This window comes from Paroedura picta, chromosome 8 (assembly GCF_049243985.1).
Source record: "Paroedura picta isolate Pp20150507F chromosome 8, Ppicta_v3.0, whole genome shotgun sequence".
NCBI classification, from domain to species: domain Eukaryota; kingdom Metazoa; phylum Chordata; class Lepidosauria; order Squamata; family Gekkonidae; genus Paroedura; species Paroedura picta.
In genome coordinates, this window is record NC_135376.1 from 93,896,038 (window position 1) to 94,037,712 (window position 141,675).

General features: G+C 47.8%; 5 protein-coding genes across 19 annotated transcripts; 2 read left to right on the forward strand and 3 right to left on the reverse strand.

Annotated features, from left to right (window-relative positions):
- Positions 1-16,104: 16,104 nt before the first annotated feature.
- PRXL2A (peroxiredoxin like 2A) lies at positions 16,105-48,746 on the reverse strand. 2 transcript variants are annotated; one of them, XM_077350825.1, is made up of 6 exons: positions 48,582-48,746; positions 26,165-26,344; positions 24,163-24,254; positions 20,935-21,075; positions 17,881-18,045; positions 16,105-16,496 (listed from the first exon to the last, which is right to left on the reverse strand). In XM_077350825.1, exons 2-6 carry the CDS (start codon positions 26,340-26,342, stop codon positions 16,392-16,394), a joined length of 681 nt encoding a protein of 226 aa, XP_077206940.1. In that variant the 5' UTR covers positions 26,343-26,344; positions 48,582-48,746; the 3' UTR covers positions 16,105-16,391. The 2 variants fall into 2 exon arrangements, with proteins under 2 accessions (XP_077206940.1, XP_077206941.1); XM_077350826.1 differs by lacking the exon at positions 48,582-48,746 and adding an exon at positions 32,097-32,270.
- A 5,112-nt stretch (positions 48,747-53,858) lies between these two features.
- EXOSC3 (exosome component 3) lies at positions 53,859-64,251 on the reverse strand. Its single transcript, XM_077350829.1, has 4 exons — positions 63,934-64,251; positions 57,781-57,930; positions 55,255-55,406; positions 53,859-54,171 (listed from the first exon to the last, which is right to left on the reverse strand). Exons 1-4 carry the CDS (start codon positions 64,210-64,212, stop codon positions 53,970-53,972), a joined length of 783 nt encoding a protein of 260 aa, XP_077206944.1. The 5' UTR covers positions 64,213-64,251; the 3' UTR covers positions 53,859-53,969.
- Positions 64,252-66,121: 1,870 nt separating this feature from the next.
- On the reverse strand, positions 66,122-74,141 carry LOC143843961 (uncharacterized). Of its 12 annotated transcripts, XM_077350833.1 has the most exons (8): positions 73,888-74,000; positions 73,437-73,509; positions 72,756-72,903; positions 72,231-72,395; positions 71,990-72,112; positions 70,489-70,599; positions 69,836-69,896; positions 68,044-68,180 (listed from the first exon to the last, which is right to left on the reverse strand). In XM_077350833.1, exons 1-7 carry the CDS (start codon positions 73,997-73,999, stop codon positions 69,879-69,881), a joined length of 750 nt encoding a protein of 249 aa, XP_077206948.1. In that variant the 5' UTR covers position 74,000; the 3' UTR covers positions 68,044-68,180; positions 69,836-69,878. The 12 variants fall into 12 exon arrangements, with proteins under 12 accessions (XP_077206952.1, XP_077206951.1, XP_077206949.1 ...); XM_077350837.1 differs by lacking the exons at positions 69,836-69,896; positions 73,888-74,000 and adding an exon at positions 74,012-74,141 and having other exon boundaries at positions 66,122-68,180; positions 72,231-72,408; XM_077350836.1 differs by lacking the exons at positions 69,836-69,896; positions 73,888-74,000 and adding an exon at positions 74,012-74,141 and having other exon boundaries at positions 66,122-68,180; positions 72,231-72,408; positions 72,756-72,998.
- A 157-nt stretch (positions 74,142-74,298) lies between these two features.
- DYDC1 (DPY30 domain containing 1) lies at positions 74,299-89,911 on the forward strand. Of its 3 annotated transcripts, none has more exons than XM_077350843.1 (8): positions 74,300-74,445; positions 77,144-77,254; positions 77,627-77,884; positions 78,606-78,788; positions 80,826-80,948; positions 84,065-84,160; positions 87,273-87,389; positions 89,649-89,911. In XM_077350843.1, exons 4-8 carry the CDS (start codon positions 78,642-78,644, stop codon positions 89,700-89,702), a joined length of 537 nt encoding a protein of 178 aa, XP_077206958.1. In that variant the 5' UTR covers positions 74,300-74,445; positions 77,144-77,254; positions 77,627-77,884; positions 78,606-78,641; the 3' UTR covers positions 89,703-89,911. The 3 variants fall into 3 exon arrangements, with proteins under 3 accessions (XP_077206960.1, XP_077206958.1, XP_077206959.1); XM_077350844.1 differs by having other exon boundaries at positions 74,309-74,445; positions 77,118-77,254; XM_077350845.1 differs by lacking the exon at positions 77,627-77,884 and having other exon boundaries at positions 74,299-74,445.
- Positions 89,912-101,260: 11,349 nt separating this feature from the next.
- MAT1A (methionine adenosyltransferase 1A) lies at positions 101,261-137,015 on the forward strand. The gene is made up of 9 exons (XM_077350846.1): positions 101,261-101,678; positions 117,258-117,335; positions 121,398-121,520; positions 124,872-124,984; positions 125,733-125,876; positions 129,310-129,528; positions 131,002-131,184; positions 132,296-132,429; positions 133,572-137,015. The coding sequence occupies exons 1-9, from the start codon at positions 101,585-101,587 to the stop codon at positions 133,672-133,674; spliced, it is 1,191 nt and encodes a 396-aa protein (XP_077206961.1). The 5' UTR covers positions 101,261-101,584; the 3' UTR covers positions 133,675-137,015.
- Positions 137,016-141,675: the final 4,660 nt, after the last annotated feature.

Sequence of the window (141,675 nt, forward strand, 5' to 3'; positions counted from 1 at the left end):
CCAACTCTATTATTCTATTATTCTAAAAGGCATTCTGTCTAGGCGGTTTCATCCTGGCTCCTTCTCCTTGACTCTTCCTAATCCCCAACTAAGATTGTAAAACTCACTGTGGTTATCGTCTGGGGATGCCAGCCTCCAGGGGAGACCTGGGGTGGAATGACAATTCTCTTTGAAAGTCTAGGCATCAGTTTCCTTAAGAATGGGCTGGTTTGGAGGGTGAACTCTGGCACTGAACCCCACAGAGGTCCCAGTCCTCCCCAGGCTCCATCCCCAAATCTCCAGGAGTTCTCCAGACTGGATCTGGCAACCCTGCCATTCCATTCTGTGCTATTTTCCTTGAGCAACTGTATATGCAGTGAAGAAAAAGAGCCAACTAATACATGCTATGGAAGACAACTGTTTGCAGGCTCAGCTTTTGGGTTCCGAAATACGAGAGCAGGAGCAGCCGTTAGGGAAGGCTTGGCCCATACCCCACTTGCGGAAGTTTTGCAACTCACTTTTGAATACTGACCCCTAGGTTGGGCAACAGTGCATGGTACAAGATGGGGTGAGAGGTGAATGACCCAGGGGAGTTAACGTTCTTGGCTGTGGGCTGGAAGGGAAATGCGGCAGAAGTGAAACTGCTTGTTCTCAGGTTTCCCAGAAGTCCCAGAAGCAGGGAATGGCAGGCCTGCAACTGCTAGAAGAGATTTTTTTAAAGGCATTTGTGGTTCAGATTCAGAGTACCTTTCTTGGCATAAAATTGCAAAGCATAAAACGAAAATATCAAACAGTTTTAATACCCTGCTTTTCACTACAAAGGAGTCCCAAAATGTCTGGCAAACACCTTTCCTTAGACGTAGGAAACAGAAGAGCAATGAAAAGAAATTTCCTTGCTGGGTCTATTTGTTTTTCTTTCTTTAATTACTTCATTTACCTCGCCCCACCCCCACCTTCCACTCCAACAGGGGACCCCCAAGCAGCTCTTCTCCATTTTCTTCTCACAACAACCCTGTGAGTTAGGCTGAGAGGGTGTTGCGGGCCCAAGGACACAAGCTCTTTGCTCAGTGGGTTTAAAGAAACCGATGAGGCTACACGCATGTTGCCTTTTCAGTCCTGGCCCCTACTTGGTGGAATGATCTCCCAGAAGAGCTGAGGGCCCTGATGGAACTGTCACAGTTCCTCAGGCCCTGCAAGATGGAGCTCTTCCACCAGGTGTTTGGTTGGGGTTGGGACTGGAAGATCTTGGGTTTCTCCCTCCCCCTCCCCTCGCTCAAGATTTGACACCCTATACCAGGGGTGGGCAAACTGTGGCCCTCTAGATGTCCATGGACTACAATTCCCATGAGCCCCCACCAGCATTTGCTGGCGGGGGCTCATGAGAATTGTAGTCCATGGACATCTGGAGGGCCACAGTTTGCCCACCCCTGCCGTATACCATCAACTTCCTTACCGAAGCATGGGGTCTGCTACCGGGAAGATTAGAGGGAACTGTGGTTTATCTTTGCTGCCACCTTGCTGGGTAGTGGTTAACCTGGGGTTTTAGGATTTTATCAATGTAAATTTTGACTGCATTTTTTCCTGACAAACCCACCATGAGCCAGCTTGCCTGGGAGCGGTGGATAATAAATCCAAATAATAAATTAAATAAAGTGGGAATTCAAACCTGGGTCTCCCCAAAGTCTAGTCTGAGAAGCTAACCACTATCCCACATTGGCTTTATATTCAGATTTCACACTGCATCAGATTTCTATTTCGAGAAGCAGATAATTAGATATTTCTAGGGATCCATACAGACAAAACTAGGGGCAAAGGCCATTGTATCCAAGAATATAACAGGCGCTAGAGCTTGGCAGTGGGAAGAGGAAGTGGAGGAATTGTCCGGTCTGTAAGGGCATGGGGTTGAATGTGTGTGTTGTGTGGGAGGTTGTGGTGGCATGGTGACAAATGAGGGCATGGGTGTGGAGATATGGGTGTCAAGAACCTGTGGTTTGGAATGTTCGTTGAGTGTGGGAGAGGACTGACCTTTGGGAATTTTGGCATAGTGGTTACAGATGAGCTTTCCAGAGCCATGTCCTCAGATATGTGAAGGGAAAATCAGACAGGAGACTCTTCTTAGAGGAAGATTACATGGCAACCAATTCCTCCCAATTCTGTGTCATTTCCCTTCTTGTGTGAATTAGGCCACAGACACCAAAATGCCCCTCTGCCCTAATACACATGGGGTAGTCACAGTACACAGGTGTACACCTTGTTCCTTCTTCTCCATTTTTTCACTGTTGATAAAATGTTATGTGCCCACATGCTTCTTTCATGGTTGCTCCTTAGAAGAAGAATGGATTTTTGTACCCTGTTGTTTATTACCCAAAGGAGTGTCAAAGCGGTTTACAAACACCTTTCCGTTAGTCTCCCCACGTCAACCTGTAAGTTATGTGGGGCTGTGAGAGGTCTGAGAGAACTGGGAATGGGCCGCAGTGACCCAGCAGACCTCAGGTGTCCCAAAGCATTTTCCAATCGTCTTCCCTTCCTATCCCCATAGCAGACTCCCGATGAGGGCGGTAGGGTAGAGAGCCTCACAGGGAAGCTGGCAACCCTAAGAGGAAAACTCTCTGTGCACAGCAGTCTTGACCTTAGTAAGGTTTTTTTATACTGTTTTTTTATTTGCCAGGCCAAGGTTTAAAAAGTCATTACAGTTCCCATGTGTCTCGAGCCATTTACTTGTTTACTATTTACAGTTTCAGGCTGTAAATATTTATTTAGATCTTCCTGTAATTTCCAGACTCACAGGACTGATGCTGGTCTGCCTGTCTGCGCCCCAGAATACAAACAGTTGCTGGTAAGGGCTAGCCATAGCCCAAGAGGGGCACAACTGCACCACTCCTGACCAACTGCAGGCAAAAATGGCTCCTTTGAAGGCTGGACTCAGAGGCATTGTACGATTTTGAAATCCTACCTCCAAACCTCCAGGAATATTTCCAACCCAGGTGTAGCCAACCTCCAGGTGGGGCCTGGAGAGCTCCTGGAATTACAGCTCAGTTCCCCAGGCAGAAAGGGCTACTTTGGACAGGGTTGTGGTAGAGAAGAAACATTTAAGGCCTCCCACACATGTTGTTGCTTAATTGAAAGACTTGAGACCTACTGCACAGGGTTGTTGTGCAGATGAACCAGGAGACAAAAGAACCAGTTTCGTCTGCAGAATAACACTGTGCAGTGGCCGCAAATCAGCATAGAGTTGCAAGAAGAAAGACATATGGCTTGGCTGTGTCTAACCCCCGGGCAGAGCAGTATTTTAAGTTAAAAGGGGCTTTTCTGTGGCCTCCCTGTCTGGCAACTGTTTGGCAGAAGGGGTAAGCCCCCCCCCTCAAAAGGAAGGCCCTCAGGCTCCCCTGCGTTGCTCTAGGAAAGCCCTCCCTCCCCTCAGTCAGGGCCTGTCAGAGGCTCCTTCCCAGCAGGCCTGAAGGGAAGGTTTGGGAAATTCTTGAAGATTTGGGGACAGATGGGCTTTTGGTAAAGGAGAGAGCTCGTTGGAGACCTGATGCCAGAACACCCTCCAAAGCAGCCTTTTCCTCCAGGGTTCAGCCTGGGGGGACTGTTGCAATTCCAGAACTTCAGGCCCCACCCTGAGATTGTTAACTCTTATCAGCTAACTCACCTCTTACCATTCTGCCACAATTTGTTTTTGCCTGATATCTCCACATTTCTGATGGTGGTTTATTTAGTCTGAGGAAGAGTGCTTGCACTCAAAAGCTCACCCTTTGAATAAATCTTTGTTGGTCTTAAAGGTGCTATTGGACTCTATTTTTGTTGTGCTACTCCAGACGAACATGGCTACCCACTGGAATCTCACCTCGTTGTGGCCTCCATGGAGAGTCTCCATGGCACGTTAACCAGATTTTATTCAGCATAAATGAGAGCCAGTGTGGAAATTGGTTAAAAGTAGCAAACTGTAAACTGGAGATCTGGGTTTGATTCCCCTACTCTTCCACATGCAGCCAGCTGGGTGACCTTTGTCGAGTCCGTTTTCTTAGAGCTGCTCTCACAGAGCAGTTCTCACAGAGCTCTCTCAGCCCCACCTCCCTTACTGGGTGCCTGTTGTGAGGAGAGTAAAGGGAAGGTGAATGTAAGTCGCTTTAAGACTCCTTCGGGGAGAGAAAAGTGGCATATAAAAAACCAACTCTTCTTCATCTTCAGTAATATCAGGGCTCTCTCAGCCTCACCTCCCTCACAGGGTGTCTGTTGTGGGGAGAGGAAAGGGAAGGCAACTAAGCCACTTTGAGACGCCTTCAGGGAGAGAAAAGCAGCATATAAGGACCAACTCTTCTCTCTCAACCTCACTTACTTCACAGGCTGTCTGTTGTGGGGAAAGGGAAGGGAAGGCAACTGTAAGCCACTTTGAGACACCTTCGGGGAGAGAAAAGCAGCATATAAGGACCAACTCTTCTTCTCTCTCAACCTCACTTCACAGGGTGTCTGTTGTGGGGAGAGGAAAGGGAAGGTGAATGTAAGCCGCTTTGAGACTCCTTTGAGGAGGCAAAAGCGGCATATAAGAACCAACTTTTCTCTCTCAGCCCCACCTCTTTCACAGGGTGCCTGTTGTGAGGAGAGGAAGGGAAGGCAATGATCAACTGCTTTGAGACTCCTTTGGATAGTAAAAAGCGGGATACAAATAAGCAGCTCTTCTTCTCAAACATTGTTCAGTGATCCACAAAACTTTATACTGGAATAAAATCTGATTAGTCTTTACTGAGACACAGGTTTTCTGCTTCTTTGGCCTTCAGTAGACTCACATGGCCATCCTTCTGGAACGTCTGAAATTTGTCTTTCTGTTTTTCTAAAGCTACTAGCCCATCCTAAGAAATCTTGTAAACTAGCTGTGCTGGATAGAATTTTAGCAAAGCCCAGGCAAGAGGAAGAGCTGTCAACAGACCAGGGGAGAGGGGGAACCCCTGTCCCTTTAAGAAATGCTCAGTACTTGGAAACAGAGAATGGAAGCAAAATGTAACATCACCTGGAAGTAAAATAACGGCTCATGACACCTCTATTAAAGACAAATTGCTTTTTCTCCCTCTGGCAGACCTGGGTCTGGCCAGTGTGTGACTCAGACTGTTGGACTGGATGGGTCATTGGCCTGATCCAACAGGGCTTCTCTTATGCCTGGGGCAGGGCTGCTCTGTATTCTTGGTGCTTGGGGGGGGGGGGGGGACAGTGGGAGGGCTTCTGGAGTTCTGGCCCTGCTGGTGGACCTCCTGATGGCCCCTGGGTTTTGGCCACTCTCTGACTGAGTTGGCACTTTCATACGCACCCTAAATAATGCACTTTCAATCCACTTTCTGTGTGCTTGACAAGTGGGTTTTCCTGTGTGGAATGGCAAAATCCACTTGCAAACAATTGCTGGGGTGGATTGAAACAGCAAAGCGCCCAGAGCATTGGACTACATGAGCCATTGGCCTGATCCAACATGCAACTTACATACATACATAGAGCATTTGTGGTACCCAAATGTGCTGACTGCAGTGGGGCAGGCGTTGCCTGGGATCAAGCTGGCACTTGTGCCACTGCTGGAACACATGAGTCACGGCGACTCAAGGGCCATTGTTTGCGACGATTCACTCCAACTTGGCCAGAGTCCTTGTTTCCATTGAGAGCTGATGACTCACCCTAGCCTAATGCCTAGTCTACAGCAGGCTGATCCATTCATAAGATGACAGCAGTTGGCTTCTCCCAGTGATCCCCCTTGAGGTAGCTATGGGCACCACGGGGGCGGCCAGTCTGGTTCCTGGCAACAACGTGCTTCTCCCCCAAAGCAAATAGAAGAAGAGTTGGTTTCTATGCCTGGCTTTTCACTGCCCAAAAGAGTCTCAAAGCAGCTTTCCTTTCTTACCCTGCAACAGACCCCCTGTGTTGGTAGGGGGAGCTGAGAGAGCTCTCCCCAGGCTGCTCTGTGAGAACAGCACTATCACGGCTGTGACAGGGCCAAGGCTCCCAGCTGGCTGCATGTGGAGAAGCAGGGAATCAAACCTGGCTTGCCAGATTAGAAGCTGCCACTCTTAACCATGACACCACGCCAGCTTTCTGGCATTCCTTCAACGTCTTTGGCACAGGAAGCTCTTCAAAAGACTCGTAAAGACTTCATCTTGGCCTCCACTGGCAAAGCCCGCGGAGAAATGGCCTTGGTGTGCAGCCCCAGATCTTCCTTCTAGCCTTGACCAAATACCCAGCAGAACAGCTCCATCTTGCAGGCCATGTGGAACTGTGAAAGCTCCGGCAGGGCCCGTAGCTCTCCCGGGAGCTCATTCCACCAGGTCCTGGTGGAAGGCCCTGGCCCTGGTTGAGGACAGCCAAGCCTCCCAGGCCAGGGACCACCAACAGATTCATACCTGCAGAACGCAAGGCCCTGCAGGGGTCATAAGGAGATAGGTAGTCCTGCAGGTATGTGGGGCCCAGACCGCCAAAGCCTTGAACTTGATCTGGACCGCAACTGGCAACCAATGCAGCTGCCTCAGCACCAGCTGGATGTGGGCCCTCCAAGATGTACCAGTGAGGACCCTAGCAGTCGCATTTTGCACCAGCTACAATTTCTACATAAAGGACAAGGGTAGGCTTGCATAGAGTAAGTTACAAAACTAATCTGGAGATGACCATTGTATGGATAACTGTGGCCAAGCAGTCTGAGGACAGGGAGGGCGCTAGTAGCTTCGCCTGGCGTAGATGGAAAAATGCTGTGCGTGCTACTCCTGTGACCTGGGCCTCCATAGCTGAAGCTTTCCAAACTTAAAGCTTCAGGCGCCAGCTGACTGCCTTCAAAAGTAATTCAGTCTTGTTTAAAGCACAGGTTCAGTCAAAGAATGACCACTTGTAAACTAAGATGAGAAGATTAGAAAGAGAGACTGCTGAATTGCAAAACAGATAATGAAGCTCAAGACAATGCATTTTCCTGGACCGAATCAAGACCTTGGTTTCCTGTCTCATGATCAATGCTGATTTGTTCACGCTTACTACCCCTTTAAATATCAACGAAATCCAATCAGGCCTGCTATTGTTGTTCACCTGCTATTGTGATTTAAGGCTGCTAGGTCCCTTGTAACTGCAAGTGAGCGAAAGGGGAGTGTGCTCTTAGGGAACAGGAAGGAGCACCGAAAATTAACGTGACGTGCCAACGTCACCCAGAATTGCTGTTGGTGACATCACGGGCGATGCTTTGGCTTTTGAGCAACAACTATCTGGAAGGATACGTTTCTTACTGCAGAATTTTGTTCAATACACAGAGCACCCCCCCACATCACCAACCTGCCTGCATCACTTTCAGGTGACAACAGCATGTCATATTTAATTCCTGATTCTTCCCACCCCAGTCCTGGTAAGTTCTCCCAGTTTCTGAGAGCCTCAAAATGGGGGAAGAGGCTTCAATCCAGGGAGCCTGACACCCCAAGTAGGGACTAGCAACCCGATTGTCATTTGGCTGCTAATGTCATTCAGTAGCTGAAATCACTGCACTTCCCAATGTGTAGGGTAGATGGGCTCACATTCTATCTATGCCAGCCTTTCTCAACTTTTTTACCATTGAGAAACCCCCGAAACATTCTTCAGGCTTCAAGAAACCCCAGAAGTGGCACAACCGTGCTGAATATGGTTGGGAAGTGTGGTTGTGTACATGCCCACCCCAGACCCATCCCCTTACCATGAACATATATCGTCATATCACCTGATGAAAACAAATTTTAAAAATATATACATTAAAAAATTAACCCCCCCCCCCCCAATTCGGCAAACCCTTCCAGGATCCTCCAGAAACCTCAGGGCTTCAGCCTGGCCTGTGCAGGCCTGTGACCCACAAATGTTGTGTAGGGTTGTGCATGGCAGCATCCGAATCGACCGTTCCAGGCCGACTCAGATGCTGCCGCGCACAAGCCTAGTTGTCAGTCTTTCAAGTGCTCCTGGATTCTGACTTTTTTCTACTGTTTTTACATTAAACCCCTCCTGGCAGGCCTGTGCAGCTTCCCTAGTTTGTGAGGTAAAATGTTTAGGTCAGGAATTTACCAGATTCCAAGTGGCTAGACCTCAGCATGGGGATCTCTTCTTCGCCTGACTTCTGTTTCTTCTGCCAACCAAAGGAAACCTTTTTTCCTCTTGCCTTCCCCAAGGCCCCACTAGAGGTCAGCAGAGAGCTGCTGACTACACTTTGTAGACTTGAGCGCTTTTTCCCAGAAATGAATTTTTAGATTTCTTCCCCTATTAGCATGGCCTTTTATTTGAAGTCCAAATAGTTCATAGATTTCACAGAATCCCAGGCAATGTAAACGGGGAAGTTTTCATTTAGAGGCAATGTCACTGCATCGGCTAAAATCAGCCAGTTTTAAATTTAGGCAGTTAGTCTTTCCTTAAAATAAGCATTGGGGCTACTTGGAATAACTAGTTTAAAAGTTTACTATTGTTAATATTTTATGTGTTATTTGGCATTTATATGTTCAAAAGAAAAGCAAGCTTAGGTGAATGAAATTTGATGCAGAGCAAAAATACTGAAAATTACATTTACATGAGGATTTAATTAGCAGTCAAATATTTCTTATTTCAGTATATGATGAAAGGTAAAAAATATCCTAAATCAAGTTTATATGAGAATTTTAAAATCTGTCAATTTTCCCCCACTTGACCCAACTTACTTTTTTACTTTTTTCTTTTTGCAAAATAATATATTAGATAATAGAAGGGAATGGGAATGTTTTGAAATTTTAGATTATATAAACTAATTTGGGGGATTGCGTGATAAGAAGAATGGATGTAGAGGGGAAATGTAACATTTACTTCTACTGTGCGAATCTCATTTCTCATTTTGTGCTTTAGTTTCAAAAATAATTTAAAAACCAAGTTTACTTACTTAGATTCATAGAGCTGGCATTAACTCTGTCTCAGGCATGCAGGCACAGAGCAGAAGAGACGCTCACGGAATGATGGAGAGATCCAGCTAACTGACAAAACGGACAGAGAACAGAGAGAATCATCACAATGAGAGATTCTCCCATCATCACAATGAGAGGTTCTCCCATCATGCACTGCTCCTCCCTCCAATAATGCTCATGTACAAGGATGGGAAACCCAACCATTTTAGGCTGACTCCTGATCACAAAGAGAGCACAAAATCACAACATTTCCCTCACAAATTCTCTCCGCCTCAGTTTCTCCATCCAACCGAAGAAAAACCTTGCCCAGCTGTGGGCATCTGTGGTGTGATTTCTTTCCAGTTGTCCAAGGCAGATTGAGGGGGGTGGTCGTGTTGGTTTGAAGCAGCAGAACAAAGTTTGCATCCAGTGCAGCCTTTAAAACCAACACAATTTTATTCTGAATATATATCTGCTTATGTGCACATCTACCCTTCTTCAGATTCGCTGAACTTTAAGTCACTGACTGTTACCCATAGGTCTTAGCTACATCTAAGGTTCCGTTACTTCTGCATCTTGTGGGACCACAGAAAGAGATTTAGTAAAATTGTTTCATTCACTTAAGTAGAAGCCTGAGAAGATGTCACAGTGGCCTGAATTCTGCCTGTGTGATAGTGAACAAAGGAAACCTCTTGCAAATGGAGGTTTGGGGGGCAGGGCTAGAGCCTTTAAGTAGAGACCATGTAGGTTAGGAATGTCCTCGTGTGTGGAGGAGTCCTTTGTGAAGGCTCAAGGGGTGACAGTGGATGAGCGATAGCGTTGAGTGTCTGCTTAGTGCAGGGGGTTGGACTAGATGACCCATGAGGTCCCTTCCAACTCTTATCATTCTATGAGAAGAGGCTGTTCCCAGGAGAGTGTTCAGACAGTAAACTTGACAACAATATGGCCAGGCCTCAAATCTTGATGCACAGTTTCTTCATGCCACCAGAAAAACCAAAATAACAAACATTCCGATCATCCAGAATAAGTCAGGTGAGAAAACTGCTGGATGAAGCAAAGAGAAAAGATGATTTTGCACGAAACGGGGAGATCAAAACAGCACCAGAAAGATGGCTAAAACAGTGATCTCTGCCCTCTTGGGGCTGGAGAAGAAGTTTCACAATCCCATACTTTTACAGTATCCATCACTGATGGGTACATGCACAGATGCTAAATATTTAGGATGGTATTGGGTTGGTCAGGTACTAGATCCAAGGTTTAGGTTCTATTCTGATAGGTCGATAGAATTCTCACTCTGGTGACAGGGGGGGGGCATCAGAACATCACTTCCAAAATCATTCACATGGGAATTGCCCTTGGAAGGGCAGATCTTTTACCTTCAGTTGGTAACAGTGACAATATGAAAGGAACAGCCATCACTCTCCCTGGAAACCAATTTGTGCTACTGGATCCCATGAGGCAGGCAGTGTCCGCACTCTCTCCACTTGCCCACAACGGCACCTCCTGACCTTCTGGGTGAACTTTGGTAACTTTGGTCAGCCTGGGCCACTGAACGGCTGAGCCATCTGCTTATGTACGCTGCAGTGTGCAGGCACATGAACGCATGTACCCCGAAAGAAACATTTTTGGTCTTTGAGGTGCCAGACTCAAAGTTTGTTCTTCAGTCATCAAGGCAGTTTGGAGAGATGCTGTACCGCTGGGAACATTGTATTTATTTTCAAGGACCAATGTTCCCCTTTTCCCTCCAGACGAATGAGCTCAGAGTGGATGGCACAGGACACGAACCTTCAATGGGAATAGCACGACAATCAGTTAAAACAGATGAAGCAGTACTACAGTTTATGCGCCAAACCTGCTGCCTTCTCTATGCAAGGCCCCCTTCTTCTTCCCTGAGGTTATTTATGTGGGTGCCACCACCAAGAAGTACCCTAATCAGACCCAGCTCAGTTTAATCATATTGCGTGGGCTCAGAGAGATTGCTGGGCAAAGAATTCCATGCTCCTGTCTGCGGCCTGGGTCTTGTTGTATTTTGGAATTGAGATGTGCCCTTTGAGAGTCTTGTACTGTTGAGGGACTGCCCCATAATTATGAGACCTGGTGCTTTAAAACAGTGGTCCCCAACCTTTTATCACCGGGGACCACTCAACACTTGACAATTTTACTGTGGCCTGGTGTGGGGGGTAGTTTACTCCTCTACTCTCAACCACTGCCCTAACGCTCTCTGATCGCTATGGTAATGTTTAAACATCCATTCAAAATAAGATACAGACACGCCACAACAATGAACATAAGGAACATTTTATTTTCATGGAAATTTTAACTCATGACAATGACAAATCAATGGGAACCCTGAGGTTGTTTCTCTGCAACAAGATAGTTCCATCTGGGAGTGATGGGAGATAATGACACCCGAAGTATGTTGTAAGGGGCCAGGGGGGATGAAGTAAAGGGCTGGGAGGGGGGGGGAAAGAAGGCACCCTTCGCAGCCTACCTCCAATTAGCCAACGGACCACATGTGGTCTGCGGCGGCCCACAGGTTGGGGATCGTTACTTTAAAAGACTAAAATGCCACTTCATCCATTACAGGTGCCAAACGTGCTTCTAAAGCAATCTGTGCACCGCTGTGCATATCACATCCCAATGGGCCCCACTGCATTTTGCACATTTATTTATTAAACATTTATCTCTTTCTTTTCCTTGTGGTTCAAAGCGGCTTACAAGAGCTAAAACACTGCCAACAAATGAATTTTCAAAGGCTTTGATGGCCCAAGTCAACTGGCTGTTGCTGGTTTTCAGGGCTGTATGGCTGTGGTCTGACAATTTGCCAGTAACTATGATTGGTATCTTCAGGGGTAGGGCGCAACAACGATGGAAATCTCTCCATGCCAAAATCTGAAGTGCGTGTACAGTTACCGGGCATTCTCTCTCTCTCTCTCTCTCTCTCTCTCTCTCTCTCTCTCTCTCTCTCTCTCTCTCTCTCTCGGTGTGTGTGTGTAACAAATCACATTCCTTTCTCATCTTGGAGTCTCCCAGGGGGTTGAACTGGAACTAGAAAGTTCCTTTCCTGTGTTTGGTTGGAGTTCATAGCAGGCCAATTAGGAAGTGTGTTTCTGTGTCTGGGTGGAGTTCATTAGCAAGTCCATTAGAATCAGAACCAGTAAACCTTTATTGGCATAAAAGAAATGCCTTAATCAAGGTTTTGTCTGTCTTAATGCTGGCAGGGGCTCATGGCAATTGTAGTCCATGGACATCTGGCATGCCACAGTTTGGCCACCACAGTTTTATGCGCTCTACTCCCAAATCTCCAGGAACTCCGTGGCCTCACTCCAGAAAAGGCAGCTGGAAAATGGCCAGGCTGTAGAAGAAGAGTTCTTTTTTGTAGTCGTGTATAGGGTAAATATGTTTGAGACCACAAGGCAGGGCAAGGATTAAGTATCCAATTTCCCCCCTAGCTTCATGGTTGAAATGTGCAGACTTGTGCTGACACACTACGTAAAACATTTGAATGTGGCCAGTAGAGGGTGCTGTTGTCACACATTGCATTTCAGTCTATTGCATTTCAATCCAAGCCCGGGAATCCTGATGAACCTTTTGCCACCGTGAGTCCCAATTTCAGTTCTTCTGTCAAATTCTCCACTTAAGATTCCATATGCCACCGCCCCCATCTCTGCTTACATTTAAAGGCCTATGTCGGTTAACAATCTGCCACCCAGACAAGTAGGGAAAACCTTCATGGGGATATGCATTGTCTCAAGCAGATTTTATTTCCATGGAGGACCTCCTTGCAGGCCACAAAATCAGCTCCCGTGGGATCTGGAGATCTCCCAGCATTACAGCGGATCTCCAGACCACAAAGATCAGCTCCCCTGGAGAAAACGGCAGCTCTGGAACAGGTACTCCGTCATCACAGTCCCGTCCAGCTCCCTCAACGCCCCCAATTCAAACTTCTCAAGGCGCCACCCACCCCCCAGCCTGCAGTTTCCCAAGCCAGGATTGGCAGCACCCACACACTGCGGGGAGGGGGGGGGAAGGACTTTGCTAATTAATCCCAGGAAAGATGTACACAGAACTGATGAGGCCTCAACATTCTCCAGAAGGGATGGAATGTTGAGGGAGCGAAGCATCAAGTCAGGGGGGAAAGAACAGGGAGGGAGGAGGAAAAGAAAAGCCTGAGAGGTTAAAAAATCCCAGGGAAGAAGATGGAGGGAGGCAGTTCTCAAAACACCTTCCCCTCCCGTAGTGGTTCTTTGCAGGACCCTTGTTTAGAATTCCTGTGTCATTTAAACCAGCCCATGCAGAACTGGTTATTCTTGACGGAGCTGATTTTTAAGGAGGGTTTAGACAAGAATCCAGGCTTTTAAAGACAGTTGATACTCTCTGACATGTTGGTTGTGTGTGTGGTGTTAACGTGTCTCCTAATGAGCAGGTTCCCTATGGAAGTTACCGCCATCCAAGTCCCGGGGCCATGAGAGGATGTTACCCTGCCTCCGGATACTCCCCATCTCTCCCTCTCCCTTTAAGGCCGTTTCAGTGAGACCTGCAGCCCCCTGTGGCTGAAATCACAATCCTCCTCAAGGGGCTCCTGCCAACCAAGAGGAGACCTCCGCCTCATAATGGGAAGCTGTGACATCATCACCTTGAAGCAGGAGGTGGACACCGGGGCCTTACCCATAAAGGAGCAAAGTGAGGAGGAGAAATAAGGGGGTATACCTGCTGGATCTTCAATGGAGGATGTTTGGGAAGGACTGCATTAAGGAATGTTTCACGAGTTGCCAGGACAGGAGGTGCTGACCGTATGGGTGGAGGAGCACACAGTGGCTGTCTACGGGAGTTGGGACACAGCAGGAATAACAGGAGCGGTTCGCTATACAAAGAATCACAGTTAGCAAACCTTCCAGCATGTCGGTAGGTAGGCCAGCACATCTAGGCTTTTCATAAGGTTCCACAAGATATTCTTGTTCACAAGTTGGTAAAATGCGGTATGGATCCTAATTCTGTCAGGTGGATGGTTGACAAATCGTACCCAGAGGGTACTTGTTAATGGTTCAGCATCTTCTTGGAAAAGAGTGACAAGTGGAGTACCCCAAGGATCTGTCCTGGGGCCTGCAACATATTTATAAATGATTGGGATGAGGGATTAGAGGGGATACTTATTAAATTTGCAGATGATACTAAACTGGGAGGGGTAGCAAACACAACAGAAGACAGAATCAGAATACAGGATGATCTTGATAGGCTCGAGAAGTGGGCTAAACTGAATAAAATGAAGTTCACTAGGGACAAATGTAAAGTTCTGTGTTTAGGTAGAAAAACCAAATACACCAATATAAGATGGGGGAGACTTGTCTTGGCAGTAGCATGTGCAAAAAGGATCTAGGAGTCTTAGTAGACCATATATTGAACATGAGTCAGCAGTGGGACTCAGAGGCTAAAAAGGCAAATGGGATTTTGGGCTGTATCAAATGGAGTATCATGTCCAGATCACGGGAGGTGATAGTATCGCTTTACTCTGCTCTAGTTCGGCCTCACTTAGAGTCCTGTGTTCAGTTTTGGGCATCCCAATTGAAGAGGGATGTTGACAAACTGGAACGTGTCCAGAGGAGGGCAACAAAGATGGTGAGGGGCTTGGAGACCAAGACGTATGAAGAAAGGTTGGGGGAGCTTGGTCTGTTTAGCCTAGAGAGGAGATGACTGAGAGGGGATCTGATAACCATCTTCAAGTATTTAAAAGGGTGCCATATGGAGGATGGAGCAGAATTGTTCTCTCTTGCCCCAGAGGGACAGACCAGAATGAATGGGATGAAATTAATTCAAAAGAAATTCCATCTAAACATCCAGAAGAATAAAGGTAAAGGTAAAGGTATCCCCTGTGCAAGCACTGAGTCATGCCTGACCCTTGGGGTGACGCCCTCCAGCGTTTTCATGGCAGACTCAATACGGGGTGGTTTGCCAGTGCCTTCCCCAGTCATTACCGTTTACCCCCCAGCAGCAAGCTGGGTACTCATTTTACCGACCTCAGAAGGATGGAAGGCTGAGTCAACCTTGAGCCGGCTGCTGGGATTGAACTCCCAGCCTCATGGGCAAAGCTTTCAGACGGTTGCCTTACCACTCTGTGCCACAAGAGGCTCTTCCAGAAGAATATCCCCATGATATTCTGATGCAGGGGGTTGGACTAGATGACCCATGAGGTCCCTTCCAACTCTATTATTCTATGATTCTAGGTCATTATCGCATGGAGGGGTAAAACACAAGTGGCTTCCTGCAGGCAAACCTCACATTTGCAGCCCTCCTCACAAGGAGACCCCTCCCACGTTTTCTCTCTGCCCTGTCAAGGCTTTTTGCCTCATGACGAGGCTGCAAGGGAAAACAAGCTCAGCTTCTCTCTCAGCTCTTTGGCCTGTAAATCACAGGAAGCCACCAATCACAGCACAGCAGTTCTCTCCTGGAATGAAACTCCTCCCCCCCCCCACCCAGCCTTGAATTTTTTTTATTTTATTTTTTTACAAAAAGGCCCTTCCACATTGCTATATGCCATAACAGACGCATCTTTAATAAAATCAACACTGCTCCATTGCTATGAAGAAACGCTAGAATGATGCAGCATTCCCCCTTCCCCATTTCTGGAATTCTAGTGTTTTTTGCAGTTTATTTCTGTCTAGGTGGATTTCTGAGATGCTGAACATGGTCCCTGGAGCCCAAAAATGCCTTTTGTGCTAATGGATTTAAATCAAGTTGCTCAGACCCCTGTAGGATTGGGAGGAGGCATCCAGATCTCACTCTCTCTCTCACACACACACACACACACACACACCCTTTCCCAGCTCATTTCCCACCACCAGAAAATGCAAACGTGTCTGGTTTTGCCTCCCTGAGTTCTTAGACAGCTGGACAGGTAACTGAAGCCCAAAAATATGCTTTGTGCTAATGGTTGGCTTTAAACCAAGCCGCTCAGACCCCTGTATGATCAGGAGGAGGCTGCCAGATCTCTCCCCCCCCCCCCCCCCGCTTTCCTAGCTCATTTCCCAGAAAACGGAAACAGGGCTGTGTTTTGCCTGCCTGGTCCCAAGAAGACCATGGACGCTTTAATGATTTCATTTCACCTTGGATAATGTACATTTGCGTTCGTGTTGCAACACAGACCACGCCATTTTAAATCTGAGTAAAAATGCTTTATAATGGGAAGGGGGAGATCAGAGTGGGAGCAGGGAGGGGAAATATGCTAGCAAGAAGGAAAACAATCCACTGAGCCTTTAATGATCATTTCGGTTTTTATTAGTTCACCACCAGCCGTTTATTCTTACAGATATCAAGACATTCCCCAACAGTTTTGCTCCACCTGGAAGCCATCTAGACTGGATCGGAAGCTTTTCGATCCAGCCTTTCATTAATCCAGTAAAAGCAAAACCAGTAAGGATCCCTGGGTATCTAGAGCCAACGAGTACAAAAGCCATCCTTGGGGGGGACTTCAGCTGCTGGTGGCTGGGAGGGGATTCCAGCCTGGGAGATTATGCAGTTAGAGGAGCAGCATATATACAATTAACGATCAGAAGGCTGCGGCTTTATCTTGTTAACGGCATCGAGGACAGCGGCAAGGCTTACTTTGTCTCCAAACTCCTTCTCACGATGCTCCAAAAGAACACCCTAAAACAGAAAAGGGAGACTCTGGGTCAGGAAAGTGGTTGCTGCCAAGGGAGTTGTTTCTGCCGCTTCACCAGGCAGGTGTGTGTTAAGAAACTGATGCCAAAGGGGCAGAGTCTCAAGCCTCCTTTCAGGTTTCTTATCCTCGTTGTTCCAAGAGATCTGAAGAGATTCATCAGGCCAAGCTAATGCTAATGTTACAGGGACGTGGCCGGCTCAGGGATGTGGTATCATCTAGCTTGGCCCTTAGACATCAGGTTGTGTCTGCGGTGAGGTAGGGGACTCCAGAGCCCTGACAAGCCCTGTCCTGTCAGATTACAGAAGCTATGGGGGGCTGAACCAGGCCTCGAGGAGAGCCAGCTTGGTGTAGTGGTTCGGAGTGTGGACTTCTAATCTGGCGAGCCGGGTTTGATTCCCCGCTCCCCTGCATGCAGCCACCTGGGTGACCTTGGGCTCACCCACAGCACTGATCAAGCTGTTCTGACCGAGCAGTGATATCAGGGCTCTCTCAGCCCCCGCTCCCTTTGAGGGTGTCTGTTGTGGGGAGAGGAAAGGGAAGGCGACTGTAAGCCGCTTTGAGACTCCTTCGGGTAAAGAAAAGCGGCATATAAGAAGCAATTCTTCTTCTTCTCCTACACCCCTCTCTGGGGTCCCTCCCCTACTCCCTCCATTGGCCATTTATGGTCATATCACCTGAGAAATATTTTGAAATATAAAAAATTAATTAACTCCCACCCATACTCAGGCCGAGTCTAAGCTGGTCCACTAATATAAAAGACTGGGGATGGTGCTGGTGCAGAAGTATCCCATTCAGTTGCCTCGCTTTTCCAACCAACCTGCCAGAATGAGTCTTTCATTTCTGCTCCTGACCAAGCGCCAACCATTTTGAATCTTGAGGCATTCTTATGAGTGATCCCAACTCTCAGCCTTTTGGCGACGGCCACGTAAGAAACATCAAGGAAGACAAAACTGGGCTGGCGACCAAAGCGGGACACACATTTTCACCGTTCCCAGATTGTGTCTTCAAGTTGGGGCAACCCTGCTCTGTCCAGCACGCAACCAAAAAGCTTGGAGTGGTTAATGTACCAAACTGGGTTCTGGGAAACCCAGATCTGAATTTCTATGGAAGCTCGCTGGGTGAATTTGGACCAGGCACAGACTAATCTACCTTGCAAGGCTGTTGTGGGGATAAAATAGAGGAGAGGAGAACAATGTTAAGTCACCCTGGGCTCCCATTGTGGGGGGGGGGGGGACAAGAAATAAAGTAAATAAATAAATCCAGTTGACCGGGGAAGCCTTGCTAACAATGCAGACTCAGGGCAGGGAGTCTGCATGCAGGTGGCAAAAGGTCGGGGACCCCGGGGGCAAGAACTAGTTTCTCTAATACCTGCTTCCCAGGACCGATCACGAAAACACCACCCAGGATGATTCCTTCTCCTTCAATGTTGCCGCTGAAGCCGCTGCACCAAGCCCGGAAGAAGTTCCTCCAGACGCTCCATCGGATGATGCTCAGGAACAGCATCTTCCTTTTCCGAGGCCCGTAGAAGCGTTTCTGGAGAAAGGAATCAGAAACAATTAGTGGGTGGGATGGACAAGGATCTGGCACTGTGGGAATGTGATCTTCTCTTCCCCTGGGTGTCCTGTTGATTTAGTGCTGCCAGAGCCTTTGATAGGAGGGATTGGTAGTCCTCCAAGTTTAAAAAAAAAAGTATCAGACTGACTTTTCAGGGACCTCAATATTTTCCTTTTTCTCGTCATCTGTTTTACTCTCTGAACAGTGGTTTGCCTCCCATGGTGTGCTGCCTCTACCCCTTTTTCTGTTAACAGGCTCTTTTTGTGCTACTTTAGTTTGCCTCTATGGGCCAATGGGTCTTCCCCAAAACCTTCATGCCTCGAAAGGGAGGAAGGAGGACAACTAGTTAGGGATCTGCCACTTCTACGGCTTTTTTGGTAACGGTATGGTCAATCTCTTCCCTCACGGTTTGTCTAATGAAGAAGAAAACTCCCTGGGGGAGATTAAATGGCTCAGAGTCAGGTCCGTTATTCCTCCATTGGCCCAGGTGTCCTCCTGACCAGCTGCTGGTTCAACATGCTCTTCCACTGGCATCTGCCTTTCACTCCCATCCATTCCTGTATTGACAAGAAAGCTCACAGAGGCAGATAACTCTGCTTTGCAGTTGGCGTTTGAGCACACAAAATGGCCACCACACACAGTTGGGAGGCTTGAGCAGGCCACTGACTCTGTAGCCGCCACCTGTACACGGTGTTATTTTCTATGCGCTTTTGTGGTTTTCGGCAGGGCGACTATGCTGACTGGATAAGGCCAAGCTTGCTAGGGTTCTTGCCCACCCAAATGGCAGGTTTGCTTGCTTGGGTATTGAAGGAAGTCTCCAGTTCCCCTTCTGAGTGGAGGCCATCGCTGCCCTCTCTCTGTTCTATGGCTTGAGCTGCCAAAATTGACACATTATGCAAGCCTATTAGCAGGGAATGGCTGCAGAGGCTGTTCTTAACCTGCTGGCTTTCTCTCAGTTCTTTCCTCAGCCAAACAGAGAAGGAGGGAGTTAAATGACATTTTAGATGTAAAATCAGTAAGCAGAAACTGAAACGGAGAAACAAAGGAAGGAAATAAGAATGAGAAGAAATATTAGAGGAAAATACCAGAGTGGATATACTACAGCCTCCTCTCAAACTGCTCTTCCTGGTGAGGCAGGAACAGAACTGAAGGACAGGTGGCTCCCACAACAGAGAGGAAGGAGAAAAAATAGTTCCTGTATCCCTGAGTGGATAATGGGAATCACCCATCTAGATGTCCTCCTGCTCAGAGGGAGAATTTGTTAATTTTTAACGAGCTCCTGGACTGGAATCTAGGTCTTTGACCCCCAACCAGCTCTACATTTGCATTTAGTTACTGCCATGAATTTTCTTGACTGCCATGACCAGATAGGGGGAGCAGAGTAGAGGGTTTTGGGAGGAGCAGAATGAAGCTCAGCCATGTGTGGAGAAGAGCCGTCTTGGGCGTTATGTCTTCCAGCAGAATGCCGGGACAAGGTAGGAGGAATAGAGTGAAATTGCCACCCAAAAATTGATCGATTGCCTGTCCGCCCAGACTTGCAGTCTGTAAATAACCAGACTGTTTCTTTCCTCTTCCAGACATGCTTAGAGTCGTCGTCAACAGGCACACCAAAGTTTAGTAAACACAGCAGTGCATCCCTGAGTTACCTCCCATCTCTTATCCCTTCGGGGGACAAGCTGTCAGCTTGATTGCTACGGCTCTTCCTTTTTTCTTATTTTTAGTGTCTGCTTTTTGAAGGCGGGATGCTTAAAACAGGCCAGGCAACCTTCTCTCATTCACAATTGGATGAAGTGAAGAAACGGCTGCCCTAATCTTTCTGTTGATCTGTGCACGTCCGTGGGGAAGCCCTGGCAAGGACGCGCTGAGACGTGAAAGAGAAAAACCGTCTCCTGCGCACGTTTATTAACGGTGTATAAATAGAAAAGCCATCAAAGCCGATTAGCCTAATAACCAGCAGGGCTCTTAACTAATCCACATGCCACGGACCTCCCTACAACATTCCTGTTATCCCTTAACCAACATGGAGAGGTTGGTGAGGGGCTGACAACTAACTGCACAACTGTGTCAGGCAAACAGGCACAGGCAAACGGCAGTGCTGGGGCTCAGTGGCAGAGCCTCTGCTTGGCATGCAGAAGGTCCCTAGTTCAATCCCCGGCACCTCCAGTTAAAAGGACCAGGCAGCAGGATATGTGGAAGACGTCTCCGCCTGAGTCCCGGGCGAGCTGCTGTCAGCCTGAGTAGACAATATTGACTTCGATGGCCTGATTCACTATCAGGCAGCTTCATGTGCTGGAATAGGAGCTGAGAGATCTGGGTTCAAATTCCTCACTCTCCTATGGAACATGCTGACATTCTTCTCAGCCTAACGCACCTCACGGGGGGTGGGGGAGCCCAGGATAAAATAAGGGAAGGCAGAGCCATGTAAGTCACTCTGAACTCCTTTCATGAAAGTTGAGGATAAAAATGTGCCGGATACATAGGTGTTTGGTTCAAACACACAGGCATCCCAGTTTGGAAGTCTCTCACACTTGCCTTCCACCCAAGCCTCATGCTGGCTCAACTCGGAAGAAAGAAGAACAACATTTCTGGAATATTTTTCTCCCCTAAATCACTCCCAAAGTAAACGTTGGTCAGAACGCCCAATTTGCCCTCCCAAGATCCAGAAAAGCAGCCTCCAAGGGTTGTGACGGAGCTTGGACAAGGGAGGTCTGTTCTCCTCACTGCACTTGCCAAGGAATACACAGATTTAAGCCCGCTTGTACCAAGACGCTTCTGTGGAGACGGAAAGTGACTCTTTTGACCGAGGGGCTCGGAACCTCTGAGGTGAATTGGGGCGGGGATCCTTCTCTCTTGTCAGTCGTGCCTTACCTTTTCATCCAGGAAGATTTCTCCCTTGAAATATGGCTGAAAGTCCGCCACTTCAGTGCCGATATTCTCTTTCACAACAGCGTAAAGTGGGACCCCCAGCTGGTCCAGCTGAGGTTTCAGAGAGGACAGCTCAGCAGCCTCCTAAAAACGAGACAGACGCCATGATATTGGGTGACAGACTCAGGAAGCAAGGCCATATCGGATTATGAGTCACAAGGAGATGCAAGAGATAAGGTAAAGGTAAAGGTACCCCCTGTGCAAGCACAGAGTCATGTCTGACCCTTGGGGTGACGCCCTCTAGCGTTTTCATGGCAGACTCAATACGGGGTAGTTTGCCAGTGCCTTCCCCAGTCATGACCGTTTACCCCCCAGCAAGCTGGGTACTCATTTTACCGACCTCGGAAGGATGGAAGGCTGAGTCAACCTTGAGCCGGCTGCTGGGATCGAACTCCCAGCCTCATGGGCAGAGCTTCAGACTGCATGTCTGCTGCCTTACCACTTTGCGCCACAAGAGGCTCATTGATGCAAGAGATACTGAACATTAAATCTGTGTTGGATTCAAAATGGATGTTATTAAAGATGATACCAAACGATATCAAAATGTATAGTGAGCTTGTTAAATAAATGGCAGTAACTGCTAGGACCCTTATGCACCAAGATGGAAAATAAAGGTTATATAATCTGATGGAAGAGGGGACAATGGCAAAGCTTGTGTATATGATGCCCGATATATTAACAGTGGAATTCAGAAGAAAACAGAGTTCAATATTAGATTAGATTGAACAGTAACAAATTGAGATGAAAAGAAATAATGGATTTTTAGACTGTCGATGCCAACTCTGGGGAAAATGCAAATCTGGGAAAATGCAGTATGTGGTGCGTGATATTAAGAAGACTTGGTACTTATATGCCGCTTTTCTCAACCCGAAGGAGTCTCAAAGCGGCTTCCAATCACCTTCCCTTCCCTCTTTCCACAACAGACACCCTGTGAGGGAAGTGAGGCTGAGAGAGCCTGAGATTACTGCTTGGTCAGAACAATTTTATCAGGGCTGTGGTGAGTCCAAGGTCACCCTGCTGGCTGCATGTGGGGGAGTGCAGAATCGAACCCGGCTCGCCAGATTAGAAGTCCACACTCTTAACCACTACACCAAACTGGTGTAGGGAATGCAAAAGAACAAGGTATGTATTGTCAAATGCCAACTTAAGGCTTATCTGTTTTAAAACAGTAGTTCCGTATGATGTAATATTTCTCTTTTTTCTTTAAATAAAATCTCTTTTAAAAAGTGAGCAAGCAAGCACGGTCTTAAGAGTCACAATGCCTGACCAGTCTCGGGAAGATCTGGGTTCGAGTCCCAACTCAACGGAGGAATTCAAGGCCCTTCCCTCTCTCTTAGCTTCGCCTACTTCATAGTGGTGGGGTAAGGAAAGCATCTGAGACATCTACAGTTTTTTGGAGGGAAAGGTGGGATAAAAATATACCAGATAAATAACTGGCAGTTATTCCTATCTGGCCAAGACTTAATAACATTGAGGGGACATGGTATTGCCAGATGTTGTCAGATCTCAGAAGCTGTGCTACACAAAGAAAGGGGGGGTTACCAAATGTCAGTTGCAACTTGACATACAAGGCAGTATTAAAGTCACAGCTACAAACTGCTAAGATGGCATCCAAGGCACATATATCAACAGAGGTTTTTAGGATTGCGGTACATGTCTGTTAAGAACAAAAATGGTGCATCAGGAGTTTGGTGGCAAAGCTGGCCTTGCTTGCGGAGGTTGGCAGCCACCAATGTGTGAACACAAAGGCCATTTTCGATCCAGCCCTGACTAAAAGCTGTCCTTCCCCACAACTTGGAAATCCACATGAGTGTCTTCGTGGATGTTGGACCTGGCGTCTTGTCCCTCCAACCTGCATCAGGTTTTGGAGCAGAGCTGTCCTTCATCCCATTCTCACCTATTTGGCCTGCATATAGAGGAACTGCCTTTTCCACAACATCCCCCCAAAGTCAGTAAGATCATCTGACCAAGCTCAGGATCCGCCCAAGGGAGGGGAGACTGGCCTCGACCAGGACCAGGGACTTTTCGAGCTTGGCCCGTCTGGTGGAATGCTCTGCTGAGAGAGATTCGGGCCCTGTGGGACCTTAACCAGTTCCTGCAGGACAAAGCTCTTCCACCAGGCCTACGTTGGGGCCCTGATGGACCTCCTTGTCAGATCCCTGCCAGCTGTAACCTCATCAGATGCTGAGGAAGAAGCAGAGCGTAGAGTTCTGCCAGGATCAGCCTCAGAACCACAGGAGCCACCAGCAGACTCAGGACTGGCCAAGGAGCCCAGCTTGGAACCTGGACCAGGCACAAGCACTCAGCCCCTGGGCATCCAGCTGGTGGCAGAAGCACCAGCTGATTCTTCACCCTTATCTCCTGAGCCCAGAGAACAATGGCATGGCAAGCAACGCCTCATGTTACTTGAGAGGCGCTGTTCAGCGAGGTTAGAAGCTCCATGCAGGCCTGGCTTTGGTGAATGCTTGCAGAGTTTGGACTCTGACTAATCAGATGTGTCTGTGATTACCAAGCTTAGAATGAGAGTGGAGACAAGGGCTGACTGAGCCTGCACTCCCTGTTTCTACTTCCTTTGCTTCGATTGGATTCCTTGTGCTACTGATCTTTGGCTGGTGACCTGGACAACAGACCCTCTCCTGCCCTTGACTGTTTCGGCTGCTGGTGTGAGCTCTGACTTTCGGCTTGTGCGCCTTCTTCTCCCTTGAGACTATCTGCCTGGTAGCCCACTGCTGGAAACCGGACACGTCAAAAACGGCTGGCCTCCCCGCCACAGACTGAAGGAAGAGCTGCCCTCAAAAGATTTGACCTCACCCCCAGCCTAAACTAGTCGGGAGCTACTGAAGCAGAATGCTTTATGGAATGTAGATATGATTTTGCATTTTTACTGACTGTTAACACATACTGTTGCCCATCCTGAGTGTTTAGGAAGGGCGGGTTATATCAACAAGGATTTATTGATTTAACGTGACAGAATATCCTTCCAGAAGAATATTCCCCACCCGCAGAAAATCAGCATCTCAGGGACAAAGAGTGCAGCCTAGCCTTCTCGGCTCTCGGTAGGGTCTCTTGGTGTTGATCATTGCATCCAATCGAAACGTTTCTGGACACCGCAGCTGGGGCAACTCAGTTGGTCATGATTCGGAAGACACCCCCGCCAAACACCCAGCCTACCTCTCTGCACAGAAATCATCCGGGCCTCCGTACCGCCATGATCACGGCCCCGTCTTTCCTCCACAGCTCCCCAGCTTTGAACGTTCTTTGCTCTGCTTGTGAACAAAAGGTGGCACAGGTCAGAGAACTGATGACTCCTGGTTCTCCTGAATAAAGACACTGGTGGGGGGAAAGGCCACCAAGTAACAGCTGACTTGTGACGACTCCATGAGGTTTTCATGGCAAGAGATGTTCAGGGGGTGATTTGTCATTGTCCGCGTACCAACCCTGGACTTCCTTGGTGGTCTCCCATCCAAACTAACTAACTAACTAACTAACTAACTAACTAACTAACTAACTAACTAACTAACTAACTAACTAACTAACTAACTAACTAACTAAAAACAAACAAACAAACAAACAAACACTAGCCAGGGTCCACCCTGTTTACCTTCCAAACTCTGATGTGATTGGGCTAGCCTGGGCCACACAGGTCAAAGTGAATAACACAGCAATAAAATAAAAATTAAAGTTAGTAATGCAAAGTTCCATGACCTGGCTACTTGGGAGCCTTGCTTCTGTTGGTTGGATGGCCAAGTGGGCGCATCTTAACACCCTCCGTCTCTCAAGGTCAATGAAAGACCCGGATAAGAGCCAGCATGGCGTAGCGGTTAAGAGGGGTGGGCCTCTGATCTAGAGAGCCCCACTCCACCTTCGCATGCAGCCAACTGGGTGACCTTGGGCCAGTTACAGTTCTCTTAAAGCTGTTCTTGCAGAACAGTTCTATCTGAGCTCTCTCAGCCTCACCTACCTCACAGGGTGTCTATTGTGGGGAGAGGAAGGAAAGTAATTGTAAGCTACTTGAGACTTCTTCCTATAGTAAGAAACAGGGAACCTTCCCAAAAAAACTCAGAATAAACTAGACTGCTCCATCTAGGTCAGTGGGCCACAACAAACAAACTACACTCCTCAGTTTATGCACTTGTTTGGAAATCCTCAATTGTTCCAGGACAAAAACCCTAGCTGAAGAAAGCACAGGGGGATTACAATGGTAAAGCTGTGCTTGAGTTCTCAGGGGATTAGGAGTTACGACTGGTGAGCCATCATGTGTTATACTGAAGGTCAATTGACGGGTTCAGTATTGTGATTATTTGCTGGCACTGAGACAAGGACACTGAGACAAGGCTTATTTGTAAGGGTTAGCATTAGTGATTTGTTTGCAATTTGCATTTTCTAAGATTAACCCCTCTCCCCCAACACACACACCCACCCAGTTTCCCCCGTACAACCACATACTGGGTCAGATTGCGTAATCGTGACTGGATATTTACAGAACAGATCTCTTCCCAAGGCCACTGAAGATTCTGGCCAAGGGACAACAGATCTTTGGGAACTTAAGTACGATTGGTGTGTGTGTGCTACAGCAATAAGGAGCAAAAGGGTAAGAAGGATCTGTCGTCCACCTTGCACATGCAAGGGTCTCATTCAAGGAATGCCCGGCTTATAAGTTTAGCTAACTCCCCTCCCCACCCAAGACATCCCACATAGTTCCCAAGGGTTTCCTAACTCTCAGAAACAGCTGAGGAAGTTATAAAGTTGGAGGCCTGGACCTGTGCAGCCCATGCGTGTCATCGGTTGGAAGCTAAGCAAGGTCAGACCCGGTTAATACTTCGGTGGGAGACCAGCAAAGAAACTGAAAATCCCCATGTGGAGGCAAGCAGTCGCAAAATGCCTCTGAATATCTCTTGACTTGAAAAATATACATTTGGCTGTAGGGCTGCCAGGTCCCATCTGGCCAATGGAGGGGATGGGGGGGGGGGGCGTACGGGTTGCCAGATCCAGGTTGGGAAACTCCTGGAAATTTGGGGATGGAGCCTGGGGAGGACAGGGACCTCAGTGGGGTACAGTGCCATAGAATCCACCCTCCAAAACACCATCTTCTCCACTGATGGCCAGAACTGCAAAAAGGGGTCAAATTACTTTGCCAGACCGGGCCCACCGCTCCAAGCAAGCCTGACCATACCTTCTCCTATCGTCTGCAGATCGATGTCCTCCAGAAACTCCAGTGATGCCTTCTCCGCTTTGGACAGGAACAAGTCTGTATTGGCCAAGATGACCCCCGTCACAGCGGCCCCGATGGCCCCCAGGCCGATGGACCACATCGCCACGGTGAAGCACCCCAGGTCGAACTGTGAAGACATATCTGGAAAGGAAAGCATCAGCCAGCTTTGCTGGGGTTCAAAAGAAAAGGATCATGGGGAAACGCCAGTGTCCTGAGCGCAGCTGCCATGTGAGGACCATGAGGAGGGTGGAAAACACAGATTGCCTCATTCTGGATTATTGCAGACCTGTCTACCAACTGGGATAGATTCAAATGAATAGCCGTGTTGGTCTGGAGTAGCTTAATAAAAGTAGTCCAATAGCACCTTAAAACCAACAAAGATTTATTCAAGGCGGGAGCTTTCGAGTGCATGCACTCTGTGCATGCACTCGGAAGCTCCCACCTTGAATAAATCTTTGTTGGTCGTAAAGGTGCTATTGGACTCTGTTTTTGTCTATCAACTGTGACTGAGCCTCTATTTGGCCATGTGGCTCCAAAGGCTCTTGGAAGGGTGGGGATCCTGTTAGGTGATGCCGCCCGCCCACATAAACAAGCACAGACTGGTGTTTGTGGCAGGCTCTTGTTATTGCTCTGAAGGATAAATTGGCCTTTCAGTATTTAAACAGTGGGAAGTTTCCAGCCCTTTATGGATGCAGAGATACGCTGGAACGTGTGGGGTCTTGGAGACCAGAGAGGGGAAAGAGGGAGAAGGTTTCTAAGGGGCGGGGGAACTCCACACAATTCTTATCCTCCCTTGGTGAGAAGCTGGATTCTGTTTCAGAGGGCAGCATGTGCCGTCAAACTGGTAGGCTGCAGAAACTGTAGAAACAAAATTTTCAAAAGAAAAACTTCTGGGAGTCAAAGTTTCCGTTGTCGATTCATAGGGCAGAAGTTTCTGACAAAGGGAGCTTTGATTTTCTAAAGATGACCCTGTCTTTTTGTACCCTACTTTTTACCATTCAAAGGCATCTCAAAGTGGCGTACAAACATCTTTCCCTTCCTTTCCCCACAGCAAACCCCCTGTGAGGGAGGTGAGGTTGAGAGAGCTCTAAGAGAACTGTGACTGGACCGAAGTCAGCCAGCTGGCTGCATGGGAAGCAGGAGTGGGGAATCAAACCCAGTTCTCCAAATTAGAGGTCACAGCTCTGAACCACGACTCCAAAAATATTGGTGGTCTCTAAAGTACTCCTGGACTCAAATAAAGTTAGTTTCAGTTATTCTTAATGTGGAATTTAGATTACCCGGCTTTAAGGCTTACATCGCACAGAGATTTTTATTGGCTGGGTTCTTGCAATTTTTAAACAATATTCGTTGAACACCCTTGAGCACTGGAGCTGTTTCTTTTAGTAAGTGCAGGATTTTCCAAACAGGCTGACCCAGGAACAGCACAAAAACATGGGGACTAAGGGAAGGAAAATGCAACATCGTTTTCAACATCGTTGAAGCACAGGGTGTCTGTTGTGGGGGGAGGAATGGGAAGGCGACTGTAAGCCGCTTTGAGCCTCCTTCGGGTAGGGAAAAGCGGCATATAAGAACCAACTCTTCTTCTTCTTCTTCTTCTTTTGGCCGCCCCATCAAAGCCAACCGGCCAGCTTTTTGGCAAAACAGGCACCGTTTCTGCTTGTGGGGTGTGGGGGATCCAGTTCGGACATCGATGGCTATTGCTGGGTAACGCCAGCGGTAGAATCAATCCAAGCACGTTTAGCTGCCGGCTCGCTGCACAACGGAAACTCAGCAATGCCCGTACAGCCGTGACTCGCTCCCAGGGGCACCGTTATCAGTTGTGCTAGCTTCAGGGAAGACATGTGCCACCGGTGACTCAAAAGGGGTAGGCTGGTTCGTTTTCACCAAACAAGGACTCCACAGAACCCAAAAGCCCTCTAACCTGGAGTCCAGTGGCACAGATTCAGAGCTGAGTCAGAAGTCTGACCTTGGGAGCGTGCCAAGAGCTTGTCTGCGCAATGCTCCGGGAAGCACACCAACGCACCCTGTGGCAAGCGGGCAAGCTGCGCAACACACATCCTCGGGCTTGGCCACTGTGAATCCCACATTTTTTTTAAAATTAAAAACATCAGAGAAACTTAATCTGAATAGTTTTATTTTAATTGCTCCACAATTAAGACAATTAAGTACCCTGTTTTTCACTGCCAGAAGGGATAAAAGAGAGGCTTACAATTTCCTTCCCTTTCTTCCCCTCTCCATGACAGACACCCTGTGAGGTAGGGGGAGGTGAGAGATCCCTGATAGATCTGCGCCATCAGAACAGCATGAGCCAAAGGTCACCCAGCTGGTTGCATGTGGAGGAGGAGCGGGGAATCAGACCCGGCTCGCCAGATTATAAGCCGCCACTCTTAACCACTACACCAACAGCATGTGCTCAAAACAGGGGAGAACAACGCTGTCCTCACCTATTTATTAATTCATTTATGCCCCCTCCCTCGCCAATAATGGCTCGTGTCATTTTCCTCCCCTCCACATTATCCTCACAACAACCCAGGGAGGTAGGCTAGGCGGAGAGAGTGCTACTGGCCCAAGGTCCCCCAAGCTAGCTTCTATTACGCAAGCAGGGATTCGAACTTCGGTCTCCCAGATCCTAGCCCAATAGCCTCACCCATGACGCCACACTAGTATGGAGGACTGCAGGTTTAAGCTGGGAAACTCTTGGCGATTTGGGGGTGGGGCCCTGGAAGAACAGTGAGGTCACAAAGCCATACAGTCCCTGTCCCCAAGCAGCCCTTTTCTCCAAGGAAACAGAGGTCTTCAGCCAGGAGATGAGCTGTTATTCCAGCGGGATCCCCAGGTCCCACCGAGAGGCTCACGTCCTTTATTTATCGCATTTGTAGATCGCCACTCCAGCCATCTTGCGGAGGTTAACAACATGAGTTCATTAAAAATACAAGCGTCTAAAATCAACCAAAAAAACATCCTCCCCCCCCTTCAAAATTTCCCCACTGCAGCCATGTATCTCAGGGCTGGTGCTTAAAGGAGGGGCTCAAGAGCTTCTCTGGCCTCAACCAAACGCCTGGCGAAAGAGCTCCGTCTTGCAATCCCTGCAGAACTGTGTGAGTTCCATCAGGGCCCTTCGTTCTTTGTGGACGATTCCCTATAAGCGACTGAGAGGAGAACAGAATGCCTCTAAACATTAAGCATCTCGCCTCACTGGCTTTCCATGCTGTCTCAGTACAGGACCTGAGACACTCCCGGACAGTGAACAAATGAATATACCGTATTTGCCGGCGTATAAGACGACTGGGCATATAAGACGACCCCCAACATTTCCACTCAAATTATAGTTTGTTACATTACATTACAGTATGGCCACTATGGGCAGCTCTGTCTATCCCAACTGAAGTGCACCCGGCATATAGGACGACCCCCCCACTTGGAGGCATGTTTTTCAGGGGGGGGAAAGTAGTCTTATACGCCCCGGGACATGCAAACTCCTTTCCTAGCAGGGGCTGCCAAACCCCCATAAAAGAAACAAACTAAAAAACTCACGGTTTGTTCACAAATCACAGGCACGGCCAGAACAGCTTTTGCCAAGCCCCAGAGTTGATGTATATTGTTTGCCTTCCTTACGGTCTTTTTATAGTTTGAAGAGCTGTCACTCCACAATTAAACTATGAAGAAACTCATTAGGCTGTGAATTTTATCTAGAGGCCTCTAGGCACTTGGACAGTAAAATTGTTGACGGGGTCCACTGAGGACGCATTCACGACCAAAACGCAGGATTGACCGGTTCCTTGTTTGGATTTCGGGATTTCCAGTGGCATTCTACAGCTTCTGAATATCTCTGCAGTATGACTATGTATTGTTTGTGCTTTCAAAGCATTTGGACAAAGCTTTTCTTCATAGCCTCCGGGTGGGGTGTGGGGATCCCCCGGAATTCTAGCTCATCCCCAGATGACAGAGATCAGTTCCACTGGAGGAAATTGGTGCTTTATTGGGGCACGGAGTATTCCAAAGCATTAACCTCCTGGGGTCCTGTCCTTCTAAATATCCAAGAGTTCCCCAGTTTGGAACTGACAACCCTGCCCCTCCCACCCCCTGCCCACAGCCGGGAAAGGGGGGGGAGCTTTGCAACCCTAAGTACGTGTGGATTCGAACCTGGGTCTCCGAAACCTTAGTCTGACACTAACTGCTATATCATGCTGGCTCTAGTGCCTATGAATCAGACCCAAGTAACCTGAATAAGACCACTTATATTTTTAGGGCTGAAGAAGCTTCCCCCCTCCCATTAAAAATTAACACTTTTTCTCTTTTCATGCACACGGTCTTTCTCCCACTAACAGATGCAGAAGAGAGATTCCCCCACTGTGCATGAGTGGGGGGACTAGGAGAGAGATTGGAACACTATTGATTGCCAGATGGGGAAGGGAGACCAGAAGCCACCTCCCACCCCCCCAAACCCCTGAAGTTTCTGCATTCTCAAAAGAAACACTCATTCTCTGCCCTGGATATGCCATGTTGCGCTATTCTGGTAATGAAGTCACAGGTATCTGATGTGCTCTTAAAAAAAGAAAATCATACCAAACATATGACAGTACGATTTAATACGGAGATACGAAATCATATTCAATTGTTGTCAAGCACTACAATTACACAGGGGTGGCGCCTGTGGTAATAGAACTACCCTGTTGTTAATTACGAAACGTTTTACGGGCCTTACGCCACGGTCATGCCCTTTCTCCTTCTACTCCCAAAGTCCTGAGGGTTGGGATCAAAAGAAACCTCCCTGCTGTAATTGCTACCTTAAAATTAAAAACCTATGGCATTGAAAAACAAGCGTTCACTGCCCCTGGACTAACTCCAAGTGCAAACCTGAGCTAAGGGATTCACATTTTAATGTCCTCAGAGTAGCTCTGCACTGGATTGCATCTTTACAGCCTAAATCCTCTATGTGTGGGATGTTTCCTTCCCCTCGTCCATGCACCGTGGCAAAGTCCTGCTGAACAAAGGCAATCAAAAATAAGCCGGCAGGTCTGAGGCCCCAAGGAACTATCTACCCCTTTGTTTTAGAATCCCTGGCATTTTGCCACCGCAAAATGAGACTGGTGCAGAATGCGGCTGCCAGGGTTCTTGCAGGAACATCTTGGAGGGCCCACACTCCCACAGCTGCACTGACTACCAGGTGACTGCCGAATCAAGCTTAAGGTTCTGGTAATCACCTTCAAGGCCATATATGGCCTGGGCCCTGAGTATCTGAGAAACTGCCTCTCTACCTATGTTTCCCAAAGAGCACTGCACTCCACCAACACCAACAAACTGGTGATTCCTGGCTCCTGGGAAGCTCCTCTCTCATCAACCGGAGCAGGGCTTTCTCGGTGTTGGCCCCACCTGGTGGAATGAGCTCCCAGATGACATGAGGGCCCTACTGGAGCCAAAACAATTCCACAGGGCCTGCAAGAAGGAGCTCTTCCACCAGGCTTTTGGTCAGGACAAGTGACCAAGCCACCACCTGTCAACCAAAGCCCAGAGTGTCCCCTCCCACCATCCACTACACTAACAAAAGAAAAAAAAAACAGAATCACAGTGCAGAAAGAGGCGAGTTGCTGATTGCTGAATGTTAAATTATAAACTGCATTGACTGATAACAAGTTCCTATTGTTAACGACATTATTATATACTTAAGTAAAGATATTTTATTGTACTGCATTGTATTATGAAAGCTTCTAAGGGAAACCGCCCCAAGACAAAAAGGAGGGCAGTATATAAAAATAATAAAATACAAAGATAAAACTGCTATACATGCTTAGTAACTCTCTGGGCCCCAGTGAGCTAGTATGAGAGGGTGGTATATAAATTAAATAAATAATAAATAAAATGCACAGAAGGTTCAAGAGGACACACTTACCAGCCCCTCCCTCGTCAAAAACTGCTTTAACGAGCAAACTTCATCAGGACCTGGAGGAGACAGGAGGCGTCTGGGCTGGCCGGCTGGCCGGCAGATGGTCAATGCTCACGAGAGGAGCCTGGTTTTGACTCACCCTTCTCCAAGATAACAGCGTAGGGGCTGGGCTGGGCACCTCACCAGGGTGGAAAAGCCTTGGTGTGAGTCCCAGTGCACCACGCCAAGTATCATTCTGCAACACACGTGTGGAAATACGGGTGGCTTGGGACGGGGCAGTAATTGAGAGGGAAGTCCTTTCTGCAAAATGATGAGGCTGGGCTTGTGCCATTCACACGGGGCTGCCATTGTGATGCCTGCAGACACCATGCTTGCAAAACAAGCCCTCCCCAAGGAAAGTGATGTCACCCTGACTGTCTATGCATCCTTACCAGTTTTACTGATTTGTGGCCTGAAAGGCTGGGGGGGGGGGATCTGAACCAGGTTTTGAGAAGCTTCCCAGATGGATCTCTTCGAAGCCGTTCCTACTTATGAGAAATGGCAAGTTATAAGCCTGCCTTACTTGTACACTTTGGGGAAAGCGGGTTCAGTGAGATGAAGATAATTCCATCTGACGCCCAGTTTTAAAAGCACAAAATGTTAAAGAAACCTAATAGCCCTGTTTATAAAACCAAGGGGCCAGATGATCTAACAGGCTGCTACAATATTCACCGCACCACGACTGCAGGCAGAAGAAGAGTTGGTTTTCATACCCCGCTTTTTACTGCCCGAAGGTGCCTCAAAGCAGCTGACAAACACTTTCCCCTTCATCTCCCCATAACAGACACCCTGTGAGGTAGGTGAGGCTGAGGGAGCTCTGACAAAAACTGCTGTGTGAGAACAGCTCTAACAGGACTGTGACTAGCCCAAGGTCCCCCAGCTGGCTGCATGTGAAGGGGGAGGGGGGAATCAAACCCTGTCCCGCAGATCAGAGGCCGCTGTTCTTAACCACGACACCAAGCTAGCAGCTAAAGACTTCTTTAAAAATTTAGGATGGCATTTGAGACACCCTAAGTCAGCAGTAGTTTGATGGCCAATCTTCCCTTTCCTCTCCTCACCACAGACACTCTATGAGGGGGGTGAGGCTGAGAGAGTCCTGATATTACTGAAGAAGAAGAGTTGGTTTTTATATGCCGCATTTCTCTACCTGAAGAAGTCTCAAAGGGGCTTACAATTGCCTTCCCTTTTTTTCTCCCCACAACAGACACCCTGTGAGGGAGGTGAGGCTGAGAGAGCCCTGATATTACTGCTTGGTCAGAACAGCTTTATCAGGGCTATGGCAAACCCAAGGTTACCTAGCTGGCTGCATGTGGAGGAGGAGTGGGGAATCAAACCCATCTGGCCAGATTAGAAGTCCCCACTCCTAACCACTGCACCAAGGGCCACTTAACTCCCCCTCCCCAAAACAAACAAACCTCATTATGGTGTATATAAAGTAAGGTAAAGGTATCCCCTGTGCAAGCACCGAGTCATGTCTGACCCTTGGGGTGACGCCCTCTAGCGTTTTCATGGCAGACTCAATACTGGGTGGTTTGCCAGTGCCTTCCCCAGTCATTACCGTTTACCTCCCAGCAAGCTGGGTACTCATTTTACCGACCTTGGAAGGATGGAAGGCTGAGTCAACCTTGAGCCGGCTGCTGGGATTGAACTCCCAGCCTTATGGGCAAAGCTTTCAGACGGCTGCCTTACCACTCTGCGCCACAAGAGGCTCTTGTATATAAAGTATGACTGCATTTATTTGGCATAGGTGTTCTACGTCTAGAGAGCCTCTTGTGGTGCAGAATGGTGAACGGCTGAAAGGCTGTCTGAAAGCTCTGCCCATGAGGCTGGGAGTTCGATCCCAGCAGCCGGCTCAAGGTTGACTCAGCCTTCCATCCTTCCGAGGTCGGTAAAATGAGTGCCCAGCTTGCTGGGGGGTAAAACGGTAATGACTGGGGAAGGCACTGGCAAACTACCCCGTATTGAGTCTGCCATGAAAACGCTGGAGGGTCACCCCAAGGGTGACTCGATGCTTGCACAGGGGATACCTCTTCCTTTATTCTACTTCTGCTAGTCTTGAGGCATCAGCAATATGCATGACATGTTCATTCCAGAGCAGATCTTTTTCACACATATAATGCACGTGTTTGTCTGGGTTCCAAGAATCCATGCCACTAAATGCTGCCAAAAACAGGGGTGGCAGCCACATGGACTAGAAACCTGAACTGCAAGGACTCCGTCCTCCACCGCATTCCAAATTTCCTGCCTCATCTAGGTAGTTCAGCAAAAAGCCTCTGATTCTGCCCTGAATAAATACGCTGACCCAGAGCCTTTCAATTAGTCCTTGGCAAGACCCACACGGGACAAACATCAAGGAAATGCCACAGCCCAGCCACAGCGTGCACCACTCCTCCACATGCAGCCAGCTGGGAGACCCTGGGCCTGTCACAGTTCTTTCACAGATCTCTCAGTTTAACCTACCTTGCAGGGTCCCTGTTGTGAGGAGAGGAAGGGAAGGCAACTGTAAGCCTCTTTGAGATTTTTGGGAAGGGAAAAGTAGGGTATAAAAACCTACTCCTCTTCTTCAACTAAGCTTTTTCTGTAGCTGGACTTGCAAGGTTTGGAGGTGGTCTGGGCCGAATCAGACACGATCATCTTAGATACGACAGACAAGCTCAAGATGACAAAGGGTAGTCTGTCTTCATAGGAAGGCCAACTTTTTTCAGGTCTCAAGAATATTTATTTGCAATTGTATTTATTAACCACCCCTCTCTCATGACAGTCATTGCTGGATTCTTGCACGCATTTGAGTGACTCATAGCTAGTACACTCCATTTTTATAGACATTTCCGGCGTTAATTATTCCTGCCGGGGAGTTAGGCTCAACAAGGCAGTGGTGAAGGGCAGGACTTTCTGTGTTCAACCACCACGATGTCCCAAAGAGCAGGGTTCAATTTACTTGGCCCACTGGGAGGGCCAGCAGCCATTCTTATATATGAAACAGAGCTGTGTGACACAAGGCTGAGCAGAGCTAAACTTTGGCCTGTTATGCACTGCTGCATTCCCTCGCTTTCACCCTCAGGTTTACTTTGTTGTTCTGCATTGATTTTCTTTCCCAATGGAAGTATCAGAAGCCACCCTAGGCATGAGCAGGGATTCGAACCTGGGTCTCCCAAGGAATTTTCCTCCAAGAGTAAGAACATAAACTGAAGATGCTTTACTGCAGCGGTCTCCGTCTGTTTTGAGTCTGCAGGAGCCACTTGAAATTCTGACCCAGCATGATGGGTGCAGGAACAAAATGGCAGCCATGAGAGCTGAACTTCAGTTGCACAGCGTAGACCAGACTTTCTCAACCAGTGTTTCATGAAACCTTGGGCTTTTTCTTGACGGCCTAGAAAAGGTTTCTCAAATGGGGAGTTAATTTCTTATATATTTTTAAAATGTGTTAAACATTAATCGGGTGATATGACCATATATTGTAATATCAACTCGTGCCCCCCTCTGAAAATGGCCAATGATGGGCCTGGAGGTGGTGGGGAGGGGAGGGGCCCCTTTGCTTTCCAACCATATTCTGCATGATTGCTCCACTTCTGGGGTTCCTTGAAGCCTGAAGAATGCTTCAGGGGTTTCTCAATGGTAAAAAAGTTGAGAGAGGCTAGCATAGATCCTTGTGCCATCGTGGCAGCTGCTGTACAGCCAATCACACCTCCAAATGGCCAATCAGAAGCCCTACTGGCCAAAAGTCCCACCTGGCCCACTTCCAAAAAACACTTGAGGGGTACCAGGAAAGCTGCTGGTGGGGGTTATGGCATTCACCAGCATCTCATTGTGGAGCCCTGATATACAGATAGGAGTTGGTTTGATTTTTTCAGGGGAGGGTCACCAGGGTCAAATACACACACAAAGCTTATTTCAGAGCAGTAAGCCTTTAATCCATCCTGACTCTGGTTTCTGTGCCTGCCTTATGGACCATTCTTTTTCCTCCAGTCTATTCTATACCACATGACAGAGGCCCATCCATCGTTATCATTCTCTGAGGCGGGTATTAGATTCAGGTGGGTAGCCAGGTCGGCCTGCTGCAGAAAAGCAAGACTAGAGTCCTGAAGCGCCATCAAGACCAACCACAATGCCCAGGGGGGAAACGGCCCCAGAGACAATGCTCAGAGAATCTGAAAAAGGGATCTTGGACTCTTAGGACCTTATACCCTGAGAAAATCTTGTTTATCCGAAGGTAATCCTGGACTTGGATCTTAGCGGATTCAGGTGGGTCTCCATGGCGGTCTGAAGCAGCAGAACCAAGTTTGGGGTACCTTGAAGGCCGACCAAGTTTTATGTCAGGAATGAGCTTTCATTGGTCTTAAAGGTGCCGCAGGAGATCAGGACGCCTCAGTGGGTGTTTCACACCATAGAATCTGGGAGGCAAGTCAAATTTAAACTCTGTGGTGGGAGGCACCCTCCAGTCTGATTCTCCAAGCCTCGGAACTACTGTTCTTCTCAAAGTAACTTTTAACTTCCATGCATAACAGAATTCAACAATCCAGGAACCTCTCCAACTGAACTACAGAGAAAACAGTGCTGTTTGAACTTTGGGCTGACTATTTCTATCTCTACTTTTGTAAGATAGCCTTAATCTATGCTGTTAGTCTCCCTGTCTCTCTCAATGGTTTAACTTCAGTCTGTGAATGTACGTGTGCAAGTGCCGAGGAGCTGGGTGTGACTGGGCGGGATGAGGCACCCTCCTGATCTCGCAGAAAAAGGACCATTCACGTTAAGTAATCAATGGTCATTCTCTCTGAGAGGCAGGAAGATAAATCAGTGCGACTTGAAAGAGCAGTTCCAGTATGTTAAGGGTGAGGTCATCGCCCTAAATCATGTGCTGTAGGATGGAACGCCCGCTGAAGGCCACCTCTGAGGCACTAAGCACATGTAGCTTTTAGTGCTTAATGAAGGTGTTAATATTAGACCATGTGGCTGCCCTACAAATCTGCTCCACTGATACTCTTAGCTAAGGCTGATGTTGATAGCAGCAATTCACATGGAACGTGCCTGGTGGAACCAGCATAGCCTGAGCCTTGTACGTGTCCATGATACAGTCTTTCAGTGTGTGATTGATAGAAGCTTTGGACATGAGCTGCTCCCTCTGGGGAGGGGAAACATTAATGAAGAGAGACTCTGATTGTCTTATGTGTTGTGTCCTTATGATATAGGCATTAAGAGACTGTCTTACATCCATCTTGTGCCCCAGCACCCCCTTGGGGTGCTTTGGTTTGGGGCAGATGTTAGGGAGGATGATCTCCTGTTCCCTGTGGAATTGCGCGTCTTCCTTTGGCCTGGATATAGGGTCTATCCTGAGCACTACCATGTCTGCATGAACTGGCAGAGTTCTTTCTGTATGGAGAGCACCCCTGGTTCTGACACTCTTCTGGCTGAGGTAAGTGCAATGAGGAAAAGTGTCTTCATCCACAGAGTCTCGGGGCTAATGCTGTCAATTGCTTCGAGAGGCGCTTTAGTCAGCGCTGCCAGTACTGTGTTGAGTTTCTAGGAAGGGAAACCATGGGAGGCAGGTGGATCCTTTGGAGCTGCTCCTTAGAGGAAGCACACATTATGCAGGTGCTTTGACAGCGGGACGTTCTTGACTGCGGGTAGGACCGAGGCTGTGTCTGTTTCAGAGGGTGGCCAAGTACAGACCCTGGTCCCTACCCTCCCACAGGAAGTCCAGTATGCTGGCTATGGAGGCCTTAATGCAATTAATCTTTTTTTTCCTTCTCCACCTGACGAACGCCTTCCAAGCAGATGAGTATATGCAGTTAGTAGATGGCCTTCAAGATACCGCTTCTTGGCCCAAGTGTCTTAGCCTCTCCCTTTCAATTTCCAGGCGGTCAAGCACCGCCAATCCGGTTTGGGATGTACCACCGGTCCCTCTTGCAATAAATCTCCGCAGACGGGCAGTCTGAGTGGGGCCTCTGTCCCCATATTGACTAGGTTGGCGTACTTTGGTCAGTTTGGCGCCATTACAATCACCTCTGCTCCTCACGTTTCTATTTTCTTGAGGAAACTTGGAATGATTAGGAAAGAGCATATAGGAGACCCCGTGGCCAATCTGCTGTCAGGTCATCTGTTATCTCCACTTTGCAGTGAAAATACCTCATGCAGAATCTCGGGGACTGATTGTTGCATTCTGAGGCAAACACGTCAAGAACTGGGAGGCCGAATCTTTGCACTATGAGTAGGAATACTTCCTTTTTTAGCTGCCACTCTGATTCTACCAGTGTCTGCCGGCTGAGGTAATCTGCCTGCAGCTTGCTTGGGCTTTGTATTTGTTCTGCTGTGAGTGATTGTACGTGTCTCTCTGCCCAGGTTAATAGCAGTGTTGCCTCCTTTTGCAAGGCTGTAGATCTTGACCCCACCTGGTGGTTTAGGTATGCCTTGGTGGCTACATTGTCTGTCCTTAGGAAGGCATGCTGTCCCTGAACTGTCTCTTGGAAATGTCTGAGCGCTAACCGAAAAGCCAAGAGTTCCAACAAGTTTATGGGGAACTTGGGACTCTTGCATCGACCATTGGCCCTGGCCATTTTGGCTGTTCAGTAGTGCCCTGAAGGCTGACATACGTGTGTATCTGGACTTTCTGACCGACCCAGAAAGCTTTGCCCTGGGGTACGTTGGCACATAACGTTCATCAGATCAGTGATTGTTTCACCGGTGTGGGGGCTTGGGTGACACGTCTATTTTCTTCGTGATCCAGGCTTTACTAGGAGTAGTGCCTGCAGCTGTCTGGTGTGAAAGGGTCCCCACTGTACCACATCCATATTGGACATCAGTAACCCCTGAAGACTGGCTAGCTGCATCAGCGTTGCGTGTTTTCCTTTTATTATTGAGAGGGCCAGCTCTGTTGTTTTTTCTACCCTTTTGGGGTGTCATGAATAACCTGGATCATGTCTATGATGACCCCTAGGTGTCATCCACCATAGAGGAAACGGGAAGTTCGAATTCGACCTGCCTCCCAGAGTCCATCATGGGAAACACCCACTGAGATGTCCTCCTGCCTCAGAGAGAGAAGGGCCCTGGAAAGCTAAGTAGGGAGGGAGGCAAGGAGAAAAAGTAAGTGGTGCTGCTGCAGCAGGAAGACCCAGGTTCAAATCCTCTCTCTGGCATGCAGAATCATGAGAGACCTGGGGCCACTGTCTTGCACCCCCATTCCACCAACCTCACAGGGTTGTGGTGAGGATAAGAATGGAGGGGTCGGGGGGGGGGAACTTGGTGCACTGCCCCCAAATCCTTGCAGGAAGGGTGGGAGAAAATGAATATTTTTTAGAAGTTGCAAAGTACTTTCTGATTGTTCTGAATCTGGACACATTTCTGCCCAGCACCCCTGGAGGTGTGATTCACCCGAGCAGTTCATGGATCCGCCGTTCAAACCTCTGCTCAGCCATGAAGCTGTCCAGGTCACTTTGGAATCCAGTCACACTGGCTTAGCAGTGCCAAGAGTGAGAGAGAAAACAACCCGCCAAGAGTGAGAGAGAAATGTGACAAACCAGCTCTCAGAGCAGCTCCCATGAGAGTCAGTTGCCAACAGGCCTGGAGAAAAACACCCCTTCTTTGGTGGTGGAAAATGGTATCATGGCACAGCCAACTAATCACAATCCTGTGCGGCAGGCATTCCCTACCAGGGGTCTGTGGCATTTTCCCCGTCCCTGTCTTCATGGACTCGGCTACAAGCTATGGAGCTGGCTGCTTTCTTTGCTCCCCCTTCCCTCTCCCAAGTGTGAGTCCTCTCCTTCCTGCGTCTGGGAGGGGGCGGAACCTGCATGCCTCCTTCCTCCTTATACCACCTCCTGCCCTCCTCCCCTTGGTTGAGCCTGCCTGTTAAGGCGGATGCGGATCACACTTCCGGTGGGTGTGGCCAGCTGGCATCACTTCCAGGCTTCCTTGAAGCTGGAACAATTATTTCAGGGGCTCCTCTGTGGTCAAAAGGCTGAACAAGGCCAGAGGTGGCTTGCCATTGCTTGCCTCTGTGTGAAAATCCTGGGCCTTCCTTGGCGGCTTCCCTCCCAAGTACTAACCAGGGCTGGCCCTACTTGGCTTCCAAGCTCTTACGAGATAAGTCCATCCAGGACAGGTCCTCAATGGGATGCTACAGACCCCCATGACACAGCACCCTTCAGCGGTCCATTTCCATCATGCATTAAGCCTCCATTAAAGGGGCACTCCACCTGGCTTCTGACCAGCATTGTCCCGCCATCATGTCAACAGAGCCACGCCGCCGGGTGCTCCCCAACTGCACAATCCTCGACAGATGCGCATTACTCAGCGCAAGGGAATGCAAACACCGCCTCTTTCGTCTCCCCTTCCTTATGATCCATCATGCAAGCCTTGGGGCATCAAAAAATCCCAATCTGCTTGATTAGTCATTAATGGCTCATCTCTCTTTTGTGATTCAGGCACACTTGCTATCAATCCACTTTCTTGGGCAAGTCCGCCAGACATGTTGGTTCCTCCCCCCCCCCCCCACAATGCCCAAACCATGGAGCCCAAACGGATGCGCCACTGCTGGGGATTCCAGGGCCGATTTAAGTGTATTTTGTGCACGGTAAGCACTTGGCAGTAGAACAAGCAATTTTCAAAGGCCCCAGGTGCGCCAGAAGGAAAGACTTGCCAGCAAGTCTTGGAGCCACAGAGAGGAACCACAGTTCTATAGCTGAACACGTGCTTTGAATAAGGGATGATCCAAGTGCCCATCGTCCCGACCTGGACAGCCCAGGCTAGCCCAATTGGCTGGCTTAGAACTTGGATGGGAGTCAACTAAGGACGGCCCTGTTGTTGGACGTCCAGAGGAACTGGTGGGCCACTGTGTGAGACACGATGGAACCCCACAGGTGAACCCCCTGATGGCCCCTGGGTTTTGGCCACTTTGTGACACAAGGTGTTCGGACTAAATTAGGTAATGGTCTGAGCCAACATTAACAGCTGTTTGGCAGGTACTTTAGGTGAGTCTTCTGTAGTGCTTATCAGCTGTTTGGTGGGGTCTTTCTGAATCAGCCAATCAAGCCCAAATCACTTTGGGCTCCTCCAGTTTGGCCCATTAGAAGTAAGCATTCTGCTTGCCTGAAAAATACCCAACTGAACACGGATTCGAGGGTTTTTTGGACTTATCCCAGCCAAATCACACATCCCTATAATCACAGGCAGATCTGATAAACTTGGCCTCAATGGAGATTTGGGGCTCATCATATGGAGCAATTGTTCCTCCTCATTCTCATTTCCGTGTTTGCATAACCCACCGCTTGCTAATCCACTGGCAGTCAGGGATGGGGCACACCCACTCCGATTGGGTCATTTTTGTCTCTTCATTAGATCTTCTTGGCATGGTGCTCCGCAGTGTTTTTCAATGCTCCTGCTTTGTAAGAAGCTGGGCCTTTTCTCTGCTGTGGGAAGTCAGATTTCCTCAAGTGCCATGGGGCCCAACTCAAAGCCCCTGGGGAGTGGAGAACCTCAGGGTCCCCCCCCCCTGCTGTTGCCCTGCCCTAAAACAGGCCAGATGGAATGTTATTCTGGGAGGTGCATGTGCCCAAAATACCGCATACACAGCCTCACAAAAGGTGTGTCCAACAATGGCAGGAACTGGAGCAGGGGTCCACGGCCACTTGGAATTCTGACCAATGGCAGGTGATTAACAGCTGCCACACAGGGTGAAGCCAGCTGGACCTCTTCCACCAGGACAAGTGAACAGGCTACCAACCACCAACCAGAGCCCAGGGGCCCTCTGCCACCCACTGCACCAGCAGAAAAAACAGAATCACAGTGCAGAAAAGCCGGGTTGCCGATTGTGGAACGCTAACTGATGAACTGTGTTATCCAAGAAAAGTTCCTATTGTTCAAGGTGTTGCTATATACCCAAGTCAAGATGTTTATTGTATTGCACTGTAGTATGGAAGTGCCTAATGTGCCCTGAGCCAAAAGGGAGGGGGTTATATAAATAAATATATAATATATAAATGGCTGCTGCAGCTTATCTTCAGTCACACAGCAAAGATCCTTGCACTGTGGGGACGGCTGCTATTCAAGCAATGTTTTTAAGAATCTGTTCACTGACTTTCTAACAGCCAGTTAGAAGCCATGTGGGCAAAAGTCCCCCTGACCCCATCCACTTGGTGGGCACCACGTTGGGGACCCCTGGGCTAGCGACTCACTTTTAGAAGACGTTGGGAATTCATGGAGCCTAACGGATAAAATTATCATTGTCAGGTTATAATGTTATATGTCAATTATTGGGTTAAAAAAAAACCCACACTGAATAAACTTCCTACTGACTGGGGTGGGGAGAATGGCTAAAGGATCAGGGGAAATGATGCTGAGGGGGACAAGGCCAAGACAATCCACACTTTCCCATTCACATGGAGGCCATCCGGGCTTTGCTAAGATCTTCCCGAAAACTTTGAGTTTAGCAAAGATGGGGAAAACCCAGGAGATGAATGGAAGCAGCAGGATGCTAAGGAGAAGTTGTGGGGAGGGGACATGCTGCCCAAGAGCACCCAATCTGACGCAAGCAACCCATGGCTAAGAAACATGGCATTGAGATAGTGAAAGGGGAACGCGGTTGGATTCTTATATTCCCAGCATTTGCTCCAAGTGATATCCCTTTACCAGCATGGTATAGTGGTTAAGAAATCCAAGTTTGATTCCCTTCTCTGCTAAGGAAGCCTGCTGGGTGGCCATGCAGGGTACACATCAATGAAACAAACCAATAATAAACTTCTGCATGAAGGACTGCTTAAAGGGCACAAAAGCCAGCCACTCCCGAGTCCCTTGGCGTTCTTGCTCAAGTAGAAAGAAGAACTATGGGTCAGGGCAGCCTTTCTCAACCAGGGTTTCATGAAACCCTGAGGTTTCTTGACGGCCCTGGAAGGCTTTCCCGAATGGGTGGGAGTTCATGCATTTTGTATATATATTTTAAACTTAAAAAATACATTTCCCAGGTGATATGACCATATATGGTCATGCCGATCTGCCCCCCCCCCCCCAATGGCCAATGATGATTTGGAGGGGGTGGGAAGGGAGGGGCACCGGGTGAGCGTGTATACAGCTATGCCTCCCACCTCTGGGGTTTCTCGAGGCCTGAATAATCTTTCAGGAGCTCCTCAATGATAAGACAGTTGAGAAAGGCAGGCTCAATGGAAAAGCTTCGGCTTGGCAAACAGAAGGCCCCAGGTTCAGTCCCCCACATCTACTGCTCGGTGGTAGAGCAAAAAGACCTGGGTTCTATCCCTGCTGTATCCCGTCACAAGGTTCAGGGACACAGTATGTGAAAGGCCTGAGACCGTAGAGAGCCCCTGCCAGAGTGGACAATACTGATGTCATGGACTGACATTCTGATTCAGTCTAAGGCAGCTTCATGTGTTCATACAGAGACAGAGAGAGAGAGAGAGAGAGAGAGAGAGAGAGAGAGAGAGAGAACACAATAGGAAAAGGCATAATTTGTGATATAGGGCCCCCATCTACACTGCACTGTAATCTCTATTTCCCGGCCCTCTCCCCTCCCTGTCATGTTTGGTCCCTCCTTGGCATGGTATCTTAAGCATGTTTAGAGCCAAGTCCCACCCATCCTCTTATACCCTGGGGCTTAGTCTTGTTTACCAAGAGGATTCAGGTCACAGAAAGCTTTACTTCCCAGCTCTTCTCCCCTTCCAATCTGGGCAACCAGCAACCTATAAAAGGGGCATGGGGGGCATCCAATTACCCCTCTAACTATCCCCTCCTGCCTCTCATTACAAGGATGCTGATGTATAGAAAGCACAGGTTTAAATCCTTCCAACTGGCAAAATTCCAACCTGGAACGGCTTTGTTCTCTGCTTGACCCAAGTGGGTAGCCGTGTTGGTCTGAAGTGGCACAACAAAAATAGAGTCCAATGGCACCTTTAAGACCAACAAAGATTAAATCAAGGCGTGAGCAAAAGCTTGATTAAATCTTTATTGGTCTTAAAGATGCCATTGGACTCTATTTTTGTTGTGCTACTCAAATTTTGCCAACCATCTATTTGGCATAAACAACAAGAAGTTCTCATTTAATGGTCAACAGTGAACTTGAAGTGTGCAAATCCAACCAGAAAGCTGCACTAAACCTTCGGCGATAAAATTCAGAACAAAGTCACTTGAAGAGCTTGTCTTTCATTGGAGAGACGGTACAGACAGTCAAGGAGTCTACACTGTTGCTGTAGCAAAACTTTGGGAACATTTGTAATATTACACCGATAAGACTGGAAGACATATAAAGAGAAAAAATGCATTTCGCTACCAGGATGTCCTGCGGAAATATAAGTGGGACCACACTGAATGTCAGTGCATAGAAAGATTTCTATTTTCTGGCGGAATAAAATCAGAGACCAGTAGCTCCTTTAAGACCAACAAAGATTTATTCAAGGCGTGAGCTTTCGAGTGCTGGCACTCTTCCTCACACTATTTTTTGTTGCAGGTTAATGCTTAGGGCAGCCTTTTCCAACCAGGGTTTTGTGAAACCATGGTGTTTCTTACCAGCCCTAGATGGGTGTCCCAAATGGGTGGGAGTAAATTTTGTATATATTTGTTTTAATTTGTTAAATATTTATTGGATGATATGACTGCATATCATCATGTCGACTCCCCAAATGGCCAATGGGCCTAGAGGGGGTGGGGAGGGAAGGAGCCCTGGGTGAACATCTACACAGCTATGCTTCTCAACCATATTCTGCACCATCACACCACATCTGGGGTTTCTTGAGGCCTGGAGAAAGTTTCAGGGGTTTCGCAATGGTAAAAAAAAGTTGAGAACGGCTGGCTTATGGTAATTTTTGTTACCCAATTCTGACTTTCGTATTAGTATAGATGTTCTTATGCAACTTTTTATACTTAGAGTATTGCCTGCCCTAACAAAGATCTTAGGATCAAAACGTGTGGACATTTCTCCAATACAGGATAAGACTCTTCAAGCAACTTTGTTCTGAATTTTTTTCCAGAAAATGTATGGGCAGAAACCCCTTATTTAACACAGGGATTCCCAGCCGGGGGTCCACCAACCCCCGGGGGTCCGCAGCCTTTTCCTTCCGGCCTTAATGGTCTTGGTCACAAGTCAGGGATCTGGCCACTTGTACTGCTCCCCCATCCCAAACGTGATTCCTCTCGTGGTTTCTGCTCCTGGGTGGGGGTGGCGCAGACATGCCTACTCCTACCTTTAAATGCCTCCCCCCCAGTCATCCATGAGCTTGCCCACTAAAGAGGATGGTGATCTCACTTCCGGTGGGTGTGGCTAGTTGACATCACTTCTGGGTCCTCTCAAAACCTGAAAAATCATTTCAGGGGCTCCTCCGTGATCAAAATGGCTGGCTTAACGTCGTGTGCCTTTCTGTTTCATCCACGGCTATCAGCACGAACTCCCCGCCTATCTTCTGCTTCAACCCTTCATTAAGGGCTCGTCTTTGACGTTCTTCAGCAGCTTCAATTCATTCAACTGCTTATCTGCACTTGCATCGGCGTCACCTGCTTTCCATCAATCTGCAACTATCTAGTAACTCCCTAGGGCTCCAGGTATTACTCTCACTGACAAGGGAGGATGGAATGTTTTCTTCAACTGTTATGTAACCCCTCTAATGGTACTGGGTGTGGACCTAGGGTTGCCAACTCTGGGTTGGGAAATGCCTGGAGACTTTGGGGTTGGAGCTGAGAATGGACCGGATTTGGGGAGGTCTGGGCTCAGGGAGCAGTGGACGTGAGGCAGGCACAGGACATGTCCACCCTGCATCTGGCACTCCCAAAGCCCAGCCGGCTCAGAGGCATATAATGCTATGGGGCAGGGGTAGTCAAACTGCGGCCCTCCAGATGTCCATGGTCTACAATTCCCAGAAGCCCCTGCCAGCAAATGCTGGCAGGGGCTTCTGGGAATTGTAGTCCATGGACATCTGGAGGGCCGCAGTTTGACTACCCCTGCTATGGAGTCTACCTTCCAAAGCAGCCATTTTCTCCAGAGCAAGTGATCTCTTTCTTCCTTTTTAGCCTGCCATTTCCCAGAATGGCTCAGGGCAGCTTACAATAAAAACTGGATGCAAAGATGACATGTAATTCCTGGGGATCCCTAGGTCCCACCCTGAGGTTGGCATTCCTATGTGGAGCTCATTCCCTTACATTATATCCAGTGGGATATTGCTTTGCTATTCCACAAGCAAGCCATGAACATTTCCTATTAAGTTATTTGTTCTCATTTTCAAGCAGACACTCAAAATTGAGTTTTGTGGAACCTTGTCCCACAAAAGGCACAGCTAAGCAAGGCTGATCTCAGCTTGTATTTGGAGGGGACATGGCCACAGAAGTCCAGGATCGCTACTCAGAGGCAGGCAACGGCAAACCGCCTCTGAACGTCTTGGAAACCTTATGGGATTGCCGTGAGTTGCGGATGACTTGATGGCACCTTCCCCGTCCGAAGGCACAAATCCCTTTGCTTCCAACAAAAATTTATTTGATCAACTGCAGTGAGCATGCACTTGAAAGCTTATCCCCAGAAGAAAAGGTTGTTGGCCTTCAAGGTGCTGCTGGACTGCAGTTTTGCAATTCTGCTTTAGTTGACATGTTGTTTTCTTTCCAACCCAGGGAAAATCCATTGCTAACAGTTCCTTCTGCCACCAGAGCAAAGCTGAATGTGCCACCATCAGCAGGCAGCTCTGGCTTGCTTCTGCTCTGCAAAAAGTACTGCTCTGGTTTGTCTCTTGTGGCTGATTTCTAAACATCAAGTCACTGGCAAAAGTCACAATTACAAGCCTGGTCTATTTAGCACAGAGCTTGTTTCCCAAATGGGTGGGACTTAATTTTTTTTAATTGCTAAAGATTTATTGGATGATAAGACCATATATAGTTATATAAACCTGCTCCTCCCTCCCAAAATTGCTAATGATGGGCCTGGAGGGGGTGAGGACGGGCCCCAAGTGGGCATGTACACAGCTCTGCTTCCCAATCATATTCTGCACGATTGCGCCACTTCTGGGGTTTCTCAAAGCCTGAAGAATGTTTCAAGGAGTTCTCAATGGTAAAAAAGTTAAGAAAGGCTGGTTTAATCTGTTCCACCCCTCCTGCTGACTGCTTCTATGCCCTTTGATCTTGAATGTGCAGAAAGCCTCAGGCCTTGAGGACTTTCCTACAAAGAGAAGGGGGAGGGTGGGGGAAGAAAAGAAATTGAACCCCTTTCTCCTATTTCTAGCCACACGGGTATTTCAAACAAGCAAAGGGGAGTATGGTGTAATGTAACAATCTGAGTAGGGAAGGCCATTTAGGCAGAACAATCCAGTTTAGCAAGAAGAAAAATTTGCTTGCAATATCACTGCAGTTGAAGTCAAAACAAATTCAGGTATATTCCTTGTATCCAAAAACTTCTTTAATGTGCATACAGAATTACTGTTGGAAATGCAGAAGGTTGGAAAGCCAAATGTTCACATACAACTAGTCTTTTAAGAGTTTGAAGTCAGCAAAATGCTCTTGACATTAAATCCTGCATGCCCGATGGTGATTCGGTATGCACATTGAAATTTTTGGAAACAAGGAATATACCAGTTTTTATTTATGCTTTAGCTCCTCTCACACTGCAATCAAATTTTCCTCCAAACACTAAACTTGGTCTTTGTTTTCCTTACTAAATTGTGGATTACTGTGCCTACACAGGAGACAAACTGGTGGACAAAAATCCAAATTGCAGCAAGGACAATAAACTGCTAATTCATATTTTCTGAATCATACCTCGGCATACAGTCTCTCCTCATCCTGTACATGTTGCAACGAACTTAAAAAAAAGAACTAATAAATATATATTTTTAATGAACATTATTTAGGGATAATTGACATCTCAGCCTACAGATGAGGTTTATGACCGTAAGCATACACCCAAAGACAAAAGTGCCCCAGAAAGCATTAGTTTAACAGTACTAAGAAACACATTATACGGTCCATTTACGAGAGCAATCGGCAATGACTTTCCTATACTTGCCAACCGCCAGGTGGGCCCTGCAGATGCTTTGTGCCCCACAACTCAGAGAGATCCAATTTCCTGGAAAAAGTGACTGTTTTAAGGATAAACCAGGAATTTCTCGACCTGGAGTTGGCAACTCCAATTACGATGGACTCAAACAAGGGCTTCTCTGACAGGGGAGGACTCTAAGGCACGCCGCATATGAGTTGCCAACCTCCAGGTGGGACCTGGGGATCCCCCGGAATTACAGCACATCTCCAGCAGCAGAGAGCAGGTCCCCGGGAGAAAACGCCCCCCCTCTGGAAGGTGGTCTGTCTGGCTTTGTGCCCCGCTGAAGCCCCTCCCCACACCCTGCCCTCTGCAGGGTCCGCCCGCGAAGCCCCCAGGTTTTGCCCAACCCCGAGGTGGCAACTCGAATGGCTCAAGAGGGCTTGCCAACCGCTGCGGTGCATTGCTTTGCCTTGCCCTGTCATGCCGGGGGAGCGGGCGGTACTCACACTGCAGGGACGGCGAGGGATGCTCGGCAGGGCTACTCCCCGCCCCGCGTGCGGCGCTCCCGAGCCCAGCCGCCTCCAACCCGCGCCTGCTGCACTGAGTCGGCGACGAGCGGCTGCGGCGGCTTTTCAAGCCCCCGCCAGCCGTGCCAGCGGAACGCCGAGGAGACGAGCCGAGGCTGCCTAATCGAGCCCTCGCTCACCGATGCCCAGGCAAATCCCGGCCTCCTCTCCAGCCCGCCCCCTTGGCGGCTGCGGAGCCTATTACGAACGGTGGCCAACTCGGGGGGGGGGGGGGTTGATATTCCTGGAGATCAGCTTAAAGCGCCCAGGATGAGAATCACAGAATCCTAGAGTTAGAAGGGTCCATCAGAGGACATCCAGACCAACCCTCTACTCAATGCAGGATCAGCCTAAGCACCCGGGATGAGAATCATGGAATCCTAGGCCTATTCTGCACACAATAGATAATGCACTTTCAATGCACTTTAGAAGTAGATGTTCATGTTCTGCACAGGAAAATCCAGCTGCCAAAGCACATTGAAAGTGCATGATCCTATGTGTGCGGAAACCGTTCTAGAGTGGCAAGGGGCCATCCAGTCCAACCCTCTGTTCAATGCAGGATCAGCCTAAAACACCCAGGATAAGTATCTGTCCAGCAGCCGTTTCAAGACTGCCAATGAGGGGGTATTCACCATCTCCTTAGGCTGCCCATACCACTGGTGAAATACTCTGGCCATGAGATCCCCTCCCCCCGATATCTAGTTGCTACCTTTCTACCCGTAGTTTAAAGCGATTACTGCAGGTCCTATCCTCTGCAACCAACAGATTATCAGGAGCCAGCTTGGTGTAGATTGGACTTTCTCAACCAGGGTTTCGTCAAACCCTGGGGTTTCTTGAAAGCCCTGGAAGGGTTCCTCAATTGAAGTGATTGATATGACCATGTATGCGTTGGAATTCTTGCTTTGCATCCTTGCATGCACTCTCTGAGGCTGAAGTGAGGTTGTTCCATTTGACAGCTGATTGTGAGAGACTTGACTGAGACACTCTCTGTTCATGTTCATCTGTCAGAAAACATAATCACTATGTCTATATTGTGAATATCAAATGAAACAATGTGATAACCAGGCTGTTAACTGTGAACAAGGGATAAAAAAGTGAATATCTGAAGACCAGATTTTTTTTACCTCAGAGAAAAGATTACTGTTAAAGATTGTGTTTGACTGTTCTCTAGTATGTAAGTAAGCATATTCAGTATTACTTCAGAAGATGATAGATCTTATTTGAAATAAGAAGAAAATAACTAAGTGCTGTTGTCACCTGCCAGTTTATATATACACTTTTCTCACTCTGACTGGGAGATTAGTGCAAATTGACCAGCTTCCTCAAAAAGATTTCATTGTATTTTCCACTCAAGATATTGATAGAAACTAAAATCCAATATTTTTACCATTAAACCCCAATAGTATGGTCATGTCACACACACACACACACAGACACACACCGCACGGCCAATGATCAATGGGAAGGGTTCGAAGGAGAGGATCCCTGAGTGGGCATGTCCACAGCTCTGCTTCCCAACCATATTCTGCATGATGGCACCACTTTATCATCGGTAAAAAAAACCCCGAGAAAGGCTGGTGTAGCAGTTAAGATCAGTGGTCTTAGCTCCGGAGAGCCAGGTTTGATTCCCCACATCCTCTTCCATGTGCAGCCAACTGGGTGACCTTGGGCTGGTCCCTGTCCTTTTAGAGTTGTTCTTATAGAGCAGTGCTATCAGAACTCTCTCAGCTCCACCTACTACACATGGTGTCTGTTGTGGAGACAGGAAAGGGAAGGCAGTTCTAAGCTGCTTTTAGACTCTTTTGGGCAGTGAAAGCAGGGTTCAGAAACCAATTCTTCTTCCATGTCATAGCTGTTTTTTTCTTTACTGCACCATGATGAGCAAGTAAAATGCGTCCTGATGGTTACTATACTGAACTGCTTTGAGATTCCTTTGGGTAGTGAAAAGCAGGTTATAAAAATGAAATAATCTTTCATCTCCTTCTCCTGGAGACAGTTCCATTGTAAAGGTTTGGTCCTTCATGTCTGGTGGAAGAGCCTCAGAGTGAAGAGCAAGAGAGCATCTTCTCTTTTAGTTTACAGTCTCTGGTCTGGCCTTCCCCTTGTGCCAGGCCCAGTCTTGCCCAGTAGGTGATGAGGGAGCTGCCCAATGGAGAAGAACAAGGAAAAGGTTACTGCCGCTGCCTATGTGGTGCCCACTTGGTCTGGAGCTCAGCTTTCAGTGGCTGAGACCAGCCAGGGGACAGCTGATCCTTGCTTGGCCACCAACAGTGGGTGACGTGATTCTGTGAGGATCAAATTGAGGAAAGGAACCTACGTCAGGTGCTTTGGGTCCCCCTTGGGGAGAAAGGCAGAATATAAGCAAAGGGGGCTTTCTCACACACAGGGTAAAGAAAGGCAGTGTGGTATTGTGGTTAAGAGCTGTGGACTCTAGAACCAGGTTTGGTTCCTCATTCTTCCACATGCCAGCAGCAGAGTGACCTTGGGTCAGTCACAGTTCTCTTACGGCTGTTCTCACAGATCAGCTCTCTTAGAGCTCTTCAGCAGCTCTCTTAGAACTCATGCTGGGGAGAAGAAGGGAAGGCAATTGTAAGCTGCTTTGAGACTCCTTTGGGTAGTGAAAGTGGAGTATAAAAAACAGCTCATCTTCTCAATAATGCACTTTCAATCCACTTTGCAACTGGACTTTACTGTGTGGAATGGGAAAATCCACTTGCAAACGATTGGAGCAATGGATCAAAATTGCATTATTTAGCCGGCACAAAAGCACCCAAAGCAAACAAATCAAAACCCTGGTGAAGTGAACCATTCCCCTGTAGCTTTCCCAGGGCCTACTGGTTCAACTATGGAGCATGTGCAGAGTGCACACCCAATTATTGCAGCTCTGATGTGGATCGGAGCTTAGGGCATTTCTTCCCAAGAGGCTTCATGGGATGTTATTTACCAGGTGATGCCATTAAGCCACTATTCAAAGGACAGTATTTCAGGCAACTCGGCTTACCTCAGAGGCTACAAACAGCGTCAACAATAAGAACCATGTGGGATCAGAGCAGGTATCCGCCTCATCCCAAACGAGCTAATCCTACAAACACTCAGAAGAGACTGGCTGAGTTTTCCCTCAACTTCCTAGCGGACAACTTATTTAAGGTCAGGTCTTCATAACAAGTAGATTAATTTCTTCCTCTGGCCAATGTTCAGGATTGTTGGCAGACACAATAACTCTTCTCTAATGACACCTCCACCCATAGCAGCCATGGCCCCAGCACATAATGCGCAGTGACCCTTTTCACACTTCCTGAGTCACTAATTAGAAATAGAGGAAACCAAAGGGATTGGTTTTCCTCTCTGCAGTAGGTGGATGTAGGATGCCCAGCTGTAATTTCCTTCGGGATAACACTGTCATAGATTTTGTGAGGAAGTGTGCATGCACGCAAAAGCTCACACCTTGAATAAATCATTTTTGGTCTTAAAGGTGCTATTGGACTCAAATTTTGTTGTGCTACTTCAGACCAACACGGCAACCCACTTGAATCTATAAATTTTATGTATTGATGATGTTAACATTTCTCCTTCCTGCTGAAATTCAGGGTGGGGGAAGGGGTTTGGCTTGCTATTAATAGGAACAATTGGAACTATCTATGGGCAGGAGGTAACTTAACAAGTAGAAGCATAAAATCCTATTTACACTTAAGAACTACTTAAGAGTTGCACCTACAAACAATCACATACAAACACATTAAGTTGTCACATTAGTCCATCAAGGACAGTACTGTTGACTCAGATTGGTAGGAACTCTCCAGGGTCGCAAGCAGAAGTCTTTCACATTGCCTACTAACAGATCCTTATAGACATTCTGAATTCTAAGCATACACTCTACCACTAAGTCACAGTCCCTCCCTAGAAGAGGGAGGCTGGGGGAACAGGGAAAGATCTTAAAAGTAGCTGTTATGTTTCAGATCAGGATCTTTTAACGTATTTAAGCATGCAAGCATCTTTGGGATTCTGACACAAAATGGCTGCCAACCACAAAAAGTCAGGGTGGGAGTTAATTATTTATATATTTTAAAAATATGTTCAGTATTTGCCAGGTGATATGACAATATAATGAGATTCTTGTGGCGCAGAGTGGTAAGGCAGCCGTCTGAAAGCTTTGCCCATGAGGCTGGGAGTTTGATCCCAGCAGCTGGCTCAAGGTTGACTCAGCTTTCCATCCTTCCGAGGTCGGCAAAATGAGTACCCAGCTTGCTGGGGGGTAAACGGTAATGACTGGGGAAGGCACGGGCAAACCACCCCGTATTGAGTCTGCCACGAAAACGCTAGAGGGTGTCACCCCAAGGGTCAGACATGACTCAGTGCTTGCACAAGGGATACCTTTACTTTTATGACAATATAAAGAGCCTCTTGTGGCGCAGAGTGGTAAGGCAGCAGACATGCAGTCTGAAAGCTCTGCCCAAAGGCTGGGAGTTCAATCCCAGCAGCCGGCTCAAGGTTGACTCGGCCTTCCATCCTTCCGAGGTCGGTCAAATGAGTACCCAGCTTGCTGGGGGGTGTACGGTAATGACTAGGGAAGGCACTGGCAAACCACCCCGTATTCAGTCTGCCATGAAAACGCTAGAGGACATCACCCCAAGGGTCAGACATGACCCGGTGCTTGCACAGGGGATACCTTTACCTTTATGACAATATATGGTGATGTCCACCTGCCCCCCCCCTCAAACAATGGGCCTGGAGGGTTGGGAAGGGGATAGGCCCCGGGTGGGCTGTGTCCCCAGCTCTGCTTCCCAACCATATTCTGCACAATCTCGCCACTTCTGGGGTTTCTCAAAGCCTGAAGAATGTCTCAGGGTTTTCAAGCTGAGAAAGGCTGCATCATAACATGAATGTCTTTTCTCCTGACAGGAACCAATTAACCTAAGGGAACAACTTTGGGTAAAGCTGGTGGAGCTGGCAGTCCTAGAACTATTTGCTTGTGCATAAATAATTTCTGAGTAAGCATATGCACTGGGCTGGAAATCACCAACTGACTAAAGACTGAATATCTGAATGAGCCACGCTGAAATGAGTGAAAAGCTTTTGTTTTGTTGGGGGGGGGGGGGAAATCAGTGACATTTGCTCAAGTCAGCATTACGAAGGTCTGTACAAAAATCCCACTTGACATTAGCCACAAGCATGAAGCAGTGCAGGGCAAGCCCCAAAGAAACAGATGCAACACAGACGTCAAGGCGGACATTAACATTTATTATCTTAAATAAATATAAAAAATAAACGGTTTCCTTTGAAAATATGCACCTCTGAAAACAAATCGGATGCCCCCCCCCCTTTGTCTCGTTAGCTCTCCGACAGTCTGGCAACAGCTTGCTTCCTCTGGTCTGCGGTCATGTGCTCACAGGCTTCTAAGATATTGGCCACAATCAGAGTCTGTTGAATTGTTTTGGCTTTCACCCATATTCTCCCGTTCATTCCCAGCACCAGCTCAAATGGGTAAAGTTGCCCCAAATCCTGGATGATTTCACAGCTGGGAGTCAGAAGTCTGAAACCAAAATTAAGAGGGAGAATGATTACAAGCAGAAAAGTTAAGGCATGGCTTTAAAGATCTCTACTTATTTCCTCTACATGACATAACTAAACTTATCCAGCGGGGTTCCCTGTGGGTACCAGTAGACACTTTTCCTGGTGCCAGTCAAGTGTTTTTAATGATGTGGGTGGGGGCACCTGATTGGCCCTGCAGATTTTTAAAAACACGGCTTTAGCAGCAGCTGCCGTCACAGGACACTGTGGGTTTGAAGGTAAGCTGTGGCAGCCATTTTGTGGCGGGCTTGGCCTTCTATGGCAGCCATTTTGTGGCCGCATCCCCCACACAGTGAATAATTTCCAAAGGGGCTGAGTGGATTTAAAAGGTTTTGGACCCCTGCTTTAGTAAATAACTAAGCGTGTACGTAATGCTTAGTCGTTGTTTGCTTTATTGTGAAAGTGCAGTAAAAAATTCTTAGGGCAATCCCTGCAATTGTGAATTGTGCATCAGTAGGCTAGTTTACACAAATAGCATATGTATACCCAGGACCTGAATTATGGCAGGATACTCATAATGGACGCTTTAGGCTGGTCCAGCATTGAGCAAGGGTTTGGACTAGACCAGGCTTTCTCAACCAGGGTTTCGTGAAGCCCTGGGGTTTCTTGATGGCCCTGGAAGGGTTTCCTGAATGGGTCAATTAATTTTGTTAAACTTTTATCAGATGATATGACCATATATGGTCATGTCAACCTGCCCTCCCCTCCCGAAATGGTCAGTGGCAGAGCTGGAAGAAGTGGGAAGGGGAGTGGCCCTGGGTGGGCGTGTCCACAGCTACACTTCCCAACCATATTCTGAATGATGGTGCCGCTTCTGGGGCTTCTTGAAGCCTTAAGAATGTTTTAGGGGTTTCTCAACCATAAGAAAGTTGAGAAAGGCCAGACTGGATGGCCTGTACAGTCCCTTCCAACCCTATGATTCTATGACAAAGGGTGAGAGATATGTAAAGTTACATGACTGATTGTGCCTCTCCGCTTTGTAAAAAGACCTACACAGACAAGATAGAGGGGAGAAGAATTCTCGCCTGGTAACTACTGCACTTACTTCCTTATTAAGCCCAAGGAAACCTTAATCATGAAGCCATCTTGCCCGATGATTCCCATTCCGTTGGCTCTGCCGCTGCTGTCTATACAGACCATCTCGGGTTCCATATCTTTATTGGCAACAATGAACTGGCCATAAATAAGGTCTCCCACCTACAGAAAGAAGAAAAGGTTAAGCACCATGACACAGAACAGTCTCATGGCAAGCATGTTGCATTTCATGATATCAACGACTTTAAGAAGCAAAGCCATTTGCTCTGCTGCAATATTACCGGGTTTTTGTTGGTGGACTAGACGTTCTGGGTCAGAAATCAGAGGAAGCAGAGCGGACAGACCAAGGACGGGCTGTGCTCAACTCACTCCCACGCAAGCCAAAGAGCTGGCCAAGTAGTTTGTTATGCCGCCTCCTCCCCAGAGTGAATCACAGCAGAGCCTGAACTTTCTTACACACCTCAGCTCCTTTCTTCTTGTGCCTGAGTGAGAGCGCTAACAAGCAGATCCACAGACACCATGAAAAATCTTCCTAAACGCCTGTTGTTCTTCATGCTGGGAAATTGGGGTTATGGAATAGTACAGATGCACTGGGACACCAATATGGCAATAATAAATCCAAATAGAGTTGTCTCTCTTCAGTTTCAGGTGTTTTTAAATTCTTACTTCATATAAGTCCCAACGTGTTTTGCCTTCTGGCTTTGTCAAGGGACAAATTATTAGTGTTTCAAACAAACTTCATATATGCAAATACTTGTCTCTTGGACAGAGTATAAGGTCATATTAACCGCAGCCACTCCTAGCTAGTGGCGTTCCAGACGCCTGTTGCTCTTCATGCTGGGAAATTGGGGTTAGCGGGTCTTACATTTGCAAAGGGAAGAAGAACAGCTGGATATGCAAACTTCATACATGAGATTAAGAGGTATGGGGTGGGCAGATGACGGGAAGTCCTTGGACCTCAATGGCCTTTTCCAGTAGTTTCAGAGGGTAGCTGAATTGGTATGAGACAGAATAGCTACATATTGGTCTCAAAGCTGCTACTGAACTCAAATTGGGCTTTTCCAGTTTTGAACATTTAACTCCTCGGGCTCACATTCTTTTTGCAACCTGCAGAGGAGCCTTTCTCAACTGTTGTACTGTTGAGGAGCCCCTTCAGGCTTTGAGAAACCCCCAGAAGTGGTGTGATGAGGCAAAATATGGGCAGGGAGCATAGCTGAGTACAGGACCACCTGGGAGCCCCTCCCCTCCCCACCCCTCCAGGCACAATCATGGTAATTTGGGGTGAGGGGGGGGAAGGTCAATATATGGTTATATCACTCGATAAATAGATAACAAATTAAATATATATATATTAAAAATAGATTAACTCAACCTATTTGGGAAACCCTTGCAGGGCCATCATGAAACCCTGGTTGAGAAAGTCTGCTGTAGAGTTGAGAGAAGGAAAACCGTGTGCCATAAAATTGTATATCATAGCAATCTTATTTAACATACGACTTTCAAGAATACTATCTGTTCTGTCAACCCTGCCTATTTCATGTTCTGTGGGGGCGGGGAGGGATATCCAAATTTCCCTTTAGACGGTGTCAATATAAGCTGTTAGCGTTTATGACCACCACCCCCTTTTTTTTGGTACAACCTGATAAGTATGTACTCAAATTTTGTTAAATTATTTTAAGTAGCAGCCAATTCTGTATCCAGGAAAACCAGATGAAATTTTAAAATTAAACTTTGCAATGGATGTTCATGTTTAAAAAGGAAAAGTGTTCCAATTTGTTCGTAACATACCCCTGCTGCCATTCAGGTACTGAGGAGAAAACAAATGCAGAATGCATGAGAATACAGCCATTTTAATAATGTATGGAAGGGAGAGCAGAAACTCAAGTTAATGAGTAAGGATATTGGTATTACACAAAAATGTTGCACAAGATGGTATGTTATGTATGACTAGATCTTAAAAGTTTTTAAACCAAGGAATAGTTATTGCTAATAATCACCCAAATTTCCTTTGTGGGGGAAACAAAGATACATGGAGTTGCATTCCTGACTCTGCAAATCTGATACAAGCAAGGGATGCTTGGATACAAAACACTGAGAAATGTATTTAAAGTTTTGGGATAAGCCTAACTTAGAGGCCTCTGCTAATCTCAGAGTGTTTCCTTCTCCATTGTCCTCTCACCCCAGCAAAATCAGGAGAAAACCCACCACAAATTATAGTTTTAAGAAGATGTCTCCCGACAGGTAACATAATCAAGAGGTTCCATTCCAGGCAAGAAAAATGAATTGTTATCCAAGGTGCCTCTCAAATTACAACACCTTGTGTCAAAAACTGACAAAGGAACGGATAAAGAAGCAAAGGCATTTGAACGCTGTGCTTAAGGCGTGATGTCTTGAGACACTTTCTCATGCAGACGCTCTTGCAAAAACCTTGTGACTAAGCCAAAGAGCAGCTAATGTTTCTCAATATGACTGCTATGAACAATGCGCATGGCCTTGAAGGCAGTCCCTGCTGTCAATCATATTTCACAGCCCTCACCTGTACATTTGGCCGGTTTCTCTTGGTTGCGCCTTCAAAGGCCAGGTAGGACAGAGAAGCTTGCTCACTCCCGCCAACGTCCAGTTTAAATATGTCCCCAGCTTTGCCCGTCACGATGCCGATTACATGGTCTCCTTTGACTGGGACATACTAGGAATGAAAAGAACCGGGATATTAGTAAACTGCTTCACGGCCATACAGCTTCCTCTTGCAATGAACACTGACGAAACACAGCAGCCTCCTAAAACAAAACCATCATCATAAACCACAGGAAAGATGCTGAACTCTTTTTGAGATGCAGCATGGTATAGTATAGGGGCCGTCGGTGCAAACTTAAATGGACTCCGGGGAATGGTAGAGGACAGGAAGGCCTGGAGGATCATTGTCCATGGGGTGGGTCGGACACAACTTCGCACCTAACAACAACAACAATAGTATAGGGGTTCCCAAAGTGGGCGGTATGCCCCCCTCAGGGGATGGTGGAAAGATCCGGGGTGTGTGTGAGGAATTTGGGGGCAACAGTCTGATTCTGCTGCAGCTGCATTTTCCTAGTGAGAGACGTTCCAAGGTGGCTTGCCATTGCCTGCCTCTGGATAGTGGTGACCTTCGACTTCTTGGTGGTCTCCCATCCCAGTGCTGACCAGGGACAACTCTGCTTAGCTTCCTGAAGAAAACAACACCTCCAAAGGTGAGCTGGATGGGATCATATTCCTGCTGAGCGCTTTCCTGTCCTCACTCTGTCCTTCCAGCCCAGATCTCCAGGAATTTTGTAACCCTGGCTATCTCAACCAGGATTTTATGAAACCCTGGGGTTTCTTGACCGCCCTGGAAGGATTTACTGAGTGGGAGTTAATTAATTTTTAATATTTTTAATTGTTACATATTTATCTGGTGATATGACCATATATGATCATGTCAACCTGCCCCCCCCCAAATGGCCAATGATGGGCCTGGAGGGGGTGGGAAGGGGAGGGGCCCCTTTATTCCCAGCCATATTCTGCATGATCACACCACTTCTGGGGTTTCTCGAAGCCTAAAGAATGTTCCCAAGGGTTTCTCAACAGGAAATAAGTTGAGAAAGGCTGTCTTAACCCTTGCCCAAAAAAGTTTCCATCTTTGGAAGGTTGGAAAAGCTTTCTCCTGCTTGCCCCTGGCCGTGGGATTTTCCACTGCTTACTCCCCCTACTCTCCCCCTCCCTTCCTCCCAAAGTGTCTTTTACAAATGACTTTACAAAGAACTTGCAAGTAAGCAGAAAAATCTTGTAAATTTTCTTTTAGTAGCTGCCAGGGTAGTTATTGCGGCCAATTGGAAGATCGTTAATAATATCTGATTAGAAAACTGGAGATCAAAAATATGCAATATTGTAAGTTTGAAAAAACTAATAATATTAGAGTGATACAAGGTTAGAAGATTGAAGATGCAGTTAAAGAATGACAGGAGAATAAGAGGCTCCCGTAAGTCTTTAACTATATCCTCAATCTTCCAGCCTTGTATCACTCTAATATTATTACGTATCTAAATAAATTTCCAGACTCTAATATATGTAACACTCTGCTATAATATTAATTTACTAGAATTAAAGCCCATTTTATTGAGGAATAAAATGGGCGCTAGGCAGGACCTGGGGTGTTCTGGCGGGTGCGGGCTGCTCCCGGGGCAGGAAGAAGTCCAGCGGCCACCCAGCCACCCGGGAAGTTGGTGGAGTTGTCTGTCGGGGGCGGGAGCAGGCTCCCGGTGTCGAGAGAAGGGTGGCGGTCCCACCCCCCACCCAGCAGGCTCGCACAGGCTTCTCTCGGCCACGGGAGCAGGCTCACCGCGGCGAGGCTGCTCCCAGGGCCGAGAGAAGGGGGACGGTCCCACCCCCCACCTGGTTGGCTCCTGCAGGCTTCTGGCTCCGCGGTGGGGGGGGGGCCCGCTCCGCCTTCTCCCAGCCGCTGGAGTGGCCTCACCACATCTCTGATGCGGTGAGGGCGCTCCAGTGGCTGGGAGAAGGCAGAGCAGCCTCCCCGGCGAGCATTGGCGGCCTTCTCCCTGGCGCTCCAGCGCCTGGGAGAAGGCGGAGCGGTTTCCCCCCCACGCAGGAGCATGGCTTATGCTTCTCCCGGCTGCAGGAGCGGCCTCGCTGCATTTATGACACGGCTTTGCGCGGCTCCCCATTGGCTGCTCGGGCCTGGATGGACACTCGGAGGGCCCAATCAGGAGCCGCCGGACAGAGCCCGCCCTAACTCCTCCCAGACAGCCCTTAACTTTTTATTTAATCCGCTTTGCAGGAGTGGTTTAAAGATATTGATTATGAGGATGAAGCAAGAAAGGTTCGGAATTTGAATTTATCTATTAAGCTTGGATTGTGGTTTCATCCCCCCCTTTTCCCTTGTGTATCCTGTGCATCTTTTTTGTTGTTCAAGTTGTTAAATAAAAAATTGCCTATTTTTTCATACTAAAATATGGCTGCTATATAGCAACAACAAAATAATAGGCCATATGGTGTGTTTTGAATTTGCAGTAGACCTAGCACCAGGAAAGAGGTGTGTGCCTATATGTGTGTTTGGGGGCGGGGGGGGGGAGGCACACTATGCATGCGGCCTGGGAGCCAAGAAGGAAGCGGTCCAAAAATGTTTGGGCACTGCTGGTATAGTGGTTAAAGCGTTGGCTTTAGATTTGGGAAACCCAGGTTGGAACCCTCATTCCACCACAATAGCTTGCTGGGGAACCTTGAGCTGGGCACACATTTCCACCTAAACTATCTCACAGGGTTGTTGTGGGGATAAAATGGAGGTGAGGAGAAGGGTGGAAGCTGCTTTGAGTTCCCACAGGGGAGAAATGTGGGATAAATCTTTCACAGTGAGTATGGTCATTGGCACAGAACTCCCGAACAAAAATGCTTACTGCTCAACAACTGCATACACTTGAATGTTATCATGGATGCATTAACAAGTAATAATCATTCAGTGGTGCCTAGTTATAACTGCGTTGGGGGGCTCCATCAAGTTCCACGCTAAGGGGGTCTTCAAGGCAACAGATGAGCAGAGGTGGTTGGTCCTGGCCTTCTGGGCACACGTGGGCCATAACTGGACCCTGCTTCTTACTAGATGTAATGGGGAATATGTTAAAATGATTTATTTATTTATAATATAAAAGCAGCCAATAAAATTGTTAGTTAAATAAAGCCAAAAAAGCCAAGGCGACATCCACTTTGAGAACTATTATCTGAAAAGAACAGAAGTTCAAGAGGAATACACAAGATTTTCCTGACTCTTTTCATTTCCAATAGCGGAAGGAAAACAGTACAACCCAAAAACAAATGTAAGACCGAAAACGGCTTATCACATTAATGCTTCATGTGAAAATAAGTGTTTGACATTCTTACCCACAAGCTTCATAAACTGCAAGAAAATGTCAAGATCTGGCCCATGCTAAGCACTTAATTCACACAGATTTCAACATGATGTGATGTGCTTAAATCTCCCCCATGTGAATTAGTGTGTCACAGCTGAACTGCAGCCTCAACTTGTAGCTAGGATACCGCAGAGTCATAATCCGTCACTGATCACAAAGGATGTGGCTGCAAGTACCTCATTACAAAATACTGGGCCATAACCGTGTAACTTTGAGCTGTGAAAACCCTAAATCTCTTTAAGCCCAATGCCAACAGCTAGAAATTTCAAGTATGTTCCTTGCCATGCTATGAGAGACTATTCTTCTCGCCTTTGCTAGTTTAAAATGCCACAACTGGACAAAAGCAACACGTCCTCTATATACTTCTACAATGGGGAATTAGATCAGAGACAGAAAAAGGCCTCAAACGAAGTACTAGGCCTATGATTATGCTCCCAAAATACAGGTAAGTTATTCTTCATTTAGGGTTGCTTAATAGAATTCACATTAGAAAGAAAGGTCTATATTGCTGGAATAGATGCGAAGGTGCAAAGGTGGAAGATTGCTTAGGGCAGGGATTCCCAACCAGGGGTCTGGGGGTTTCCGGCAGCTCTCGAGGGGGTCCACAGCCTTTCCCCTCCTACCTTAACGGACTTGGGCACAAGGAATGGGCTGCTTCTGTCCAGACGGCTTGGTGGATAAGCCAGGGATGTAAAAATCAAAGTGGGGGAGTTGGCTGTGGCATGGTAGGGGGGTCTGGACTGTCTTCTCAGCTTCTGCCCTTCCTTCCAGCCTACGTGAGGCAGAGCTGCCATGATAGGAGAGGTGGGGAGAGGGTGTGAAAGGTGTGTGTGGTGATGTCACTTCTGGCTGCATGTCACTTCCAAAGGGTGTGGCAGCGTGGCATAGCCAGTTGACATCACTTCCGAGGGTCCTCGAGGCCTAAACATTTATTTCAAAAGCTCCTCCACAGTCAAAATGTTTAAAAAGGCTAGCCTAAGGCATCAAAAAACTTATCTCAGCCCTGGATGGGTCACTGTACCAAGTCAATTTGGATTTGAGGGCTGCTATACCAAAAAAGCTGGGAATCACTGCACAATAAAACCTGTTCTGGCTCTTGGATTAGTCTCTTATACGAGCTTTCAGGACACTTAAGGAATACAGCTCTGCAAAGAACAGTTATCCCTATCATCTCTCTAAAGGGATCCATTACTGTTACTGAGATGTAATATTAGATTATCTCCACCCTGCAAGCATGCTCCTGTCTTCTTTGGAATAAAACGCTTGTGAAAAATGAAGTTTTCTTTTTTTAAGCTTATTTATAGTCCACCTTTCTCACTTGAGACTCAAGGTGGATTACAGAGGACAGATGGAGAGGAATATGCATGGTCCACGCTAGGCAGATCTCATCAGGTCACAGAAGCTAAGCAGGGTCAAAGCTTAGTTAGTACTTGGACAAAACACCATTAAGGAATATCAGGGTCACTAGACAGAGGTAGGCAATGGCAAACCACCTCTGAACATCTCTTGCCATGAACAATCTAAAAGGTCGCCATAAGTCAGAAACCAGTTTCTGTAGGAAACAACTGTGTCAGATAGCAGCCTCTGATACTTTCTAGGTAAAATCCTTCTGTAAGTTTTCCCAACTACACGCCCTCCAGGAGTTTCCCTGGCTGGAGTTGGCTGCCTTATTTTGAACTAGGAAGACAAGACTGAGTGTGAATCACAATTCAACAGAAGCAGAAATACAAAATCCAGTGGCCTCTGGGCAGCAAGCTGACAAACAATGAAATATGCAGGATTATAAAGTGGAAAATAAAACAAAATGGCAGGGCACTGCAGGTGTTTGTACTTCCCAACTCCCATCTAAGGTGGATCCTTGTTGTTGGGAAGAGGGGAAGGACCAGGTCTAGAAGCCACCCAGAAGCAGAATGGGCTTGGTCACAAACACACTTTGAAACAGATTCAGGTGGGGAGCCCTGTTGATCAAGCAGAACAAAGTTTGAGTCCAGGGGCACCTTGAAGTCCATCCAAAGGTTAATTCCAGGTATAAGCTTCTGCATGCATGCATGAAGCAGCATGTATACACAGGAAAGAGGGTTGCCAGATCCCTCCTGGCCACCAGCAGGGGTTGGGGGGGCTGGGTTGCCTGCTTCAGATTGCCAAATCCCTGGATATCTGGAGGTAGAGCCTGGGGAGAGCCTGCAATGCATCCCTTTTCTGCAAGGGAACTGACCTCTGTAGTCTGGAGATGAGCTTTAACTCTAGGGGTTCTCCAGGTCCCCAGCATGAGAGCTTATAGATGCAGGTAGGTAGCCATGTTGATCTGAAGCAGTGGCACCTTTAGGACCAACAAGGTTTTATTCAAGGTATGTGCTTGGGTGTGCATGCACACTTCCCCCAGATACAATGTCGCGGAATGGAAGCAATCAGTTCAAATTCACAGGTGAGGGTAAATTAACATATAGCAGAATGAATACGGTTAACAGTTTCCAGAGATAAATAGGAAAAGCAGCCATTTGGATTGGTTTGTGTGCAGTTGACATTGACGTGCATGGGAAACATTTGGTGTACAATCCAGAGGAATAATAGGCAGCTAGCTAATCAACTGCTGGCAGCAGTCAGCTGAGGCCCAGCCCTGCCCTTCTGCCCCCCGCCTGTCCTCTCCCGCTCAGACCTAGCCGGCCTTCAAGGTGCCCCAGAGTCAAACTGTTCCTACTCTAAACAGGCAACCCTGCAGCCACGACTCGATGCGCATGCGCGCTCCCTTGCCTTACCCGCTTCTGCTGGGAGTCCACCCAATAGGTTCCCCCGGAGCAACTTCCGGCCCCGCCCCCTGCTTGCCCGGCGGGGCCCCGGTAGCGAAGGAGGCCGCACTTGGTCACCAGCAGGCCTTCCCCGCCGCGCCGCAGCCCCGGCCCGCACACCAACCGCCCCTTCTGCGGCCCGGCCGGAGTGAGGCGCAATCGCTCGCCGTCTGCCTCGGGCTGGCCGGGCAGGAGCAACACCTCCCCCGGCAGCACCACCTGGCCCACGCGCTCTTCAGCCGCCGCCATGATGGGACCCACGGCCACTTCCGCCTCGACGGCGCGCCTGCGCCAGGTCGCCCCGCCCACCTTGTTGCCGGAAGCGGGCCAACACCCGTGCGCTCATCGGCGCATGCGTGACGCATTAGCGGGCCTTAAGTTATCGTACTGTCTAGAAAAGGAGGGACTTCGAACTCCCCTAAGGAGGGTGGATGTCATCCCATTTAAAAAAAATGTGAATAACATTTGCCTACCTTTTAGTAGACGGAAGGGATAGGATTTTACGTGTTTTTAAAGAGAGGGAATAAAGAGAGGGAAAGATAGAGGTTGCCAGTTTCCAGGTGGGACCCCGAGATCTTCCATAACTACAGTTGATCTCCACACAACGGTGATCAGATCCCCTGGAGAAAATGCCTACTTTGGAAGGTGGACTCTTATTGCATCATATGTTGCTGAGGTTTCTCCCCGTTGACTGCCCCAACTCCAAATATCCAGGAATGTCCCAACCCAGAGTTGGCCACAATAGCTGTGGGACTCTCAAAACATTCCATAGCACACCCGGACAAGTGGAGCTTTCCCATCTCTGTATGTTCAAGGGCAATTGGCCCAGTACAAACTTTCCCTTAGTAATAAAATGATTTCATATTGTTTCATATTGTTAAAGCAATAAAAGAAATGCAGGCTGCCCAGCCCCCAAGTCTACATAGCTTCTGTATGTGTGAGGGAATACCTCCCTCTTCATAACTTTGGAAAGTTTATATATCTAAATAAATATCTCTCAAACTACAAATTCAAACTGCACAGCACAGCCTCATGCTGTTTATTCACTCACCAATAAATTTTCACAGAGGTTTTTCGCTGCAGCCTTTTGACTGGAGTTGCTATGGATTGAACTTGGCAATTTCTGCTACCATTTTGCTCTCCTCCCAGTCTATCACATAGCTTGAGCAAACAATATTATCATGTATAAAGGCTTATTAAATCACATAGATTGCTAAATTCAGTATTGCCTACAAATTAAACAATATGTTCCTGTAATATAAATAAGCTATGCAGGGACAGCTCAGCCCCTGAGTAGACACAAGCTCCATCAAATATTTTAAATCATTTCTGTAAATATTAATAACTCTCTTAGTTTAATAGAGGAGAAAGAGACTTGTCTGTTACTGGTTTGTTAAGCTGCAGCGACACCATCTGGTTGACGGTGGGAAAATAAAATATATGTCTCTACTGTCAAGCAAGTCTTATACTTAAAAGGGGCACTGAACTTCAGAGGGCACAGTGCTAACGGCAGCAAGCAAAGTCCTCCTTAGTATATCAGGCTAGGTTTCAAGACCTGGCCTGTTTGTATTACCATAAACTACCTCTCTAGATAATACATTTTTATCTTGCCCTTCAAGGGTGGTGTACTCCACAACAGTCCTATGAGGTAGACCACCTAAACACGAAGCTGCCTGATACTGAATCAGAACCTGGGTCCATCAAAGTCCATCAAAGCTGTCAACTCAGACTAGCAGCAGCTTCCCAGGGCCTCAGGCAATGGTCTTTCACCTTACTTGCCACCTCAGCCTTTTTGCTGGAGGTGTAGGGATTGAACCTACAGCCTGCATGCATGACAGATGCTCAAACACTGAGCCACACTCCCTCTCCAAGGACACCTATTAAGTATCATGGATGAGAAAGGACTGGAACCAGGTCCTAGAGTGACACTCAGACTAACGTGCAATGATTAATATGGTACTAACATCCTGGAGATCTGAGTTCAAATTATGACATGCCACAAAGCTCTTATGGCAGCCATTTTGTAGTTGACCTCACCATCCTGTGTCAGGATTCCAAAGGAGCCCACAGCTGCTGTATTATCAATCAGCTTCAAGATTAAAAATCATGAACACAGAAGGTGGAGCTCTAAGAGATCCAACTGAATTCAAACAGCAGATTATGAAACAAAAAGCATTTATTAAAATAGATATATTAAGATATTACTCTTGCTAGAAACAGTGAAAAAAAGCATGATTAAATGCATGGGAGAGTTTAAAGACAAGATATCTATGCATCGATGGGAATGGTTATAGGGAAAATAACCAATACAGCTTGGTAAACTTGGTATGTTTTTAGATGATGCATAGCTACAAAGTACATTGAGAAATCAAATAAAAATGATAAAGGGAAATGCTAAAGATGTAAAGACACAGATATGGTGGACATGTAAAAAAACATGGAGGGAAATACATGGAACATGCAGAACATGTTAAAGCTGCATTCTCTATGGAAGTCAAGAACGGGCTATTAGGAATAGTGCCTGACAAATTACCAAACGCCCTGGAAAAGATATTCAAATACATGTTGCCAGAATCTACAATTATCTATGCAGCAAAAATGGAAACCAGACATCTGAGCATGCTGAGAAGAATGAGAAAATAAACTTGCTGGAAACACAGTAATGGCAAAATTAAAAACTTACTTGAGAAACAGATCAATTATGAAATCTCAGAACAGCTGGAGTGTGTACTATGCAAGCCAGTGACAAAATTTAATTGAGAAGCAGTTTAAATTACTGTGTACAAATGTATGGTAATAAACAAGCAGCTCTGGGAGGACTGTGACTGGCCCAAGGTCACACGGCTGGCTGCAAGTGGAGGATAATAAAATGAAGAAGAGTTGGTTTTTATATGCTGCTTTTCTCTACCAGGAGTCTCGAAGCAGCTTACAGTCGCCTTCCCTTTCCTCTCCCCTCAACAGACACCCTGTGAGGTGGGTGAGGCTGAGAGAGCCCTGATATTACCGAAGAAAAGAGTTGGTTCTTATATGCTACTTTTCTCTACCCGAAGGAGTCTCAAAGGGGCTTACATTCGCCTTCCCTTTCCTCTCCCCACAACAGACATGCCCTGTGAGGGAGGGGAGGCTGAGAGAGCCCTGATATTCCTGCTTGGTCAGAACAGCTTTCTCAGTGCTGTGGCAAGCCCAAGGTCACCTACCTGATTGCATGTGGAGCAATTGGCTGCTGGAGATTTGATTGGTGGTGCAGGTTTTTTAAAAATGCTGTTTTAACAGCGGCTGTCAACACACCACGAGTTTCTACACTAAGCTGTGGCGATCATTCTGTGGCTGGCACCAACTATTTTTCCCTCCTTAGATTATTAATAAAGAAGTAGCATTATGTGTGCTGAACACTAAAAGGCACACAATATATGGCTTCATTATAAAAACCAGCAAAAAACCTTAAGATAAAATATTACTGCTGACATTTTTTCTATTGCTTTATAACAGACTAGTAGTAAAGCCCATTTGAAAAATGGGCTGTGAAAGGGTCGGGGCAGGACCCTGCCGGCTGCGAGCCCCTCCGCGAGCCTGAAACAGGTCTAGACTGGCACAGCCTTTCATCTTCAACGGGTTTCCTCCAACAAGAGGCAGCGTTGAAATGCAAGAGCGCAGGACCCTAATAGAGACTGGGACATTACGGTGGGCAATAGTCTCATCACCTCAATTGAATTTTGGTCCAATACTACCAGATCAGCTAAGCTGTAAAGAAAATGCCTCCCTCACCCATATTAGAAAATGCAACCAAGAGGAAAAGCTAGTCTCATTGTGAGCGTTGCTCTTCCATTTTAGGCTGCAATCCCTTAAACACTGTTTTACTCAAAAGTAAGCTCCACGGAGGGCCTGTACTGTTATTCTGAAATCAGATCATGACCAGATTTGTAATTCTCGTCTGGAGCATCACCTCTGGTTTGGGTATCGTCTTCATTCTCGCTTTCTTCTGAATGTTCCGACTGGTCTTCTCCTTCGTCGTCTGAAGTCTGCTGAAGATCTGGAATAGGCTCAGTCAGGGCTTCCTGGAGGCTTACAGCATCATTTACGCCCTGAAGCATTTCCTGCAGTTCATCCTTTGCAGTGTTTAATTCACCTGGACCCAATATGCCTTCCAAGACCTCGTGCTTGAATTCAGCTGTTTCACTTTTTTCTGGAAGGTTCTTGTCTTTCCCTTCAGTCCTTTTCTATCAGTGGAAAGAAATGTATACACATCAGCACGCCACCACAAAAATGTTTTTTTTTAAAAACTGTGTTTGGCTATTTTATTTTATTCCTTTAATTCAGTGGTCCCCAACCTTTTTATCACCGGGGACCAGTCAACGCTTGACAATTTTACTGGGGCCCCGCGGGGGGGGGGGGGTAGTCTTTTGCTGAGGGACGTTGCCACTGCCGCCTGAGCCCCTGCTCTGCTTGCTTTCCCGCTAGCGCCCCTGACTTCCTGCTGCCCACTGGGGGGCGCTGCCAGCAGCAGCTGCACAGTGCCATGCTGAGGGGGAGCCCCAGCCATGGCTGCCGCCGGAGAGCACCAAAGGTGAGCCAGTAGCAAAGTGGCAGGGCAACCCCTGAGGCAGTAGCCAGGGAGGAGGACAAGGAGGAGCTGCGACCTGGTACTGACTGATCCACGGACCTGCACCGGTCTCCGGACCAGGGGTTGGGGACCACTGCTTTAATTGATATGCTGCCCCTCACTGTGACATCTCAGTGTAGCATATATGGAACAGCAGAATTAGTACATTTAAGATATGTATAACAACTATATGAACAGAAGGTACAATGAACATGAACAGGCGGACAGCAATCAAAGTTTGGGGACTTTGCACACAGGGTAATAGAATGCAGTAGATCCGGCCAGAGGCCGTGACAGCAGCCTAACCAACCTTATGGGATTGTTGTGGATATAACATGGAGAAAGGTCCCCCTTGCAGAGAACAGGAAGGTATATGTGAAGTAAATGAGCCAGCTTTCCTTGTACAGCTGTTACATTGGCACCCATAAAATGTGTTAGAGCCATGGGTTCAATGGAAGCCAGGACCACTGGGAGTTCTATCCACTCTGTATTGTGACCCCAACATATTGGTACAAGAGTCTAAACCAGAGGTAGTCAAACTGCGGCCCTCCAGATGTCCATGGACTACAATTCCCAGGAGCCCCTGCCAGCATTTGCTGGCAGGGGCTCCTGGGAATTGTAGTCCATGGACATCTGGAGGGCCGCAGTTTGACTACCCCTGGTCTAAACTGAACCAAAGAACCCACAATCAACGCTAACTTATATACAAAAGCTGCAGAACTTCCCATCAGTGCGCGCTATTGGCCAGTTTTACTTGAAACTGACTGGATTCGGCAGACTGGATCTTGCCATGCATTGGTCAATTACATTGCAGGCTTACGGGCCTCAAACATGGTCCTCAGCAGAACTACAGACACAACAGAATTGTTCTTGTAATCCAAACACAGAGTACCAGAACTTCGTTGACAGAATTGCTTTGGAAAACTGTTCGGTGCATCTGGGCAAACTGAGCTTACACTCACAATTTTTTACGCTGGAAAACATTCAATAAGGGCTCTTGGTTGTTTATACCTATTCACAAGATATATATGCCAAATAAATTCTTAAAAATTGTACTATCCACATGTATACCTTTGCAAATAAAACCTCTTTTTGGTACGGAGTGAGACAGTGGTCTTCAGCCTCTCCAGACTCAACGCCCACCTTCAAAGCTCAAGCAACAGAACTGGATTCGCTGAACGGCAACCACGTAACAGGAAGTCATGGGAACATCAGAATCACATGACAGGAAGTTGATGGCCTAGAGTTATGATCCCCCCCCCACACACACACCTGCTTAGAAGAGTATCCACGCCACAAGCATGCCCGAGAGAGCTCAAAACCTAAAAAGTGTCTATGTGGGGGATTATAAATGGAATGAAAGGTGGGAAAAGACAGAATAAATGGAAAAGGAGAAGAGGACAGTCAGTACAGCTGGTAGATTTGAGTCCTGTAGCACCTTAGAGACGAACAAGGTATAAATTTTTGTGAGTCAAATCTCCCCTTGTCAGACACTGAACTTTTCTGTCTGCTCAAGTCTGCAAACCACACTGACAGGCCAATATCATGGCCAGATATTCCCCTGCAACTTTAGACTGCTATTTTTTTAGTTCCACCGGCCACTTGTATGTAGATGTGTTTCAGCTGAGCAAAGGTCACCCAAGAAATTTGGAAAGAAGGATGAAAGGTCGGATTGTCTTGATTTTGAAATGCTTTGCGGGCCCCAGTTAACGTCACGGAGATACTCCACTCCACCAAAGATGGCTTTTGAATAGACCAGAAGGGTGGCCGTCATGTATTTGATAAGCACAAGGAAACACGAAACCTCCAGCAGCAGAAGAATATTAACTGCTACGGGGCTAGAGAGATTATAATACTCATGCATCCCAGTAGTATTATGTGTACAACCACGTATACACATACATGTTCTTAAATTTGTTACATACCCCATTTAAATGGCTTTCATCAATTTCCACAACAGTCGGCAAACTTGGCACTCCGCTCTTCTCAGGTGAACCCACAGTGGTCCTTTTTTCAAGCGGTTGCTCCGTAAAAGCCTTTTTCCAAACAAAAATTTAGACTAAAATAAGTGCAGGGCAACCATGTCTCACCTTTTTTCATTGTAAAGGCCAGGGAAAGAGACAAACCTCCTTTTTGGCACTCTTCCCACTACCATTTCTGATGATTCTCCAGATCTATTCAAATGGTATAACGTAGCAATCCCTAACCTGTGGGCTGCGGACCACATGTGGTCCTTCGACTAATTGGAGGTGGGCCCCGAAGGACGACTCCCCCCCCCCCCGGCCCTTTACTTCATCCCCCCCAGCCCCTTACAACACACTTCATTGTTGTGGCGTGTCTGTATCTTATTTTGAAGGGATGTTTAAACATTACCATAGCGATCAGAGAGCGCTAGGGCAGTGGTTGAGAGTAGAGGAGTAAACTACCCCCCCCCACCAGGCCTCAGTAAAAGGTGTTGAGTGGTCCCTGGTGATAAAAAGGTTGGGGACCACTGGTATAACGGATACTGCTTCAGCAAGGCCCACCATTTAAACAACAATAATAACAACAACAACAGACAGTGCAAATTCATTTTGGGTAGCCATCTTGGTTTAGTAGTTAAGAGCAGAGGCCTCTAATCTGGAGAACTGGGTTTGATTCCCTGGTCCTGCAGATGCAGCCAGCTGGGGGACCTTGGGCTAGTCACAGTCCTGTTAGGGCTGTTCTCACAGAGCAGTCCTGTCAGAGCTCTTTTAGCCTCACCTACCTCACAGACTGTCTCTTGTGCAGAGCAGAAGAGCAGGTGATTGTAAGCTGCTTTGGGACTCCTTCAAGTAGTGAAAAGTGGGGTATAAAAACCAATACTTCTTAGTCTTCTTTAACCTTCAAACCTTCTGCCAGATGTAAACCCAGCAGCGCCAGCAAAATTTGGGGGAATATAATGTATCTGACGAAAGCAGCTTTGACTCTGTGAAGCTGATGCTCTGAAATTTTTGTAGGCCTCTAATGTGCTAGTTGTGGATGGTGCAGGTTAGCCCAATTTAATCAGACCTTAGAAGCCAAGCTGGGTCAGACACCTGAGAGGTTATGACACAGAGGCAGGTAGCGGCAAACCACCTATGTTCCTAGAATCATAAAGGGGCTTTCAAGGCCATCTAGTCCAACCTCCTGTAGAATGCAGGAAACTCACCACTACCTGCCCACCCACAGAGACCCCAATTCCATGCCCAGATGATGCCCCCCCCAAAAGAAAACCCACCAGAATCCCTGGCCAGTCTGGCCTGGAGGATATTCTCCTTCCAACCCCAAAGTGGTGATTGGCATTTCCTTGGGCATGCATAAATTGGCTTGATGGTAAACAACACCACCACACACACACAAGGTGCTGCTAGATGCCAGTCAAGCTGTTCCAATGCAGACTAACACAGCTACCCTCTGACAGCTAACCTTCTGCTGTTCTTCACATTTCTGAGCCATCTGGAGTTCTTCTGCTTTCAGCTTCTCTATCCTCTCCAGTTCGGCCCGGGCTACTTCCCGTTCCTGTTCCAGCTGGGCCCACTCTATTTTCCGCTAGAAATAGGAAAAATGTGACCTTGGCAGATTAGGAAAAAAGACCAACGGGTTTAAGCAAGCTGATTTCATCCGTATATTTAGTATTTATATATATATTAAAAGATAGCTGTGGTACCTTTTCTTCTCCATTCAAATTTTGCTTGTATCTGTAAATCCAGCATGCCAGGAAATCAATCGGGTCTGCTGGCTGGCGTTCGGCCACCTGAGCAAGCCCTTCGACCAAGCAGTTCCCCAGGTGTTCCTTGAGATAGTGTACGTCCATCTCGTGCCAGACTCTGCACTGATACGACACTCTGGATTATTATGATGATTAATGTTATTTGTTAACCGCTGCTCTTGGCCGGCCAGCTCTCAGCAGCATTCAGTAAAAGTAAAACCATACAATAAAACCAATCAGACAACCCTCCCAATACCCCAAGTCAATTCCATCAGGGCCCCCAGCTATCCGGGAGCCCATTCCATCAGACCCAAAAGACCCTGGCCCGGGTTGAGGCCAGGTGCACTAGTCGCGGGGGCCAGGGATTACCAGCCTGTTTGAACCCGCACAGCAGAGTGCCCTGCCAGGGGCACAGGGAGATGGACAGTCCCTCAAGTATGCAGGACCTAGACTGTAAATGGCCTTGAAGGTCAAAACCAATACCTTGAACTTGATCCAGTGTACAACTAGCAACCAAGGCTGCTGCCGTAGAAACAGCTGCACTTGGGCTCTCCGTGATGTTCCTATGACAACCCTCACTGCCACATTCTGTACCAGTTGCAACTTCTGGGTCAAGGACAAGGGTAGGTCCCTGTAGAGTGAGTTACAGAAGTCTAGCCTGGAGGTGACCGTGGCATGGATCACCGTGGATTAGCTCCCAACTGTGTTATATTAATTCCTAGTGAGCTAATGAACAGGCATAAGATAAAACAGGATTTCAAAAAAAATTAAATTAACGCTCCAGGGATTTCCCAACCCAGAGTTGCAACCTTCCCAAACAATTGCCTTCTTGAGCCTGCTATTGCAGGGGGGGGGGGGGTGAGATGGAGTATTGAGGCTCATTCTGCACAACTTGGATAATGCACTTTCAAAGTGGATTTTCCAGTTTTGGACAAGAAAATCCATGGGTATTAGCCATAATGATGAAAGGGAACCTCCACGTCCAGAGGCAGTATGCCTCAGAATACCAGTGCCAGGAGGAAGCAAGGGGGGAGGGGAGCCTCAGCCTCTGTGCCCTGGTGTGACAGAGGACATTGGAGGAAGTGGGCAACTGGTGTGAGCCAGCAGGATTCCTCTGCTGGGGTGGGGGGAGATCAGAACACTCCAAGCAGACAGTAGCCTTACCTTTTTAGTGGACTGGCTGGGTAAGAACGTTTCCCTGACACAGAACTGACCTGGCAGCAAGAGACAAGGTTCTCTGCAAAGGAAAATACAGCACAAAAATGAAGTCCCAATCTGAGTAGATATATCCCTGTCTGAAACGCCTAAAGTTTAACATTTAGACCCAAGGAAGTGCCGGCCAATGAAGGAATGAACACATATCCCAGACTACGACCGCGGCAATTTGTAGATCACAACTTTGTTGGCTTGCCAACCTCCAGGTGGGGTCTGTTGATCTCCCGGAATTGCAACTGATCTCCAGGAGGCAGAGACGAGCTGCCCTCGAGAAAACGGTTGCTTTGGAATTCTATGGCATTAAATCCCGCGACGGTGCCCCCCCCCCCTTCAAAAAAAAGAATCTCCTGGAATTTCCCGACCTGGAGAAGGCAACCTTGCAAAAAGGAAAGATTTACACCATGCAGCTGGGCGGCCCACAGAAACGTTTCACTGCAAAGGGAAATCCGGAGGTTCCCTTTCTCCTTCCCTCCCCCGCCCCTCCGCCTTGGGCTTCTGCAACCCCTTTTCATGCAGACTCGCACCTGCTGGATTCTGCGCAGGGCTCGAGACAAGGCGGGACCCAGACGCGCACCGTTTCCAAGCAACCGACCTAGGTAACCACCCTCGCCCCGCGCGCTCACATCCCTGCCCTCGCGTTGCGGCGCAACGTTTTCTCCTATTGCACGAACGCGCGCGGCTAGGATCTTCCCGATTGGCTCAATGGCTCGCGTCTCTACCAATAGGCGTTCTGATGAGGCGCCTGTTTTACATACCCCGCCTTGTTGCGTTCGCTTTGGCTCGGTAGCGAGTAGGCTGCGCTCTTCGCTTATTCTGCAGCAAAGGTCCCGAACAGAGCGGGCTTTACGTTTGAGTAACCGCGTATGGGATCGGGCTATTCAGCTATGAAGCTCAAATGGCAACAACAACCGTAGTTTAATGCCTCTTTTATGCGGTCCGACTGAATGGCCGCAAAGCGGTGAGCAAACTTCGGCGTTCAGCAGAACTCTTCGGCTGCAACCTGTATTAATGTTCCAGGGATTTCCAAACCCAGAGTTGGCAACCTTCCCAAACAACTGGCTTCTTGAGCCTGCTATTTGGAGGGGGGGAAAGGATGAGATGGAGTATTGAGGCTCATTCTGCACACCTTGGATCAGGGGTAGTTTAACTGCAGCCCTCCAGATGTCCATGGACTACAATTCCATGGACAATTGTTGTCCCCGGACATCTGGAGGGCTGCAGTTTGACTGGATAAAGTGCCTGGATAATGCACTTTTGAAATAGATTTTCCAGTTTTGTACAGGAAAATCCATCTTCAAAAGCTCTTTGAACGTGGAGGGCCACCTGCAGCACGCACTGACAAGAGATTCCAGTTGTGAGGCAAGCAGGGCACAAAGAAGGCCTTTGGGTGGTTGCATATAACAATGTCTTGTACACCTTTATCACTATTTCTAGTATTTGGGGCGGGGGGGCTCACGCCTGGCTCAATTGTTTAGAATAGTTACTGCCCTGGTAGAAGGGCAACAAAACAGTAGTCAATTGGACATCAGCTGTGAGGCATTTGCAAGTCATTTTTCAGACAAAATCTCAACACTCTGCAGTGACCTCCCTCCAAACTTAAACACAGAAAGTGAACTAGAGGCCCCTTGGCGATCTTTGGAGAAAACACTGAGTGACTTCAGATGACTCACGCTGACCCAAGTGGACAGGATGCTAGCAGCGGTGAGGCCGCCAACCACATGCCTACCAGACTCCATCCCATCATGGCTCCTAAAAACAGCTGATATAAGGATAAGGGCCCCCCACCGGGAGATAATCAACCTATGTCTCCCAATGGGAGAATTCCCGGATGGACTGAAAGAGGCAGTTGTACGTCCGCTACTGAAAAAAACATCCTTAGATCCGCAGGAGCCTGACAACTACCGACCTGACTCACACCTAGCATTTCTGGGGAAGATGGTAGAAAGGGCTGTTGCAGGAGGCTCTGGTCCTAGACCCATCTCAGTCAGGTTTCCGGCCTGGCCATGGAATAGAGACAGAGCTAGTCACCCTTACAGATTATCACCAGTTGGACCATGGCGGGCTGCTGCTGCTATTACTAGACTCTCAGCAGCAATTGAAACAGTTGACCATGAGCTATTAGCTCGCTACCTCGCCAATGCCGGAATACGAGGGACAGCCCTCCGGGGTTGGGGACAAGGGGTTGCAATAGGACAGAGAACATCAAACCGCCAACAATTTACTTGTGGAGTTCCACAGGGAGTGGTCATCTCTCCTATCTTATTCAACATCTTCATGCTCCCTCTCGCACAACTGGTGCGGACGTTTGGCCTGGGTTGTCATCAATATGCAGATGACACCCAGCTCTTCCTCCTGATGGATGGCCTCCTTGACTTTCCCCCAGAAACAGTAACCAGCTGCCGGGAAGTAGTGATGAGATGGCTCAAGCAGAGTCATCTGAAGCTCAGTCCTTCAAAGACGGAGGTCCTGTGGCTGGGCAGGAAGGGCCCATGGGAGGAAGTGCATCTGCCCACTCTGGATGGGGTGCAGCTCTCAACGGCTCACTCCACTAAGAACCTGGCCGTGATTCTTGATGCTTCCCTCACAATGGAAGCCCAGGTCACAAAGGCTGGCATTTTACCACCTTCGCCAAGCCAAGCTACTAGTGCCCTACCTGGCCCTGGAACACCTAGCCACAGTGATCCACACAATGGGCACCTCTAGACTGGACTTCTGTAACTCTCTGTATGCATGCCTGCCCTTAGCCTTGATCTGGAAACTACAGCTGGTCCAAAACACAGCAGCCACGGTCCTCACAACATCATGGAGGACCCACATTGGGCCCATTCTCCATCAACTACGATGGTTGCCAGTTGGGCTAAAGATTCTGATACTTACCTTCAAGGCCATACGTGGTCAGGGCCCAGTGTACCTGAGGGACCGCCTCCCGGCCTATTCCCCTCAAAGAGCTTTACGCTCCACCAACAACAACCGGCTAATGATCCCTGGTCCTAAAGAAACCCACCTGGCCTGAACCGGGGCCAGAGCCTTCTCTGTCCTGGCCCCCAGCTGGTGGAATGAGCTCTCGGACGAGATCAGGGCCCGGATTGAGCTAAAACAGTTCCACAGGGCCTGCAAAAGGGAGCTCTTCTGCCAGGCATTTGGTTGAGGCCAAGCGGAACCAGCAACATCTACAGAAACCCAGTCATGCGCTCTGCCCCTGGGCCTGTCTGCACTGTTACAGTTACCTCTACTACAGTTATTGTTAATTATTATTGTTGTGGTTATAAGTTATGGAAAATCTAAGTTCTTTGTACCGTTCTACGTTTTATGTAAACCGCCTTGAGCCTCAACCGCTCTTAACCACTATACCAAGCTGGCTCTCCTATTTTGAAGCCCAGGAGGAGAAAAACCTCCAAGAGTAAGCAACACGAGGTATTTTATTTCAGATTTGTTAGCGTAAACAAATCAGCATCCCTGGACATTTGGGGATGCTACACCCCTCTAAGGGTGTATAGGTGTTATCAGCTTGAATGGGATGGCTTTCTTTGTCTTAACCTGGGAGCTGCCCTCTGACCCCTCCTCTCCCTCTCTCCTTCTGTCCTCTCCCTCTCTGCACATGGCCTTCCATGGAGACACACGTTTCTGCAGGTCTTTCTTCCTTCTCCCACACACAGGATGCTGGACAAGCTGGCCATTTGTGAAAGGGAAAGGACCTTTCCGATTAAGCTTCTCTCTCTCCCCTTTCAACGGCACCCTGGATGTGAACTGGGTCTGCTTCAATAAATGTGAGTGCACATCCTTTTTGCAATACACTTTGTGGGAGATTTATTTACTGCATTCAGTATCCTGTTTCTAGGACTGGGCAAAACTCTCCTGTATTAACCAAGTACTGCAATACGATTTGCCACTTTAAACAAAGATTCTCTAGTATGATTCCAAGTAGAGATTTCCCCCTCTCTGTCCTTTGTAGGCAAAACTTCTATGAAATAAATTTTTTCAAGGATACTTAAAAAAAAGACACCACACTTTATTCATTTCCCTCCATTAGACATAACGGTTAGGTAAAGCCACTGGTATTGCATTCAGAACTAGAAATAAACAACAATGGTAAGCTGTATTAGCTATACAACACCTTGTCAGATAACTAATAATTTCAGCTTCTAGCCCTGAGGGATTCCCTGCCTGGAGAACGGGAAAGCGAGCCATCACCATCTCTGGAAGGAGGGAGTGCAAGAACCTTCCGGGAGACGGTTGCCCAGAGAGGTGGCTAGAACACCGGTCCGTTGCTAGGATACCAAAGAGAAGCATCCTGATTTAACTGCTTCCTCCTCCTTTGGATGCCCACGGAGCTTTATTTTCCGGGACGGTGGAGGAGAGAAGAAAGGACCATTAAGAGTCTGGATTATAACAGGAGTGTGAGTAGTCTTTAGACCAGTGGTTCTCAGTCTGGGGTCGTGACCCCTATTGTGCTGATCAACCCATTCCCCAGGGGTTGCCGAGGCTGTGGCATTGGGAAGGTTGAGAACCGCTGCTTTAGATAAATATCCCCCCTCCATGTTCTTAAATGCATCTTTTAGTCAAATGGCACCTGAAATAAGTTACTTCAGGCTGTTTCAATCAGGGTTTTGTGACATCCCTGGAAGGTTTTCCTGAATGGGTGGGAGTTAAGTAATTTTGTATATATTTTTGTAAATTATTTATTGGGTGATGGGTGATTATATATGGCCAGGTTGACCCCCCAAAAATGGCCACTGATAAGCCTGGAGGAGGTGGGGAGGGGAGGGGCAGTAAAGAAATCCAGTAAACAGACAAATAGAAAAAGAAGAAGAGCTGATTCTTATATGCCGCTTTTCCCTACCCGAAGGAGGCTCAAAGCGGCTTACAGTCGCCTTCCTATTCCTCTCTCCACAACAGACACCCTGTGGGGTGGGTGAGGCTGAGAGAGCCCTGATATCACTGCTCGGTCAGAACAGCTCTATCAGTGCCGTGGCGAGCCCAAGGTCACCCAGCTGGCTGCATGTGGGGGAGCGCAGAATCGAACCTGGCATGCCAGATTAGAAGTCCGCACTCCTAACCACTACACCAAACTGGCTCTCTACACCAACTGGCTCTCTCCCTCCCTGCCCTTCATTTCAGCTCCATACCCACTGATCTTTGCTGCCAACGCAGAAAATGGAGACCGCATATCTCAAAAAATGCCTTGGGCCGTGCTTAGCGGAAGGTCTTGCAGAAGTGGCCGAACGTCGGCCGGCAGATCCTATCGAGTACTTGGCATTCTGGATTTACAAATACAGGAAGAATATGGATGAAGAATTACAGGTGAGTGTCCAAAATCACAGCTGTCCAGAACAGTCTTGATCTCTAATGTTAGCTTTTAAGAATGGAAGAGCCTAACATGGGATGTTTATATTATAGTAGCAGTGAAATGATGTGGTGTGTCTTGAAAAGATTTCTGCTGCTTTTGCGTAACTATTATATCATTAACCACTCGATGCTTCCTGAATAGGGTCGCCTGGCCTCAGCTGACAACCAGAGGATGACTGAGAGGCAGTAACATGGACAGGTGGATGTCAGTGAACAAACAAGCATGTTGTTCATTCCTGGAAAATGGGGAAGTGCCACCACACCTATCTAGGAATCACGAGAAACTCTGTGGTAAAGGCATAGAGTTTTCAGCAATTCCTCAAGAGGACTGTCTCACTTGCAGGTCCTCCAAAATGACATCATTCTGCTTTAGAAATCACAGAAACTATGACTTTACCATAGAGTTTCTTATGATACCTTGAGAAGCATGACATCACTTCCTAGTTGGGAGATTATGCCATTACTGGTGGCAATTTAGAAGGAAAAAACCTGTCTCCTACTGACTGCTGGGGTTCCAGTGGGCACAAGGGAACCCTCTAGAGCCTTGAATGTAGTGACACACAGTGGGGACTAAAATCAAAGGTGCTCAAAGGTGTCTACATTGGTATTTCTAGTACTCATTTGAAAGTAGCCACACCATTTTTCTTGCCAAAATATTGCATTTACACCATAACAATGCTTGCAGAGAGAGCCCTGGCTAGTGACGACAACGTATGCCGGAAATTCAAGCAGTGCATAGCTCTAAACGTCTTCTTAGTTCTTTGTCGTAAATTAGCATCCTGATTGTGATGGGGAAGAAGTGGGAGGGGAGGAAGAAAGAAATGGTTTTGCAAAGTTAAGGATATTAGAAATGGCAAACAAATTGAAGTCCAGGCAGGAAAGGGGGGGGGGGGCTCCAAAGTTATGCTGTTGCTTTTAGGAAACTGATAGCCTTTTAAAATTAGCCTCTTGGTAGCGGGGGTGTCCTGCCCACTCCTGCCAGACAAAGTGTGGTGTAATATCAAATCAACCTCTAGAGGGAGCACAAGACATGCAGAACAACAACAACCAAAACCCACCCTCACCCCAAACAGACACACACAAGAGAGGAAAATGCAAATGCAGAAGAGCCCAGAAGGGGAACAGGAGGAAGAGGCTATAGATTGGATGCGCCAGCCACAGTTCAAGGGCCCAGCCTGGAGAAGGGAAGGTTGAGAGGGGATAGGATTGCTGTTTTTAAGTATTTCAAAGGTTGTCACTTGGAGGAGGGCAGGGAAAGGTTCCTGTTGGCAGCAGAAGAGAGGACCTGTAGCACTGTGTTTAAACTACGTTTAGGATGGTACTGGCTAGACACCGGGGAGGGGGGGGATTCCATAATCAGAGGAGTTCAGCAGTAGAATCGACTGCCTAAGGTGGTGGTGAGCTCCCCCTCACTGGCTGTCTTTATTTATTTCTTTATTATTTATTTATCACATTTATATACTGCCCTCCCCTAAGGCTCAGGGTGGTTTAAGCAGCATCTGGACAGATACTTATCAAGGATACTTTAGGCTGATCCTGCATTAAGCAGGGGGCTGGAGTACATGGCTTGGATGGCCCCTTCCAACTCAAGGATTTTATCTGTATGGAAACAGCCCTATAAAAGACAAACAAAGTAAAAAAAAAGCACCACTAAGAATAGCATAAATTCACAATGGAGGAACATGAGTTGAGCAAGTGGAAAATTAAAATAAAATGCATCTATTTATTATCTAGCACACATAAATAATTGTACTTTATTTTACTTTTTAATTTGCTCAACTTCCGGGTTTCTAGCTTGATATTTTAGGTGGGTTTTTTGGTTCCTTTTTGGTTTACCTATAAACATACAATTCTCCAATACTCCTTCTTCAGGAGAGAGGTGGCCCTGAAAAAGACTACCCCATAGAACGTCCTGCTGCTCAAAGAATTGTTGAGGACAAACTTGGTACGCTCTTCCTTTGTGCATGTGTGTGTTTCTCATTGCATGGCTAGAGGAGACTGGAGAGAGAGGAACTGGAGCGAGAGCGCGAGGAAGCCCAAAGAGAAGTGGAAATGTTAGAAAGAATGAAAGAAGAAGAACTTTTGATCCAGCAAAAGCTTGAAGAAGAGAGACAGGTAGGATGAAGCCACATAAAGGCCATGGATATCTCCCCTCCCTTACAATGGATCCTTCAGCTTCTACATGTGGACTCTTGAGTAATCATTGTCAGGCAGTCCTTGGCAAGTGGCAGGAGGACTGTCGGTGAAGATATGGGGAGCCCGCCATGCTGGTTGCAGTGTTAGGTCACTTCCTGTAATATAAAGGAAGTGACATACTGCTAGTAATTGCCAGAAACTCTATGGTAAAACCATAGACCATATTGTTTCTTGTAATTTCCAGAGCTATTCTATATCACTTACAGAATTTTAATGGAAGTGGCATGGCACGGCACAGTGCTGTTTGTTTGTCAATTGATCATTTTATTAATGCGGTACTAGACCTAAATTCAAGTTACAGTACAAGGGTACGATGTACAAAGGTTAAAATAGAAAAAAGATTCCAAACCATCAACGTTAATAAAATTTCAAATTAATATATAATACATCTAGTAACACTATCTTTACTTTGGATTTACCAGGTTTTCCTTGTTTTAGTCGCTCTCCATGCAAATTTACCTACAGCGGAGGCTAGTTCAATATTTTTATCTAACAGCACGATTTTAAACGTCTCAAAATTAAGCCCAATTTGATCATACGGTTGGCATCCAAGCAAAACATGTTCTGATGCTCCAATACTCCCATCATCATTACAAATATATAATCATTTGTGCATAGGTGTTTTTTGAAATAAGCATTCCCTGAAAGCAGATAGAAGCATACTGTAATGAAAACACTATTTTGCTCCCTTATATATTTGGGAAACAGCCTCCTGGGAGGAGACTGTCTGAGGCCCTGTCTGTCCAGGTCCACCCTGACTGGCCCTCCCCCACCAGCTCCCACCCTCCCTCCTTGCCTGCTGGAAGCCTTGTGGCTGCAGCCTCCATTGTCACTCACAAGGAGAGAGCCAGCAACAGGGCTTTGCGGCCCACAGGTACACTCCTGCAAGGAGGAAGCTGGGTGAGGGGGTGTTTGTAACCTCCCTGCAGGCCACAAAGTCCTGTCGCCCCCGCCGGGGGGGGGGAGCTTCCCACTCCCTTTAGCCTGGAAACCACTCTCGCTTGCTGAGCCAAAGGGAGCCTCCCATGGCAGCGCCGCCGGCAGTGGGGGGGCCTTTCCACTCCCTTTAGCCCTTTTTGCTGGCCAAAGAGAGCCGCAGCTACCCTCTCATGACCTCCTGCCTGCCACCCCTTTCAAAGACCATTTTTAAAATGGGCTTTGATACTAGTAACATAAATGTTCTATGTTCAGGAATGATTAAACTAGAGAGATAAAATAATGGCCTCAGTTTATTAGGTAAATTATTTGTTTGCCCTGCCATCACTCTGAGCAGTAGTGTGTGGGGTGTGTGTGGAGATTACGCACCCCCAAAGGGCATGGTACCCCAATGCTAAACACAGGTCTCTTGCAAGATATACTTCTTCAGACCATAAGTGCATGTTTGGCTGGGCTTCCGTACAACTTTATGGACACTGGAAGCTAGATGGTCAGGAAGGACGGCTCCAGCTTAGTCTTCTTCCTCATAGGCTGGTTTTGAATGCACAAAGAATTCTGGGAGCCCATCCAACATGCACAGTGAAACTAATTTCTGTGACAACAGTTCCACAAAGGGCAATCATAAGGACGAAATTGCTTCCCCTCAAATGCTTCGAAGTGAAGAAGCAACCGGGTCAGATGGTAAGGCAGCTTGACATGTTTTCAGAGGAAATATACAGCAAGGGGAGCTGGAAATAGGGTGGCCGTCCAAGTATGGAAATTCCCAGAGATATGGGCTGGCAGGGTTTATAGAGGGGAGGATGCCACGTGAGGCCAGTCTAGGGTTTCCAGTCTCCTGGCAACCAACAAGGGGGAGCAGCTGGGAGATCTGTTTGACATACAGCAACGTACCTACATCCCTAATCGTGTGACCCAGAGGTGACATAATCACCTCTGGGACTTCAAGGCAACGATCTGGAATTGGAGTAAAAGCTCTATGGTAAATTTGGCTTCGACCGTAGCAATTCCAGTGTCGTCCTGACATCCTGGATATGATGACCACTTCTAGGTCACGTGGAAGTGGCAACCCTAGGCCAGTCAGACAGCTCTCTGGGCCAAAGTCTCACCTTGCCCAATCCACTTTCTATGAACACTGGGGACCCCTGCCTGAAAGTGAAAGGCCTTTTCATTAACTCCACATATGATTGAAGTGACTTTCAAAGAGACGAAGAAGAAGAAGAGTTGGTTCTTATATGCCACTTTTCTCTATCTGAAGGATTCTCAGAGCGGTTTCCATTCGCCTTCCCTTTCCTCTCCCCACAACAGTCACCCTGTGAGGGAGGTGAGGCTGAGAGAGCCCTGAGATTACTGAAGAAGAAGAAGAGTTGGTCCTTATATGCCACTTTTCTCTATCCAAAGGAGTCTCAAAGCGGTTTACAATCACCTTCCCTTCCTCTCCCCACAAAAGACACCCTGTGAGGGAGGTGAGGCTGAGAGAGCTCTTATATTACTGCTCAGTCAGAACAGCTTAATCAGTGCTGTGACTAGCCCAAGGTCACCCAGCTGGTTGGTTGTCAGGGAGCATGGAATCAAACCTGGCTCACCAGATTAGAAATTCACACTCCTAACCACTACACCAAACTGGCTCTAGGCAGAAATGTTCTCCACTGCACTTTGGAATTAAATATTCTACTGAATTTGGCCTACTTCTGTCCTTCAACATTTTAACAGCTCTGCAGAGGTCACGCATGGTTTTGCTCTGCATTCCCAACAGCTCTCTTGAAGGGTCGCTTTCCTCAAATACCTTCAAGCCAATGCTGTTGTGACTGCCAAATGGAGGAACAATTCGTTATCCCATGTTCTCTTTTACTGTCGAAAATATGAAGCAGAAAGAAATACATTTCTGAGAAAATGGGTTTTGAAATAGTCATCCTTACCCTAAAAGGTAAGATAAATTTTTTTCTGAACAGTTTGTGTCACAATTGCTTTGCTGATGTAGCAAACTTCTGTTTTACTGGATTGTTTAAACAACTCCTTGAAAATTTTAGGCGTATGGGCTGTTAAACCTTCATAAAAGCAATGTAATGAAAACTCCACATTAACTTGTGAAATGGTTGCAGGCACAGCTGGAACGGGACCGTGAAGAGCAGGAGAGACTAGAGAAAGAGCGAGCAGAAGAGCTCATCTTAGAGCAGAAACTGATTGCAGAAGCGGAGGTGAGAGGAACATTTGCAGGTGTACCAAATATACATTCCCCCCAGAGCTTAAACTCATGGACAAAGACCTGCCCAATACGTCAAAACAATACAGAGAAAATCACAGGGGATGATGCTAATAAGTCTGCAGTTCGGTAGACAAAGACTACAAGTTCTTTGAAAACACACCTTTTTCCTTCAACACCAGCACCAACTAGAATACCAAACTCAGAACAGCAGAACACAACCAGTGACATACATTTGTACAAGCCCGCCAAGGAACCTAATTGGCCCTTAACAGAAACAGTTCCTTATTTATTATTATTATTTTTATTTATTATATTTATATACTGCCCTCCGCCGGAGGCTCAGGGCAGTTTACATTGAACTTATGAACCATACATGAAACAGTCTTCGTTAATAATCATACAATAATATTAATAACAGTGGTTGTAACAGTATAACAGTATAATATAACAGTATAACAATATAATATAACAGTACACAAATGCAACAGTGCAATGGCACAACAGGTCCAGAGCACTCTGGTGGAGTTCTAGGAGGAAGGGGGGAGAGCGGGGGCCCTTCATTCGCTGTTGGTTGTGCCTGGTCTCAACCAAATGCCTGGCGGAAGAGCTCCTTTTTGCAGGCCCTGCGGAACTGTTTAAGCTCCGTCAGGGCCCTGATCTCTTCTGGGAGCTCATTCCACCAGGTGGGGGCCAGGACAGAGAATGCTCTGGCCCTGGTCAAGACCAGACGGACTTCTTTAGGGCCAGGGACCATGAGCCATTAGCCAGGCGGACTTCTTTAGGGCCAGGGACCATTGGTGGCGGTGGTGCGCAGAGCTCTTTTGGGGCATAGGCAAGGAGCCAGTCCCTCAGGTACACTGGGCCCTGACCGTCCAGTCTAGAGGTGACCTTGGTCCATAAGTACATGTAAGGAAGGACTGTGATTGGCTAATTCACAATCCTTAGATTGAAGTGAAGTTCACATACATAACAGGTGTAGCAATCAAAAAAAGAAAAGTGAGTGGCTTAGGGATCTCACACAGTCCACCAAAACTGACTTCTGCACTAGATTTCAGTCTGTCCTTTAACCTGGATGAAACCATGAGGCTTCGCATTATAAAGCTGAATATGATGGAAAATGTCTTCACTTGAACAACATAGAACGGAGGGAGTAAAAGAACCAGCACCCCGGATATGAGCCAGTTTTGGAAGTCTTCCTCAGCTACATGTGACAGTGCAAATTCCTCAGTTACATGTGACTGCACAAATTAAACGGAGCACATAGGTTCCTAGGCAGCAGAAAAGGGGTCATTGCTTCAGATAAGTGGCAGGTTTGGGAAAGGCTGAGCCAAGGTGGCTGGGGGACAGGGCTGGTTTATCCATTGTAGCACATGTAGCATGTGCAATGGGCCCCGTGTTTCCCCACCCCATGGAACAGAGCTGTAGCCTCTCTCCTTTCCCCCTTTTTTAGGACAGTCATAGTGACACACCTTTGCACTGTGGGTGTACACTCTGCTCCCAGTCTGGCTATTCCCACTGTAATTGTATTCTGCTAGGGCCCCACAGATCCTTAAATTTGCTCTGGTCCTACAGGCGGGCCTCGCAAATCCATAAACCACTCCTGCTGGGGAAAGGGGCTGGCCCTGTGAGCTTCATACCTGAGCTGGCAGGGTTTCACTAGTTGCATCACACTGACCCTCCAGCACTTTCAGTTTGCCCCAAAGTTGCATCACTCCCCCGGAGTGCAGGTGAAGCACTAAATAGTTCCGGGAAACAACAGCATTCCCGTAACATTTGCAACATCCTAAGTGTATGCATCGATCAACCAGTTCTTCAAGCGGTTGTTGTAAATACCCAGGGAGGCAGAGTTCTTCAGTCCTTCCTCCTCTTTCTGTGACTGTGTTGGTCATAAATATTTATTTAAAAAAAGTGGAATAGCACCTATGTTAGTTCCAGGTGTCAACTTTTCTGTTTCTCTCTTGAAGATTACCATAGAATTTCTGACAATTGCTAGAGCAGCCTTTGTAAGCTTAACAAAGAGTTTGGGACAATTGCTAGAGCTACCTTTTATCACTTCTGGGTATCTCTAGGAATTGCTAGGAACTCTATGGTTGGAACTTCCAGTTACGCAAAGGCCTTTCCCCTGGCGTAGGGTTGCCAGCTCTGGGGAAATACCTGAAGATTTAGGAAGCGGAGCCGGGAGAGGTTTGGGAAGAAGAACTTCAGTCGGGTTTAATGCCATAGAGCAGTGGTCCCCAACCTTTTTATCACCAGGAACCACTCAACGCCTTTTACTAAGGCCCGGTGTGTGGGGGGGGGTAGTTTAGTCCTCTACTCTCAACCATTGCCCTAACGCTCTCTGATCGTTATGGTGATGTTTAAATATCCCTTCAAAATAAGATACAGACATGCCACAACAATGAACATGAGGAACATTTTATTTTCATGGAAATTTTAACTCATGACAATGACAAATCAATGGGAACCCTGAGCTTGTTTCTCTGCAACGAGATAGTCCCATCTGGGAGTGATGGGAGACAATGACACCCGAAGTGTGTTGTAAAGGGCCGGGGGGGGGGAAGGCGATCTTCGGGGCCCACCTCCAATTAGTCGAAGGACCACATGTGGTCCGCAGCCCACAGGTTGGGGATCGCTACCATAGAGTCCACCCTCCAAAGCAGGGGAACAATTCTTTGTCATCTGGAGATAAATAGCAGGCGATCCCCAGGTGCCACCCCAAGGCTTTCTAGCTATCCTGACAGGTCGTTCCTGTTTACTGCCACCCAGAGTTTGCCAACCAAACTCCAGTGGCTGTTTCTAGAGAGGAATATTGGAATATTGTCTAGGGCTGATGGCTTGCGGTCAGTTGCCAGTAGGGATAGCGGCCTCTAGATGGGACCCAGAATTACAGCTCGCCTCCAGACTACAGAGATCAGCTCCCCTGCAGCAAATGGCATGGTACCCAACTGAGGTCTCTGCCCTCCCCATCCTCCATCCCTAAATCCCCAGGAGTTTTCCAGCCTGGATCTGGCAACCCTACCCCCCCCCCCCAACCCCCTCCAGTGGCTGGGTGGGCCTGGCAACCCAAGTCGCCAGCCATATTGAAACCGAATTTTGAATTGTAGGCCAAGGCGGCCGCTGAAAAGGAGTTGCAGTCGAAGACCTTGGCGGAGTTAACGGATAAATACGGCGCTCCCCACCTGACCCGGGTCGAGGAGATAGACGAAGTTGAGCAATCTGAAGTAAGTAGAGCCAATAGGGGCCAAGAGGATGGTAAGAGGAATGCAGCAGTGTGTGTCCTCGGGAGCGTTTTCACCATCCCACAGTGGCCCAGAATGTCTCCCACAATGCAACAGGGAGGAGGGGGAGAAGGCTGTCAGCTACTCTGGGTCACAGCTGGGGAGAACTGTTGTTGTTGTTGTTATTATTATTATTACCCACCACTCCCAAGTGGCTCGTGGCAGGTTACAATAGTCTGAATAAAATCCCCAATAAAACTCCCATTAAAACCCCAGACATAAAACGCACATATGTCAAGGAAAGATACGGCGGAAAAAAACAATTCAAACCACAATCTATTCCCCTCACTAGAAATTTCATAACGGGAGGAGGGAAGAGGGGGGCAGATGGAACCCGTAGTCACCATACACATTGCTCCATCTTGGAAGGGGGGCCATATAGATTTTCCTTACCATGCTGGCCCCAACCATAGATCTGATGGAAGAGCTCTGTTTTGCAGGCCCTGCGGAATGCGGGAAGCTGCATAAATCTAGCTGTATACATACATACATACATACATACATACATACATACATACATACATACATACATACATACATATTTTGAGCAAAATTTGAGTCCCACAAGTGAAGTAAGAAGGGTACACAGAGCGGGGCACTGATACAGTCTTCTTTTTTTGTAAAAAACAAAAAAAGAAAGAGGAAATAAGACATGACCAATTTATGAAAGACCAATAATTTTTTTAAATTATTTTTGAGCCACATTTTTTTCTTCAGGGTACAGTTTCAAGCAAAATGTCTCTGGATACCAGAAATGACCTTTTCTTAAAGTTAAAATTAAACGTATCAGTAAACAGTGAAGCAACAACTTCTGAATATGAGAGGCTACAGTGTCAACCGGTCTTTGTGGCACGTTCTCGTGGTGTTTATTTTTGTCAAAGATCTCTGTTGGATTGCTGCACTTCAAAATTTTCATTTGGTTGCTAGGAACGACCCGCCCTCTGCTTCTCTCAGCCCAGAAGATGCCATCCTTCTCCTGGATACATTTGTATTTTACCCTTCCCCTAAGGAGCTAGAGGTGGCATAGATGGTACTTTCTTCCTCATTTCATCCTCACAAGAACTCTGTGAGGCAGACCTGGGTGTAAACTGCACGGAGCTTTTATTCCAACCCCAGATCGATTCAGTCCCTGCCCTCTACACAGAATGCGATTTCCGTTTGGATTTTGGGCGATTTTAATTTTCCTTCTGCAGCAAGAAGGATTGATCCGGAGTGACCCTACCTTTATTGTGCAATATCTCAGACTGCTTTTAAGCCTGAATATATTATAAAAATCGCATTGTTTTGAATCGGGGCTCTCCTCCGTAGTAGAGGACCTGTGATTGGCTACAGGTGGTCATGTGACGAGCCTGCCTCAAAGGAGAAGCCCCTAATTTCTCTCCGTCGGCCTTGGATTTTTTTTTTTGTGCCTTCTTCGTTCCCCCCCACCTTCAAGAAAAGAAAGGATTTCCCCCCCTCCTCTGACTTCTTTGATCCTCTCCCCCCTTCAAGAAAACAAAGAAAGAGTCTCCATTTGCCTCCCCCCCCCCACCTTCTGAGCCTCCCTAACCACGTGCAGAAGACTTTCCTGTTTCAATGGGGAGGGAGGGAAGAGGAAGACCCGAGTTCAAAGCGATCTGAATTCAACAGGATTGACAATGGAATAAACAAAGTAAGTGCAGACTCTGCCCTTGCTGAGAGAGACTGGCTGGTGGCAGAGCCTCTGCTCAGAATGCTGAAGGTCCTGAGTTCAATCTCTGACATCTCCAGTCAGAAAAAGGAACCATCCATAGGTGATGTGGAAGACCTCCTCCTAGCATCTCCTTCCCCCGGGAGAACTGATCTCTGTAGTCTGGAGATCACATGCATTTCTGGGAGTTCTCCCAGTTGTACTTGGAGTTTAGCAACCGTAGTGATTCCAAAATGGTAAGCCGGAGGAAAGGGTTATGTTCCCCTCCCACAATGTTTAACCTTCGCCCTGTCCTGACACACTCTTTTGGACCCTGCTGAATGTCATCTCCATCCCTTGATGACATGGCACCCTGATTTACTGATAAAAATCCAAAGGAAAAAACTTTTAATTCAAAAAAGCCCTTGTTCCCTGAGCCTCTGTTTGTTCCCGGGGCCACCTGAAGGCCATTTCAACATTGACTCTTCCTTGTTTGCGGCTAATTTCAGAAGCACCGTGGTTATTTGCCCCCTTTTCTCTTTGCTGCCATATAGCATATGCTGCCGACGATTGTGGAGTCTGAGGAAGAAGATACACCAGTGGACTAAAGACTCAGGGGGTTTTCTCCCCCCCTCCCCCAAATTCCTTGTCTGCTTCTCTGGATACTTCTCTGAAACTTCAAAGTTCTCCGGATGGAGCCACCAAAAAGATGGAAGGCGAAGGAGAGTAAACGACACGATGGCTCATGACGCAGAGAAGTGGACTTTTTCTCCTTTAGAAAGACAAGTAAATGAATGAAAATGAGGTTTTTCCACAACTGATTGGTTTTCCATGACTTATTAAGTCAACACAGTTGTGAACAACCCAGCCTAATGACTAGGGGGAATTAAAATGAGGAATGTCGTCCTGATCTGGGTGGTCCGGTCCCTTCAGATCCCAGAAGCTACCAAGGGTCGGCCCTGGTTAGTGCTTGGATGCGACACCACCAAGGCTGTCCAGAGATGCCCCTAGAGGCAGTCAATGGCAAACCGCCTCTCCATGTCTCTTGCCCTGCAGCGTTGTCATGAGCCTGCCCCAATTTGACGGCACAAATTAGGATAGTCATTTTGGCTGCATGTAGTAGGAGGAAGGCAGCTTACATATGCCTTCCCTTTCCTCTCCCCACCACAGACACCCCTGTGAGGGAGGTGAGGCTGAGAGAGCCCTGATATGAATGAAGAAGAAGAGTTGGTTCTTATATGCCGCTTTTCTCTACCCGAAGGAGTCTCAAAGCAGCTTACGGTCACCTTCCCCTCCTCTTCCCACAAAAGACACCCTGTGAGGGAGGTGTGACTGGACTGCTCTATGAGAACAGCTCTAACCAGGACGGGTTTAAGGTCTCAAGGGGCCCGTAGCAGCAGAGCCAGTTTAAGGATTTGTGGAGTCCTTGCATAGTTGCAGTGGGATTCTCCAGATTGTGGGGAGATGCTCCCCCCCCAAAGAGATATTAATCTGATGTGCCTACTCATCCTGACCCAGGAGTGAAATTGGGGGAGGGGACACTCTGCTATTTGGGCAAAACTCTATGCTAGAAGCTACTTCTACCATAGGGTTTTTGCACCAAAGCCAAAAAGGCCCCCTCAACGTCGCCACATTGCTTCCAGGTCCCATAGGCATGTTTCATTCATTTCCAGTGTTTCTCCATGTTCCCAGTAAGTGTACCACCCCATCCTGCGCCATCTACCCTGAGGGTATCACCCTACATGTTGACATCACCGTTACCAGCAATGCCTCTCCCATTCCTCCTGCCCTGCTGGCCCACCAAGTGGTCGGAAAGAAGAGAGTTTCCAGTGGAAGACTTGGCAGACTGGGCATGTTAAGGATTTTTTAAAAAATTATTCCAGCATCAGCTTTTCTGAGATGGAGCTCCCTTTGTCGGATGCATTGGCCTGTGCACCCATTGGGGTACCATGAATATAAAGGCACCAACCAAATCAATTCCAGTGCACCTGATGCAGTGAGCTTTGCCTCAAGGAAGACTTCAATGAGAATACATGTTGTTGACCTTTCAGAGGCCATCGGACTCCGGTTTCAAGAAGCGACGTGCGCCTGAGTAAATGCAGAGGCCTTGGATTGACGGCTGCTGTGCAGGAGGAAAGCAGGTCTAGGCCGGGCGGGAAAACTGCCAAGACTGTGCTAAATAACTCCCAGCCTGACGCCAAGCGATTCCAGTTCCCTGCAGCTGCGTCTGATCAGAGTTTCTGGGCGTGTGGCAGTGAGCTGGCCAATTAGGTCTCTTGGCTTTCCCCCACCTCCTAAGCAGTCCCTCTTTTGCAGAGGCGATTGGCTACAGGGTGGCACACCTCCCGGGTCTGTTCGCCTCTTAAAACCATGTTGTTTTTGCACGTGGGTTGCAGAGAGACCTAGTCAGGCACACGCCAGAGCAGGGGGCGGGTTTCTTTGCTTAGGTGATAACTGCATTGCTCAAGAGAGATTGCTGGCAGCTGTTTCTTGATGTCCCGAGTTTGCTTTGAAGGAGCTTCCTTTTCCGAGCATTTAAGAGAAGTTGAAGGAGAGGACACTGTCCAATCAGCTATCTGCTGCGGGGGCTCACTTAAAAGATCAAAGGGGCCCCACAGAACGATTCTCCGCCTTCAGTTGCCTTCTGGATATTTGAGATATCCCAATTTTGGGCCAAATAATAAATAGCAAGATGGACACAAAATAAGCAAAGGGGCTGTGACTCCGTGGAGGAGCCTCTGCTTGGCATGAAGAAGGTCCCAGGTTTGATCCCCAGCCTCTCCAGTTAAAAAGCTCAGAAAGTCAGCGATGTGAGAGCCAGCATGGTGCGGTGGTTAAGAGTGGCAGCTTCTAATCTGGAGAGTCGGGTTTGATTTCCCCACTCCTTCCCATACAACCAGCTGGGTGACTTTGAGCTAGTCACAGTTGTCTTAGAGTGGTCTGTGGTGGGGAGAGGAAGGGAAAGGTATTTGTAAGCCACTTTGTGATTCCTTCAGGAAGTGAGAAGAAAAACAGTTCTTATATGCTGCTTTTCTATACCTGAAGGAGTCTCAAAGCGGCTTACATTCACCTTCCCTTTCCTTTCCCCACAATAGACAGCCTGGGAGGGAGGTGAGGCTGTGAGAGAAGAAGAAGAAGAGTTGGTTCTTATATGCTACTTTTCTCTACCCAGGGAGGTGAGGCTGAGAGAGCCCTGATATCACTGCTCGGTCAGAACAGTTTTATCAGTGCCGTGGCGAGCCCAAGGTCACCCAGCTGGCTGCATGTGGGGGAGCGCGGAATGAAGTCCGGCTCGCCAGATTAGAAGTCTGCACTCCTAACCACTACACCAAAGCAGAGGGTATAGAAAAGCTCTTATTCCTTTTGTTCAGAGGTCTTTAAACTCTAAATCAGGGGTAGTCAAACTGCGGCCCTCCAGATGTCCGTGGACTACAATTCCCATGAGCCCCTGCCAGCGACAATAGAGGAAAACCAGCTTGGTGTAGTGTTTAGGAGTGTGGACTTCTAATCTTGTGAACTGGGTTCGATTCTGCACTCCCCCAAATGCAGCCAGCTGGGTGACCTTGGCCTCGCCACAGCCCTGATAAAGCTGTTCTGACCGAGCAGGAATATCAGGGCTTTCTCAAACTCACAGGGTGTTTGCTGTGGGGAGGGGAAAGGGAAAGCAAATGTAAGTTGCTTTGAGACCAGTTCTGGTAGAGAAAAGCAGCACATATAAACCAACTCTCCTCCTCCTCCTCCTCCTCCCTCCTCCTCCTCCTCCTCTCCTCCTAATGACTGGTTGCTCGTGGGCCGGACAAGAGCCCCAGACAGGCCAGTCCTGGCCCAGGGGCTATGTGTTTGACACCCCTGCTTTAGGGTTGTTGTTTATTTTTTGGTGACGGTGTGAGAATCTTTGATTACTTCTGATAAGCAGGCTTTGTTTAGGAAAAGAAGATCTTTATTGCAGGGACAACAATCAGATCATTATGGGGTCTTTACTTTGACTGAGAATTCAAAGCGAAGGACCCCTTAGTGACCCAGGACCCACAGCCCCTCCCAGCACCAAACAGTTTGTGCACAGAGTCCTTACTGATGAAACTCACAGTCTCTGGTGCCCAAGGCCTCTGAGAAGATAGTCATTCCCATGGGGTGGGGTGGGGGAAGGATGGGCCTAGAGTGTTCACACCTAAAATCTAAGGCAAGCAGATTGGCTGAAGGATCAAAGAGGATATAGGCATAATTAACTAGAAAAAGCATACAATAGACAAGGACCAGGTTACATGGCAAAAGCATCATTCAGGGTTTTGACACACTGTACTGAGTGCTGGTTTTTTTGGGGGGGGCGGGGCTCTCCAACTCATGAAAGGAGAGCTGGTGGGAATCGGTGCCAACAACTTGCCCTCTACTGAGTAGTACGAATGGCATTGCTTTTTATTCATGATTGAATAAATTTAGCTCTTTTTTCTCATGTCATTTCCTCCTGTTTACATTGTTCTGCCTGCCTGTTCTCTGTCCTGGGGGAGGAAACAGATGGGTAGATAGGTAGGCTTCTTTTATCTGGGGGAAAAAGAGGATGCTTAGCAGAGCTCCCAAAATAATTCAGTTTGTTATTAGTGGGTCCAGATTGGGTTTGTGGAGGCTCAATTTCTAGTCCTCACCTGGCAGCAAAGCTCTAGGAGTGATTTTGGAACCGCTACTCTCTTTTGCAAGGTTGATGTGTAATGGAAGAGCTTACAGGGTCGTTGTGAAGACAAAGTGGAGAGGGGAGAGCTATACACCGGCCTGACCTCTTCAGAGGACAGCAGAATTCTTACCGCGTTGACAGCCTGCGTATTTAATCTAAGCAACGGGAATAACCATTGTGACTTAACATCATGGCGGAATGCAGATTTGATCCAGTTTACAAATGGAGCCATCCAAGCGGAGAAGCCAAATTAAATATTTTGTTACTTAGCTTCTGAGTCAGCAGCAGCTGAGCGTGCCAAAATCACACCAGACACAGTAGGCTGGTTTTATTGTTGTACCCGGTTGGAGGTCAGTGAGATTTTGCGATGGGAGGCTCAAGTTTACAAAATGTGATTGGAGAGTCTTATCATCATTCTAGCAGTGTCATTATTAATGTCCGGATTTAAAGTGGCCCAAATTCCAGGTAGGGCCTGGAGTTCTCTTGGAATTGCAACTGATTTGCAGACTACAGAGTTCAGGGCCTCCAGAGAAAATGGCAGCTTTGGAGAGCAGACTCGATGGCAGGGGTGACCAAACCATGGTTCTACAGATGTCCATGGACTATGATTACCATGAGCCCTTGGTAATCATAGTCCATGGACATCTGGAGAGCCATGGTTTGGCCACCCCTTCTCTATGGTATACCCTAGAGTCTATGTGAAATCTGTCCCCAAGCACCTCCTTTTGCAGGCATCACCTGTATATCTCCAGGAATTCCCTCGTGCAGAGGTGGCAACGTGGTCTGGACCCAACGTTCAGGTGGCTCACAGAGAAATGCATGAACCAACTGCGCTGTAGGGCATCATTTTTTGAAGGGATATGGGGAGTTTCATCTGGGAAATTCATATCTACGAGAGCCTCATAAAGAATGCAAATTATTGTTGAGTAATGATAATGATACAACGTAACCTGTCCCTGGTGTCAGAAATCAAGGTCCACTATCTGCAGGGCATTGCTCCTATTTCTGCTAAATGTAGAGTGCGTACTGGGGAAGAGTGAACACGCCAGAGCTCCAAGGTAATACAGGGGAGGTCCGTGCAGGGAGTGGATTGATCAGCTATGTTGTGGCTCATAAGTGACCAGGGGTCCATCTAGTCCAGCATCCTGCCTCGCACAATGGGCCAACCAGTTCCTCCAGGTGGTCCACGACAGGGCATGGAGGTCAAGGCCTTCATAAGAACCTAAGAAGAGCCCTGCTGGATCAGATCAGTGTTCCATCTAGCCTAGCATCCTGCCTGACACAGTGGCCAAACAGTTCCTTCTGAAGGTCCAACAACAAGGCATAGAGACTGAGGCCTACCCTGATAAGAAAATCAGAAAAACCCTGCTGGATCAGACCAGTGGTCCATGTAGTCCAGCATCCTGCCTCACACCGTGGCCAACCAGATCCTCTGGAGCAGTGGTCCCCAACCCTTTTATCACCGGGGACCACTCAACGCTTGACAATTTTACTGAGGCCCGGTGGGGGGGGTAGTTTACTCCTCTACTCTCAACCACTGCCCTAATGCTCTCTGATCGCTATGGTAATGTTTAAACATCCCTTCAAAATAAGATACAGACACGCCACAACAATGAACATAAGGAACATTTTATTTTCATGGAAATTTTAACTCATGACAATGACAAATCAATGGGAACCCTGAGCTTGTTTCTCTGCTACGAGATAGTCCCATCTGGGAGTGATGGGAGACAATGACACCCGAAGTGTGTTGTAAAGGGCCGGGGGGATGAAGTAAAGGGCTGGGGGGGGGGAGAAGGCGTCCTTTGCGGCCCACCTCCAATTAGTTGAAGGACCACATGTGGTCCGCCGCCCACAGGTTGGGGATCGCTACTCTGGAGGACCAACAGTAGGGTATAGAGGCCGAGGCTTTACCTGATAAGCACATAAGAAGTCAGCCCAGTGGCCCACCTAGTCCAGCATCCTGTCTCACAGTGTCCATTCAGTTTCTCTGGACAGCCAACGACAGGGCACAGAGGCCAAGACCTTTCCTTGATGTTGCCTCCTGGCTCTAGGATGAGGAATGTGGCTCCCCACAGCAGTAGTTGATCTACACTCCGTTAATCTATCTAAACCCCTTTTTAAAGCTGTATATGTTGGAGTATGCAATGTTTGGTGTACAAAGTTAACCAGGAAGATGAAGACCCTGATGGGGCAGCAAGAAGGCTGTTAGATAGATCAGAGAGTTCAGGACCTTTCTATCTTTTAGGAGCCTCTTGTGGAGCAGAGTGGTAAGGCAGCAGACATGCAGTCTAAAAGCTCTGCCCATGAGGCTGGGAGTTCGATCCCAGCAGCCAGCTCAAGGTTGACTCAGCCTTCCATCCTTCCGAGGTCGGTAAAATGAGAACCCAGCTTGCTGGGGGGTAAACGGTAATGACTGGGGAAGGCACTGGAAAACCACCCCGTATTGAGTCTGCCATGAAAACGCTAGAGGGCCAGACATGACTCGGTGCTTGCACAGGGGATACCTTTACCTTTTAAGTGCGCCTTTTGTTTGTCCCTAGATTGCTAATCTTAGGGCAATTTCCTCTTTCTTCCGGGAAGCTTCTCAGTCCGTTTTCTCCCTTGAGCCAGCTAGATGTAGGAGCTCTATCCTCTGCCTCATCTTTCCTATCCGAAATGTCCTTCCGTAAATAAAACTTTATTTTCTAAGCTAAAACAGCATCTGCATATCAATGAAACAACTCCGCTATGCTAACGGTATATTCCTGTACTCTGCTTCAGTAAGGAGGCAGAAGCAGATGAATATGATATATTTTTGTAAATCATCTTTGCTGATAAAGATTCTCTCTCTTAAACCTCAAAGCACTGTGAGTCTGGATCTGAGCCTTCTGGGGGGACTCAGGACCAAGTGTAGTCCAGAAGTGCCAACACTTCCTCAGGCAGGCAATTAACTGGTACAGTCCATTCTCCTGTTCACTTAATTTTGAAGCCAGATGCCCATCTCACCTTCTCCTTCTAGTTCATTCCCGGGTCAGTCTAACTGCATTCCACAACTGCATTCCAAATGTCACCTATGAAACCAGGGAATCCCTTTTTAGAAAAGCTGGGAGTTGGAACATCTCTCCAAGCGGCCACTTATTGTGCAAGAGAATGGCTAGTCAGTGCCTGTTTAGCTCTTCTGGACTACAGTTGCCAGCTCTGGGTTGGGAAACACCTGGAGATTTGGGAGTGGAGCTTGAGGAGGGCAGGGCTTGGGGAGGGGAGGGGCTTCAAGAGGGCATAATGTCATGGAGTCCACCTTTGGAAGCGGCCATTTGCTCCAGGGGAACTGACCTCTGGAGTTTGGAGAGCAGCTGTAAAAGTGGCAAGCCAATGCTGAACTCATCCGGTGCAGGGGAACTTTGGGATCTGCTTGAGGTATCACAGGGGGAGGAGCCTCTGGATAAAAATAACTGGGAAAAGAAATAGTCATTATCTGTACACTTAATTATATTTATTTTGGCAGAAGTCATGTGCACCTCGGGCCTTGTTGGGAACAGCCCTGGAAATACTTCTCAAAATAGAAAAATCAGACCAGTTGTATATCAAAAAAGTATTTATTTATGATTGTATCGAAAAAAATGAATAAATTCAGTTGTTAATATTCATATCTGTGATGCCACATTTATAGGCATGAAAACATAATTCAAACCAAAACGGGTTCCGGATAAACAATATTTTTCTCAAAAGCCCGTTTTCAATGTTGCCTCTTTCCTCTGTGGTTTTATTTTTAATTGAGTTGTGTCTCGATATCATCAAATGTTTCATATAAACCAGCTGTCCCCAACCACCAGTTCGGGGATCGGTACCGGTTCGTGGATAAGTTGGCACCAGGCCGCAGCTCCTCCTCATCCTCCTCCCCGGCTGCTGCCTCGGGAGCTGCCCTGCCACTCTGCCGCCGGCTCACCTTTGGTGCTCTCCAGCAGCCACCGTGGCTGAGGCTCCCCCTTGGCATGGCACTGTGCAGCTGCTGGCAGCTCCCCCCAGTGGGCGGCAGGAAGTCAGGGGCGCCAGCCAGAAAGCAAGCGGAGCAGGGGCTCCGGTGGCTACATCCCTCAGCAAAAGACTACCTCCTCCCCTGAGCCTCAGTAAAATTGTCAAGCGTTGATCAGTCCTCGGTGATAAAAAGGTTAGGGACCACTGATATAAACAGTCCGTCAGGCTCAACGTTTCATGGAGTTCTCCTAACTGCTCCATGGAAATTTAAATTTCTTATTTATCCAAGCAGTAGCAGGAAAGCGGAGGTGGGGTAGGAATTCAACCGGGCAACCCTGTTTGGCCTTTAGTGGTGAGATTGAGGAACCAAGCAGCTTGTGATCAGCAGCTTGGGATCCTATTGGCTCCCTGTCCCGCAAATCTCTAGTTTAAGAGGACCAAGGAGCAGGTGACATGAAAGCCCTCTTCCTTGGATTGTGGACAGCCACCGCCAACCTATGGCCTGATTCAGTCTCGGTCAGCTCTCTCTGGGTGAGAGGTGTCAAAACTGACCCACCGCTGAACGACAAGAACCCAGCAGAGGCAGAACCCATTGCCACTCTCAGCGTCCCGAAAGATGCCTCTCAGATCTGTGCTACGGTGGGCGCTCCTAATCCGACAAAAATGCTTATGGTGCTCATTTGCACAAGTGAACGCTTCAGGGAGCACATGGGGAACCTTTGAGCTGCTGTTTGCGCACATGACTGCCTCTTGCAAACGAGGAAGAGGACAGAAGGCAGCAACTTTTAAAAGTGAACACTCACTCCAAATGCCAGTGGGAAACAATGTAGGCTGTACTCCCCAAGGGCCAAGAGAGAGAAATATATTACATCAATCTAACATTTCCAGTGTCTTCATTATATTGGTATAAAACACATCTGGGACTTTCAGCAGAAAAGCAACCATGAAACCCTACAGTCAGCTGGACCACCTGCAGGGCCCCAGGGGGTTTGGAAGGCCCCGTGGCTGCCAGTAGGGTTGCCAATCTCCAGGTAGCCCCTAGCCATCCCCTGCTATTCCAGTTGATCTGCAGGTGACCAGCAGCAGTTCCTCTGCTTCAAAAGGTGGCCTTTATGGTATTTTGACCCTGCTGAGGTCTTTCTCCTCCCCAAACCCCATCCTCCCCAGACTCCCCAAAATCTCCTGATATTTCCCAACCCGGAGCTGGCAACCTGAGCCTCCAGCACCTCTGGACCACTCACTCGCTGGTGTTGCAAAACTGATGCTCCCTGTTTTCTGCACTGCCTGGCATCCCTGCAGGTCACTGTGAGCATGGGCAGCCAGAGGGCTTGTGGGCAGAGCTGGGAGGTGGGTGGGAGGGAAGGCGGGCATGAGTACATGTTGGTTGACAGAAGAGGGCAGGTGTTTCCTCATTTTCTCATCCACATAAGGTTTTTGTAATACTTATTAAGGAGTTCATGAATTGTAATTCTGTTAACGCTATATATTTACGGAAATGCCCTTGAGACTTTTTGTATGTGGGTATTTTCACACGTCCTTTGAAAACACAGGTCCTCGAACACATGTCCAGGATCCGAAATCAGGTACGGGATACCCCCCCTGGTGAATCACTTTCTGGAGAAACAACATAAACTTGAGGATTTACGTTTTATAGGACTGGAACAAATATATGATGTGTGTTTTGCTAAAACGAACATTACAAAGAGATTACTGCAAAGGGAAGCGCAACTCAACTTCAAGTTGTGCATGCTGTCTCCAGCTGGACTTAACGCCTTGAGATTGTCACATTCCTTATTGTTTTTCACAATTGTAAAACATTCTTCTTTTTTGCTGTTATAACCGGATTGCTGTAAATGTACACTATGCTTTGGGTTGTATAGCTTTAAGGGACACGCTTAGTGCGGGATACGGTTAGGATTTAGCATGGGTCTATTTCATACTTCCTGGGGACGGAGTAGGAGGCAGTGAGCACACTTCTCCTGCACACTTCTCAAAGAGTTTGACCCTAAGGGCAAGGTGATACAAGAAGGGATGTACTTAACGCTTAATGGTTAATTTATTAATAATATTTATTAACCATGTCTAGCAATGCTTAAAACATATTTCATGTTGTTTATTTAGGTACAGCGTAAGAGCACCATAGTTATATTCGATATATCACAAGAAGTTGTGCAAAGATTTGGGTTTCATTGTAATATTTTATTTAGATGTTAGAGTCATTGGTTCATGAATTTCATTGCATTCATTATTAAGATACAACAATTCATTAAAATACAACTGAGGAAGATATTTATCTCTGAAAATGAGATATCCACTGGGACTCATTCTGGCCTTGGCTTGGTATCTACAAATGGTTTGAATCCCTGCTGCAATCCAGACAGCGCTCACTGCTTGCCCCAGAGAGAAGAACTCGAATGGGGATATCACCAACCGTGGTCAGTGACTGTTTTAATGGCTTTTCATTTGTTTTGATGATTTTAATTGGTGGTATTATTGTATCTATTAATGTTATAAACCGCCTCAAGACAACCGGCTGATAGGGGCAGTCTAGAAATCAGAAAACAAACAGACAGACTTAACTGACTAAATCAACCAACCAACTAAACTAACTATACTAAAACTAACATTAACACCCCACTCACTCACTCACTCACTCACTCACTCACTCACTCACTCACTCACTCACTCATTCACTCACTCACTCACTCACTCACTCACTCACTCACTCACTCACTCACTCGCAGCCCAAACTAGCTGAAGCTCAGCAGGGTTGGTCCTGGTTAAGCTGGCCCCACCCATGTCCTACACCAGGGATAGTCAAACTGTGGCCCTCCAGATGTCCATGGACTACAATTCCCATGAGCTCCTGCCAGCAATGCTGGCAGGAGCTCATGGGAATTGTAGTCCATGGACATCTGGAGGGCCACAATTTGACTACCCCACACACCTGAGGACCCCCCAGTTAAGAACATAGCCATGTCCATGTAACAGTGAGCATACACACACATCCTGGGTACATCTGTTTGTAAGAAGGAGCCAATGTGGATCTGCTTTGCAATGGAACCAGGTAGCGGTCAATGGAAAAACGAGCTGCTTCAGTCACAGGTGCAACTGTCCCTGTGTTGAATGGAACATGAGTATCTCAATGTACTTATTTAAAGAAAAAGTCAAATTCCAGGCCTCAAAGATTGTACATGCATCCCTGGTCACTTGTGAACACAGCCACGAAATCCATGTCAGGGCAGCTAGCAAGGGACAACAGGAAGTGAGCAAAAAGGCGGTCCGATCCCTGGGCAAATTGCATCAGCTCCCCATGGGGATGCCAGCCCCCAGGTGGGACCTGGACATACCCCAGAATGACAACTCACCCCCAGACTACGGGAATGGGATCCCCTGGAGAAAATGGATGCGTTGGGAGGGGGCCTCTATGGAGATCCCCCTCCCCCCAGCCCCAAACCTCGCCCACTCCCGGCTGCCCATTCCGCAAAAGCTTCCAAGCATTCCCCACCCTGGCCACCCTGTTCCCAGGGCGGGACTCAGCGCCCTAGCTTCCTCTGGGGTCTCCAGGGGAGCTCCCGGGCCGGGCTGGAGGCTGGCACCCCCGCCGGCCGCCCTCCCCCTTCCCGGGCGCGGAGATGGGCTCTCCCGCGCGCTCCCATGATTCCGGAGGCACTTTCGCTTTTCCATATATAGGAGGCCGGCCCGCCGGACGGACGGACGCGGCTGCTTAAGGCGTCCAGGGCTCTCGCGCGCCCGCCCAGCCCGCCAGTCGAGGAGGAGCCGCCGCCGCCCCCCTTCCCCCCGGTCGGCGCAGGAGCAGGAGCCCGAGCAGGAGAGCGCGTCGCCGGGGCTGCCCAGGGCGGAGCCATGAACGGGGCGCTGGAGAGCCTGGGCGACCCGGCGCTGGACGACGAAGCCGTCTTCATGTTCACCTCCGAGTCGGTGGGCGAAGGGCACCCGGGTAAGAGGAGCGGGACGGAGGCTCGCTGGGGTTCCTGCCCCAGGGGGGCGGCGGATCGGGGCCTCGCCGGCCGGCCTGGACTGCGCGCAGTCCCGTCGGAGAAGGCGCTCCGGGGCGCTCGAGAAGCCCCGGGTCCCCCGTGCACACGCGGGATCATGTGCTTGCAATGTCCCTTTGCAGCTGGCTGATCTGCTTCTGCAGTGCATGATCCGCCCCGTGCCCAGCGGGCCCCGGTTTGGTTCCCCCTTTCGCTCATTGAAATCCAGCTGCAAGTGGACACGGAAAGGGCATGATGCAGTGCGTGCAGGCTAGGTTTGGCCATGGTGGGCAGGATCCGGCCAGCGTGGTCTGCTCCTGAGTTGGGCAAGCGGGCCCCGGTGGGCCTTTCGAGTCAAGGCGCATGGCACCGCTGCTTGGACCGGTGGCTCAGTTTCCCCCGCTGTAGTCAGGGTCGCATGAAAGGGCCCCGAGGCTGAAATGGGACCTGTCAGGCGCTTGTTTGGTATGAGTAGGCCGGTCATCATAAGCTGGCGCTGATGGTTGGAAAAGCAGGATACAAGTGGTTTTAAGACATGGGTGGGATGGCTTGCCCTCATCGGACCTCAGAAGCTAAACTGGTTCGCTACTTGGATGGGAGACAGGAATGGGGCCCTGTGGCTCAGGGGCAGAGCATCTGCTTGCCCTGCAGAAGGTCCCAGGTTCCAATCCCATCGTCTCCGGTTTAAATGGACCAGGTGATGAGAAAGAACTTCGCTCAAGAGCTGCTGCCAGTCTGAGCAGACGATACTGGCCTTGATGGGAGACGAGGGGGCAGGGTTGCCGGGTCCAGTTTGGGAAACTCTTGGAGATTTCCGGGGGGGGGGGCAGGGACCTCAGTGAGGTACGATGGCATAAAGTTTACCTACAAAGCTGCCATTTTCTCCGAGGAACTGATCTCCATTGCCTGGAGATGAGCTGGAATTCTGGGGTATTTTCAGGTCCCACCTGGAGGCTGGCGTCCCCACCACCAAGGAAGTCAAAGGCCCACCATCTCTGCTTCTCAAGGGCTTTGAGAGGCCCTGGCTGGGGTTGTCATAAGTTGGCGGCAACTTTATAGCGCATCATAGAGTTGGAAGGGACCTCCAGGGTCATGCATTTCCTGCAGCATGCAAAAGCAGCATGCAGGAAATTCATTTTCACACAGGCAATGAATCTCAGGGAACAGACAGATATAATATATATATTAAAATGACAAAATGATGCATTTTATCAGGTGCTCCCTTTGGCATGAAGGTAGCATGCATGTTTTTTTTAAGTTACACAGATCCATTCGTCTCTCAAAGCTCTTTAGGACAAAATGTCCTGCATAACTCAGAAGTCTACAGATTCCCCACCATGCGAAACTGAGTTCTGTGCAGAGCTCTGGCTTCCTTTTGGAGCTTCAGAGGAGGGCCGCATTCATCGAGCGCCATGCTGTGCTTCCCTTCTGGAATTCCTCCTTGTGCTAACTATATCATAAAACTGTAAATCATCGCTCCTAACAGCTGGGCCTAGCAGCTCCAAGTCCCCTGGGGGTGGGGGGATAGGGTTACCAGCTCCAGGTGGGGAAACTCCTGGAGATTTTTGGTTTGAGCCCGGGAGGGACAGAACCTCAGTGGGGTACAGTGCCACAGAGTCCCCCCTCCCAAGCAACGCCTTTCTCCAGGGGAACTGATCTCTGTTGTCTAGAAATGAGCTGTAATTCCAGGGGATCCCCAGGTCCCACCCGGAGTCTGGAATCCTTCATTTCGAGACCCCTGTCTCCCTCTTGGAGGACAGCTGCAGAGGACCAGGACGTGAAAGAAGAGCGGCCTGTCATTGTTCCTTCATTTCAGCGGCAAAACAAAGGGTTAAGAACGACGTTACTTAATCAGGCAGCGAGAACAGTTATCAGCAGGTTTTGTGTGCTGATGGCCCAGCGCAGGTCTCACGCTCCCAGCTGGTGGGAGAGAGAGAACTGGGCTTTCGGACAAGGCCAGCCAAGGCACTCGAGGGTGTTTGATGTACCCAGGTGCCTTCCGGCCATCCAGAAAGCTTGCACCGTGATTCAGGGCTCCCCCCCCCCCCCCCGCGGTTGTGTAACAGAACAGAATTTTTTTTAAGGACAGGTTTAGCTATTAGAAAGTAAAAACAACATCCCCTTGCTCTGGGAAGTTCACGCGGGTGTTTGCGCATGGTTGGACTTGGCCCCCTTTCCAAGGCATTAGCCGAAGGCCATGTGACGCTTGTTGTTAAGGATAAACCCACTGCGGTCGAGCTGAGGCTCTCCACCAGACAGAAGAGGTTTGCCCCCAGTTTACGGCAGCAGATAATATGAAGGCGGCGTTACGCACTGTGCCTTAGGATCATGTTCTTCGACCCCGTTAAGATCTGCTTAGCTATTTTCATGATCTTGCATGTAGTGCAATTCTGACCTTTGCTTTTGCCAAGGGATGTTTCTCTTGACCTGTTTTAACCTGTGTTTTAATGTAGCGGTTTCCCACTAATCTCTTTCTTTCCATCCCTTGCAGGTGTTCTGTCCTTTTGACCTTGCTGGATTGATGTATACTTTTAGGGATGCCTGTTGTGGCTAGAGACTTGCATGCGCCTTAGCCTGGGAAGACTGAGAGCCTGGCGTGTTAATTAGCACAACAACATTCAAAGTGAGGGGAGGCGTTGTGAGGGTAACTTTAGCCTGCTTGTAGCTTTGTTCGTTAGTCCAGCAAGGGAAACCCTTACTTCTGTTCACCTCTTCCTTCACTAAAGAGATTTCTTGTTTACAATGGATCTGCTAATTGGGAACTTGACCACCCTGTGTGTTGTTGAATCTCTTCGAGTCCCACCCGAGATGCCTTGTCCTGTTCTTTTTTTGGAGGTCCTTTGCACACATGCTCAGGCGAGCAGCAGGACTGGGAAGTAGAGTCATGGCAGGAAAGGATTTTGAGCGATGTCCTGTTTCTTGCTAGGATGTACCTTTTGGTCCCTGCCCTTGACTTCCTTGTGTGCTCTGTTGTGTGAGATCACAGGTCCCCAACATAGTGCCCTTGGGCACCGTGTTGCCTGCCAGTGCCTTCCCTGGCATCTGCCAGGTTTTCTTAGAAAGTGGGCAAGACCAAAATGGGCGTGTGGCCAGTAATCCTCCTGATTGGCTGTGCAGGGCAAAGGCTTCCTGTTAAATGAAGCTTCTGATGAAATGCTGGTGAGTCCTATAAGAGTGGAGCATTCTGTGGTTGGCTCTGCCTCCTGCGGCAGCTGTTTTGTGTGTCCAAAGTCCAAAGGTGCTGTCAGGGAGTCCCAAGCTGGACCCCATGTGTTTCCCGGGCAAGTGTGCACAGCAAACAGGCTTTTGTAAAATATATGTGTAACATTTGTTAGTGCAAGTTAAAGAATATCTATTTGTTAATGGGCAACCCTAAAAGTCTAAAAGTCAGCAGGAACACCAGCTGAGCTATCTAACACAATGAAAGGTTGCATGAGATGGCACATTCTTATGTCCATGCAGTCTCAGGTCTTAGCCTCCGCTTTCTCTCCGATGTTGTCTGTTTACAAACAGGCAGATCGTAGTTGAGGCCTTGTCCCATCTAAATCCAAGTTAGCTAGCTAGATTTCCAAATCCCTAGGCATGGTGTTCCTTGAACTTGTCAGATCTTGGAAGCTAAGCAGGGACAGTATTTGGAAGGAAGACCTGCAGAGGAAGGCCATGGTCAACCGCCTCTCCTCGCTTGCCTTGAAATCCCCTTGCTGGGGCCTTTGTGAGTTGTGTCTTTATGTATGTAGTAACTTTGGCAGGTAGTAACTCCATGCATAAAACTCCATGAATAAAAGTGATTTTTAATGGCGACAGCAACAATAATAAAGAGATCTCGCCTTAGCACAAGGACTGAAAGTTGGCACCGGGCAATCTGATAGCATTCTGAACACACCCCTGTTCATGACCCCGAAGGCTGGGAGGGGCAGCCATCTGTGCCAACACTGCTGTCTCTAGCCACCCTTCTATGCTGTGGTAATGTAGTGGGGCATCAAAATAAGCACATTGAGGGCATGCCAATGTTACATGCTTAACAGCAGGTCAGGGCATGAACTTGGGCGTTGCTGGCACCTCACTGACGGGTCTGTACTGGAGCAGAGTTGGCATCGGCCTGAGTATTATGCCAACTCTACACACACAAACACACACACACACACTTGTTAACATCTAGCTTTGTGGGCAGGTCACAGGCCAGCCTTGTGCTTAAAATGAAATTGCCAGCCATATGAATCGCTGAGGGCCACACCATCATCCATGTGTCTCTGTTGCTTGGGCAGCCAGATTTGGTCCAGAGACGTCCAGTCCCTGATCTCTGCATTTGTGCAGCAAATGCAAAGGGGGCACATTGCTGTATCCTTCTTTCATCTGGAGAACCAGGGTTGAGCCCTTTGGTGCCATTAAGACCCACACAGTTTTATTCAAGGCGTGAGCTTTTGCATGCAGGCACACTTCCTCAGTCAATGAAATGGAAATCTCCAGACCCCACGTATAAGGAGAGAGGAAATTAGCAGTAAGCATAATGAAAATGTTCAACAAATATGCAATATAATGTGGATGTTTAGATAACGCAATGAGCAGCAGTATGTAATGTGATTTAGAATGGGAGATTAGGCTCTAATTCTCTGGCCTCCGGGACAGAAGACCTAACTCAGTGGGGCCTGTCACTTGTGGGGCCACCTCTATGCTTGGGTGGAGATGGATGGGGCTTGTAACAGGTCTATTTTAATTACTTTGCCCTACAACTGGGAATGCATCTGCCATTGATCACTAATCTTGACATTTTTATTCCCTCTATATCAAGTTCTTTCAACTAGAGTTGAACCTAAAGGACTGATAACCTTATGAATGCAGCTTGTAATTCTAGTAAGGCTCCTGAACCGGCTAAACATCTTCATTATACTGCCTATTTGTTGAATATTTTCACGATGCTGTTTACTAATTCACTGCTAATTTATTCTCTCTTTACATTTGTAGGCTAGTGATTTCTAATTCATTTTCTTAAGAAGTGTGCATGCACATGAAAACTCACACCTTGAATAAAACTTTGCTGGTTTGACAGGCCTCAAAACTTTGTTTCGCTGCTTCAGATCGATACGGCAACCCACCAGAAGCTTCTGCCACATCTTTTTAATTTGCCACGGGCAATCAGAAGGACAGGTGCACCTGTGGATCTTTACAGTTTATAATTCATGTATTTTAACCACCAACACAAGGTCAGTCCATTCAAGAGGTGAGGCTTATACTATGACAGACTGCAAGGTGTGTGTGATTTATTTGGCACATTTTTATCCTGCTCTCCTACCAAGTAAGCTCTGGGTGTGTCGCATCAGTTTCCGTCTCCTTCATTTTATGCTCCCAACTGTTCTGCAAATTAGGCTAAAGCTGCAAGTGACTGGTGCAAAGTTAGCCAGTGGGGCTGAATGGGATTTTTGAATCCAGGCCCCCCTGCTTCTAGCCTAAGGCTTTTAACTACTACACCACACGGGTTGTAGGTTTTGAAAATCGGCACAGCGAGAAGAAATGCGCAATGTGGTCTTGTCTCAGACATACCATTTTCTATCTGCAGTAGAGAATGTTCAAACAAGCCATTGGAAGGATCCAGAATGCGTTTTTCCACTTCTAGGGAGGGTCCCAACTAAGTCTAGGTTGGGCAATACCTGGAGACTTTAGGGATGGAGCCTGGGGAGGGACGTCATGGGAGTACATTGCCACAGAGTCTCCCCTCCAAAGCATTGCTTTCCTTCCGGGCAACTGGTCTAGGCCATCTGGAGATCAGCCAGTCAGTCAGTCAGTAACCTTTTATTGGCATAAATCATAGGTCAGCAATGTCAGTGTTTGGTTCCAGAGCTTGTGGCCGAGCCCATTAAGTCAGGAGGGGCAAGAGTGTGGGCCCCTGGGGAGCCCTGGTTGGGAATCTCTGTTCTAAGGAAACCTGAGGATGTCAAGGGAAGTGAAGACTGGCTTTTACTGGGATGGATGCACATTCAAGTCCTTGAACGGTCTTCAAGAATGTTACTGTACTTTAAAATCCCACCTTGAATATACTTAAGGCCAGTTTACATCCCAGTCCTCTCCAGTTACTCCAGTCTCAATCCACTGAAATCGGCTCGATTTATGGATATATTGAACCCATTTCTCTGCCCCTGGAGAAGCCACAGCACCTTGCAGCAGACGCCTCCCCTCAATGCTCACAACAATCACCCTGCGAGGTAGGTGCGGTTGAGACACACCTATTGAGCTTCCACAGCAGAGTGGAGATTTGAACCTGTCTCCCTGTTCTGAGTGCTGTAGCCCCCACATCACAGTGGCTCTCTGGGATCGCTCTGCATTGTTTTGGAGGACTTCTGGGTTCCCGTGGAACAGCTCCACAGAGAGTGGCAAGTGCTCCGTTATCCTTGATATCATCCAGTGGAACTAGGCTTCATTTTCATCCCCTAAAATTGTGCAGCAAGAGAATCATCTGCTCTGTATTTGTTTTTGTGGTTACGTTAATTTGTCATCCCCCTCAAATATATACCAAGTGTAATGGAAACTTTTGACAGTTCAAAGGTGGGAAGGTTGTGTAACCATCTGGCCACGCGTGCATGTCCCTGTTATGCAGCTGCCGAGAAAAGCTGGCAACCGGCTTGGGGCAAACATTTCAGGGGAGACAAGTTAGTTCCCATAAGTGACGGTTTCGCATCATCCCTTCCCCTCTTCCCCAGGTTGGTTTTGGCGATGCCAGGCTGGTGTGCACTTTAAAATCTGGAGCAAATCCAGATTTCCAAAGTTACAACTTCTTTTGAATTTGAAAAGGAATTTCCGTCAGCTTAACACAAATGACCGCTTAACAAAAAGGGCTCTGCTTTTAGGCTGATTTGTTTCAATGAGTGTTGACTGGAGTAACTCTGCAGGGAATTGTATTGCTCAAACCACAAACACATCCAGTTACCATTGATTCTTTCAGGCTCTTCCTGGTTCTGGGGTCCTCTCCTGTTCTCATTCTCCCTGCCACATTTCCTCCGCCAATTCCTTTCTTCACAGTTCTGCCAGGCCTACGGTTGAGGCCTAAAACGGTGTCGAAATCCTGATCTCCCCGTTCAAAACGCCAGCTAAATTTGCACCAGAATCTGAAACCTAGCCTTCTATGAACCCTCCCACTATAAGAAGGAGGCAGCTTGGAATTTGTTTAAGGGATCTCTCATGGATTTTAATGTTATCATGATTTTATAGCATTATTTTATTGTTTTAAATATGTCGTTACCTGCTCTGAGCCCCTGTGGATGCGTAGGCTATAAATATTATTGATATTATTGATGATGATGATCACTTCCCTTAAATGCCCTCCTTTCTTTCTGGCCTGAAGTGGTGAGTCCAGGGTGACCTACGTGGGTGGCAAGTGGAGGCTCACCCAAGCAAAATTTAGCTTCCAAACCAAAAGGGGAAAAAATCCGCTTCATGTTCATTCATTACCTCTGTTAGCATTCTATAGCATTACAGCATATAAGTGAGAAAAAGTAAAACAACTGGAGATACATATAACAACAACAGAACTATTGCCTTAAGATATTCTAAAAGAGTTTACTTCTTTTATTTTACATTTAGATTTTAATACCGCCCCTCACGACAGACTGTCTCATGGCGGTATACAGAGAGCTCTGTGGGGGCATAAGCAAATAAGTGGTCCCTCAGGTGGGACTCAGGCTGCATATAGCCTTAAAGGTAAAGGTATCCCCTGTGCAAGCACTGTTTTCATGGCAGACTCGATACGGGGTGGTTTGCCAGTGCCTTCCCCAGTCATTACCGTTTACCCCCCAGCAAGCTGGGTACTCATTTTACCGACCTCGGAAGGATGGAAGGCTGAGTCAACCTTGAGCCGGCTGCTGGGATTGAATTCCCAGCCTCATGGGCAGACAGCTTCAGACAGCATTTCTGCTGCCTTACCACTCTGCACCACAAGAAGCTCTTTATAGCCTTAAAAGTCAAAACCAAAACCTTGAACTTCCACCAAAATTTTTGCAACTGTGGATGTAATTTCAGGTTAATAATCTGTAATCTTCTGTAACCATTAATAAAGCCAGTAAGGGGTGCTGGGAGGAGCTGGGACTCACTGCCTCACCACCAATCAGGTTGGCTGTCCCATTCCTGATTGGCTGTCCATCCAACGAACGGCCAATCAGGAAGGATGCCCCACCCCTGGTGGCATTACCCTCCAACTTCTTCCATTTGGAAGAAGTTCCAGGCTGGTAAGCAGGAGCTATGAGGGAGGGCAGAGGGCTGGGTTAGTGGGGAGGGAGTCCCTGCCAGTGCTCCCACTGCCCCAAGCAGCTCCAGCCGTGGCTTTGCCAGGCCTTGGTAGCGCTACCGGGGAAGGGCAGACTGCCCACGGGGGGGTGGGGATGGATGGACTACCCACTAGCACCTCCACATCACCCCAGTAAGGCCTGTCTGAGCATGGGGGGGAGGGGGTGGCCTAGCACCCATTGCATTCAGGGATACAATGGGCTTTCCTGCTAGTCGCTTAATAAGTATCAAAATGCACTATCCCAATTTGCCGATCCCATGGAATGTGATAAAGAGAGAAGTTCTTCACGAGGAGCCTCTTGAAGCTCGCAATCTAGAATGTTTTGGGTTCCATTGGGTAGGTCTGCTGAGCATAAACATTGACCTCTCCTAAAGTGGAATCTTCTGGTATCTCCCAGCCAGCTCCTTAGAGGGGACAACATTCATCCTGGCCATCATGAAAGCTCTACCCTGGCAAGAGTTGTCAAGACTGCAGAAATAGCAGGCCATCTTTCCATGATGCATTTGTAAACCAGATTTGAGAGGAGAACATATGTGACGTTGAGCAGGAAAAAGATTCGAATATTCAAAATCTAATCATTTCTGTTTCAAAGCAGGAAATTTGATTGAGTCATTTGAGATGAGAAAAAAGTCGACTGCAAATCCAATTTGGGTGATTTTTGACTCAATAACAGAGAACCAGTTGGCACAATAAGTGTAATTTTTTAAAATGAGAAATTAGACAGCTTGGCCCACTTCTAAGATGTATTTTAAGCCAATATTTAAAAGTTATGATCCAGGCCTTAGTTTCCAAAAAATGTTGGCCCATTTCAGTGCAAATAGTAGCCCCCTTCATATTGAAATGTTGCATGTCAAGAAAAAGAATGTGATGGAGCCCTTCTCCAACATTTCATTTTCTGCATGAAGGGACTTTTGTAGAAAGACATGAAAATATCCACTTGGAGCCCAAGAGGGTACAGCCTGGATTTACATTTATCCTTGTTATTATTTACTTTATATTCCTTTGTTCTTCTCTTCACAACAACCCTGGGAGGTAGGTTAGGCTGCGAATGTGTGACTGGCTCCAAGTCATCTTGCAGGCTTCCATGGCAGAGTGGGGATTTGAACCTGAGTCTCCCAGATCCTCAGCTGACACTTTAACTACTATCTCATGCTGGCTTTTGTTGGGAGAGCCCAAGAGGGTATGGGCCCAGACATAAATTTATCCTATTTATTGTTACAGTATCGGGCATGGTTTCACACATTTTTGTATACACAAACCTTGCATGGCTGAAAGCAGGCTACTGTAACTCTTCCTCCCCACAGATATATTTCTTTATATACGGACAAAATATTTTTGAATGGAAGATGATTCCATTATGGAAGCCCCCACCAGTAGTGGTACAGTCCAGACAAGAGTTGGCAGGTCCCCCTGGGACCCAGTGGGGAATGAGGGGGTAGGATGGCTTGATCCAGGTTGGGAAACTCCTGGAGATTGTTCTTTTTTGGGAGGAGGGGAGGAGCCTGGGAAGGACTGGGAACTCAGTGGGGTACAATGCCAGAGAGTCCTCCCATCAAAGCATCCATTTTTCTTCAGGGGAACTGCTCTCTGTAGTCTGGAGATGAGCCCTAATTCCAGGGTATCCCTAAATCCTGCCTGTAGGCTGGCATTCCCAGTCCAGATACAAGTCTTCCCTCCTCATTGGCTGTTTGTAGGCAATAGGTCTCAGGACAAACCGTCTTGGTATTTCTTCTCTAGCAGCTTCAGCTAGCTAGCTACAAAGGCAGTTCAAAGGTTGCCCACCCTAGCAGGACATGAGTTTAGGAAACACAAGATCAACCTCCTCCCCAAACCACTTTTTAGCAATTATAGCGACGTGTTAATGTGTTAATCCTTCCCAGCGCAAGCACTTGCTGGGCTTGCCAGACGTCTGCTTATGGCAGGAAACAGCCCGGCAATCTTGGCCACTTCCCTCCAATGTTCCATTCGTCTGTGGGCAGAAACAGACTGGTCAGATTTGGGGGGGGGGGGCAGCAGCTGTTGTCTCCGTGTGCTGATGTCACTTCTGGCACAACCCGGAAGCATTCGCTGGCAGGGGCTTCTGGGAATTGTAGTCCATGGACATCTGGAGGGCCGCAGTTTGACTACCCCTCCCAAACTCATATGGTCCATATGAGTGAATACTAAAACGTTGTCCAGCACGGTGCCAATGCTTCCAGGTCATACAGGAAGTGATGTTATGGTGTGGTACCAATGTCCTGCTGGCTGCCAAGCTATGCCCGACAACCCTACCTGCTACGTAGAGAGGATTTACACTAATACGGAATAAATTTGTCATATGTTCCAATGTGAAGGCGTACAGAATTCAAAGAGGGCTGCTGGGTCCCTTCTGGCAGGGGGTGGGGGGAATTACCAGGAGCACAAAGGAGATCCCTCTGACATACAGTGATGCATCCACATGCTGCCCATGTGACACAGAAGTGGTGTCATCACGTCTTGGGTTGCAAGGCGACGCTCTGGTATTTGGGCAAAAACTCTGGTAAATTTGGCTTCTACCATAGAGCTTTTGCCCAAATCCCAGAGCATCGCTCTGATGTCCTGGATATATGAGATCACTTCTGAGTTGCGTGGACAGTGACGTAGATACATTGCTGCACATTGGATGGATCTCCTTCATTTTCGTGGCAAGTCCCCCCCACCAGTCGGCCGGCTGATTGGCAGCGGGGAAGGGGGGACTGGCAGCGGAAGTGGGGTCTGGTGACCCAAGACTTAAATGTTATTTACACCTTTCAGATTTTTGATCAGTACGTGGCAGGAAATAGCTAAAGGATGTTTTGCGCATGCATCTGAAAGTGTCCTTTGCTCTAATTGCGGTGCCGTGGCAGGAGTCGTGTCAGAAGAGTTTGACAGAGGGATGCAGTGTTACACTAAAAAACAGAGTTGTCACGTAGTGGGATGATACACTCTATGTTGTGTAGCAGGTGAGCAAAAGCAGTCTAGGAACAGGGAGTGTTTCCTATTTCTGACCGTGGCGTCAGATTTCTGAGAAGTCACCAGTCAGCGAGTTAATATTGGCCAATCCTCTCAAGTAACAGCGCCCACGACTTATAGATGCACGAACATGCCTTTGGTGGAGGCCCAGGCGCAAGGAGGAGGAGCTGAGCTTGCCTTGCTTTGTGCACTGCTGGCATTTCAGAGATCCCCGGCTCGTGGTTTAGGTTTTCATTTTTGAAAGAAAAGAGGTCCCAAGAAACAGGGGTTAGCAAAGGTAGGTCTCCAGCTGCCCGGCTTGAAATAAAATAGCCTGCCAGGCTGGAGGGGAGGGAAGGGGGGGGGTTCCCCATGCAAGCTGAAGAGAAGGAAAACTGATTTCCCCCAGGTTTGAAGCACAAGAGGCTCCAATGATTGACACACACCTCTGGCCGGTTCCTCCAGAGGGAGGGAGTTTTCCACTCCCAAGATCTAGCTTGTATGTCCATGCACAGTTGTTGTCTGTGTGCCATACCTTCAAAGGCTAATCATGAGCTCGCCTTCCTTTTGGCTGGAGACTCATTGATGCAAATGAGGAGACCTGGGGAACTGGACAAAGTGGGCCTCATGTGCCTCAAAGGGGCTTACAATCACCTTTCCTTTCCACTCCCCACAACAGACACCCTGTGAGGTAGGCTGGGCCCAAGGTCACCCAGCTGGCTGCATGTGGAGGAGGAACGGGGAATCAAACCTAGCTTGCCAGATTAGAGGCTGCCGCTCTTAACCAAGATCCCAAGCTGGCATGACTTAGTGCTTGAGGTAGTGGTCCTCAAACCTTCTGGACTGGAATCCACTTTTAAGTTTACTCTGCTTTTTCTGTCCCAGTGATGGAAGCCAGGTGCTTCCCAACTATGAAAAATTAGAATTTGTGAATAATGTTATTCCATTCCCACCAACAACTGTCGGAGCACTTACTCTAGCTTTGTATTAACAGCTACTTACTGGAACTATGTACTGTTTTTAAGACTTGTGATTTTATTATTTTAATTTTGCACAAATGAATTTTGTGTTGCAAACTTCCCTGAGCAGCCTACACATTAACTCAGCCTTTCTCAGCTTTTTTACTGTAGAGAAACCCCCGGAACATTCCTCAGGCCTTGAGAAATCCCAGAAGTGGTGTGATCATGCAGAATATGGCTGGAAAGCATAAGTGTGGACATGCCCACCAGGGTCCCTTTGCCTTCTCACCCCCTCCAGGCCCACCATTTTGTGAGGGGGTTAATATGACCATATATGGTGATATCACTTGATAAATGTTTAACAAATGTTAAAAATATATCAGAATGAATTAACTCCCACCCATTCAGGAAACCCTTCCAGGGCCTTCAAGAAACCCCAGGGTTTTGTGGAATAAGTCATCAGTCATGAATGGTAAAGGTAAAGGTATCCCCTTTGCAAGCACCGGGTCAAGTCTGACCCTTGGGGTGACGCCCTCTAGCGTTTTCATGGCAGACCCAATACGGGGTGGTTTGCCAGTGCCTTCCCCAGTCATTACCGTTTACCCCCCAGCAAGCTGGGTCCTCATTTTACTGACCTCGGAAGGATGGAAGGCTGAGTCAACCTTGAGCCGGCTGCTGGGATTGAACTCCCAGCCTCATGGGCAGAGCTTTCAGACTGCTGCCTTACCACTCTGCGCCACAAGAGGCTCTCATGAATGGTACAGGACTCCAAAGTTCAGGGGGTTACCTGTTATCTCCCACAAAGCCAGAGCGGTGGGGAGTAATGGGTAGAGCTGCTTGTCCCAGCCTGGTGACCTGGGGGATATCGGAGAAGGGGCAGGGATCCGGGAGGCTTCCTTCAGTTCGTACTTGGTTGGGAGACCACGAAAGAAGGCCAGGGTTGCAGTGCAGAGGCCAGCTATGCTAAATTGTCAGTTTGTCTCTTGCCTTGAAAAACCTGTGGGATCAACGTAAGTTGGTTGGGTCTTAATGGCACTTTCTGCCACCTGCTCCGCTTAGGCGACCCCATAACATGGCCCAGATGTTTACCGGAGTCCCTTGTCCCTGTTTGCCCAGACCAGGGGTAGTCAAACTGCGGCCCTCCAGATGTCCATGGACTACAATTCCCACGAGCTCCTGCCAGCATTCGCAGGAATTGTAGTCCATGGACATCTGGAGGGCTGCAGTTTGACTACTCCTAGCCTAGACCATGGCAGTTTTGTCAGAGATGCATTGGTGATGTATGCCCACCTGGGGCTGCTGTAGAGGAATCCTCTTCCTGACACTCTTTGAGAAACACAAAGACATCACAGGGCGAAGAGAAAGAAAATGAGCGCTGACCCTTGGTTAGCCACTGCTGGTTATTACATTATTGCTGTGACTACCTTATTATCTTGGGCAGGGTTTGAATATGCAGAGAGAGCAGAGCACCAGGCTGCTTTAAGAATAAAATAGGTTAATTTATCAAGCAAAACCAGTATGTATCGAAAGGACGAGACAGAGACCTGACTAGCTAGGCTATCTACAGGCATTTTTCTGATCAACTGCCGTTCTGCAGGCAAGCAGGGAGGGAGTGTGCTCAAAATGCAGGAAGTCTCCTGTTGTTTCAGTCAGGACACTGTTGGGAATCATTTGAAAACCCCTATCTATGCTAAAAGAGCCTCTTGTGGTGCAGGGTGGTAAGGCAGCGGATATGCTGTCTGAAGCTCTGCCCGTGAGGCTGGGAGTTCGATCCCAGCAGCCGGCTCAGGGTTGACTTAGCCTTCCGTCCTTCCGAGGTCGGTAAAATGAGGACCCAGCTTGCTGGGGGGTAAATGGTAATGACTGGGGAAGGCACTGGCAAACCACCCCGTATTGAGTCTGCCATGAAAACGCTGGAGGGCGTCACCCCAAGGGTCAGACATGACCCAGTGCTTGCACAGGGGATACCTTTACCTTTTATCTATGCTAAATATCCATCTCTCCTGATGCCCCCTGCAGGACACCCTTGATATTCTGCTCAGTTACACACACTGTAGGTCTCCCATAGGCCAACAGTTCTTGCCCCTTTTCCCATTGGTGTCTGTAGCTGTGGTTTAAGCTGCTGTTTTGTTTATTTCCATCCCAGCCTTCCCCCAGTTACTTCTGGGACAGTGCATGTGTCCCCCCCCCCCCAATCTTGGCCTCCCAGCTACTTGTGATGGAGGCTAGGCTAGGCTGGCAGAGTGTATGGTTCTGGATTGTTCATTGTGAGCACTGGCAGTGAAACAGGGAATAGTGTGTATCTGCAGGTCATGAAAAGCCTCACTAGCTGATTTCTGTATCTTAAAGGCCGGCACAAAGGGAGCTCTGTAAGATCTGGACATCCCTAGTAGGAGGGGCAGCCCTGAAGTGAGAGAATTCCAAGGGCAGTCAGAGTGGGAGTTGGGAGGTCAGAGAGAGAGAGAGAGAGAGAGGGAGACTTGGTATTGGAGAGAGGAGATTTGGTGGAGGACAGAGGAGATCCTCTGGACCAAACAGGGTCATGTGTCTCAGAAGGATGGGGGAGCCGGGGCTTCCTCAGCACTCACAGGTAACACAGGCTGCTTGTGGACTGAAGGAGAGCCCAGGTGTCTCTGACAGAACACGAAGTTGAAGCTGAATGTTAGGCCAAAATGGTCATAGAGACCTCACTGCTGCAAACCAGGAAGACCAGGGATAGAGAAGAGAAGAAGTGGGTTTGTACCCTGCTTTTTATTATCCAAAAGAGTCTCAAAGCAACTTACCTTCCCTTCCTCTCCCCAGACCCTGTGAGGTAGGTTGAGCGAGATTTATCAGTCTGAGGTCTCAGTCAACCTGTCTTACTTTGGTGGGCTTTTGGATATAGTGAAACTGCAGGGTAGAGATGGTTTCCATTGGGTCAGATGCTTTTAGGTTGCATAAACAAAGACAAGAACTCCTTTCCTTGCTTTCAAAAGTCTGAATTGGCCTTGGGACGCCAGCATGCTGAAGAGAAGAGGAAGGGGGCCACTTGCATTTGTCCCTGACCATAAGCTTAACTTAAGACTGCATCTTCCATGTGATGCAGGCTTTGCTTTCTCACTTGTCTAAGTTTGGCAGGTTACAGTGGATGAGCGATAGGGTTGTGAGTGTCCTGCATAGTGCAGGGGGTTGAACTAGATGACCCAGGAGGTCCCTTCCAACTCTATGATTCTATGATTCTTTAGCTTTGACCCTTTGGCTTCTCTCAAGGCACTGCAGAGATTTCCACGGGCTTAGAAGTGTCTGTGCACCCACTTTCCCACGTTACGGTTTTGTGCCACTCGCAAACGTTGGTTGCTGACACTCAGCCCTTTTTCTTCCAGACAAGATATGTGACCAGATCAGCGACGCCGTGCTGGATGCCCATCTGAGCCAAGATCCAAACGCCAAGGTGGCTTGTGGTAAGAAACCCACCCCTTTCATCTCCTTGTTACCCAAATTGAATCCCTTTAGGGGAATTGTGGGAGACTTGAATATTTATTGAATATAATAATAGCCAAAGGCTGGGTAACTGTGGGATCTTTCTACCAATGTCTACGGGGTCCTTTTCCCTGGTAGAAACCCTTTGAAATAAAGATGACAGCTTAATTTGCACTCAGAGAGATTTATTTGGGGGAAAAATTGGTGTACATTCTAAACGTACAAGTTTCTAAGAAATAAAATAGAGAAACATGCGAGATTTGAGGCAGGAGCAGGTGATACTTACCTATTCCAGAAGATTTGTGGATTGGAGGGCGGCTGCCATGTGACCAGCACCACGACAGTGGATGATGTTAGGGTGAGCAAGCAGCACAAGGGGTACTGATTACTTAATGCAACACCCAGCTCACTTATAGTGCATTTTTGAGTGCTCTGATATCAGATATTATCAAGCTTGAAAGGGTCCAGTCTAAATTCCTTCGGACACTCCTCCATCTTCCATGCTGTGTAACCAACTCTACGGTGCCTCTGGAAACAGGAGTGTTAATGGTTCAAAATAAAATCTGCCTGTCAGCAACAGTGATGTGGCTGAAATTAACCCACAATTCCCACGGTGTAGTTTCTTTAACCCTGAATGACAACTTCCAATCATCTTGGACTAAGGTGTTCATGAATGAAATCCAAAGTCCGGGCTTCTCCACCCGTTTTCTATCTAAAGTAGCTCATGATCAAGCTGCATCATTAGTTAAGCAACGGATACAGGACAATCTACGTCAACTGGAGCTGAGTAAAGCTCCAAGCTTTTTGGCCCCAGTTAAAACAAGCTATGTTCTGGCCCCTGCCACTTACCTGTCTTGCCCTTGTCCAGGGTCGCTAAAAGAACAGCCCCCTCTCACTGAGACAGGGTTTTTGTGGGAATGGCCAAATTGAAACAAGAGAGCAAATACTGTCCTACTTCCCTGCTTATGCAGACATTCGTGGCAATTTGATTGAACCTCTCATTAAACAGTTTCCAGAACATGAGGCCGTAGATCGAGCAAAAAGGCTACAAGACGACACGACCCCTCAAGTGGCAATTCAGCTGGCAAAGTTTTGCACCGCCACCATAAAAATCTGATGCTCCAAATTGATATAGTTTTAAGTTTCATCTTATGACCTCTTTAAAATCGTATTGCATTACATGACCCTATTACTTTGGTCTCTTATGCTTCTGCCCATATAAAGTTTGACTTGACTACTGAATTCAACAAAATGGGGCTAAAAGCTGTTTTTATGACCTAGGGCAGGGGTAGTCAAACTGCGGCCCCCCAGATGTCCATGGACTACAATTCCCAGGAGCCCCTGCCAGCAAATGCTGGCAGGGGCTCCTGGGAATTGTAGTCCATGGACATCTGGAGGGCCACAGTTTGACTACCCCTGACCTAGGGCCATGTGCTACATGCTGGAAGCCCTAACAGGGAATCCCTAGTGGGAGGGGGCAATACTGAAGGAGAAGGGGAGGGGCCTGGGGGGTTCTAGAAGGAGAGGATTTGAAAAGGGCAGTTGGTCAGTGTGGGGGGGGGGAGAATTGGAGTCAGAAAGAGAGAGAGAGGCGTGAGGTGGAGGTCTGGTAGAGAAAAGAGGACATCCTCTGGGCCAAACAAGACTGTGTGTCTCAGAAAGACAGAGGAACCACAGCTGCCTCAGCACTCACAGGCAATACAGGCTGCTCATGAGCTGAAGGAGAGCCCAGGTGTCTCTGGCAGAACAGACAGCTGAAGCTGAACACTCATATGTCCACCTTCCCATTTTCCTCAGGCCTGAACTCTTTTCCAGCCCCCCCTTTTTTGTTGCAGAGGTCTGTTGTGAGAGAACATGAGGGTCCCTGGTTCTTCTGCCCTCCATTCCCTAAACATTCCCCCTCACAATGCCCTCTCCTCCTCCTCCTCCTTCCACTCCTCAGATCCCCTTCCAGGTCAGCCTACCCCTTTCTTAGTGTCCTCTCTGTCAGCTCCCGGAGGAGCCCTGCCACCAGGTCCCCTTGGCCACCCAGGCTGTTTGTGACATCATTACTGGTCCCCTTGTGTGAGGTCATGGTCAGCTTCATGGCCCCCTGCCAGCACTAAGCGAGAGGATGAGGGATCTTCTGGGCCAAATCCACCGGATTAGACAATGTGCCCTGCTCCTTCCGGGCCAGTCAGTGTGAGCCCCCTGTCCGAGGTTTTGATACTGATTTCGGGATACTTGATTCTTAGACCTTTCTGTACAAGGGACCGGGCAATCCATCTGAATTGAGAGAATTTATCATTCTTTCCCTTATATGGAGCAGTGTTTAAGGAACCATGGTCGGGATGCCAGCCTCCAGGTAGGACCTGGGGATCCCCCGGGATTACAGCTCATCTCTGTTCTACAGAGATTGGTCCCCCTGGAGAAAGTGGATGCTGTGGAGGGTGGGCTGTAGGGCTCTGTAACCCCCTGAGGGTCTCTGCAGGCCCCAGCCCCAAAGCTCCAGGAGTTTCCCGGCCTGGATATGACAACCCAACCCCTGAACCCCCACTGGTAGGCCAGGGGGGTCTGGCAACCCCAAACTGTGAGCTTGCCTAAGACCTCATGGCCATAGTTCTAGAGAAAGGCTTTTAGACTATAGTTGTCAACCTCCAGGCAGGGCCTGGAGATTTCCCAGAATTACAGCTGATCTCCAGACTACAGAGATCTGTTCCCCTGGGGAAAATGGATGCTGTGGCGGATAGACACTGTGGCACAGGACCCCACTGAGGTCCTGACCTCCTCATGCTCCACCCCGAAATCTCCACAGATTTTCCACCCAGAACTGGCCACCCACTTTGAGTCTGTTATACCAGATGTGTTAGTTGCTCCTTAATATCTAGTTATTTTAAGCCAGCCCTCATTTTGGGAATGTTTATCGATGGACCTAAAATATTATACTTTCTGCCTTTTTATGGGGTCACTGGGATATTGTACAGGAATTAGGTAAGAGGCTTTTTTAAAAACATGAATATTTATGTGTGTGTGTGTGTGTGGATCAGACTTAAGGTACTTCTTCTACCACTGAATAGCCTGATGGGAAGTAGAACCACGCCTGGGCCTTGAATGTATTCTTCTTTTCAGCGTGTAGGGTTTCCAAGTCCCCCCTGGCCACCATCTGGGAATGGGGAAGTAGGGTGACTGGTCCACGCTGGAGATTTGGCAAGGGCAACAGGAGAGGGCAGGGAGCTCAGGAGAGCACAATGCCATGAAGTTGACCCTCCAGTGCCTCCATTTTCTCCAGGGAAGTGGATCTCTCTAGTCTGGAGATGAGCTGGAATTCTGGGGGATCCCCAGCTCTCATCTGCAGGGAGGAGAGAGGAAAAGGACACATGGCAATGCTTTCTAATTCTAGCCTTCAGACCAATGGCTTTGAGCAATTGCAGCTTTTTACCAAGAACTAAGTTTGAGCATTGCTTTTTATACCCGCGTGACGGATCCCCACATCTGGGACCCCAGAGTTAGCTCTATGGGGCCTGGGAATCCCTGGTGGGAGGGGCACTCCTGAAGGAGGAGGGGGAGGAGCCTGGGGGTTCTAGAAGGAGAGGATTCCAAAAGGGCTGTTGGTCAGAGTGGGAGTGGAAGGAGTCGGGGGGGGGGGAGAGAGAGAGAGAGAGAGACAGAGACAGAGACATTTGGTGGAAGAGAGAGGATAGAGGACATCCTCTGGGCCAAACAAGGGTGCATGTCTCAGAACGACAGTCTCTGTGACAGAACAGACAGTTGAAGCTGAGTATTCATACCTGGCTTTAAGTGACAAAAGTATGCAGTGTGAAGTATACACATTATATGAAGTAACATCCTATCAATGATCCGTGAACTTCTTCCTGAACCTTTCTGTTGAACAGTTTAATCAACCTTTTCTTAAGAACTTAAAGTGGAGAGTCATGCAAGTTCCCATCATTCAGTGACTGGAGTGAAATTCTCACCCAAACAGATTGAAAAACATCTCCCTCCTAAGCAGTTAAAACACCACAGGAGCCTCATACAGTTTCCCTGCCTCTTTGGTTTATTTTCAGAGTCTGTGTGCAAGACAGGAATGGTGCTCCTCTGTGGAGAGATCACCTCCCGAGCAGTGGTGGATTACCAGCGGGTTGTACGAGACACGATAAGGCACATTGGCTATGATGATTCTGCAAAAGGTGGGTGGAAAACGAAAGACTGCCGGTTGGAGAGTGGAAACCAGTTGGAAACCAGTTGTCGGCTGAGAAACACCTGGAAATTGGGGGGGGGGGTGGAGCTTGGGGAGGGGAGGGACATAAGAGAGGTTATAATGCCATAGCATCCACCTTCTGAAGTAGTCGTGTTCTCCGGGAGAACTGCTGCACTCTGCAACCATCTTTGAGTGAGACCAAGGAAACCCTGTTGTGATATCAGGACATGGGTAATTTGCCCTGAAGGCAGAAGGCAAAATAAATGGCTGGTGTGAAGTTCTGGAGGCCTCCCTTCAAAAAGGACACAGACAAAACTGAGACAGTGCAGAGGAGAGCAATGATGGTGATCCAAGCCCTGTGAGGAAAGGCTGTGGGACTTGGGAATGTTCAGCCTGGAGAACAGGAGACTGAGAGGGGACAGGATGGCTCTCTTGACGTACTTGAAAAGTTGTCACTTAGAGGAGGGTAGGGAGCAGTACTTGTTGGTTGCAGAGAGTAGGACCCACAATAATGGCTTTAAACTATGTGTAGAACGGTGCCAGCTAGATATCAGGAAACATTTTTCACAGTTGGACTAGTTCTGCCGCGGAATGGGCTGCCTAAGGAGGTGGTGAGCTCCCCCTTGCTGGGAGTCTTTAAGCAATGGCTGGACAGATGGTTATCGTGGTTGCTTTAGGCTGATCCTGCATTGAGGTTGAACCTGATGGCCTGTATGGCCCCTTCCAATTCTTATGACTTGGCTTTGTTCTTAGCTCAGAGTCAGAGGCCATCTGATTCAGTGGACAGCCAAACATCAGGGGGTGGCTGGAGAGCTACAAGAATTTCAACTGACTTCCAGATGACAGAGATCTATTTCCTTGGGGAAAATGACCACTTTCATAGAATCATAGAATTGGACGAGACCTTCAGGGTCATCAAGTCCAGCCCCCTGCACAATACAGGAACTCTCAACTACCTACTCATCCACTCACAATATGTCTAAGTTCATAAAATCAGCATTTCTGTAAGATGACGATCTTGGCTCTGTTTAAAAACTTCCGAAGAAGGAGAACCCACCATTTCCTGAGGAAGCCTGTTCCACTGAGGAACCGCTCTGTCAAGAACTTTTTCCAGATATTTAGCCGAAAATTCTTTTGAATTAATTTTAACCCATTGGTTCTGGTCCGACCCTCTGGGGCAACAGAAGGATGGCTCTCTTGAAGGATTTGAAAGGATTGTCACTTAGAGGAGGGCAGAAAAAAGGTTCCTGTTGGCAGCAGAGCATAGGACCTGTAGTAATTGCTTTAAATTACGTGTAGAATGGTACCAGTTAGATATCAGGGCAAATATTTCCACAGTCACAGTAGTTCAGCATTGGAGTAAGCTGCCTAAGGGCGAGCTCCCCCTCCCCGGCAGCGACTGGACAGAGTTCCTGGCTATTCCTAGAAAAAGGTGATGTCAGTTCTGGGATTCCCCCTGAAATGATGTCACATCATCAGGCTGGCATCATGGTTAAGAGCGGCATTTTCTAATCTGGAGACCCAGGTTCAGTTCCCTTCTCCCCATGCAGCCATCTGGGTGACCTTGGGCTCGTCACAGTCCTGTTAGAGATATTTAGCATCACTATTTTTTGAGCTGTCTGTTCACTCAAGGTAGTACATGGCTTTGATTCCCCTTAGAAAATAGCCGATGATCCTGACAGGTAACTTTCTTTGCCTGTGAGCTGAAATCCTGTACTTCTCACCATTGCTAGTAAGAGAGGGCTTTGGCCATCCCTTCCTTGGCTGCTCGCACTCTCTTTAGAAGGACTTCTAGAAGCTGCATTTGGGGAAAATACCTGCATGATCTCATGAAAGAAAATTCAGTTTGGTCTTGAAAAGCATGATTGACGGGAGCAGGGGAACACCTCAAGTTAAGGTTCCAAGGGTCAAGCTCTTGTGAATAAAATATTATCGGTCTATATATATGTTACATGGGGCACTCTTTCATGTATTCATACACCTTTATTGGTGTTCCAGAATATTACAAAATATATATGGCGGAAGATCAGAGCAAGAGACAATATAAATTGACAACAGCATAAGAGATATAACAGGAATACCCTAAAATAGGGATAGTCAACTTGTGGTCCTCCAGATGTTCATGGACTACAATTCCCATGAGCCCCTGACAGCGAACGCTGGCAGGGGCTCATGGGAATTGTATTCCATGAACATATGGAGGACAACAGGTTGACCACCCCTGCCCTAAAAGAGCTTATCTTCTGGCTAGAAGTACTTCAACTAAAAATTTAGCGCCTGTGACCGTAATCTCATGGGGAATGGTCATTTAATAGATATTGGGATGCACTTTCCTTATTTGCAAGACAGTTGGAATATAATAAAAGGGGAATGGAATTCTTTACAGGGAGCTTCATGAAGTTGGCAACCTAGCGTGATGTGTTGAGTTGTATCCAATGTGTTTACAGAACAGAAAAACAACCTCTCCTGAAATGGAACCGGCAGATCTCTCCCGACTAACACTGTTGCATGCAATGGAAAAGATTAGAAACCTGCGGTCTGAATATCAGGCTCCCTAGAACATCAAAATGTCCTTTACAAAAACTGTCATAAATGCACATACAAAATAGATTGCAACTTATGATTTATGATACGCACATCCAGAGGCATTGGACATTTTATACCACCTTGTTAAATCATTGAAGATTTTGGGTTGAATGTGCCGTTACCATGAGAAGAGGTTCACGGCCTGCTTTGTGAACTTTATATAACCCACAAATGAGAAAGCAACTTCTGTTCTGGATTTATATCTTCTGAATGTGTTTGGGTTTGATGTTTTTTTTTTGGGGGGGGGAATAGTATTGATTGCTGATGACAGAGGAAAGCCATATAGAACAAAATGCTTATGGTCTCCTTGGTCATTGGAAATATGCATCAGTTGTACATGTGAAATCATGAATTTTGTGTGTGTGTGTATGTGTATTTACTACAGATTATGTAAAGCTCATTTTGATGTTCTATGTCGCATGATATTCAGGCCTTGCGTTTTCAGTCTTCATTGTGTAAACCAGGGGTAGTCAACCTGTGGTCCTCCAGATGTTCATGGACTACAATTCCCATGAGCCCCTGCCAGCGTTTGCTGGCAGGGGCTCATGGGAATTGTAGTCCATGAACATCTGGAGGGCCACAGGTTGACTACCCCTGTTAAACCATATAGTAAATATAGGTTTTGACAATATTTTGTTTGAAGTAGTTTGACCCTCACAACATTATTGGTATATTTTGGGTTGAGTTACTCCCCATTCCCCGGTTGTTTGGGAAAACCTCAAGGCCATTTCTACTTTGGAACTCCATTCCACAGGGTTCGACTACAAGACCTGCAACGTTCTCGTGGCATTGGAACAACAGTCCCCCGATATCGCTCAGGGTGTTCATCTGCACAGGGCTGAAGAAGAAGTGGGTGCTGGGGACCAGGTAAAAAAACAACAACTCACCAGTAGTTCAGAGTCATCAGAATGTAAAATAAATTTTGTCTCCATTGCATTGAGCTGTTCAGCCCAAAGCAAATAAGTAACAGATAGTGGATCAGGATATAGAATAATCCAGCTACTTTTCCCTGCACATAGAATTGTCAAGTCAAAGGCAAAAAAAGTACCCGTGCAAAATTTGGAGAGCTGTAGTGGACCACTTTCAGGTCTCGAGGAGACCAGGATAAAGAGTTCCCAGCGATGCCCCCCCCCCTTCCCCTTTTCTACCCACCATCAGGATGCCACACATAAGAACACCAGAAGAGCCCTGCTGGATCAGGCCAGTGGTCCATCTAGTCCAGCATCCCATCTCCCACAGTGGCCAACCAGTTCCTCTGGAGGGCCAGCAACAGGGCATAGAGGCCGAGGCCTTGCCTGATAACTTAAGAAGAGCCCTGCTGGATCAGATCAATAGAACATCTAATCCAGCATCCTGCCTAACACAGCGAATGATGAGGCGTAGAGGCCGAGGCCTTCCCCTGATGTTGCCTCCGTGCTCTGGGATTGAGAGGTTCACCACCTCTGAACATGAAGGTTTTCTTTAATCACATAGTTAGTAGCCACTGCTAGACCTATCCTCCATGAATTGGTCTAATCTCCTTTCAAAACCATCTACACCTGTGGAAGCGAATGAAAAACAGTGAGGCTCCTTGGTTGGGCTGCCTTGAACGTTGATCCTTCCCTCCCTGCTGCAGGGGCTGATGTTTGGCTACGCGACTGACGAGACGGAGGAGTGTATGCCCCTGACCATTGTGTTGGCTCACAAGCTGAACTCCAAGCTGGCCGAGCTGAGGCGCAACGGGGAACTCCCTTGGCTCAGACCTGACTCCAAAACCCAGGTCAGTTTGGAGCTGGAACCTAATTGGAGGGAGGAGTCAGCTGTGGGTGGGACAAATCAGAGCTCCGTTAGGAGCAGGATTGAAAGGTTGGCCGATTGACCGAGTGGCTGCCCTTTTTTAAAACAGTGTCATGGGTTGACATGAGGAAAACAGTTGGAACAAGAGTCTCTTATTCCCCACTCCCAGATAAATCCAGGTCATGTACCAATGCTTTAGAAACAGCATAGCTGACGTTTTCCCATCTTTGTCAAACTAGCACCCTGTCTGACCCTGGATCGCCTAGCCACAGTGATCCATGCGACAGTCTCCTCCAGCCTTGATTACTGTAACTCGCTCTCTGTGGGCTTTCCCTTGACCCTGCTCTAGAAACTACAACTGGTCCAGAATGCAGCTGCTCAGGTTCTCACCAAAACACCTTGGAGACCCCATATGTGTCCAGTTCTTTAGCAGCTCCACTGGCTCTCAGTTGAATTCGGAATCCGCTTCGAGGTCCTGGTATCAGCCTTCAAGGCCATATGAGGTCTGGACCTGGTGTTTCTGTAGGACCTGGCCTATCTGAATATGTCCCCTGGAGAACACTAGGGCTAGTCCAATGGAAGTACATCTGGCCCTGGCTCCTGCTTGGTGAAATGAGCTCCCAGAGGAGATCTGGGCCCTGATGGAGCTTACTCAGTGCTGCAGGGCCTGCAAAACAGAGCTCATCCACCAGGCCTGCGGTTGAAGCCAGCAGAAAGTCTGAAGGCATCTAGTTGGGCTTTCCTCATCCCCCCCTCCCATCTCTTAGAGCAGGGGTAGTCAACCTGTGGTCCTCAAGATGTTCATGGACTACAATTCAAGGTCATTTCTTGTAGTCCATGAACCACAGGTTGACTACCCCTGTCTTAGAGAATTACAACTGATACCAACTGGTTGCTGAATACTGCTGATTTGTAAATGGTTTTTAATAGGTTTTTAGTTATTATATATTTATTATTTTAATGTGATGTAACATATTTATGAATTAAATGCTGTACACTGCCCCAGGATGGCTAGTATCGAGAGGGGGCGGTATAGAAATCAAAGAATAAAAATAAATAACCCTGCGACTTTCATACGTCCAATGCCAGCTCCCTTCTCAGTTATGCGTTATTGATATTATTTTGATTAGGAAATTAGTACACTCCCTCTATGAGCCTCTTGTGGCGCAGAGTGGTAAGGCAGCCAACATGCTGTCCAAAGCTCTGCCCATGAGGCTGGGAGTTCAATCCCAGCAGCTGGCTCAAGGTTGACTCAGCCTTCCATCCTTCCGAGGTCAGTAAAATGAGTGCCCAGCTTGCTGGGGGGTAAACGGTAACGACTGGGGAAGGCACTGGCAAACCACCCCGTATTGAGTCTGCCATGAAAATGCTAGAGGGCATCACCCCAAGGGTCAGACATGACTCAGTGCTTGCACAGGGGATACCTTTACCTTTACACTCCCTCTCTGTAACCTATCCCTATGGCTCACAGTAAAACAATACTTAAAAACCTGTTGCCCCAGAAGGTCGAACCAGAACCAGCAGGCAGATAGACGCCAAAGGAAGATGTTGCAGACAGAGCAGTTCCTCTGCAGAACAAGCTGCTTGGGAGGTGGCGAGCTCAGACTCTCCTCTGGAGGTTTTTAAGCGGCATCTCGATGGCCACTGGACAGCCATGCTGATTCTGTGATTCACTATTAATTTAGGCAGATGGCGAGAGGGAGGCCAGGAAAGGGTAAGCCTGTGCTTGGCTGTAGTGACCCTTTCTTACATGCAATTCAAAATTGAATGTGAATACGTGTCCAGGGTAATGCAAGATGGGTCACTGTGCGAATCTGTCCATAGCAGTAGAAATGAGCAAGAGTCCAGTTGCACCTGGAAGACTAAGTATTTGTGGCAGGAGAGGAGCTTGTGTGAGTTGTGAAGGCTACTCTTGTGCCTTAAATGTTGATAACCTTAAAGGTGCTACTGGACTCTTGCTGTTTTCTGCTGCTGCTGATCACCACTTCAGGAATCCTTTAGTAGAACCTTCCATAGATTTGGAAGGGTCATACAGGACATCTAGTCCAACCCTCTACTCAGCTGAAAGCATTCATAAGTATCTGTCCAGCCGCTGCTTGAAGACTCCCAATGAGGGGGAGCTCGCCACCTCCTTAGGCAACCCATTCCACTGCTGAACTATTCTGAATTTTTTTCCTGATATCTAGCTGGTACCATTCTACTTGTAGTTTAAACCCATTACCGTGGGCCCTATCTTTCACTGCCAATAGGAATTGCTCCTTGCTCTCCTCCGTGACAACCTTTAAAATACCAGTCCTGTGTGTTGCAGTCAAATAATATTAAGGGTTTGATTTTATATCCTGCTTTTTACTACCCCAAAGGAGTCTCAGAGTGTCTTATAATCTCTTTCCTTCCCTCTCCCCACAGCAGACATCCAGTGAGATAGGTAAGGCTGAGAGAGCTCTGATGGAATTGCTGTGGGAGAACAGCCCTTAAAGAACTGTGACTAGCCCAAACTCACCCAGCTGGCTGCATGTGTAGGAATCAAGCCCGGTTCTCCAGATTAGAGGCTTCTGCTTTTAACCACTATACCACAATAAAACCACAGTGAGGTAATAACAAGACAACAAGAATCTGCCAGAACATAAAAAGAAGCATAAGATAGATAGCACAGTCAAGATATTGATTTTAAAAAGCCTCCAACTCAGAGCAGACCTTGAAGCAGCATGCCGGACACACACACATACATCTCCAAGCTATGATTGGGAGTGGAGTTTGGAATTGGAGTGGTGGGCATTGAGCTGACTTATTAGCCCCACACCCTGCTTCCCTGAGTCAGCAGACACCAAACCCGTCCCTTGCCCTTCTCTCACAGCTTGGAGGCTGGAAAATCTCCTCTGGCTTGCTCCTGTCTATGGGATTTTCCACTGCCTGCTTCTTTCTGACTGTCTGTCCTGACCGTTCATTGGTCCGTCTTTCTGTTCTGTCTATCTCTTTCTCTGTCCGTCCCTCCCCCCATCTCCCCCCCCCCCCCAGTGAAGACCCAAAGTGGCTTCTACAAATGATTTTTACAGAGAACTTATATATTTTCCAGGCTAAAATGCTCCTGACATGTGAAGTTCCTTTTGTAATGCATGCTGCATGCTACAAGAAGTGTAGAAAATATAACATGTTTTGAATTTGCAGTAGACCGAACATCAAGAAAAGACCACATGTTTGTATGGTGGGGATGCCACCTGGGAGTTTGGGAGCCATTTGTTGAAAATGTCCTACTTAGTAATGACCAGTTTACTCAATCTGGTTTTAAGCCCAGATATATAAAACATCGCTAGCTGTAAAACAAGACCAGTTAAAGGTGAGTCTTCTGGAAGATGTTGAGATCTATGGCCTGCCTTCTCATCCTTGGTCACACATCATTTTTTCTTGTCCATCCTCAGGTCACAGTTCAGTATCTCCAGAAAGATGGCACGGTCATCCCTATGCGCGTCCACACCATTGTGATCTCTGTGCAGCATGACGAAACCATCTCTCTGGAGGCCATGCGCAAGGCCCTGCGGGAGCGGGTCATCAAGGCTGTGGTCCCGGCCAAATACTTGGACGAGGACACCATTTACCACCTTCAGCCCAGTGGCCGGTTTGTCATCGGTGGACCCCAGGTAAGTGAAAACCTGGATCTGCTGGGTCAACCAGTTTGGTTAAGAGGGGCAGCCTCTAACCCAGAGAGCCAGGTTTGCAGAGGTTGATTGCTCTCACAGGTTTTTGAAAGGTCCCTTGGAGGAGGGCAGGGAACGGTTCCTGTTGGCAGCAGCGGAAAGGACCCACAGTAACGGGCTTTAAATCCATGTAGAACAGTACTGGCTAGGTATCAGGCAAAAAGCTGGGAGCGGCTGCCCTCAGGGAGTGCCTGGAGTCCCTGGTATCCACCCACAAGGGAGACAGTTCCCTTTGGCGAGAGACCAAGGCTACTGCCACAAAAATGTAGACCCGACAGCCCTTCCTAATTACACTAACTCCAAAATTTCAGTTGGTATCGAAAGGAAAATCTATGATGGCAAAGCAGGAGAGAGAATCTAAGAGGGGGAAATGAATTTATTTGTATTTATTTATTATTGACATTTATAGACCGCCTCTGTTGACCCATTTGTCTCAGGGTGTTGGAGCAAACACATCTATTAATAAAAGCACAATTAAAATCCAGTAATTCCTTATTAGTTACTAAGCCTGTCTGCCAGTCAGATTGAGCCATTGTGTCCTGATCTGAAGGTGGAGCAAGCAGGGCTGGGATGCAAGGGGAGGCCCATCGATGTTCCGTTTATGTGGTTATCCGAGTTGGCTTCAGCCATATGCCTGGCAGAAGAGCTCCATCTTGCAAGCCCAATTTTGGCAGGGCCGTGATGTCCTCTGGGAGCTCAAGCCACCAGGCAGGTTGAGGCCAGTCAGACTGCTTTGGGGCCAGGGACCACCAGTTGGTTCACTGGGGCTGAATGAAGCACCCTCAGGGGGACATATTCAGACAGGTGGTCCCTTAGATGCACCAGGCCCAGACCACGTATGGCCTTGAAGGTTAAAGCCAGATTTGAAGCTGAAAAAGAGCAACAAATGTGGTTAGCAAAAATTCAGGCAGAAAAAGGCAATGTAGAAACTTGGGGGGGGGGGGGGAGTTACCATATAATTCCTGTCAGAAATGGCACCACCATGTAGAGAGTTAGGGAGAGGAGACAATTATGCTAATTAACCAACAGTATTGTTGTCACATCTGTTAAAATGTGGGTCATACGATAATCTGTGTGGTAGTGGAAAGTGTGGCCTAGTCATGCCCAGTTTATGGTGACCCCTCATGGGGTTTTCAAGGCAAGAGCCCAACAGTTGCCATTGCCTGCCTTGATGGAACAGTCGTGACCATCCTTGCTGGTCTCCCATCCAAGAACTGAGCTGGGCTGAGACCTTGAAGACATTGGGCTAGCCTGGTCTCCAGGTCAGGATGCGTGAAGGGGTGTCCTTGGCATCACTGTCTCTCCAGGCACCACTGTCTCCCCTTAGGACACTTCACTGCTTTTGCTTTGTAACGTTCCAAGTCCAACCCTCCGATGAAGTCGCAAGGACTGATATTTACCGTTGTCACATCACAGGGCGATGCTGGAGTTACTGGCCGGAAGATCATCGTGGATACTTACGGCGGATGGGGTGCTCACGGAGGCGGGGCTTTTTCGGGGAAAGACTACACAAAGGTGGATCGGTCAGCAGCCTACGCAGCCCGCTGGGTGGCCAAGTCCTTGGTGAAAGCCGGGCTGTGCCGCCGGGTTCTAGTCCAGGTAAGTTCCCCTCTGTTAACATTAACAAGGATAGCACCAAAATTAACAGACACATCTAGCTTACTCTTTCCGTTCCTGCCTGGAAGTTAAGATGACATTTAAGATGGTCTCACCCATCAAAGGAACTCACCAGGCAAACACAAGACATGGCCTTTTTGGTGGCAGCTCCCTGATGGTGGAACAACTTTCCCAGGGAGGTGGGCAGTGCCCCCTCACCTTCAGTCTTCAGGAGGCAGCTGAAGACTGTGATGGGCTAATTTAGTTTTTATTTATCAGCAGTCCTAATTGGGACTTTAAATTCTGGCATCTTGTGTGTTTTTGGTATTTAAAAAACAATTGCTGTTTTTAATTGCATTGTTAGTTGCCATGATAAATACTAAATATGTGAGCTCATTTTAGGATTAGAATTACGTTCCTATAGTAGATCAAGATGGGTCGCCATGTTAGTCTGTCTGCAGCGGCGGAAAAGAGCAAGAATTCAGGAGCACCTGAAAGCTTAACGAAATTTAAAAGCTTAAAAAAAATTAAGATCAGCAAAATCTTTGTTGGTCTTAAAGGAGCTATTGGACTCTAAAATTGGTGGCAGGGTGTGAACTTGTGAGTCATGGCTCACTTCTTCAGAAACCTTCATAAAGCTGATAGATTTCCAGTCTGCACGGCTAAATGTGGTTCCTTCCAGGGAGACAGATCAAGACGGGTAGCCGTGGGCGTCTGTCTGTAGCAGCAGGAAAGAGCCAGAGTCTGGGAGCTCCTGAAAGACTAACAACCTTTGACATGTGAAGAAAAGCTCCTACCCTGTGACAAATGTTGTTAGTCTTTAAGGCACTCCTGGACCCTTGCTCTTGTTCTGCAATAGCTTGAAGAATAAATTGCTGCTAGATTTATTATGATTTCAGTGATAAATGGTTCCCTCCCTCTTTGCCTCTTTTCCTTGTAAAGCAGCCCCCTACACCATCTTCCTACCTAGCTGGCGTATTTCACATGTAGGGTCATGCCTGTCAGATGCTTTGCGCATGTAAGGTCACGGAGTGCTATCCGAATCAACACATCGGTATTTGTGAACAGAGTCTAAATGTTGTGCTGCTTCTCTTCTTCTTTTCTTAACAACAAGGTTGCCTATGCCATTGGTGTGGCCGAACCGCTCTCCATCTCACTATTTACGTATGGCACCTGCATGAAACCTGAGAAAGAATTGCTGAACATTGTGCACCAGAATTTTGATCTTCGACCAGGAGTCATTGTCAGGTAAATGTTTGCCTGCTACCCACGTCCTCTGGGTTGTGACAGCAGCCACTTGTCTGTGTGCATACAGGGCTCTTGCTATACCACTGGATTATCCCCACACACACACACACACACAACTGTAGAGCCCATCTGCTTTTCCAGCTTTTCCAGCAGTTTTAGTCTAAGATGTGTATGCATGCCACCAGCCGATCAAGAACATCAGAAAAGCCCTGCTGGATCAGACCTGTGGTCTATTTAGTCAATCATCCTGCTTCACACAGTGGCCATCGGTTCCTCTGGAGGGCCAACAACAGGGCAGAGACCAAGACCTTCCTCTCATATGAAGAGCTCTGCCATATCAGACCAGCATTCTAGTCCAGCATTCTATCTCACACAGTGGCCACCTAGTTCCTCTGGAGGGCCAAAAGCGGCACAGTGGTAGGCACATACATGCAAGACAAGTTGGGGAACCTCTAGCTAGATTAATGTCACACATCTGGTGTGAGGACGTTCCACCCCAATCAAGGCATGACTCAATTTCAGCTCTTGATCGTAAGAACACAAAGGAAGCCATGTCAGAGCAAGCCAATGGCCCATCCAGCCCAATATTCATGTCACACCGTAGCCAAAACCCAGGGGTCCACCAGTGGGGCCAAAATTCTAGAAGGCTTCCCAATCTTGCCAAACTCTTCCCAAACACCAAGAATGCAGAATGTCACTGTCCCAGACTAGACTTCTAGATAATAACTGGCTTCGTTGTGAGACTTCTTCAGCTTCTGTTCCCAAGAGACCTTGTGCTCTGTTTGAATATTTTTGGTTGCATGCAATTATTATTACAAAACTGAAGAAGTCTCACGATGAAACTAGAAATTACCTAGGAGTCTTGCCTTCTCTTCAATTTCATGTTAACCTCTAGTGGGGACACAGGAATTCTTTTGTTAACCGCAAGATATTTTCACTCACACATTCCCCCCCTCCCCCGGTTTCTATATGTCCTCCCCTGTGTATTTCCACTTTGTTAGCTTGATTTTTAGTACTTAAGACAGTGCATTGTTAGTACAGAACTAGCAAAAAGTACATTACCATTTTCTATTATAATGATTCAATAAGAACAAACACACCGTATCATTATATTTTTGTTCGTTTTTTTACTGAACCATCAGGGATCTGGATTTAAAGAAGCCCATCTACCAGAAGACAGCTTGCTACGGTCACTTTGGCCGAAGTGAATTCTCCTGGGAGATTCCTAAGAAACTGGTCTTTTAACCGCCGTTGGGACACCCCCTTCGGCTTAACTGGGACAGGATTCCTCTACAAAAAGGGTGCTTCCACTGACCATCCTCCTCAGCTGGGAAAACAAATAGAAGAAAGATCTTTTTTTTACGGAAACCACAATAATCTGTATTCTCAACGTCTTGGTACAAAAAGAAAGGAAGAAAAAGGATGAATGCCGTTTTTCTTTTTTTCCCCCCTACTGCTGCTATTTTGGTTTTGGTCCAGCTACCAAGAAAACTTACAACTCGGACACACACAAAGGAAACAGTCTTTGCCTTGAAAACCATCTCTGCTCTAGTCAAAGGGAAAGGGAAATTCCCTCCGGTTCAATAAGCTTTCTCACTGTGACTGGATAAATAAGAAATCCTGGAGTGCTTTTTCTCGACTGGACTTGGTACTGGTCTGGGATGGAGAAGGGGTACCAGCCTCCCCCTGATTGTCATCTTCAGGAAAGGATTTTCTTGTTTTGTCAAGCTTTCTCTCCCCAGGGGTCTGTTACTCGGAAGCCTGTGGGGGAGGCTCAAATCTTGCAACACAACGCAGTCTGTGAGGTATGTCTGGTGCCTTCTACTCTCCCACTTAAATACTGGTCAAGTCACCAGAGCCCATTCTAGACAGGTCTGTCTTATGCACAAAAGGCTAAAATCCTGCTGTGAACAAGTCACACACACCTGCAACCCGACCTCCAGCCGTTGGCTGAGCTGCCATTCTAAGGGGGAAAGAATCAGCGGTCCCAGGACATTCTCAGAGGGTGGCTGAAAGGTCAGTTTGATAGGGGAACATCAACCCGTGTGTGGTAGGGATTGTCTGTGGGATGCTGCAGTAGTGGCACTAGGGTGGCAGAGAACGGTGGAATAGGTCTAGGGGCAGATACCAGTCACAAAGCAGCTAGCTAAAAGCAGGAAGCTGATGGGACTGGTTGGCCAAGGGTAAAGGGACAAGGAGTTGGCAGGATACCAGGCCAATGAAGAGGAGTTGGCTTTTATACCCCACTTTTCACTCCCTGAAGGAGTCTCAAAGTGGCTTACAAACACCTTCCCTTTCCTCTCCCCACAAAAGACGCCCTGTGAGGGAGGCGGGTCTGAGAGAACTGATGAGTCCGAGGTCACCCAGCAGACCTCATCCGTCTCAAAGTGGCTTACAGTTGCCTTCCCTTCCTTTCCCCACAACAAACACTGTGAGTCAGGTGGGGCTGAGAGAGCTGTGAGGGAAACTGACTGGCCAAGGGTCACCCAGTTGGCTGCATGCCGAGTGGGGAATCAACCCCCCCCCCCCGCAAGTTGGCTAGGAATCTAGAGGGAACACATGAACAGACATATGAACTCATGGAGCAGCTGCCTTCTACTCAGTCAGACCCTGGTCCATCAGGGTCAGTTTTGTCTGCTCATACTGGGCAGCTCTCCAGGGTCTCAGACAGAGGCAGCACCACTGGAGATGATGCTGGGGATTGGACCTGGACCACCTGCATGCCCAGCAGGTGCTCTCCCAGTGAGCCACAGCCCACTCCCAATGCCTCCTGAATCGGACCATTGGTATAACAAGGTCAGTGCTGCCTACTTAGCTGGAGGTCTTTCACATTACCTGCTCCCTGGCCATTTCAAGTGGAGAAGCCGGGGATTAAACCTGCAACCTTCTGCATGCCAAGCAGATGGTCTAGCACTGAGCCATAACGATCCCCCCACAGTTTACACGTCAAGCAGAGTTCAGGCCTGCCCAGGGAGGCCTCGTTGGATGTTGAGCACCATCAGCGCTTGGCCATTGCTGCTACAGGAATGCCTCGAGGCCTGAAGCATCTGGGACAGCAAGGTGGTTTAGATAGTGGGGTGACAGTGAGTGGAGGAGGGAGCGGGAGGGAAAACAAGGCTGCCCATCAGATCTTGGAAGCGAAGCTAGTATTTGAGTGGGAGACCACCAAGGATTTGGATTGAGCTCCTCCAAGGAACTTTAGGGGTCCGGAAATGGCAGACCACCTCTGGATGCCCCTCGCTTGGCTGCCAGACAAGGCTAAGGATCTCCTAGCTACATGTCGCACACTGTATGATAAATAATCCCAGCCACATTTGGGGTGGCAGATCCATGGGAGGGGAGCTTTCGTTGGGTCACTGAGAGGTGGCAGTTCATCACCGCAAACACTTTGGAGAGTCAGACCCCTGCGGTTGGGGGAGGGGGGGGAAAGTCTCACAGGTTCAGCTCTTCAAGGACCACTAGGCTGTTCTGGAATGGGCTTTGGCACTTCTACATCTCAGCACTTCAGAGGCTTTGCACAGGGTTTTATTTTACTCTGTGGAACGCCATGTGAAGCCATGGTGTTATATAAAGGATCTATCAGGATGCCCGGCTGGCACTTACCAGGTGCCAGAAGGGCCCGTCTCAGTATTGTGAGCGCAGTTGGCTAGCTGTGCTGCTCTTCTAACTTGGGAAACGGAATGCCCAATCAGTGCCTTCGTACATACTCTCTTTGCATCAGTCATTCTGCCCACCCCTTCCTGTGTATATTCTCCCTCCGCCTCTCCCCTGTGATTCCAGGCAACCACTTGCTTGCCAAACGAATGTTCTTTTATGAAAGTGTCCTTCCCACTGTTGTTGCAGGCACGGAAAATCATTGCAACCAAACGTGCCGCGATAAGACACCGGAATGCCAGTCTGTGGAAACAAAACGGGCCCACAACGCTCAACCTGACATTTCACCCTAAAATCTGACGGCATTCCGATGTCACGAGCAATTTGTTCGCAAAGCGTGAGCCGCAAGTCTTTGCGCTTGTAGATTCTCCCCTTCCAGCTCTGCTCACGGAGCCGCTAATGATCACTTAAAAAAAAATTTGGAAGGCTTTGCTGTAACTTCAATTTGCTGTGACATTTGAAAGCTAACCTCAGAACATCATAGGAGCAGGTTTGGCTTCCCAATCCCTAGGATTTTAAACCAGGCTTAACAGTGGTTTGGAATCTTGGCTTGTGAGTGAGAAACAAACCTCAGTTTGTGTGAGGCAAGGCGCTGAGATGTCACAACTTATTTAAGAGTTATGTTCAAGGTCTTGCGTTGTGCCAAGTCTTCATTTGCAGGTCCATGAATGACAGGAAGGAAACCTACAAGCATAAAAAGGCTGAAGATCGTTTGTGTCACCGACAAGCTGCGCTTTGCGTGTGGCCTCTGAATTGTGGGTCAGATCCCGTGGCAGATTACTGAACACACAACTTTCCCTGCACAAGCGCGAAAGAAAATAAATCCTTGCTGCCTGCTTGTGATTGTACCCCTGTTGTTTTCCCCGCGTGCGTGTACCACAGAATATTTGTTCTGATCCACTGTCAAAAACGAAATAAAATCATGCCAACGATCTTTTGTACATCCCATTGTTCCATACGCACGTCGTCACACTACGTTAAACCTCTAGGTGTGCTTGAAGAGAAGAAGAAAACCTGGGAGTTTTGTGCCTTTTTGCTACCTGAAGGAATCTCAAAGTGGTTTACAATCTACAGAGAGCTTGGAGAGAACTGTGAGTGGTCCAAGAGGTGGAGTGAGGTATTGAATCTGGTTCTCCAGAATGGAGGTCACAGCTGTTAACCAAGACACGAAGCTGGCATGCTCTGGCACTATCTACCCTTGAAAGGCAACCCTAAATGTAACATGCACACACAGAGATGGTCACACACAACACTTATTACTGTCGGTACATGTGAGTTATATCTGAGTTATATATCCCTATCCTCTGGGGGCGAGTGCCTGGGTGGTGGTCTTTCAAATAGGAAACATTTTCTCTCCTGTTCACACCTCTCTGGATCCAAACCCGTGGATTTCCTTTTGTCTGCAAAATTGGAAGCCGCCCACTTCCCTGTGGAGGTGTCCTGTAATGCAAGTGGCTGTTCTGAAGGGAGGGTTCCCAACCTCCAGGGGGGACATAATCCCCCCCCAATCAAACAACCAAACAAATGGAGAATACACAAACTATGCAAAAATAATAAGAAAAAGTATAAACCCAGTGTACTATTTTTAAAAAGAAAACTTGATGTTATGTGTCTTTTGCTTATAATCACAGCATGGAGTGCACAAAATGTGCATTTTAAAAAAAATTCATAGGTTTGAACCCCAATTTATATAAAATCTCGGTGCAAAAATTACAGTAAAGGTTTTCACTATGGCAGGGGTAGTCAACCTGTGGTCCTCCAGATGTCCATAGACTACAATTCCCATGAGCCCCTGCCAGCTACACTGGCAGGGGCTCATGGGAATTGTAGTCCATGGACATCTGGAGGACCACAGGTTGACTACCCCTTCACTATGGTACAAATTAATCAGTCCCCATAGGAAGCTCCAGCAGTAGCTGATTGCAGATAGCCGTGGCTACAGGAGGTTAGCTAGAAGACCCGTTTTGCCAGTTCCTTTACCCAACATAAATGCAATGAATACATTTGTGGGACATCAACACACAATGCAAATTTTCAATCACGTCTTGACTCGCCACAATTACACAGCTCGGACGACGTTTTAAAAAGTCATTGAAAGAAATTGGTGAGGAAGATAAGTGGCAGATGCCCATCAAGGCAAGGTTGCATGAATAAACTTGAAGGAATCCTATCTCAAACTTACAAAACTATTTCCCTAACATTTTTAAAGAGAGAGCCAAGTTCCCTAAAGATGCTTTAAACAAGTTTCTAGAAGAGTTAGGTTTTATACACTGCTTTTCACTGCTTAAAGTCTCAAAAGTGGCTTAGAATCGCCTTCCCCTCCTCTCCCCACAAGAGACACCTCGTGAGGTAGATGAGGCTGAGGGAGCTATGGCAGGATTACTAAATCAGAACAGCAGTATCAGGGCTGTGACTAGCCCAAAGTCAACCAGCTGACTGCAAGTGGAGGAGCGGGTAATTCGCTCAACAGATTAGAAACTGCTGTGCTTAACCATGACACCACACTGGCTCTCTAAAAATGTTAACAGAATTTCCCAGCCCAAATCTGGCCCCCGTAGTCTGGGGGAATCAAGTCGGAGGAAGGTTTCTGACTTTGCCCAGCATTGTGGTCGGTTTGATTGGCCTATTGGCCAAATATGAAAGAAACTGCGATGGTTGAGCTGACCACTAGGTGACAGTATAAGCCATGCTAGCCATGATTGGACTAAAAAACAGCTGTGCAATTCCGAACAGAGCGATGCTCTTCTAATCCCATTGAAATTGATATAACTAGAAGGGTATCTTTCTGTTTAGGATTGCACTACAATTGTTCAGAAATTCGTCAGTTGTATGCAGCACTCTCAATTCCAGGCAAATAGATGGGGAAGAAATGGAGATAGTGACAGATTTTATTTTCCTGGGCTCCAAGATCACTGCAGATGGGGACTGCAGCAAAGAAATTAAAAGACGCTTGCTCCTGGGGAGGAAAGCTATGGCAAATCTAGACAGCATCCTAAAAAGCAGAGACATCACCCTGCCAACAAAAGTGCGTTTAGTCAAGGCTATGGTATTCCAAGTTGCAATGTATGGCTGTGAAAGTTGGACCATAAGGAAGGCCGAGCGTCAAAGAATTGAGGCTTTTGAACTCTGGTGCTAGAGAAGACTCTTGCGAGTCCCTTGGACTGCAAGGCGAACAAACCGGTCAGTCCTAGAGGAGATCAGCCCTGACTGCTCCTTAGAAGGCCAGATCCTGAAGATGAATTTCAAATACTTTGGCCACCTTATGGGAAGGAAGGACTCCCTGGAGAAGAGCCTAATGCTGGGAGCGATCGAGGGCAAAAGAAGAAGGGGACGACATAGAATGAGGTGGCTGGATGGAGTCACTGAAGCAGTCGGTGCAAGCTTAAATGGACTCCGGGAAATGGTAGAGGACAGGAAGGCCTGGAGGATCATTGTCCATGGGGTCGAGATGGGTCGGACACGACTTCGCACCTAACAACAATAACAACCGTCTTCTTGGAGCTCTGCCTGCCACCTAACAACTTCGCACCTAACAACAACAACAATGCAGCTCGCTTCTGCTAGTGCTGTTTTTATACTCCGCTATTCACGACCCCAAGGAGTCTCGAAATGACTTACAATCGCCTTCCCTTCCCCTCCCCACACTCTGTGAGGTAGAGCTCAGAGAGAACTGTGACAGGCCCAAGGTCACCCAGCTGGCTGCATATGGAGGATTGGGGCATCAAACCCAGTTCTCCAGATCAGAGGTCGCCGCTCTTAGTCATGACAACAGGCTGGCTCCCAAGACTTCCATCTCATTAGAGCAGGGGTAGGCAAACTGTGGCCCTCCAGATGTCCATGGACTACAATTCCCATGAGTCCCTGCCACAGTCTGCCTACCCCTGCATTAGAGATTGCAGGCAGCTAAGATTGCAGATGAAAGGAAGTTGATTCTCATCATTGTAGCTGAGGCACAGGTCCTATGCTGTGCAAAGTAATGAGAAAGAAATCAATTTCTGGCTAAATCAGCTTCAGTGACTCTATTCTGATGTGTTTGATCCTTCAAAGAGTGTCAGATTCTCAGAATTTGCCCCCTGACAGGAATGACTTGTTTTTCAGAGTTTCCTTCCTCTCCCATAATGCTAGAGCACGGAGTCACCTGATGAAAGTGACAGGCAGATTTGAGACAGAGAAAAGGAAGTATTTTTTACACACTCAGTAGTTGACATGTGGAACTTTTTGGCCGGCAGAGCTTGAATATGCAGAGAGAGCCGAGCACCAAAGAATATTTATTTGGAAGAGAAACAGCTATGTATAGAAAGGGAGAGATAGAGATCTAACTAGTTAGCTGTTGTCTGCAGTCATTCTTCTGGAGTGGAGGACATCTGCAAAGCAGGGAAGCAAGTGCTAAAAGAAAAAGACCCACCCTCCAGTTCTGGTCCTGCACCGTGGACTGTATAATATTCAGCTCCAGAGACATCGCCTCATCAGCCTTCTAATGCCTTCTCTGGCTTAAGGCTTGGCCTGTGGATAACCATTTAAAAGCAATTGTTTCTGCTTATCCCTTCCAGGGGGGTCACCTCTTTGGTAGTCTGGTGGAAACAAGAGACAAGAGGTGAGCAAGGCCCAGGTATATCCGTAGAAACGCTGAAGACAGAGACCCGAATCAGCAATCCAGAGCCTGACTCAGTGTATTTGATGGGGGGCATCTAGTCCATTTCCAACATCAGTGGGGGAACCCCTTGGTGGACAATTGGGCCCTGGATGTAAATTCCCAGGGCTACAAAATAGAATTTGAAACCCACCAGACAGATTTGTGTCCTCCCCTCTGTCCAGAAATATCTTTTAAAAGCGGATTCTCCTAAAGGCCTTACAAGATCTTCTAGAAATCAAGGCTGTAGAGCCAGTTTTTTCAGAGCTTTCCACAGGGGTTTACTCTCACTTCTCCAAGTCCAATGGGGACTGGTGGGCTATATTGGACCTGAAGTTAGTTAGTTATTTAGATAGATAGATAGATAGATAGATAGATGGATGGATGGATGGATGGATGGATGGATGGATGGATGGATGGATGGATGGATGGATGACAGACAGACAGACAGACAGACAGACAGACAGACAGACCACGAGGCCAGCACATGCACACACCCATGGGCCTGGTTCCCGGCAGCAACAGGACATGGATAGAGTGGAGGAGTGGGCAGCAGGCAGAGTCCAGCGGCAGGGGGTCACGACAGAGGCAGCAGCAGCAGCAGGACGACCACCAGCAGCAAGAGCGAGAAAGGACCACAGTCGGGGGACATGGGGGACAACAAGCTTACATGAGAATGGGAGGAGGAAGGATCCACGCACCCACAGCGGGGAGGGGGGCACGGCGCACTGCAACGCCATGGCCACGCTCGTCACCACCACCTGAGTCGGAAGGGGAACAGAGCAGTGCGGCTGCCACCACCTGATGGACGGAAGGCAGACAGCCACACGGCCAGATGGCCAGCAAAGACACTGCCAAAGTATAGAGAACGCCAGCAATGGACCAGCCCAGGAGCGATGGGGAGATACCAGGGATGACGCATGGGGGATGGAGAAAGGGAAATGAGGATAGATGGGACAGGA

Bases quoted from the DNA above. Each gene is read 5' to 3' on its own strand.
- MAT1A (XM_077350846.1), top strand. From the start codon at position 101,585: ATGAACGGGGCGCTGGAGAGCCTGGGCGACCCGGCGCTGGACGACGAA. The intron at 101,679-117,257 runs GTAAGAGGAGCG...TTTTTCTTCCAG, and splicing joins GGTGGGCGAAGGGCACCCGG to ACAAGATATGTGACCAGATC. The intron at 125,877-129,309 runs GTCAGTTTGGAG...GTCCATCCTCAG, and splicing joins GACCTGACTCCAAAACCCAG to GTCACAGTTCAGTATCTCCA.
- EXOSC3 (XM_077350829.1), bottom strand. From the start codon at position 64,212: ATGGCGGCGGCTGAAGAGCGCGTGGGCCAGGTGGTGCTGCCGGGGGAG. The intron at 55,407-57,780 runs GTGAGGGCTGTG...TTCTTTCTGTAG, and splicing joins GAAACCGGCCAAATGTACAG to GTGGGAGACCTTATTTATGG. The intron at 54,172-55,254 runs GTAAGTGCAGTA...TTTTGGTTTCAG, and splicing joins TCCTTGGGCTTAATAAGGAA to ACTTCTGACTCCCAGCTGTG.
- LOC143843961 (XM_077350830.1), bottom strand. From the start codon at position 73,999: ATGAAAAGGGGTTGCAGAAGCCCAAGGCGGAGGGGCGGGGGAGGGAAG. The intron at 73,510-73,887 runs GTGTAAATCTTT...TTTCCTTTGCAG, and splicing joins GTGGGCCGCCCAGCTGCATG to AGAACCTTGTCTCTTGCTGC. The intron at 72,904-73,436 runs GTAAGGCTACTG...CTCACTCTACAG, and splicing joins CCAGCCAGTCCACTAAAAAG to GGACCTACCCTTGTCCTTGA.
- DYDC1 (XM_077350845.1), top strand. From the start codon at position 78,642: ATGGAGACCGCATATCTCAAAAAATGCCTTGGGCCGTGCTTAGCGGAA. The intron at 80,949-84,064 runs GTAGGATGAAGC...AAATGGTTGCAG, and splicing joins AGCTTGAAGAAGAGAGACAG to GCACAGCTGGAACGGGACCG. The intron at 84,161-87,272 runs GTGAGAGGAACA...TTTGAATTGTAG, and splicing joins AACTGATTGCAGAAGCGGAG to GCCAAGGCGGCCGCTGAAAA.